Raw genomic sequence first — 144,179 nt, 5'->3', positions numbered from 1 at the left:
GAAGCATCACTTGATAATCGAGTCTTGCCAATGCCTTTTCTTAGTCTAGCTCAATCTTTACCAAGAGAAAATGACACTGGTTAGAGTGGGCTCAACAACATGTAAATTGGAATATTGGTCAAATGTCTTCTTTTTTGATGACTCAAAGGTTGACTTGATCAAGATTCAAGAACAGACCATGTTTAGATAGTCAGGAAACCTGAAAAGGTTGCAGTATGTTCAACAAGTTCACAGGCACAGTAATAGAACTGTTATGGTATGGAGCAGAATTTGATTTCATGAAAGAACCTGTTCTTATTCCATATGCTGCTGCTTTTGAAGTGAAATTTTTAGCGTCCGAACGAACATAATAAATTAAGATGACGAAATCTTTATAAACGAATCTAACCTAATCGTTTGAGACCATTTTCTGATAAAAATTCGAATATTACAGACATTCGGACGGAAAAATATCTCGCTGTGTCTGTAACATAAGCCTGCTTAATTAAAATAATGAATATCATTTTGAAATTGTATGTATGCCTAAGCTTTGTGGACAGATAGTCATAAACAATAATATAACCTTAATCGTACATGTAATGATCAATTATTGGCAACATAGTTAATATAAAAAAAGAGATCAAATAATGGACATGTAAACATGAATATAAACAAAGTATCTTCATCAGAATTCATTTTTAAGCAATTTGGTTCGATCTCAAAGTCGAACCTCTAAACCTACACGAACCCTGTGAAGATCTCCATCAAGAGAACGCTTCTAACCTCCCATAATAAGGTCAATACGGCCCGGATAACATCTGAAAGCAGAAACGACGCGCGTGCAGCCAGAGTTGCGCCCTTACGATCGCGAACATGAAGTGAAACAATGACCGTGACCTCTAATCCAACATTTCCCAACCTAGGTCGAAGCAGAGGCCTTGTCCCCGTGCCGGGTTAGCGAGTGTTACACCTGTTGATCTCCGGTCTGTGGGGAGTCGCTAGACGAACTTGCGTTCACGACCTCCGTGATTCTGGGTCAGCCCTGGCACGATACGCTCCGAGCTTTCCTGAAAATCGGGAGATGGAATACCGCGTAAGGATGCTCGAGTCGGAGAGATATGGAGCAATTTAGAACACTTTGGTATTGATTTTACAGCTTTGCTATGCGAGAAGATTGAGATGATCGTAATATCACTCTTGCTTTTTTAAAGTTCTCGAGGCATTTCATTTGATTCATGCTCCATCAATATCCAGCATTGGTACGTTCTTGTTAAGATTCTACAAAGCATAAATCATCATCATAAAGAAATAGATTACAAACAGCATCTGTAACATCCTTCGATTAGACTTTGAGGTTAGTACTTGGGGATCTCCTCTCCTATACAAGATAGGGTTTCATTTTTTCTAGACACCTGGACAGCTTCCTATCAAATCCGATATTATTCTTACAAAACTCCAAAAAAGATCACTTTTAGACTCTACCCTACTATCCAAGTTGATCCAAATTAATTTCAACATAATAAGTAGAAGATCACAAGATTATTATTATTATTTGAACTGGGGTCGTTTTGGTTCGGTAAGCCTTCCGAGAACTGCGACCATGCAGATCTTTTGTTCACTACCCTACTCATTCATAGAAACCCAGGGAGGTCGTCAACGACGTTAATAAAATTGACAACCTCCTTAGGGGCCTTGGCCGTTACCTCTCTGGTATCCAGGACCGGCTTACCCATGTGAATGGTTCTTAGGCCAGCCAGCTCCGGACACTTGCATAACAAGTGTTCGGCTGTATCTGCTTCCGATCCACAGAGCCTGCAAATCTCGTCTGCTGACTTTCCCATAAGGTACAAATGATGTTTGTACCGACAGTGCCCCGTCAGCAGTCCCACCATCACCCGAAGCTCTGCTTGCGACAGCTTCAGGAGCTTTTTGGCATAGGTAGGTGAAATCTTCACGAATTTCTTTGCCTGAGCAAGTCTAGGAGTGTTAGTCCAGTGGATTGTCCTACTGTTCAACTCCCATAGCTGGACCGCAGCTTTGTATTGGTCAAGATCACAAGATGCTTTGTTAGAAGTATCATTGCATCACCTCTGATCATTGTTGTAAGGGTCCATTGGCTAGAAAGCAGACTCTCAAAACATCGACTAGTTTGATTGTCCTTTCAAAATCCTTACTGAACAATTCTTAAGAAGATCTTCTACCATATTAGCAAATTTGACAACATCCATGAGGGTATTGGCTCTCACTTCACAAGGATGTAGAACTGGCTTGTCCAAATGTGTTCTTCTTAGGCTGGACAGTTATCTTTAATCTAGCATCGTTGAACTGCTGGTGTAGAATATTCTTTTCCAAGCCTACTGTATGTTTCGGGCCCAGCTGGTGTAACCATTGATGGCCTTTTTGCAAGTTGATAGGCTTGTTCATTGCCTACAATATTATCCTGCTCTGGCACCTAAAGTAGAGTCATTTTTTTATCTCTAGGCAGATGTTTATGGTATTTACGTCACCTATAGGTTAGCAAAGACCTAGGTTATGTGATATCTAGTTCCTCAACGTCACCCAAATATAAATGGGAATTCATTTGAGGTTATCCTTATGATCTATCATACTGAGAGTAAGGGATTCTGCCTACAAGAGGAAGAGTTCCATGTATAACCTCAATTTGGGCTCATATGTTATTCAGACTCTTGGGGAGGCCTAGGGTTGAAAATGGAAGAGTGTGTCGTTAAAGACTTTTGAGCAGCATACCAAACAATATATTTTTGCAGTTTCGGCGTACTTAGTCGAGCGTCATTCTTCATTAGGATTTTTTGGGGTCGTTTCCTTGAACTACTTTTGTACTTTTCAATTACTTGCAAAGTAGTTTGTGTAACTATTACATATTTTGCGATCAATCTCTGCTGCTTGGATTTGAAGTATTCATCCATTCACACATAATTCATTTCAAACTAGTCACAGCCTTTTACATACTCAATCAAAGATGCAAGATTCAATCGAATATCTTCGAAATTATAGCATGGCATGGATATCATCTTCGCAATGATTTCTGCAAAAGTCCGGTCAATAACACTAAATGAAAAAAATCCCGAGCCTCGCATCGAGATAAATCTTCTGGATATGGTTTCTCCTCTCTGTCGGAATCGTCGGGAAAAAAATTAATAATGCCGAAATCAGCGTTTCAGTTATTTTCAATTAGTGGAGAGATGACGAAAGCGAGTTCGAAACGGAAATGTTTTGATTGAATTTCGAGCAGAATTAACAGGCCACCGTAGGATTCGACTCTAATGGGCCAAAAATTTATTTAAAATTAATTTATTTACTCTGCACCGGCTAGTTATTATATGGACATTAGCTTTTTCACGTGATGACCACGTTTACGGGCACTCTTGAAGTGTAATAAGGCTATTGGCATTGACAGAGCTCTGAAAGAAGTAACATATCCGAAACTAAAATACTAAAAATCATAAATTTTTAGAATCATCCTTCAATTTTCATTTTGACTCTCGGTGAGTAGAATTGTCACTTTCTGTATTGAAACTGAATGTTGAATAAAACATGCTATTTTCCACAAACACCATTCAAAACATACAGGGTGTCCCGTAAAGACCACGTCAAACCGAGGGAGAATGTCGATCGAAGGATAACCCACCTGCTATGACAAAATTCCCATTATAAAAGTCTTACCGTTTTCGAGATATTTTTTTTTTGTTTGAAAATAATGAATTTTTGCCCCTTTCAATAGTTTTGCCCTTACGGTTGGTACAATTTTACATCTTTCTGGTAAATTTTTTCAGTGAAATATTGCTGAAGAATGATTTTAACGTTTGCATTAAAAACATCCTCCGAAAATTTCAAAAGGGGGCTATGAGAAATATTTTTATTGGAAATTTTGGTAGTGGATTATTTTGTTCATGAAGTTTAGCCCATCGTAGTGGAAAAAAAATGTACAGAGCTACTGCTGCACATTACACCAATAAATTGTCTATTTTATAGTGATTTCAAAGAGGTATCACAAAAGTGATTTGTTATTCAAAGAAAAAAGATATGACTGTTTTTATCCAAATGGGTACGTTTCTGACAAAATGAAGTTTGTCAATTCTGTTAAGAAATCTTCGATGTTGCATTATTTAGTGAACAATGGCAATTGTTTACGTGCGATAATATTACTCGCATAATTATTCACTTCAACGAAATTCAATTTTGCCAGCAAATTTTGCAGATCCAAATTTTTTTAATAAGATTATTTGGAGCGACGAGTCATCCTGTACCAAGGATGGGTACAATAGATGATGAAATCAATGTTCTTGTTACATTTTTCTCCACGTGTATGTCAGTATTGACCCTACCTCGCTTGTTAGACTCAAACATCGCATTTGAACCTGAACGATGGTAGCTCCAGTAAAGCCCTCATAAACTAAGTCTACGGGAGAAAAAGATCATAGAAGAATATTATTCTCCCCAATTATTTCCGGCGCCGAAATGTTGGTCCCGGGCCTTGGAACGTATTTAAATTTCGACAAGATGTAAATGGATGTTTCCGAGGAATGGGAAAGACCTCTCGCGGTGCAAGATTGATGCTCTGGTGGCGACGGGCACCCAGCTGCCCTGCGGGGGTCACCCGGACAGTTGCACGGGGCCAACACATGATCCTCCCCGCCTGTCAAAAGGTCGTGACTCGGGACTCGGGTTCTAGAAGAAAGAAGCCAGTGCAGAATGGGATCTTTAGGGGTTGCCTTAGCTTTGTCTATTTAGAAATGGAAATAACATTATGAGAATAAATCATGACATTTGACAAATAAAAACTACGCCATTACTAAAAATGTAACGATACACGCTCCAAGAACGTATTGAAATTGTTGAAATTCATTGAAAATATTGTGAAAATATCGCCACATCAAAGCACTTTGTCTTGTTTGTCTTGAAGCTTCTTCCCGATCGGTAGTAGTGAAACTGCTGGAGCTGTTGCGACGAGTTGCTAATGTAAAAAATCGAAACCGTGTGCGTGCACAAAAACAACTGAGTTAATTGCTGCTATATACCAATCAGCCTCTTCCCAATGGATATGCTCTCTCGCAAAATCCAAACGCGCCCTTCGATGGGCTGGGGTAAGAGCTGGGCCTCTTGCCGTGACACGAGGCCTTAAATCATATTCTCTGAGGCGATTTCTTATTGTCTGAGTGCTAATTTGCACCCCATGAGTTTGCTCAAGCTGATTTTGAAGGAGGCGAGCGGTTGCAAACCGTTGTCTCAACGAAGAAACTCTCAAGTAACGTTCTTGAATGGCAGTTGTTACCCGTGGTCTACCCTGTCCTGGTCTTCGGACATTCATACCTGTCTCCCTGAATCGCTGCAACATTCTGGACACACTTGTATGGGAAACTCCAAACCTTTCTGCAATTTTTGTGTATGTCCACCCTTCTTCTCGCAAAGCTACCGCTTGGGCACATTCCTCTTGGGTCAAATTGCGTGTTTCGCATTGCATAGCGATCGAGTGTAGAAAATCAAACGAAAGAAAAACTATTGATCACTAGAATTGATCGAGAACAACTGATTTCAGAATGGAGCCAATACATTCAAAATCTGATAATCTCATCTTTTTTTATTCCTGCTGGGAAAAAACATCTGTATTGAAGAAAGTGGATAACATATGCATGCATAATTCTGATAAAAATAATTATCATTGAGAACACCTTCAGTTGTAGGAAAAATTTGAGATTTCCATAATGTGCGTTAATTTTTTTGCGCAGTGTAGTTGACGAAAACCCAGGACTGTCGATTCCTCGTCGATCTTGGGAATAAGGCATTGCACAAATGATAATTCACAGTATTTTGCATAAAGACTCAGATCTCAAGGCTCTAAATCTTCAGATAACACAAGAGCTCAAGCTGGTCGATCACCAGCAACGTCGTATCTTGGCTGATTGGTCCTTGAAATGCATCAAAATAATCCGGATTTTCATCTAAAATTCATCTTCAGTGATGAGGCCCATTTTCATCTCGCCAGCTACGTTAATAATTGAAATTATCAAATGTGATGCTCGAAAAGTCTAAAAATGATTGTTGAAAGGCCTCTCCATACTCATACATGTGAAATGATTTGCAACACTATTCTCAATTCCTCTCAATTCTGGTGGTGTTAAATAGATTTCGTCAGACATAATTCACGAATTTTATGCGTAATTGTATATTATTTAAAAATTCGAAACGTATGATTCATATCCAAATTTCGTGATCTGTCAATTTTCGTAACAGTCACACCAACTGCCAAGATACAATACAAAAGTCACTAGGATATATAATCTGAATTTTTCATTGAATTCCGACAATATTTAACAAAACTTGACTGAAATAGAGAAAATATCGTCTAATACTGGTTGCAGAAGGCAATTCCAACACAAATGCGTTCGAAAACTCACTCCTACGTCGCTCGTTTTCGAATTTCGCATTCGTGTTAGAATAAGAGCCCATTCTTCAACTTATTTTAGAATATACTATTTTGATCGTGATATTTCTTCGAAATGAAGATTGCACATTATGCATCTGCATCTGCGATCAAAATTGAACATTCTTCGAACCCCGTTATATATTATTCTGTCTGCTAAAAATTCACATCGTCAATAATCATGTTCCTACTACTAGTCCTAAAAATGATTTAAATTCTTGTACATATGTTTTTCTGGTATAATACCATCAAACATCCATCGTAAGAAATATCGTTTTTCAATTGACCGGATTGATTTTACTGCCTTGTTGAACGGCCGAAAATTTCGTGTACGGTGGCCACGAAATAAAGACTTCACCCGAACATCAATAACAACAACTCGAATGTCAATTCATTCATTTCGACTGATAATGAATTCGGTCGATGTATAAATATTAAGATACATCATACGATTCGAGATCAAATGTCACGTGAACTGGTATGCCATAATTGACGTCAATGATTAATATGTTCTCATTGATGTCGAGTTGTGGACAAGACGGAACCCGCTTTATTATTTATCGATATTGACGAAAACGCAGTGTTCAGACACTCGTCACTACGTAGTGACGTTCGCGATAGGTTAATTAATACGAAGATGTTGTTTTATAGGCAACACTGAAAAAATCAGAACACCAGATTAGTATATTTTGAAACAAGTTGCAGAATGGGCTCCTATTCCAACACGAATGCGAAATTCGAACGCATGAGTGTTGGAATTACCTTCTGCAACGAGTATTAGACGATATTTTCTCTATTTCAGTAAAGTTTTCTGAAATATTGTCGAAATTCAATGGAAAATTCAGATTATTCATCCTAGTGAAATTTGTATTGGACCTTGGCAGTTGGTGTGACTGTTACGAAAATTGACAGATTACGGAATTCGAATTTGAATCGTACGTTTCGAATTTTTGAATAATTTATAATTATGCATTAAATTCGTGAATTATGTCTGCCGAAATCGATTAAACACCAATAGAATTAAGAGAAATCGCGAATTATGTTGCAAATCATTTCACTTAATCCAAATTATATTAAATTGACAATTGATGTGTGTTGAATTTTGATAGGATTGGAAGTTTCTGTAGACAACCACAAAACGAAAAATATAACTGAAAACAATGCTGTAATGAGTTCATTACTGCAATGTTTTTAGAACTGTTATGAACTCATTATGATACTGAGATAGAGAAAATATTTTTTAGGAGGTAGGTACATAACATACTTCATTCAATGAGTCTCAGGCCTAACCAGTAAAAACACAATTTTTCTTGAAAATTTGACTTTATTTCAAAATAGTCACCTTCAAAAGCGACTTCAAGGCTTCTCAGAATCTCCTCTACCTTTCCTTTAGAAAAATTCATCTTTGCTTTCGAAATCTCTTTTATCTTCAGCAATCAATCATCATTTGGGCCAAATTACTTTTCCTGGGGCAGTTTTTTGAGTCTGTATAAGAATATTGGAAAAAACTAGGAAAGAACTGACGTGAACAAAGTAGAGTTGGAGACCCCTAATGGTATATTTGTAGTCTAAAAGATTTTTTGCTAAAATTAGTCTGATGACAAAAAACATTTTAATAGTTCCCTTTTTCAAGCTACTGTTGAACAACTTCATACCTTATAAACGAAAATTCAAGAAAGAAGATTATTTCATCAGACGAATCGAACACACATAAAAATCGACGAAACTACCGATCGAAATCTCCCAGCAATTTCCATTAAAACCTTCAACATTACTCCACGTTACCAACTCAGTTGCGAAATTATCGTTCTAGGAAACATAAACTACAATACTTTCGTATTATTGTTAAGTCGAGGTACGTTCGATCATATATCGTCTACAAATTACCATGCCGACATCTACAAGCGTGAACTCTGAGCCTGGCATCATTATTTTTAATGGATAACCATCGGAGGAGAGAAGAGCTGGCCGAGTATTTACTTAACTAACAAGCACCTGACGGTGAGAGGTCGGCAGCCAGATCTGAGGTAGCCTCGGTGATGGATGCTGGGGTGAGATGACCCCCTTCGGTGTGTAAGGCAGACATGGTGCGGCTTTTGTGTCATCGCTACGTATGGGAACGAGAGAGAGAGAGAGAGAGAGCTTATTAGTGTGCATTTATGCAGCGTTAAATAACAGATAGCACGTAACAATTATCGAGTAACAAACAAATAGAGTTTATGCAGACCAAAATGCAAATGGAAGAGGTTGAGGTGTTTTTCATATAATAGTTATTTGCTATTTAGGCTATAAAATAACATATTATAGCAAATAACAACAAGTTTAAAAATTTGATTAACTCTTATTTGATATCAGTGTCTATACAACTTTTAACGATAAACTAAATCAGAAAAAAAAACGTTTTTTTTTTTTTAATACGACTACATATACACTGTGTCCGTAAAGTATGAAACAAATTCATTTTTGGCTAAACAGACCATTTTAAAAAATAATCCTGAAACACGTCGATTGTTTTTCAATTTATTAAAAAAAAAATCAAATATACACGGTGAATTTCTTTCGAGTAATGATGTCACCGTCATTTTTTTCAAGTGGAACATCCCCATTTTGTATCAATTTTCCGAGAACTCAAGTTGAGCTGATTCCAAAATGTATCACATGTTGATTCCAATTGGTACAGGGTGGATAGAAATACAATAGTTTTGTGTGTGCTCATAAAGTAACGCGTAACATTCTTTATTAGTTAAATTAATCAAAAACACTTATTGTCTAGCGGCAATAAACAAATAATGACATTTAACAAAAAACTAGACGACTATGTTCCTTTTAAATTGATAAGAAATAATTTCCTTCATGCTAGACCACAGGTACCAAACATGTTTGGAAACAGCTCATTTTTATTAATCTAAAAATGTAACAAACTACAGGGTGTTACATTCAAACCAATTGCCGCTAGACAATAAGTATTTTTGATAGTATTGTTAATTTAACTAATAAAGAATGTTACGCGTTACTTTATGAGCACACACAAAACTATTGTATTTTTGTGCACCCTGTACCAATTGGAATAAACATTTGATACATTTTTGGAATCAGCTCAGCTAGAGTAATCGGAACATAGAGACAAAATGGGGGTTCCATTAAAAAAATGACGGTGACTCCATTATTCGGGAGTAATTCACCCTGTATATTAGATTATTATTTTAAAATACGGTAAATTAAAATCAAAAATCGACGTGTTTCAGGATTATTTCTTAAAATGGTCTGTTTAGCTAAAAATGAATTTGTTCCATACTTTACGGACACAGTGTATGCATTAACATAGTCACCTTCAAGAGTGATATATGTTCTTCAACGCTCCTCTATCTTTTCAATACCTTTTCTGTAGAAAGATTCATCTTCACTTTCAAAATAACCTTCAATTTCTTCATTAGATCTGATATTTTCATCAGGGGTCCTTTGACCACGGTTAAAACCAGCATATAACTTTTAACCCTTGTTCCTGATGGAGCAGAGTTTAATTATACTAACATCAAGCCATTGCTTTGCTTATACAGTATTTTTCCCAACAAAAAACAGTGTTTTATCGATACACGACAACTTGTTTTCCTTTTTTTTTCAAAAAACAATAAAAATGTAGCTTTATTCTACCTTCAATATCCTGAAATCTCAAATTCATTCAAATGTAGAGCAACCTTTCTAGACCAATTGTGATCCCACCCCATTCTATGCTAGGCAATCAACATAATGTCAACCCATATTCAGATATTCTGCAACTTTAAAATGTCAAAAACGTGCATCGTATAACAGAAAGCAGCTAATCCATGTTCGTTATACATCATCTGATAACTTATCACAATTTCTTTACTTCCGCAGGTAATCCAAAACCTGTGAATGAATTGCAAATTGCCGATGACCACAAGCCAAAAATATTCAAACCCCAAATTGAACCGATAAACTTCTCCCTCTATCTAAACCTTATCACAAACGAAGACATTGAGGAACGTCTCCTCTGGGTCCCAGCTTGCTCGTTCGCAGATCGGAATGCCATCCGCCGATAATCCCGCGAATTGATGGGGCCCCAAACGGCTCCTTGAGGGCAACCGTTTAGTGCCATCGGTTCCAAAGGTAAAACCGCTGACACGGCTACCATGCGATACCCTCTATGTAGTTCTAACACGTATGTGTCGTACGACATCGGCCAAGATAGTCCTGCTGATTTATTGGGCACCATATCGTCGAGTCTGGGCCTAATGGGTTGTGACTATATGCGGTCAATCTCAAGTGCACGATAGTGACAGTTGGATGATCCCTATCGTCCTATTCATTTACATTCTGGTTCAATTGGTAGAGTGTCGTCGATCTGTCGATGAAATATGGTTGAGGATGGGTTAGTTGATGCAAGACGGGCAAATAAAGGGTTTTCCAATAAGAGCCTTTATTTGGATATCAAGAATCAATATAACTAATACAACCAGCATGTGGACATGTCCTGAAGAGAACGTTAAATTAGCTCTCTCGGGAATTATAAATATTAATAACTTGTCCGGTTATAATGTTCCTCAAATTCAAGTCGCGTAGACCTAATGAACTTGTACCAGCGGTCCTTAAATTTATTAATTCTTAAATGGTTTTTGATCGACGACTTAACTACTGAGCTAAGGTATTTCTAGACATGTGACTAGGAATTTTAAAAATTTGTTGTGTGCCTTATGATACAATGTTTTCGAAAAGAAATTGACATGGAATTTGATTTAGAGAAATTATTTTGAAGTACTGTTAATAACTTGTTCCAGAGAAATATATATTTCAGTTATCAATAGAATTTACATAATTTTGTGTTCAATTTTTAACATTGTACATAAATAATACCAATTAGATTGAATATGATCTTGTATCAACCTAACGCTGAAACCATTAAAATCTGAAAGCTTGACTCATTAAACACAAATGGAATTGGTAAACTTCTGATGTGGTTAAAGATTCATCAAGCCAAGTAGCTTGACATTTGAACAAACTACTTGACTTGTAAATGAAGCTCGCGAAAAATTACATACCTGAGCTTGACTTGACTTGATTTTAGATATTTATTGCTTGACTTGATATCAAGCCACTTGATATTACTTGAGCTTGGTATGCACTCATCACACGACATATATTTCTGCAATCTCATGCGCGCTTAGACTACATAAAGGAATTCCTCGAGCGCCGAGAGAATGAAGCATTCGCCAGTGTTACTTTATTAGTAGTTTTGTCATATTTCTATGAAACCTATTGGTAGATTTTGGTAGTTTCAGAAATATCCTTCCAAACTTGGCTAAAATGGCCGAGAATTTTTTACTAACGCCAGCATCTTCAGCTCCTGTTGATAGGGAAATTTTCCAGAGCTGCTCTTACAGTTACAAAAACCCTCAATAGGTTAGGCAACAAATTTATAAGATGCCTAATGTGTCTTAGATCCTGGATGAAAAATTAAGAAATCAAACAAAGGCCGGAGGTTTCTCAATATTAAAAAAATTAATTATTTCATTGTTATTTATAATATTATAATAATATATATTTTTTGAATCCATATGACTTATGGAGGTGACTGTCCTACATTGTACTTGGGAAACCCGGTATCTTAAGGAACCGTGTGAATTTAAAAAGGAATGTAACTTGGCCCGACCGGTAGGAGTACCTATAACGGCCACAAGGCCATCTTTTCATTTAGCTCAAGAAGCTCATTAGCAATGAACGCCAAATAACAATATCAATAATAATAATTTGCCGGCTCGGCAACGTTGAGTGGGTGGAATTCCATCATAAATTCCACGTTGTGGGTCAATTAGTGTCCTATCGCTTTCACACAATGATCCATAAACATTGGCGAAGAATTAAGCCGGATAATTTAGGCAACATTCTGGCGATAAAATGCAGAAATGAATATAATTTTATACGTTGCATAATATTCGGTTCTTAACGTAACAATTTCGAATATATAACGATGTCTCCGAAAGGTCTGTTTATGGGTTTGGGAGTATGAGAGACGCTGTTAAGACCGCTGTTAATGGTGGACCTGAGTCGGCGGGTGTTATTAGGTAAAAGATGTTATTGCTTGTTGATGCACGGATCGGGCATTATTTTAATGAATTCCATCGGGTTGCGCTGATGAGTTCGGTGAAGTTTGAATGTTTATTTCCCGAAACATCTTTTCGAGTTGAGCAGCAGAAATTCAATGCATTGGTTGATTTATTCACGTATTCAACTGAATTTGATCCACAGTTTAGCAATAAAATTTCCCTAGACTGCCTCACTTCCTCATTTTTTATATATCAATGTCGATAGATTTTCGGCAGTTTCCTTTTTTTGCGTATTGAGTTTTGGTGATATAACGGGTGTTATTTTTTCGAGGTATATAACTTTAAGTTGGCATTACTGTTCAAGATGGCGACCGATTTAAAAGCTGTCAAGTGATTTATTCTCAGTTTGGTTTGGCAATTCATCATGAATAGACTCACGCCTGAACAACGCTTGCAAATAGTGCAATTTTATTTCGAAAATAATGGTTCTGTGCGGAATACGTATCGCACACTACGTCCATTTCATTTTATTAAGCGATGAAGCACACTTCTGGTTGAATGGCTACGTCAATAAACGAAACTGCCGCATTTGGAGTGAAGCTAATCCCAAAGTGTATGTCGAAACACCGTTACATCCAGAAAAACTGACCGTTTGGTGCGCTCAATGGGCTGGTGGAATCATTGGTCCGTACTTCTTTATAAACGATGATGGCCACAACGTTACAGTCAATGGTGATCGGTATAGAGCCATGATTACTAACTTTTTCATTCCTGAAAACAACATGTCACACAGTTCGTGCCACAATCGATTTATTGAAAGACACGTTTGGTGACCGCCTAATTTCACGTTTTGGACCTGTGAATTAGCCTCCAAGATCTTGTGATTTAACAACGCTAGACTACTTTCTGTGGGGCTATGTAAAGTCATTGGTCTATGCGGATAACCCACAAACCCTTGACCACTTGGAAGACAACATTCGCCGTGATATTGCCACAAATGTTGGAAAAAGTCATCGGCAATTGGACGTCCAGATTGGACTACATCCGAGCCAGCCGTGGCGGTCATATGCCAGAAATCATATTTAAAATGTAATGCCACAAGATTATCTTGCGGATAAATAAAATTCATGTCAATCGAATAATCTATCGTTGTTTTATTGCAATTTAAAGTTCTAAAGCTCTAAAAAAAACACCCTTTATAACCTTCATTTAAATGATTCTTCAAATAAGATCGAAGCTTCATAGATTTCATATACTGGTTCTAATCGTAGGCCTATTCGAAATCTTCCCACTCAAATCATTTCTACAGGGAAATGAAGAGGCTTATATAATTGTCAAAAAGGAATACAAACTCCTTTAATTGGTATAGATAAATGTACATACAAGAGAGAGTTTCAGGAGAAGGATAAAAACGAAAGAGGAATACTCTGGCGGAGTCTTTCTGAGCTGTATCATTCCAAAAAGTTCCTTCGAAACTTTGACACTGCAAGATCCAAGAAGTATCTAGATCTTAGCAAGACTATACTACACCTCCTCACTGGATTTCTGAGACGGTATTTTCACCTCAGATGTCATATAATTCCGTGACAGGACAATTCCAAGTACATACAAATATGCAATAATAAAATATAGCCGTGAAATCTGCGTGAAACTGAGATATTTCTGATCGACTATGTTTTACAAGTTACGGCAGAATGAACGGACTTAGAATCAGAAAAAATATAATGTTTCGTTAGAATTGAAGGGATGACTTTTTTAAGTGAGACTGAATGTTCTCCAATTTCATTAGAGTTACAAAATGGTCCATTAATCGAATAAAACATGCAATTTTTTCTGCAAACGCCGTTATAATGAAGATAATGTTTTCAAAAATTTGCAACTGTTAAATTCAGATTAATGTAGCTACAAATGCCGATACAATAAAGTACAAATTTGCTACTGTTGAATTCAGATTAATGCTTTTTAATATTTTATTATTGGTAGGTTATATATTACTACTCAGAACTCTTCTGTCATGGATTTATCTTTCATTTGTTAAATTTGTGAAGCAGAGAATAGTTCTGCCAACCAACATTTGGCAATGCAAAAATCAATAAACAATATTCACGAAAATAATAGAGAAAATGATGTATAATACTTGTACAGAAGAATCATTCTAAACACTTGTTCATTCCAAATCTTGCCACTTCGTTTGTGAATTCTGAATTAGTGGAAGAATAACAATGCCTTCTGCAGTTGCATCATGAATATTTCTTGAAGAATAACTTAGCGATCTGATATTTCGATTGATTCCGTCTCGAAATATTGAAAAAACCAAACTATTCCGTAACATTATGCGATCACACGCTACTATCCTCGAACTACCAACAGAAATTCCAATCTAAAATCCCCCAACTTGAATACGACCCCGTAAGAATAGCCCGATTCATCGGGATGATCGATTTTCATCGCTCAAGAGACTACACAATCTCAATTCCATCAAAAACCTCCCTTTCAAATTTTTCCCCAAAAGCGATGTTTACTCAATGGGCTCATCGACCCCAAGACAACCCGAAGGAAGATCCGTCAAGTCACGACAGCTGGTCCACCGCGCCGGATCACCCCTTGATGATGAGGTGTATGACGTCACACTTGCTCTCGCCGTCTTCGCAGCACACGCTAGAAGACGTCAGCTGACTTGCATGGCACACCTGGACCCGGAATAACCCCAGAGTTACGGTTCATTTTCCCGCCGTTGCGAGATAGGAAGTACAATAGGAACTTGGCTTTATCTTAAATGCCGGATCTCACCTGTAGTCGTTTTTAATTCAGACAGCGTGGGAAGCGTGGGGTGGCTTATTGCGCTCATGCAATTTCGCGTAAGACTCGCATTGCGACGGTTTGGGGGCAGCTGGGGCGCTTGGGAAATGTCTCTTGGATCCCACGCTGGAAAACGGCTTTGAGAGGTGTAGGGGTCATTTCAAGGTTGGTTCTTTTAGGTAAGTTTTGAGTTTGGTTTATACCTAATATAGACGGTGTTCCTAAATTGAAAGAACGAAGGGAAAAGAGAGATTCCTTGGGTAATTTTAAGAACAAAAGACGTATAAACATTGTTTGAAATTTTTCTCGAAATCGGTAGCAGATATGACAAAACTAAAATAAATCGAAAAGGATATTATCAAAGTGTCTTTTTACATTTTTCTAATGTACCAGTGATTCACCCAAAAAAGTTCTGGAGGAAAATATCAACCTGAAGAATTGCACAGAAAGAAAATAAAATTCGATGTTTCCATAACTTAATTTGACATATCAAGAATTGTAATGAATTATTCGTAATTGAAAATTGTATTGGTTTATGGATTTCTCAACAATACCAACGAAAAATTAATTAAAATTCATGAAATGTGAAATTTGGTTATCCGAACATCGAATTTTATTTTCTTTCTGTGTTTTACGGAAGTAACAGACAGTTAATCCCAGTTAAATAGCGGTTTTTCCTCATTTGAAATTCTTCCCCGATAACTCTTGAAGTATTCATTTTAGGTATAGGGTTTGTTGAAGGAACCCCCACTATTGTTGTACGTAGAATCGACTGAAATAATAAAAAATATAGGTTCTAATTTGAAAATCTTGAGTTTTGATGAATTTGAGTGGTCGAAGTTCATGATCCTCCTATAAACATCCTGTACATTTTTGGTCCAAGCCGAAAACAGTCTTATGATACTACGTATTTGCGGAATCGAAAAAAAAAAATTTCTTTTTCGAAAAAGGCTTTTCCTGCTGAAATATTCAAAAAATGTGAGTCCTCATCGCCACCTTTTTTTTCATAAGAATCCCAATAACTCATGAACCGTTGAATTTTTACCCAAGGTATGGCATATTGCCGAAATTGCCATCAAAAAAGCTATCTAAGGATGCAATAAAATACTGGGTGTGCCATTTGAAGTAAAGAAGTAGTAGTCTGTTTCCTGTAAAAATATGTAAATTTTCAACTCAAAATTATGATTAGTTTTCCAGAAACGTCTAATAGGCCATCGAGTTTGGGACACCCTGTTTTTGCCAAATTTGAGTTAAATATCTTGTGAAGCGGAGGTGCTTTGATAAAAAGACTTGAAAAAAACACCTCACACAGATTTCATGGTTATATTCCATTTTTATATGTTGGTACTGAGAACTTCACTGTCACGGATTTTTTAATTACCTATATGTCAAATTTGTGATACAGAAAACCGATCTGCTAACCAACAAAAGGCAAAAATCACTAAACGATATTTAAGGAAATATTCCACTAATTTCAATGAGAATTCAGTGAATTAGAGAAAAATTATTCTTAACACTCGTTCATTCAAAATCTCGCCACCCCGTTTTTGAATTTTGAACTCGAGGAAGAATATCAATGCCTGCTGCACTTTTATTATAAATAACTATAATAAATATTCTTGAACGTAGTTGGGATATGATCATAAATTAAAAAAAATGTTATTGTTGCTTATTCATAAACTTTGTGTGAAATGATAAGTAAAATACGTATTTTAAGATAATGAAACTATAATTCAACTGGCGCGCAATATACAAAATAATCATGAATGAATGTGTCGTAATTCGATTTCCGAAAAATTCAACACTCAACATAACACAAACGAAGGTCGAAAGTTCACAGCTAGTTCAATTTTGTGACGACAATCACAATGATTAGGAGAAATTCGTATAACAAACTCCTACATTTATTGATTTTGGTAAGTGCGTCTCATAAATAAACACATACCAGGAATTTTTGCAGCGTAGTTTCTGAAACGACAAAAAAATAGAAATATTTTACTGTTTCAGCCATTACTTTTATAATTGGTAGGTAGTTGATCATGATCAAAACAAATCTCATAATGTTTTTATTGCCAAAAATATGGTGTTAGAAATTTGGAGATAACATTGTGTAAACGCGCAGTTTCGAACTTATTTCAAGTTCATCAGCAGACTCTGAAGATTCTTCAAATGGTACAGAGAATTGATAAAGGGTTCAAGTTAAAAAAAGGAGATGAGAAAACTAAAAAGGTCTATAAAATATGATGTCCGTTATGCATAGTGTGTTAGATTTTAGGTATAATTTGAACACGTTGAATATTTCGGACTAACATTGTTCATTTATAATCTCAAATCTTTTTCTATTTATTAGTTTTTTAATTTCAAAGCAGCAGATCAGAATACTGGATTTGTGGTCTGAATTTATTCCGAGTAGACATTTTTGAACGATTTGGAAAAAAAATGATTTCATTCTAGTCTCTAGAACCTAATCTTCCAAGTTTCTTCAGAATGTAAATCGAATAATACTTTGACATTGAATTATCTTGAAAAGCCTCAATATTCCAAACAAAACAATTTTATTTTGTTGTTTGTGTGGTTTAATCTATCGCACCGATAACCCATTATAATATTATAACAAATATATACTATTGTTAATAAGCCGACTTCACTCACAACGTTCATATTTCTATCGAATTATGATGAACAAGGCTGCGTGGGCAGATTGTATTAATTATTTGTGCCATGAACTTTGACTTAGCATGTGCGTCAATTGAAATAGCGTTGTCGACATTGCTTATTTTATTGCATGGCTAATTAAATGTGGATTTTGGAGAAACAAAGATTGATGGTGATAGGATTTTATTGGCAATTGATTACTTCGACACATACGTTGTATTGATTTTTCATAGCTGCAAGGATTTTGAAGGCGGTAAAGTCGATATTGGTCCTGAAAGATGTCGTTGATGTTTATCACTCTTATCTGGTTTAACAAATTTTCACTCATTCTCGAGAACAGAATTTTGTTTTTTGTACGTCTAACAATTTAGTTCGGCACAATAACACTAGTGCTATAGGCTTTTTGGGGTAGGTTCAGAGTACAAATATCTCTAAATAATTTTTTTTAAATCTGAATCTCTTAGATAAAGTGAGTTATTCAGCGGTTTGGCTGTCACACACTATAAAATGATCAGTATTTTTCAGATAATGGATGTGGTTGTTTCGAATTTTCCATTAATTTGAAAGGGTTATATATTGGTCTACAACTTTGCTTCCACCGGTTTCCAATAGATGGCTGTTGCGCTGAGTGGTAGTGGAAATAGAAGATCGTAGATGTCATACAATAAGCTTAGGTATCGAAATATTAGTCGATTTGTGTCTGCATCATAAAGTTATTCTCGATTGAACATGTCAGCTTACGAGCCAAATTCTCGTCATTTGCGGGAGGTTTCAATTTTATGCCATAATATGAAGAAATTTGCTATGTGGTTTATCGAATGCTCTCAAATACCTATGGTGAGGCCGCTAGTAGTGAAAGAACGTGCCGAGAGTGGTTTCAACACTGCAAGTCGAAGACCAAGAGGAGAGAAGGTTTTCTGCATTCTGCATTCTGCATCTTCGAGAATTGGAGGCTACACTTGATCAAGACTCCTGTCAAACGCAGCAAGATTTGGCAGGATCATTGAGAGTGACGCAACAAGCCATTAAATCATGGCCTTAAAATCATAGGAATTATTCAGAAACAAGGAAATTGGGTGCAGTACAAGTTGAAGCCGAGAGATGTTGAACGGCGTTTGTTTGCTTGTGAACAGCTGCTTGCAAGGCAAAAACAGAAGGTATTTCTGCATCGAATTGTGACTGAAGACAAAAAATGGGTTCATTACGATAATCTCAAGCGCAGAAAATCATGGGGATATCCCGGCCATGATTCCACATCGACGGCCAAACCGAATATTCAAGGTTCCAAGGTCATGCTTAGTATTTGGTGGGACTAGCTCGGCGTAGTGTATTATGAGTTGTTAAAACTGACTAAAACGATATCAGGCCATCATTGAGCCGAGAATTGAAAGACAAACAGCCGCAATAAATCGAGGGATATGATGAAGTGATTTGACAGCGATAGACAATACTTTGAATCATTAATGTATAACCAGTTTTTCACAATACAGCCTTGAATTTCGGAAAAAAACGGCGCCAGCAAAGTCGTACGCCCATGTAAGAATGTCAAGACACAAGTAGGAAAAATTTTTTATGGTATCTCGAGATCATGGCAATACAAATACGCAGTATTTATTTGAAAAGGATTGTATATTTCAATAAAAAGATCGATTTAATCCGAAATAGACAAATCTAAATACGAAATATAGAAAATTTAACAGCTCATTCAAAATTTCGTGAAAATTCACATAAATATGAATCTGTTCAACCGCATAAAAGATCCTGACATCACGTTAGAACTTTTGCTCATTTTTTCACGAACGTCCAATTTATAGCTATTTATTGATTCCGACACTTTTCAAACCATTTTGCCTCTAAAAGTGAAGTGAATTCTCTCAATGTCAGTTCCAATACACCCTAAAAGATCCAACGAAGCAGGGAACCTACATGGCCTTCTCCAATTGCCTGAAATTTCAGCTCAGCTCCAGGCTGGCAGATATTAATGGTCTCGATAATTCCAATAAGAATTTCTAGCTCTTGGTTATGAAGTGGGTGTAATTTAATTCCCTATTGCCGAAACGAACGTTCGGAACCTCAGTTATTTAATTAATATGGTGATTAATCAGTATCATATAAATATTTATTAACTAATAACAGGCGCGTAATGTGTGGGTATTTACACAAAGTATTTTCCTCCTTAATTTATTCAGCTACGTAGCAATTTGTAGTTGTTGGATGAAAATGACAGTTCGTCTAGTTATTGATATTTGATCCTGAATGATTGATTGAATAGTGACTGCCCCTAGAAATGGACCAGATGCTTTTTTACCTCTAGAGTGATTGTCAGAGTCAAGCATCCAATTTTGTAGGAGTAGGCCACTGAAGAGAGCAGATGTTTCTGAGGCAACATGTTTAAATCATAAATTTTCATATATTTCCATGAATAAATTTTATGCATTAAGTTTTGAGTTTGAATGTTGAATATTATCGCTTTCACAACTATGTAGTAAATTTTTGTCTTTAGCACACGTATATCAAAAATACACTGCTTACTTGGAAGGTTCAATTTTAACCCTTTCCATATTATGACATTCTCCTCTAGATGCATCTATAGTTAGGTATCTATACCAAGAGATGAAATTAGAAGAAAAACAAATACGAAAAAAATTTTGTCGTGAAACTAGTTTGCAAAGTATAAAGTTAGTTTTTCGTATTCAATTATAACAGATTATCCAAAAATATGATGGAATGGTTTTAAAGGAAACTAAGGAAACACTGATTTTTGTCATTTGTGTTCAGTAGGTTAGGTCCTTTGATTATGGAAAGATAGAAGTTGAAGTTCTATTTGATTGAAACATTACTTGGAAAAGACATTATTTTTCAATCCACCCTATATATTTTATCTACCTAAATACCGAGTGATCTTTTACATAATCAATCGAAATTAACTATGCTATCCCACATAATATCTGAAAATGAATGAAATTCTACGTTTATTTTTTGGGAAATCACTGAAGAACTTCATATCTTTGTACTTACCCTATATATCTTCTGCACAATCCTAGTGCAGTCTTTGATTGATTTTGACAACAATATTGATCGTGAATAAAATCTATTTTGTATCATTCCTTATGTGTTTCAATATTTTTTCAGAAAGTTACATATGTAGTTAGGTACAACAAAACAAGGCCAAGTTATACACTGATCCGACAAAAGATAGCAGCCTTGCAATTAATCTTGCAGAAAAATGTACACCCATTAACTGCTCACAACTCGTTCCAAAACCATATCAAACTAATTCTATGCTCGAATGACTATAATTCGATAAGATTCAGCAGCCCTTTTTCTCCACAACGAGCATTATATTACCATAAATTGACAGTAATTTCGATAAAACAACCAATTAAAATGATACGGAACAATTTCTAGATCCATAACGAAAAAAATGAGAGATATCTTCGGCAAAGACAGATCAAGAAAGCAACGGTTCTATCTCTAGTTTGATACCGACTCAATAATTCATTTCATTTCTGTATGAAATTCCGATATATCTACCCAACGAAAGAATAATTCAGGATTTCTTGACAAGCCGGCAGTAAATCGCAAGGATTTAAAATGCAAATGGTAATTAATTGAAATAATGGTCGGTAATAACCGATAGTTATCTGCATTATTTACAAATCAAGCTCCCGATTTTACATCTGCCAGCGGCGGAGATATGAAATAATTGCTGTGGGCCCATAAATCACTGGGTTTTGAAAAAAAAACCGACGGATTTATCTTTGTAAAATGGGGACCTTAATGAGTCAATAGAACGAGTAAAGGTTCCACCCATGAAATATGTCTCCTGGTGAAGTTACAAATCATGGCGTTTTTGACGTCTATGAGATAGAGTTGAGTTCGTTGGACTTAGGGCGATCGGTTGTTGTTCTGGTACTGAGAATATCATTTTCAGGAAAAACCAATTTTCATAAAAAAAACTGAGTGGAAACAGACAGGACTTGATGATTCAGCTGATTTTCCACCTTGAATGTTTTCAGGTGATTCTCTAGTTACCTGTGTCATTCAAATTTGGAAAATTGGAATATAATTTTACAGGGTATTCCTGAATTGAAAGTATAGGGTGTTTTTTTTCGAGGTATATAACTTTAAGTTGGCATTACTGTTCAAGATGGCGACCGATTTAACAGTTGTCAAGTGATTTATTCTCAGTTTGGTTTGGCAATTCATCATGAATAGACTCACGCCTGAACAACGCTTGCAAACAGTGCAATGTTATTTCGAAAATAATGGTTCTGTGCGGAAAACGTATCGCGCACTACGTCCATTTATTTTGTGTAGCGATGAAGCGCACTTCTGGTTGAATGGCTACGTCAACAAACAAAACTGCCACATTTGGAGTGAAGCTAATCCTCAAGTGTATGTCGAAACACCGTTACATCCAGAAAAACTGACTGTTTGGTGCGCTTTATGGGCTGGTGGAATCATTGGTCCGTACTTCTTCAAAAACGATGATGGCCAGAACATTACAGTCAATGGTGATCGGTATAGAGCCATGATTACTAACTCTTTCATTTCGAATTGAACAACCATGATGTCCAGGAGCTGTGGTTCCAACAAGACGGCGCAACATGTCACACAGCTCGTGCCACAATCGATTTATTGAAAGACTCGTTTGGTGACCCCCTAATTTCACGTTTTGGACCTGTGAATTGGCCTCCAAGCTCTTGTGATTTAACAGCGCTAGACTACTTTCTGTGGGTCTCTGTAAAGACATTGGTCTATGCGGATAAGCCACAAACCCTTGACCATTTGGAAGACAACATTCGCCGTGTTATTGCCGATATACGGCCATAAATGTTGGAAAAAGTAATCGAAAATTGGAAGTCCAGATTGGACTACATCCGAGCCAGCCGTGGCGGTCATATGCCAGAAATCATATTTAAAATGTAATGCCAAAAGATTATCTTGCGGATAAATATAATTCATGTCAATCGAATAATCCATCGTTGTTTCATTGCAATTTGAAGTTCTATAGCTCTAGAAAAAGCACCCTTCACAAATATTGGTGAATGACATTATGATGTACATGTTCAAATGATATCTTCACAAATATCTTGTGAGAAGGTGCTATGAGAAAAAACTTCAACTGTTGAATTTAAGAAATATCATGACAAATTTGTGAAGAAATTTTCAACCCTATTCTTTCATGAAGCAGAGATATCGGTCATATTCTGAAAATTTTCAAGATCAATTTCAAGATAGAATGATTTTCCTCTGAGAAAGGCGTGCAAAAAGAATAACCAGGAAACGTATCCACCGATCGATCGATTTCTCCATACACCCACAAGGCTAGTGGCCGTCTCAATGCCCACATTCACATGCATTGTGCAAAACGTCCTAATTACTCAGAACTGCGATATCTACTTAGCCGTAGGATTCATCTCTGCCAGTTTCTACTGAAAACGCCAGTTGAACGTTGTAATTATGGTAGCCTAAGTCAATAGGAACAGCCAGAGGGCGCCACGCACTATATATCAACGTAAATTGGCATCAGCGTTCTATTCTTGTACAGCGGCATGCCATTGTGATTGTGATTTACTATAACAACGTCCCAACTCGGATCCCCTTTGAAACTAGCGGCAAATAGAGACAACTGTTACGACTAGACGTCTAATGACTACTCAGCGCGCTAGACATATTCAAAACAACCGTTGAACAGATTCATTTATTATAATATAACTCAATGCTTACTGTTGTGCTTCGTTCCGGCAACCAAGGGTATTCGTTGAGTTTTTGAAACGTCGAAAATTTGACCCCCTTAGGGTTTTTAGGGGGTCCGGTTTCATTCATATACCCCCTTTTGTGGTCAGAAGCTACTTTACTTTATTTTTTTTTAAATGGCAGGAGAGGGATTGTCACCGTTTGAGATTTTTTCGAAATTGATTCAGATATTTCGGTCGGGCGGAAAGTTATAGCCATTTCAATAGAGAGGGTTCTTGAGTTGGAGGCACAAACGAAAATAAAAAAAAATATTTTATGCCGAAATATTCAAAAAAAAAATTGGGGTTTCATCACCACTATTTTTTTTCATAAGAATCCCATTAACTCATGAATCGGTGAGTTCGTACCTAAGGTATGGCATATTGCCGAATTGGCATAAAAAAAGCTATCTAATGAGTCAATAATATACTGGGTGTGCCATTTGAAATAAGTAGTAGTCTGTTTCCAGTATAACCGGAAGTTGTAGAGATCTGAAAATATTTCAGGGAGAAAGATCATTGTCTCAAATTGCAATATACGAATTTTCAGCTCGAAATCATAATTAGTTTTCCTAAAACGTCTAATAGGCCATCCCGGTGAATTACACTGTATAGACTTCAGGACAATAGTATATTGTGCAACAAGTCCAACTTTTCTCGCGAGCGTGGAAGCAAACACACGAATGAGAAAAGGACTTTTCCTACAACTGCTATGAATAGTAGCGTATTCTGCATAGCTTACTCAATTTCAAAACTACGTATTGCTCATACTGTGGGGAATATTTTTTCTCACGGCACTTTGCTCACACATTCCTTGTTAGACCAATGAAATTGGGCTTTTGAGTCGTTTCTATGGAAACGCAATAAATTAGCACATAATGTCAACGAAGGCCATTCTGATTTGAATCAAGTCCATTACTTGAATTATTGAAATTTGTGGAGTTGTAGGAAAAGTATAGTGTGCACCATGTGGGGAAAGTCCTTTTCTCTAATTCTGTGGTTATTCCGTTCATTCTTCCACATCTTGTAGAACAAAATCGTGCGAGAATATATCAGAAACGCACAGTTTTCATGGTTATATTTTATTATTATATGTTGGTACTCCGAACTTTCCGCTACGGCTTTATCTGTCAATTCATCAATTTGCCTTAAAGAAATCAGTTCTGCCAACCAACATTTTTCAATGCAAAAATTACTAAAATATATTTATGGAAATATTTCATCAATTTCAATGAAAATGCAATGAATTAGAGAAAATAATGTATAAAACTCGTACAGAAGGCTCATTCTACCACTCGTTCATTCCAAAACTCGCCACTTCGTGGCTCGTTTTTGAATTTTGAACTCGTGGAAGAATATCAATGCCTTCTGCACTTGTATTATAAATAACTATTCTCACTTCCACACTCGCGAAAAAGGATGGACTTTCCCCACTTGTTGCACAATATACTACTCTCTACATGTTGCACACTATACTCTTCCTACAACTGCAAAAATTTCAGTAACTCAAGTAATGGACTTGATTCAAATCAAAATTGCCTTCGATGACAGTACATGCTAATTTATTGTTTTTCCATAGAAACGACTCAAAGCCCAATTTCATTGGTCTACCAAGCGAGGTGTGAGCAAAGTGTCGTGAGGAATAATATTTCCCACAGTATGAGCAACACATAGATTTGAAATTGAGTGAGCTATGAAGAATACGCTACTTTTCATAGCAGTTGTAGGAAAAAATTATTGAAATCTCAACACATCGACTGCCTGCGTAGCCTGCGATTACTAAACTTATGTAGAATCGAGAGAGAGTGTACATATCCATAAATTATAGATTCTCGACGAAAGTAGGCTTTCTTTCAACACCCCTAACCCAACAAAAACCGGTGCAACCCGATATCTTCCATATAAAACACGAAATTCCAACTTCACCCTCACCTAGACACCTTTCATATGTAAAATATGGCCGCAAGCCGAGCTGAGGAACAGAAAATTCGCGGCAAAATTATCCGTTAAAAAACCGATCGAATGAATAGCGTATACGCCAACGTCTCAGGGAGAGTGAAAGGTCCCATATAAGAATGGGGCACGTGGATATGGGACAAGGTACAACAGAAAGGACCAGACGGGAGACCCTCTCGAGTATATCTTATTATGTTATTGTGCACCTTTTAAGTTATTTGTGCGCCGCGAAACGTTACATTGGGGACTGTCAGATTTTATATCGGTTTATCTTGATCTATTCCGGCGTTTGAAGTCGGATGTTTGGATGTTTGGAAGCTGGGCGATCATCGTGGTCTTCTATTCCTCGATTGGTTTTCTTTCGACAGTTTCATGCATGATTTCAATATGAAGTGATAATCTGAAATTTTCGAAGAAAAAAAAGGTAATTTTCCTGAGGCTATCACTTCTTCTGGACTTAAGCTACGCACTTGAAACCTCATTATGTTTTAGATCACAATTCGATCTTCAAAAAACGTTTTCATTTGAGGGGTCTATGACAACTATTCCAAGGCATTCTGAGGAAAATGTCTTGGCACCCCATTGTCAGATTATCGAGATTGGTGAGAAACAAATCACATATCATATGCAAAGGACATCAATAGTGATCACAATTGTCATCCCTGAGGATATATGATTATGATTTTCCCATTTTCCCCCATTACAGCTCGCGGTGCCTGGTTATGAACATTTTGACTAACATATTTGATATTATTCGACATCAGATATATGAGGATTCAGTTATTATGATCTCTCTTAAAAAATCTCACAATATGTCGTTTCTCGGTCATGTGAATTATTCTGGCGTCATCTTGTGGCATGAAAAGATGTATGGAAGATCTTGGATTTTGTATCTCATTTTATAACCAATGTGGAGCAGTGTATAAAAAATAATCGATGACGGTGCCTAATATAACCAAGGAAGATCATTTCTCAGTCGGGTTCTGGCCGCCGAACATCCAAATTCCATCCCAACCAGAAATGAGAGCTCCCCGATTGATGAGCAAAAACCCCGAAAATTGAAAAAAATCCATTTTCAAAGCTCCATATCTCGAAACTGTCCATTTTTCAGCTTTGTGGCTATAGACACTTCTGATCAGTTTATCAAGAACTACAACATATAAAAATTCAGCCAAATTCACGGAAAGCCATTTCCCATATAAAACGTGCGGGGTCCTTTTCCATTGAAGAATTCAAAATGATTAAAAGATAGTTCATGGGAATATTGTATCATTTTTATGATCAATTCAATTACGTAGATCCGGAAATTGTTTGCAGTTGGGCGATTAGCCCATTATTTCATAAATTATAGGTGATAATCTGAAATTTTCAAAGAAAAAATTGTTCATTTTCCCGAAGCTACCACTACTCCTGGACTTGAGCTACGCACTTGAAACCTCACTATGTTTTAGATCAGAACTTGATCTTCGAAAAATGTTTTTATTTGAGGGGGGCTCTGACCAATATTTCAGGAGACATACCATTTCGATTATAACTTTACTTCATTAGTTTCACTGAGCGATGTCTGAAACTTCTTCAACGCAACAACGCAAAACGTTGTAACGGATTTTCCCAATCAATAAAACGAACCATCGATAAAGAAAACATCCTACACCCCACAATCCTGAAGTCATCTGAGATCAATCTGATATCTACGCATCGTACCTCAAACGTCCGAACATATGTTCCTTTCAGGACATAAATTATTTTTTATTCTGTTTGTACGCGTGCCTCTGGGATCTTTTCAAAACAGACAATGGTCCCAACGAAACCCTCCAACGACCCGTAAAAGAGCAAACCAAGACGGCAGCAGCTCGTAAGAAAACCAGCGGTCCAGCAAAAGCTTCAGATGTCGACACAGCATCCCCATCTGGAGTACCGGATAGGACCGCTGTTCGTAGCACGCTTTGATGAATCGTATAGTTTTGTGAATCGATGATTTGTATTTGTGTTTCGTAGGAGGCTAAGCCTGTTTCTTTGCGGAGTTCCTTTTGACCAGCGGTCAGTCGTGCATTTAGCGTGCTTGTTTGCAAGCTGTGTTACACAATTTGACGAAAGTTAGGCGCTAATGGCCCTTTTCTGAAGGCGGTGTGGATATTGTCGTGTCGAATTTTGAAGATTTACGGTTCTGGGTTTGTAGGACAGACGTATCTGTCAGTCTCGTTATCAATCTTGGATATTGGTTCTGAAAATAGGTATCTATAGGGGAGAGACTTTGAGAGAAAAAATTGTATTTGGTTTTTGAGAGTGGAGGTTTAATTTCGTTGAAAGATTTGTCAAAAAATCATTTGGTTTGATAAGCGGAATGAAATTTAGGAATTTTGTAAAGGGTGTTTTTTTTACAGCTATAGAACTTTAAATTACAATAAAACAACGATGGATTATTCGATTGACATGGATTTTATTTATCCGCAAGATAATCTTGTGGCATTACATTTTAAATATGATTTCTGGCATATGACCGCCACGGCTGGCTCGGATGTAGTCCGATCTGGACGTCCAATTTTCGATGACTTTTTCCAACATTTGTGGCCGTATATCGGCAATAACACGGCGAATGTTGTCTTCCAAATGGTCAAGGGTTTGTGGCTTATCCGCATAGACCAATGACTTTACATAGTCCCACAGAAAGTAGTCTAGCGGTGTTAAATCACAAGATCTTGGAGGCCAATTCACAGGTCCAAAACGTGAAATTAGGCGGTCACCAAGAGTGTCTTTCAATGAATCGATTGTGGCACGAGCTGTGTGACATGTTGCGGCGTCTTGTTGGAACCACAGCTCCTGGACATCATGGTTGTTCAATTCAGGAATGAAAAAGTTAGTAATCATGGCTCTATACCGATCATCATTGACTGTAACGTTCTGGCCATCATCGTTTTCGAAGAAGTACCAGCCCATAAAGCGCACCAAAGAGTCAGTATTTTTGGATGTAACGGTGTTTCGACATACACTTGAGGATAATCTTCAGTCCAAATGCAGCAGTTTTGTTTGTTGACGTAGCCATTCAACCAGAGGTGCGCTTCATCGCTAAACAAAATAAAATGGACGTAGTGCGTGATAAGTATTCCGCACAGAACCATTATTTTCGAAATGAAATTGCACTATTTGTTAGCGTTGTTCAGGCGTGAGTCATGATGAATTGCCAAACCAAACTGAAAATAAATCACTTGACAGCTGTTGAATCGGTCACCATCTCGAACAGTAATGCCAACTTAAAGTTACATACCTCGAAAAAAAACACCCTATACTTTGCTGCCTAGTAAAACAAATAACTATTTTCATTACCGGAATTGGAAGATATTGTACCACACAAGCAACAAAACAATCGCAATTTTGCAAGGAATTAGCGTGAATTGATTTTGACCTCGAATTCTGATTCTTTTAAGATTAAGACCACTGTCGGCCTAAAAGTTGAAAATTGAAACATTTGGACAAACTGACAGTACGCTGTTCCCCTGAAACAAACGCGCAATAAAATGAAAACCAGTTTAACTTATCCATTTACGAAATCCTTCAATTTAATCTCACAACGTGATAGGTGGGGTGCTAAAAATATTTTCCGATAATGTAACGTCGGAATCTGATGAAAATAAAAAGCTCTTTGTTGAGTGCCGTACCTACTTAGATAATCCAGTGTTTATCTGAAGAAATTAATAGGTGTTACATTCTCACACCCGGCTCTAACTTCAGACCACTTAGTTACATTTATCATTTTATTGCACCTTCACGTTATAAAACTACCGAAAAAGTCGACTTCACATACTTGGAGAACAGGCTTTATAACAACTTGGTAGTGTTTTTACGTGATGTAAATTAGAAAGAGAGATCCTGGTTTTCTTTTGTATGGAAGCCAATATCATTCAGGATGTTTAATGTATGAAACGATTCTTTCAAATAACAATTTGTAGAGAATTTCATGTTGATTGCTTTACCAGAAGCAGCAGTCAAGAAGATAATCCAAAAAAAAACGTGACACCAAATCCCGATATTTTCCTTGCAAATAATAAAATAACAGTGTCATGCTGGATGATGCAGAATTACATCGGACTCAGAAATTCAATCAGAATATCGATATCGAAAATAAACTAATATTTGTGTGACAACATATCCAATTGAGATTTTATTTTTCGTGTAGTTATAAAATAATTCGTACAATATTCGATGTAGATCGCTCCACCAGAATAATATAGGGTGTTTTTTTTCGAGGTATATAATTTTAAGTTGGCATTTCTGTTCAAGATCGCGACCGATTTAACAGCTGTTAAGTGATTTATTCTCAGTTTGGTTTGGCAATTCATCATGATTCACGCCTGAATAACGCTTGCAAATAGTGCAATTTTATTTCGAAAATAATGATTCTGTGCGGAATACGTATCGCTCACTATGTCCATTAGCGATGAAGCGCACTTCTGGTTGAATGGCTACGTCAACAAACAAAACTGCCGCGTTTGGAGTGAACCTAATCCTCAAGTGTATGTCGAAACACCGCTACATCCAGAAAAACTGACTGTTTGGTGCTCTTTATGGTCTGGTTGAATCATTGGTCCGTACTTCTTCAAAAACGATGATGGCCAGAACGTTATAGTCAATGGTGATCGGTATAGAGCCATGATTACTAACTTTTTCATTCCTGAATTGAACAACCATGATGTCCAGGAGCTGTGGTTCCAACAAGACGGCGCAACATGTCACACAGCTCGTGCCACAATCGATTTATTGAAAGACACGTTTGGTGACCGCCTAATTTCACGTTTTGGACCTGTGAATTGGCCTCCAAGATCTTGTGATTTAACACCGCTAGACTACTTTCTGTGGGGCTATGTGAAGTCATTGGTCTCTGCGGATAAGCCACAAACCCTTGACCATTTGGAAGACAACATTCGCCGTGTTATTGCCGATATACGGCCACAAATGTTGGAAAAAGTCATCGAAAATTGGACGTCCAGATTGGACTACATCCGAGCCAGTCGTGGCGGTCATATGCCAGAAATCATATTTAAAATGTAATGCCACAAGATTATCTTGCGGATAAATAAAATTCATGTCAATCGAATAATCCATCGTTGTTTTATTGCAATTTAAAGTTCTATAGCTCTGAAAAAAACACACTTTAGAACATTTAAGGGTGATCCTTTTATTAATTGTTTTATTTTGAAGTGGTTCTAGAGGCAGAAATCTACACTCACAACAATTATGTAATTGACTGAATATCCTATGAGGTAATTCCAAGGATTAATTCAGTTCCTGGTGAATTATTTCCATACCCATTCTATACGAGTAAAACTACAGGGGTGCCACAATGACTTGATTTCCCCCTATATTTTACAACCTTCCCACATCCACATCTCACAATAATGGCATAACAGAAGACCTAGTTGATCAACTGGTTATATAGATAGCCTGTAGATATGTAGCTTCCTCAGGATATGAACACTTTTTGGAGGGTCAAACGTATTTTTACGTATCAAAAATAATTAATGATCTGCAAAACTACGTTCACCATACTATCAGATAAAAATCTCAAGTTAAATGTCATACATTTGATCTATCGGAAAATATTGTGTATAGTTGATAGTTCGACTAGAAAAAACTTGTTCTATTAACAAACAGCTCGTTTATATTAATTAAATATCTTGTGATGAAACAAAAGGATTCGACAAATGGTTTTCCATTTCCTCTGGTAAAATTTAATGATGTTGGGTGGAGATTATTGTGACATTTTTTCGATTTGAAACACCAAAAACTATTTAATTGATTTAATTTTCGTCAGTTCCAATTCGCATGAGTAGGTGTATTCAATTCTCATGAAATTCAAATGTATTGTTTTGCTAGAGATTTATGCCAACGAAAATCGCATGATTGAATTTCAGATTTCGGTATATAGGACGTCTTATTAATGTTAAATTTTCACCTAATCGCATTTTGTGAAGAATATTATGTGTCTCTCATCGTAGTGCAACCGTTGAGTGAATATTTAGCTATATAAACACCAGAAATTGACATTATATCTTTTTTTAATTCGAAATATTCTTGTGAAAGTACCAAGATATCACCTATTTGTGAAAAAAAACCAAAAACCACTCTTACTAATCTAAACAGCTGATATAAGGGTAAATTCACATTGTAATCACGAAATATTTCTTAGTGTGCCTACTAAAAGAAGATTATCTACTTAAATCTGAAATTTGTCATTTAAGATATACCTACTTACTGTTCTAATTCAAATAGGGATTCATCAAGCCAAGTAGCTTGATATTTCAACCAACTACTTGACTGAAAATCAAGCTCGTGAAAATTTACATACTTGAGCTTGATTTGACTTTATATTAGATATTTATTGCTTGTCTTGATATCAAGCTACTTGATATTACTTGGGCTTGATATGCACGCGTCGCACGGCATATATATCTGCAATCTCGTGCGCGCTTAGAAACTGAAGCATTCGCCAGTGTGACTTTATTAGTAGTTTTCTCACATTTCTATGAAATCTATTGGTAGATTTTGGTCATGTTAGAAATATATTTCCAAACTTGGCCAAAATGGCCAAGGATTTTTTATCAACGACAGCATCTTCAGCTCCTGTTGAAAGACAATTTTCCAGAGCTGCTCTTACAGTTACACAAATCCGCAATATGTTAGGCGACAAGTCTATAAGATACCTCAAGTGTCTTAGATCCTGGATGGTAAATTATGAAATCAAACAAAGCCTGAAGGTTTTTCAATATTAAGAAACTTCATTTTTTTTATTTTGTTATTATTCATATTTATAGTGATTTATGTTTCTATTTCCAAAAAGTTGATATTTTCGGTTTTTTTATACAATCAGTTTGAAAAATAAAAGTGGTTTTTGCAAGGTTCCTTCTCATTTCATCATTTTTTCATTGATATAACACGACACAATGATAACTACTAAAAATTAAGTAGTTTAATATGATTAAAGTACTCCATAAATAATTACTTGACTTGACTTGAGATTGAAAAACACCACTTGACTTGTGCATAACTTGAAATTGAGTCAAGCTCAAGCCAAGTAGCTTTAAAATCAAGCCAAGCTGTGAATCCCTGAATTTAAGTATACATAACTTGCTATTCAAACAAACTATAGAACATTCAAGGAGCGAAAAATATCATCAGTATTGCGATATATAAAAAATTGCAAGTTCTAGAATCTGGTTTACAGAATTCCCTTCATTCTACCTAATTTGACTATATAATTCAACGAATTTGTCTCAGCAGTTCTTGAACTGTATTAGTATATAAGTTCCGAGAAAGGTAAAAATATATCAGTGATCAATAGTTCTCATCATTCATGAATATCATCATGTCCCATAATTTTTTTCTATTGACTTGAATGAATTAATTTTCACCTTATTTCAGAAAAGTCGTGAGAGCTATTTTTACTACATGAGTTTCATGCAATATCAATTCAATTAATTCACTACTTATTTCCATAAAAAGTGAACTAAGTACACGTTTATATTTACGAAATAATTTTGTGATAATTGAAATAAAATATATTAGCATCGAGATCTCAACTTAAATCGTACGCAAACAAATCCCCCAACCTCAAAAAACCCGGGTATCACCCACGAAAACCCAGCGAGCTCCGTAAACACGCACGACCAAATATGATCCTCGAGAAACCCACACCGACGATCTCTCCACAGTGGCGATCTCCGCATACACTCCGCACGTACGGTCAAGCGGGGCCAGTGGGAGCGCGCACGCATCGGAGGCCGATCCACGCTCGGCGAATCAGGACACTGTACCCACCATAGCCCGCTCGCGTTATACGGTGGGCGCGAAGTCGACGATACTCGCTCAGTCTGAACTTCGCATCGCTCTTGGATCGACGCGTGTACACGTACAGTTTTGCGCGACCGAGTCACGAAGTATACGCACGCACAACCCAGTGATGTGACATTTCGTTCCAGTGCGATCTCCTATTTTTTTTTTATTTATTTCTCCGTTATATGCTGAACGTTCGAGCTTGTTCTTTATTTATTCGATATTATTGGTGTATTGTCTTTGTTGGTTGTTGGTGTTTTTTCTGTGATAAGAGAACTCTGTTTTGCTGTAAGTAGGAGTGGATTTTTTTATTATGGTTTTGTTTGGTGGTATAGTCGTGAATTTTAGAGGAAGATTGGTCGAGGTCAATGTGCCCTTGGAGGTCGACGCGTATTTTCGAAGATATTACTGTTACCGATACGCATTATCGCATTGTGAAGTAAATTACGCAATTTAGTGTTATTGGTGAAATTTTTGAAATATACGCACGTTTTTTACATTTTCATATTTTCTTTTCTCGAATAAAAAATTGAAATTACCCTCATTGTCTCTTCGATTCTGTAGAATCACTGATTTTTGCTACTATTTAATAGATTTTATTTTTAGCGTTTAGGCTAAGTACCTAATATAGGTCTATCGTATTCTTCTTAAAGAGAATCTCAGAATGTTTGATTTTTTTCGCGATGACTTCTTTGCTCATTTGTTTATGAACATTTTTTGTGAATCAAACTGGCCGACAAGATTCTTTTCTTGGAGCATTTCAGTAAGAATTAACCATTTAAATTTCTTGCAAACACTTTTCGAATCATGAGGTCGTTAAGTTCAGAATTTTTAGCAGATTCTATCAAAAAACTTATATTTTATTCGTTATCCTTGATTCATATTTCAATAAGGAAGTTATATTCGTAAAGCCAATAATACGCACACTTTATTTGTGATTGTTTCTTTTTTTTATTATTGATTTCACAAAATAATTTTACCTCTAATTTAACTTATGCTGAATGCCACTTTTTAATTCTTATTCTGTTACTAATGATAATCAAAATTGATTCCTCGCTTAACACTTGATGAACCATAATTTCGATAATTATAAAATAAATTACTTGACTATACTCTTCAAAGTTTTCATAAAAATATTTAATTTCTCCTTTCCATTGATGAGTTTACAATTATCCTATGCTGTTTAAAAGAAACCAATACAATTTTTGGATGAAAGTAAACCAAATCGACATCAAGTCTTATTCATTTGTTTCACGTCGGTTTTTTCAATAATGATTTTCTCGAAACATCAATTACATTGTTATAATGATGATACGTATTTTTTTTCGATTATTGTATTTTATTTTCTTGCGTTTCTTGTCTTCAAAGATTTCAATGAATCTATAAATACTGACTTATTGAGAATTTTTAACTTTTTTTCTTCTTTCACTTTTCTAGTGATTATATCAAATTTTTTCAAATTCTCAAGCGTGTAGAATTCAAAGATTTTCCCCAATGACTTCCCAAACCTTCACTCAAGAAACCGCCTAAAAAAAAAATTGATCAATTTTTTTTTTCGCCATAATACCTGAACCCTGGCACCGGTTTTTGCGTATTTGCCGAGTCGCCATTTTATGTTTTGACGGCGCACGAGTAGATGCCGTAAGTCTTATTGAAAATGTCTGTACAAACCTTGGGCCTGAGCAAACAATCTGCTCTATTTGAATAAGTTTTATCTTGCCGTAGACAGTTGCAGTCGTTTTTCTATACATTTTGTCGTCGGCGAAAATCAGTGTAAGTACATAATACGGCTTGAATTTCGGTGTGTTAACATTGTGTGCGAATATCTATACCTAAGTTTGAAAATGGGAGAGATTGCAGATCCACGATAAGTAAGTTAATAATGTTTTCCGATCAATTTGAGCTTTCTGCGTCACTCTTTCTGACCACGTTCGATAAAATCGAGCTCATTTATCATTCCATTCGCTTAAAATACAGCCTAAACTAGCTTCTTATCTACTTTATAGTTTAAGTTTGGTTTAACGTCACTTTTTTTGTTTTGTTGCAAGAACAAACTTTACATTCTTATATTTACATATTCGATCTCATGCTACAAGTTCTATGATCTGAATCTCATATTCAGGAAAGATAAAAATATTTAATTGAATTTACCTATATCATTACTATTTTATTACCTACTTCAAGTGACATGAGTATCTTAATAGGAAATAATGATACGAAATTTCTTTCACTAATAGTGTGAATGATGATCAGAATTATCATGTTCACGAGGTCGAGTTATACTTTGGACTATAATCATAATGAAATTTCATTCTAATGATTCAATATATTATGAATCTTCAAAAAACTATTATACAGCTTTTTGTCACGAATCTATTCGAATCAGGGTTGATTAAATAGTTGATTTAATCGTGCTTTTCCTTTTCCAGTGCTCTATTTGTTTGTTTGTTCGTTAACAGATACAAACACAAACAAGGTAAATCAGCATTCGAAGGTAATTGACCTGATCATTGACGTCAATTTTTAATTTCATTTCGAAATGGATCAACACAACGCAATTTAATTTTTTTCTCTACACTATACTACTATACCTACCTATCCAAGAATGCAAAAGTTTGTTGAAATACTAGAGACCTAAGTTGTTCAGATACATAATAATCATCATTTTCATCGCACTCTTTTCGCGAACACGAATTTTAGGATAGTTTCATTAGAATCAATCAAGGTAAACTAACCGACATCAATGATCTCACAATATATTACATCTCAATATAAATAACTATGTATATCATAAGTTTTATGCTATGAATTGCTGTTATTCTGAATACCTTTGTCATTTCCAAATGATACTTGGTATCTAATACTGAACCAAAAGATTTTTATGTGTAATATTAGTGATCTAAACCATAAAATTTTAATTTGTTTTGCAAAACAACTGCAATTAGAGTTTTCACTCAAAGCGTTAATATCAAAGAAAAAAAAGCATTGTTCAAGTATACCTACAACTCGAATATAAAGTTGTTAATTAATTGAATTATTCGGATTTGTTTCATAAATATTATATTTTTCAAATATTGAACTGTTTCATCCGTTACTCAATATGGTGTCCACAATTTGGGGATTAGACACTGAAAGATTCTACAAATGGTACATACAGTAGTATTCAGAGTATTCATTAGGGTTAAGGTACAAAAAAGGTGATAAAAACACTGAAAAAGGGTATAAAATATAATACAGAAAGAGAACGTTTATTCATTCATAATTTTTTAACATATTTCTATTTACTATTTTATAAATTTCGATAGCTTCTTATTAGTTTTGATTATATTTTTGTCACTCAAATAAATGTAAACTTTTACAGCTTAAAACGATTACCCACATGTATGAGGATTGTAATTATTGATAAGTACAGCTAATTGAATTTTACGTATTTATGTAATCAAACTAGCTGCCAGCCTAATGAGTGAACCTTATATAATTGGAGCAATTCAATTCGAAATGCGATAGAATTTTCGTAGTATTACCAATCTCTATTTAACAAATCCAATTCCTATTATCTATTTATGAATTTCATTAAACTCCATATTTGGCCTTTGAAACGACCTTATGCGTCCAGTCATACGTAAATAAATCTAGTTGTTACTTCAATACCGTTTTCGCTAATCTATAAAAAATTGAACGGTCACTTTCATTACCACAATGCTATCAGAAACATGGAATGCATAATGGATTTTTATTGTTAGCGGCATTCAATGCTTATTTCTTTCTTTTTTTTTTTTTGATATTCATTATTTGGTCGTAACAATGCCTCATTGCCTTTGTGGGTGAAATGGGACCTTGGAGCAAGTCAAGAGAGCCGATTCATTATTATGCCTGATTTGAATTCACAATTAAGGCCAATGTCACTTGGGGTTTTGTCTTTTATCGGTTGTAATGTTTTTTTTGTTCCGTTTTTTGTTGGGGCAAGACTTGCTCGATTTTGTTTGTGTTATTTTCGATTATTGAAGTGGATTTCATACTTGAGAAGAGCGGACATGTTGAACGATTCAGACAGAAGACTTTGTAGTTGTCGAACTAGTTTTTTATTGGTACAATTATGTTACAACATTGACACTGAAGTTAACGACAAAATTTTTTGATGGACAGTTTCATTTGACTTGATTATTTCAAGGCTTATTCTTGAAATTTGTGTTCGAGTTTTGGTTGAACGTTTGAAGTTCTTGAAAGACAATGTTATTCATTCAATGATCAGTTGTTATAAAATCCGATGGTTCCATTTATAAATAAAGTGACTCAATTTATGATTATTTTTTTCGGGTAAACTGTATTTGAAAGTTTCAATTTCGATCGATGTAATGTCCAGATCAAAATTGGGTTCATTCTCAAATTATTCTATTCCGTCAGAATAAGATTTGTTCTCAGAAAAATCAGTGAATTTCGCACAACAGTATCAAGTACCTATCAAAAAAACTCTTGATTGAACATCTGCAACTGTACATTGAAGCAATATTCAGCTACTAGCTATATTCACATGGAAATCTATTTTTTTTGCTTACACTCTCTATTAGTTGTTCTTTACATTTTTCAGAAAATATAATTCACTATACTTCATTGGGTACTGAGCTTTTTGAATTCCTGATCTCTTGATCTATGGGTAGCAAAAAAGGGAAAACAAGAGGTACCAATCATTCGATCTTGATGAAAAAAAGTAGATACTCAGAATTTAAGAATAATTTTTGAATACTTCAGAATAATCGAATTAGAAAATATGATTATAACTGTAAGTGAGGAAATTAAAAATCAAAGCTAAAAAATTGTCATTAGGTAGAAAGATACAAATATCAAATTACAGAAACCTAAAGGAGAATACAAAAGAGTATATTTTCAACTCAGTTTTCAACATACCCAGTTTAAATAAAGGCAAATTCAAAAAATAGTATTTGACGAAAACCGAGTTCAGAGAGATAAAAGTATTTTGGAAGAGGAATAACTTGAAAACACAGAATGAGAAACGAATTTTATGAAATAGATATGTGGCATAAAAAGTATTAAAAAGAAGTCATAACAATATCCATCTCATTATTGCAAGAAGTCGTAAATTGATTTTAAATCGAGCAAAATAATTATCGAACCAAATTATAATCTTCCCAAACGTCAACCTTGAATGTTCACAGTGGGGTGGAATATCAACCGTCGGCCCCTTGACGCGTACTGTCAAGGACTTCCCTGCATCCATCCAGTCGGGGTAATTGAATACACATCTTGTACGTTTCGCGTGCGCTGCGGTAAAAGAAGAGATAACGACGCGGAGGCTGCATCGTCCAAGAGTTAAAGCGACTCCCGTATCCACCACAACCGTGCAGATATTATGATCTGATAAAGAAGGGACTGATGTGAAAACGCCGCGAAAGATGAAATTACCACGGCTGTAGCAGCGCCCAGACCTTTTTTTTTGTATCGACAAGAAGGTGACTTGCGTGTTATGTATAACAGGTTTCTGTAATGGACGATACGAGCGACGCAGATTATCTGCCCTGATGGTAAATAACAGATGATATCTCGACCTCGGCAACCGCCACGGACCGAATTTCGGCTTGTACGCCGACCTGGTGGACATCGTCTTCGAGGTGTTTGCGGACGTGATGGGAGCCCGAAAACGAAAGTGCTCGATTTTAGTCTTTTCTTTGTTTTTTTTTGTTTGGGATTGTTGTAGAAAGATGTCAGGTGGAATCTAAGTCTGTTTTTTCAGTTGCATGAGAAGTTTTGATGAATGATCGCTATTGACAACTAAAAATGCTGTAGCGCAAAGTTTTGGAGAAAGTGCCGAAATGTCGATACGTCGCCGTTCTCAACTTGTTGGCCTTTGTTCTTCGACTATGTTCCCCAATTCTTTGTTTTCAAATAAATCAACTAAACACCGACTACATTTGGTTCCAACAAGACAGCGCGTTGAGAATAGTTGAGTCTTCTGCCTTTTGAATCTATCGAAATTCATGAAGTACTAAAAATAAACAGTTTTGAAACTATGCATGAACAAACAGAACTGTTTTACTCCAAAATATTCGTGTTCGAATCATACTTGAAGTCTAACACATTTGCAATACGGTAATAGTAAATTCTAAAACAAGTTGCAGAATGGGCTTCTATTCCAACACGAATGCGAAATTCGAAAACGAGCGAGTTTTCGAACGCATGAGTGTTGGAATTGCCGTCTTTAATGAGTATTAGACGATCTTTTCTATATTTCAGTCAAGTTTTGTGAAATATTGTCGAAATTCAATGAAAAATTCAGATTACACATCCTAGTGACTTTTGTATTGTATCTTGGCAGTTGGTGTGACTGTTACGAAAATTGACAGATTACGGAATTTGATTTTGAATTGTACGTTTCGAATTTTGAAATAAATTATAATTACGCATTAAATTCGTGAAATATGTCTGACGAAATCGATTTAACAACACCAGAATTAAAAGAAATTGCGAATAATGTAGCAAACCATTTCACTATATCCCGAGCTATATCCAAATTATATTATATTGAAAATTGACGTGTGTTGAAAATTGATTGGATCGAAAGTCACTGTAAGCAACCACAAAACGAAAAAAATAACTGAGAACAATGCCGTAATGTGTTTATTACAGCACTGTTTTTCAGAACTGTAATGAACTCATTACGATACTGAAATAGAGAAAAATGTGTTCTTTATCATTATCATATTTTAAGCCTTTTTCAAATTCTTCAAATCCAATCGAGTTGAATGTTGAAGGCTTTCACGACCAGATGGTTTGACAGAAGTAGAAAATTCTTGGTTTTTAGACGTAGTCTTATCGGTTTTTCACCTGACATTTCGTTTATTACTGCGATAAGCATCTTCATAAGTTTTAAGGTCGTAGATTATAATTCCACGCTGAATTTCTCTGTTATGAATCCTTTCTTATGGCTACAAAGTTCGGAATCTTCCAATCCCTACATTCCCCACCACAAATCTCTAAAAACGCAATTTTCCCATACGAATGTCGACCAGCCTAGCTGGCGGAAGTCCACAGGGACACCACACAAAGAAGACGCAGCAGAATCGTTAGCAGAAATGTTTGTTTACGCTTTTTGCCATCCTGCTTCTTATAATAATAAACCATCATTACCCAGATACAGGTTTCTAACAGAAGAAGCTGCCGTACGCTGAGCTGCCCACAAACCTGTCGTTGACGAAAGAGTTGTCTCTCTATTTTATTATTATTAAATACATAAAGCGCTGTTAGCGATCGCCGTAAGAGCCTTAAAGTACCAGCTTGACATGCCTCTAAAAATATCCCCGCTCATTTCGGAGAATACCTGGTGTAATCTCGCGTTGAATGAGTACTTTGAGCTCGTATAGGATGGAGATTCTCTTTAATTCCATCCCCGTAGGCTATTGCCAAATGCGGATGTCGGTTTTAACTTTTTACGGAAACGCTGGTACGAGTAGATATATGTTGAAATTTTTTAGTTTTATTTTTGAGTTTTGTAAGCCCTGTAAACCCTGGAGACGTCGGTGGGTGATTTACGCATCGGTAAAATCCCTTACCGACGCTTTTAGCCTAGCAACCTGTGAACAAGAAGCTCTTGGTGATAGAAGATGCAAGAAATTCTAAAAGCTGGATGTTGAAATATTAATTTAAAATCAGGATAGTAGTCTAGTCTATTGTTATTGGAGAACTTATTTAATAGTTCATATGATAAACTCCAATAGCGATGAAACAATTTACCAATTTCGAAACGTTGTCGAAGATTTATCTTTCCATGAGTAAATGACTTACATACTGAACACAAATGAAAAAAAATAATACATAATATTGCTATAAAAACCATTTTATTCCTTTTAAAAAACAGTTTAGTTTGAAGGCAGTTCTTATTGTCTACTGTGGGTACTGTGGGTCCGAGTGTGGGTCCCAAAGTCATTGGACAGGTTATCATCTCTCACAGTATAGTGTTGAAACATTGTGCTTCATTTGACTGAATTTCCCAAGAATATATAAACAAAACTTGGAAGTTTTCACTCTTGACCTCCGTACGCAACGTTCCGAGTTCCGTTAAAAAATAAACGTTGTCGACCGTTCTAGATGTTACACATCGAAGGAGAAATTTGAAGTGGCATTCAATAAGTGCTTATAACTTACGCAAACGTATCCGAAGATTATAGTTTACGTTTACGGCTTGAAAAACGCACACGACACACTTTATAATTAAGCGATACAGATAACTGCCAAACATCTCAATTATCTTGGTCAGATCTCGAAAGATTACGTGGGATAGCACCCATTTAACTGGAAGTTTTCATAACTCTGTCATTACCGCGAGGGTTCTAATGAAGGCCTACGGTGTGTTCAACGATCGGAAGGTGCGTTGGTAATGTTGGTAGCACTGCGGTCCGCTGGACCTCGTAAATACTTCGTATGGAATGAAGGTTACGCAATTCGTTATATATCGTATTTTGATAAACTGAAATCGGAGTTCATTGGACCTATTTATATGATCTTAGCATCTATACAGAGTGTTACATGTATATACTTGTATATAGCTGTATTTACAGGTATATACATGTATATACTTGTATATATTTGTATATACTTCACATGGAATGGAATCCATTGGACTTGGATTCATATGATCTTAGCATCTATACAGAGTGCGACTCACTACGTTTAGCTTCAAATTATTCTATATAAGAAAGACGTAACGATAATGGCCTGGCCCCAGTAGGATAACGACACCTCTGCTACCAACACACAAAATTCTTGCGGACTGGTTCCACCGTCACCTCATCAATAACCGCAACTACCATAACACAGTTAGATTCTTAATGTCAAATTAAGGCGGTTACGAAGTTTCTGTCGAAAGACTCCTCATGAATATTAAAAATCCAAGATAGAATCTGCTGGTTTCCAAAAAGGTATATTTTCTTGAGTTATGCCCGCGTCCCGGCAGCGTTGACTCCTTTACGATATGCCTATCTGTCTGTCTGTTTCACGAGGTACCCGGTGAAAGATGGCGAAATTATTCAAAACTGTACGAACGCGGTAAACCAAATGGCCAGATTTGTATTCAGAGACCATCGGGCGTCATTTGTCGTACGATCATTTACGTCCGAGAAAGTGATATAAATAATGATCCTCGGAGTCATTTGTCTACATTAACATTCGGTTAATTTTTTTTTTCTGAACTGTTGCCGGAATGTGTTTTCGATCGGAATGGCCTAGCAAGGACGTTTCTTCTTGTGTTATTAATGCGAGTGTAGAGTTTGGTCATTACTATTCATGAGACGCCTTTGGTCACGTGGTGAACTCTGTTCTGGCGTTGTATTTCAGGTGATTGATGTTAAGCATGGAGAGTAGAATGTTTTCGACGTCGTGTTTTGATTTTTGAATCATGAGATCCGACTCAGTAGCTTGAAATTGTTATTCTAAAGGGTTTTGCAATAGGAAGTTCAATTTTTATGTTGTTGAGATGTTTTTTTTTATGTATGACTCATTTGTTTTTGGAGATAACTTCCCGAAATTTGGTTTATGGTCATTATCCAATATAGAGATAACGGGTGTTTTTTTCGAGGTATATAACTTTAAGTTGGCATTACTGTTCAAGATGGCGAACGATTCAACAGTTGTCAAGTGATTTATTCTCAGTTTGGTTTGGCAATTTATCATGAATAGACTCACTTCTGAACAACGCTTGCAAATAGTGAAATTCCATTTCGAAAATAATGGTTCTTTGCGGAATACGTATCGCGCACTACCTCCATTTTATCGTCGACAGCGATGAAGCGTACTTCTGGTTGAATGGCTACGTCAACAAACAAAACTGCCGCATTTGGAGTGAAGCTAATCCTCAAGTGTATGTCGAAACACCGTTACATCCAGAAAAACTGACTGTTTGGTGCGCTTTATGGTCTGGTGGAATCACTGGTCCGTACTTCTTCAAAAACGATGATGGCCAGAACGTTACAGTCAATGGTGATCGGTATAGAGCCATGATTACTAACTTTTTCATTCCTGAATTGAACAACCATGATGTCCAGGAGCTGTGATTCCAACAAGACGGCGCAACATGTCACACAGCTCGTGCCACAATCGATTTATTGAAAGACACGTTTGGTGACCGCCTAATTTCACGTTTTGAACCTGTGAATTGGCCGCCAAAATCTTGTGATTTAACACCGCTAGACTATTTTCTGTGGGGCTATGTAAAGTCATTGGTCTATGCGGATAAGCCACAAACCCTTGACCATTTGGAAGACAACATTCGCCGTGTTATTGCCGATATACGGTCACAAATGTTGGAAAAAGTCATCGAAAATTGGACGTCCAGATTGGACTACATCCGAGCCAGTCGTGGCGGTCATATGCCAGAAATCATACTTGAAATGTAATGCCACAAGATTATCTTGCGGATAAATAAAATTTATGTCAATCAATTCATGCAATTCAAAGTTCTATAGCTCTAAAAAAAACACCCTTTAGTATCAGAAAATTCAAATGTCTCCGAGTCAAAAATAGTGGTAGAAATATGGAAGGTCGATTAGACATCTTTATCAGCCTGATGTGTTTCGCTCCTAGAACAAGATCATAAGTGAGAAGAGAAAGGAAGCTATTTCCCTTTAATTACACACCTGCCTGTTGTTATCGCCTGTTAGAAGCAACCCACACCGTCCAAACCCAACTTTTGTGGGCACTCACAAAGACAATTTGTAATAATAACGAAGATAACAATCGACTTTTCGATGATTTACATCTAATTATGTTGTAGAATCGATTTGCCCAGATCGCTTTTGATTAATGATGGAACGATGCTAATTTGAGCTCCGTATATACAGCGTATATACGTTATTCAATCCCTGCGTGGGTGTATCCCTATCTAATCAGCCGGGATTTCTACGTATCCTCCGGTGATAGGATCGAAGTCGGCTACCGCTGCTCCTGGACATTGTGTAAATCTAAAAAACTCGTTAAAATCTAATAACCTCCTTTGTTCTGTTCTATGGGCAGCTCTCTCTATCTGTGGTGTGATCTCGGCCCGGCCGGTAATTAAAGTTAACATGGTCACAGGTGGTCCGGAATTGCTGCGGCGGCCTTTCACGTATGTCCACCTTCTCCTCCTCCTCCTTCTCTATCTCGGCGTTTTTTCGTTTCCCATTAAAGGAAGAATAATTTAAACTGACCCCGGGCTGAGACAAATTCGTGCCCTGAATTACGAGGTCCAGTTCATTCACGACAATGACCCGACGACGTCACTGTACTCCGATTGCGCGGTTGCCAGAACGCAAAGTAGAAAACCACAGAAATCGGTTGACACTTCGAGGTTATCTGCATAGTTTCATAATTTACCCTGATAATGTTTATTACGTAAGCAGCTGTATTGAAGTCAAGTTCAATGAGGAAGAAGTTGACCCCAAGATTTTTTGCAGTTCATTTTGTTTCCTTGTAAAAACCATTGAATTTTTGGTAGTATAACACTCATTCTGCTTCTCAAATGAAATTTAACATCATATAACAGGCCAATTGAAAAGTCCCCGTTCTACTATAGTAAAACACATATTTTTTGACAAAATTCGATTTTATTATTTAACATAGTTGCCTTCGAGGGCGATCCAGCGATTATAGCGATCTTACAACTCTTCGATACCATTTTTGTAGTACGATTTGTCTTTCGCTTCAAAATAGGCCTCAGTTTCGGCGATTACCTCTTCATTGGCGTTAAATTCCTTTCCAACGAGCATTCTTTTGAGATCTGAAAACAGGAAAAAGTCGCTGCGGGCCAGATCTGGTGAATACGGTGGATGCAGAAGCAATTCGAAGCCCAATTCATGCAATTTTGCCATTGTTTTCATTGATTGGTGACACGGCGCATTGTCTTGATGAAACAGCACCTTTTTTTCTTCAAATGGGGCCGTTCTTTAACGATTTGAACTATCCAATAACACTATATAATAATCGCTGTTGATGGTCTGGACCTTTTGGAGGTAATCAATGAATATTATACCATGCGCATCCCAGAATACTCATGCCATAACCTACTACCCTAAATACTAACTAGGCACTTATTTTTCATCTATCTAGATAAGTTTCTCAATAAATAAATCAAAATTGTCTTATAAATTCGGCTTTCAGTGATTGTGAATCACTAAACAGCGCTACACTTGATCTTCGGAACAGAAAAACACACAGGACACTACCCTCCTGTTTCAATTTTACCACGTTGCCAAATACCCCCAAAAATACTCCATCTACACATTTTTTCCAAAACCGCCAAATCAAAAAAGGCGCCCAGATACCCACCGGGCGACTTTCTCTGAAGCGCACACCGTATTAGTATATTATTTACGCACGGTCTTCTTGCGCGAGGTGTTATGGACGATGTCTTGCCTCCATGTCGTGAGCAATTATGGGATACGTGCCTTCTTGTTAATTCATTCGGTCGATCGTGCAGGAGGTCGAGTCACGATCCCCATCTGATTTATCTTTTTCGAATATTCCCAATTAAAAACGAATTACTCCGATGTTGTACAATTCATTCATCGATAGACGGTCGTTCTTAAGAATGGAGCCATGCCGAAGCGTGTACATCGGTTGAGGGATTGGTGGCAGGCCATAAATCAAATTGGGAGTACCCCAAGGAGGTGTTCTTGGGCCGGAAATCTTCATATCGTTGTTTTGTTTGTTCGTTGACGTATACGGTGATTATTATATCATTTCTAGGTTTGATTATCTGGAATTAATCTCCGGAAATATGGGAATGATGCCAGATCTATAATAAAAGCTGATACTATGTTATAGTATATCCAAAGTCACTTGAACTAGTCCATAAAAACGCTTGGCCAAATGTCCCTTCGAAGTGGATACCGCGATTCGCTAAATACCGGGGTTTATTTTAAAGTATTGTTAAGCAATAAATTCACTGACCCCAAAGGAATTTCTGGAAACTTGGACAACCCTTGTATAATCGAAATATTCTGGCTTCCTCCAAGTGACTTTGAATGTACTATAAATTGATAAATCATATACTATTCCACTTATCTTTGTAGAGGTGTTATGTTATGGTTCATTTTCATACATGATTGGCGAAACGAATATATCAGTCGACGGAAAACGAAACACTCGAACAAGAAGATCATAATGTTTAGGTTAGGTTAGGTTATGTAATAGTAATCGCATCCGAAACTCTTCTGACCCTATTAATAACACTGCCAACTCCATTTTCATCGGTTACATCGAGGTATCACCCTCGTAAAACCGATTTTATGGCCTGTTAGCCACAAAAAGCGACAGGTCGACCGGCTAAATAGGTCACTGGGCTATCTGAAATTTGAAGCGGTATCACAGTATCGTCTTTCCGCGCGAGGGAGTCAGATACAACCGGATGCTGCTTTGTTGTCCCGTTTCTAACAACCACTCGAACATTCCTGGTCGGACGGATGCATATTTATAACCTGCAATTTAGTGGGTGATCTAGGAACTGAGAGGGAAGGGTTGAACAATGAACAATGTGTTGCTTAGGCGTGGGTTTTTAGATGTAAGACGGGGTTGGGTGATTTGAATCGTGAGATATTTCTAGATTGATTATTGATTATCTGAATGATGCCCCTTTTCTTTGGGACAGGTATAATTTGGTGATGAAAAAAAAATTGTGTATGTAGGTTATTCCTAGGTGTTCATAGATCAAGGAGAACTAGATTTCATATAACGGGATCTGAAGTCCGAAATGGCAACATTATGTATTTTTTTCTGACATTTGTGTTCAATAGATTATTTCATTCACTAATGGAAAGATACATGCTTCAACAACTTTTAAAATTTGTTGAATAGTTTTATCAAAATTACTGCTCATTTGTGAATACTGAGAGAAATCCAAGAAAAATTCATAGATGAAATTTTTCAGTTGATCTACTCATTAATCGTTGTATTGTGGACAAATTTGAAACGACAAATAGGGATTTACGGCTTGGCTTGATTTTCAAGCTACTTGGCTTGAGTTTGACTTGATTTCAAGTCGAGCTCAAGTCGAGTAGTAGTTTTTCAATCTCAAGTCAAGTCAAGTATTTATTTATCATGTACTTGAATCATATCAAGCTACTTGACTTTTGACAGTTTTATTGTGTAGTGTCACATCAATGAAAAAATGATGGAATGAGAAGGAACCTTGCAAAAACAGTTTTATTTATCAAACTTATTGTATAAAAGAACCGAAAATATCAACTTTCTTGAAATAGTAACATCACTAATCATAACAAAATGAAAAATAATAAAAAAATTAAGTTTCTTAATATCGAGAAACCTCCAGGCTTTGTTTGATTTCATAATTTTCCATCTAGGATCTAAGACACATGAGGCATCTTATAGATTTGTCGCCTAACCTATTGCGGGTTTTTGTAACTGTAAGAGCAGCTCTGGAAAATTGTCTGCCAACATGAGCTGAAGATGCTGGCATTGATAAAAAAGCTTTGGTCATTTAGGCCAAGTTTGGAACGATATTTCTGAAACTACATTAATCTTCCAATAGATTTCATAGAAATGTGAGAAAACTACTAATAAAGTCATACTGGCGAATGTTTCAGTTTCTCGGCGCTCGAAGAATCTCTCATTTAGTCAAGTAGTTGGTTAAAATGTCAAGCTACTTGGCTTGATGAATCAAGTTTTCCAGTACAAGAGAATATTGATTTGCTTGCAGCAAATGTGAGAGAATATCCAAAATTTTCCGGTCCCACGTCATTCTAAATATTTAAATTTCTTTCAAACAATAACATTTAGTATACCTAAAGAAAATTTGTCCTCGGCTACACAGTTCTCTTTCTTCGGTTCTAAGCTCACTTGAAAATGTTCTAAAAAACATATGCTATTTATCATGGAAAATAATTACCCAATCAGACCACCAAGCATACGCGCGTATAACATGCGTAAACTTATGAGTTTACGCATCAAAAGGCACATCCTGGGAAAAAGATCAAAAGCGCCGACACCGCCAATAAATTCTTCGCTAATCACTCCTAAACCATCCTCACGACAACTTCCACGAAGATTTGCATCCAATTACCGCCCAAAATCTAATCGAAAATCATTATTAAATCACATCGATCCCGTCGTTATAAAAAACGGAACGCGCCCAACCGTGGGAACACAGAACACCCGACCCGTCCATAGATAACAGCAATTATCACCAGCGCCTCCTGGACGTGGAGAGGGGGGGGGGGAAGAAGAAGCGAAAAACGCGAGATGTCATCGTTATATTTACATGTGAAAATTATAAACCTGAGTTTCTGTGAATGTCTGCTGTGTAATTCAACGCTGGGCGATAAATAATGTCGGATATACAACGGCATAGGATATAATGCATATTCAGACTTCGACGTTTCGACTTTCCCACATGTTGTCACCAATAAAAAGGATTTTGATGTTCCTAATGATGGCCGCGATTAGAATTCGATGTGGTCACCTGCCATAATGAATGGAGATCTATGATCGGGACGGGCGGTCACAGAGACGGAGAAAAATCTGGGTAACCGATGACGGTGATATCTCGTCTCTCTCTCTCTCTTTTTCTCGGACCACAGAACTGAACGGATCTCGATTTTCAGGTTATGAACTGTCAACGATTTATTAGCAAGATTTTATGGTACGGGATGTGTCGATAAGTACATTATTTCAGAAATTATAGGTGAAAATCTGAAATTTTCGAAAAAAAAATGAATGAAATTCCCAAGACTGCAACTTCTTATGTAGATCCGAGTGTATATCACAAAAATGCTTTCAGTTTGGCGATTAGTAAATTATTTGAGAAATAATAAGAAAAAATCTAAAATTTTCTAAAAAAAATGAATGAAAATCCCGAGGGTGCAACTTCTCCTGGACGTAAGCTACGCCCTTGAAACCTCAATATGTTTCAGATCAGAACCCGATGTTCAAAAAACGTTTTTATTTGAGGGGCCTGTGACGATTAATTTAGGAGATTTCTGAATGGAAATTCAATATTTTCTCAATTTTCAATTTTGAGTTCGAATTTCCTCAAAACTGTGAGGTCTACGCAAAATCGGTGAGGGGTGCCAGAATTGACGATCCCTCATTAGCCGAATTTCGATCTCACCTGAAAATTTTTTGTCGAAAAATTTTCGTAAAATTTTCCATACCTAACCCTCAAAAAATTGAAGGAAATTAAAAGTTCCTTTATGGGACTATTGTTCCATTTTATTGATTGATTCGACTATGTAGATCACGAAAATGGATATGTATACACAAACAATTTTTACTGACTGTTCTTTTTTCTATACTAATCAGTAAATGTACTCAAAAACTTGCTAGCTTTGATATGAAACGCCCAGTATAATTAGTATATCTTGATCAAAATCAAACATCACCAACTCGAAATGGAAGCTCATTTATTACAGAACGGTTGAACTAAAATTAATAGGTCTTATAAACAGATGTATCTCTAGATCTGGCGTGTTTGTTATTCAAACGTTCCCACATCAAAGTAAGCTATTTTTCTAATACAGCAAAATTCCAGACGTTACACCCACAACTTGATATGACTAATGGGCAGACGTGGAGTTGTCGAAAGTGTTAATGAAAACGTTATTTCTTATAAGGATCATTACCTTAATAACTGTCATAAAAAAGGGAGCACTAATTAGTTGTATCTCTGGTTTTCAGAGTTAATTTTAATTTGATATCAACTTACAAACGTCGGGATATTTTATATTACATCTGTCATTCGACCTAATGGACGAAGCAGGACCGTAATAACCAAACTTTGTACGGTGTACGAAGTTTACCTCTTTTCTTTTATCGCAGCCAATAAGTAGAGGGCAGCACTGTACGACGACTTCCACGAAATTATAATTTAAACTCTTTTGTAGTGATTTATGGTAGTTTTTTTTTAACGAATATTTGAGGATTATATCAGTGCTTTGTACAAAGTACTTTTCATCAATTTATTGCGAAAAACGAAAAGGTAGCAAATTTTTTCTTTATTTGCAATTTAAAAATATTCACTTTCTTCGATGTAGATTATTGTTTTAAGAAAATTATGCGAAAATCCCATAAAAATCGGTGATTTTTAAAAAGAATTATCTCTAATTTCGTTTTAAACTGAGCAACCACTTGGTCGTGTTCCCTCTTAGGTTTTTGAATGGTTATTTATTTCTCTAATTCTGTGGTTATTCCGTTCATTCTTCAACATCTTGTAGAACAAAATCGTGCGAGAATATATCAGAAACGCACAGTTTTCATGGTTATATTTTATTATTCTATGTTGGCACTCCGAACTTTCCGCAACGGCTTTATCTGTCAATTCATCAATTTGCCTCAAAGAAATCAGTTCTGCCAACCAACATTTTTCAATGCAAAAAGCACTAAATTATATTTATGGAAATATTTCATTAATTTCAATGAAAATGCAATGAATTAGAGAAAATAATGTATAATACTCGTACAGAAGGCTCATTCTACCACTCGTTCATTCCAAAACTCGCCACTTCGTGGCTCGTTTTTGAATTTTGAACTCGTGGAAGAATATCAATGCCTTCTGCACTTGTATTATAAATAACTATTTGTCGATCGGACTGGACCATAGAATTGCGTGTTGGTTGCGTCATCAAATTTGTTATCCCGCAAGGGTAAGAACGCCATAAGCAGCATTCTTCAGAACTTGTCATACTACGAATTTATACGTCCAACAATGAATCTACATATATTATATTTTAATTGCTACCAGGGGACTGCCCACGCTGTATATCGAAAATACAGCGGCTCTGTTAATTAGTAATAGTGATCGACGTGAAAAAAATCATTAATTTATCGAGTTGTACACGAGCTGAGCAACATTAGTTTGCTAATAGGTTGTAAATGTGGAGGAATTCGCGGTTTTAACTTTCGTTATGGTCTATCGACTATATTGATGGGCTTGTTTGCTGATGAACCTGACACCATCGTGCATTTGAAACCCAACTCTGATCGGGAAATAATGATTTTCTGATTGCAAAAAAGTCGACTCGAGTGAATCAGCATATTTGCGTTACCGATTTTGTTAGTTATAGTAAAGGGTGTTTTTTTTTAGAGCTATAGAACTTTAAATTGCAATAAAACAAGGATGGATTATTCGATTGACATGAATTTTATTTATCCGCAAGATAATCTTGTGGCATTACATTTTAAATATGATTTCTGGCATATGACTCACAATTCCGGGTATATTCCTCCAGTGATAACTCAATACTGAGCTCTCTAATGAGAGCAAATGCTATCCTATAGCGTTCTTCTGCATTGTTACAAAAGGGTCCAATTTCAGCAAATACTCTAGAGCAAGGGTCTCATCTCATCTCATGATTTATGGTATGATAACACTCCCAGGTCAGCTCAGTTTTGATCAGATGAGATTTAGATTTAGGTTTAGGGGGGCTTCATTGTACAATGACCTTATAGTCATTCTTTTGGGGCATTCTTGAGCTCATTTCAACCACGATCAGGTTATCTATGCCTATTTTGATATACTGCTTCTATCACGCCATTCAAAAGTCTCTATTCCGAGTTTTTTATCCTTTGAGTCATTGGGCTCATATACCAATTGCTAAATTATTCCCTGGAAGTGTTTGGAGACACGAGTTGGTCTTTCGATTCGACACCTTCAGACTTTCACTTGTTGAAAGGTATTGACAGAAAGTACTCCAATACAAAGTATCGGAGGCAGAAAAATGATGCATCCACAAAATACGTTCTCAAAAGTACACATGAACTTTCCAGTTTAGCACCCTTCATAAATATCATTCAACAAACCCAATATCCAACCAATTCAAGACTCCATCACTGCTCCTACCGAATCTACAAATTGACGTTAAGCACCACGAAATCATCCGGCTCGAAGGACCAAAATACCGTTCGTTGCTAAACGATTGCATAACGAGTCTTTCTCCCCATAAACAACCTTCGCCAAGGCAAAAGGTCGACTTCAATAGTCTCCGAAAGGACGGAGAGCTAGTGCACGTTCGGTCGACCGCCTTTTTGTTCGCATTCTGTTCACAATGAATTTGTCCAAATAGAAAATTACGACCTCCCACACGACCGTACGTCGAGACTCATTAGTATGCCGTGCCTTACCGACTCTCTTGCCATAAACGCATTATGTGTTATGTTTGCTTAGGTGTTCGATGGCTTGGTCGGATGCTCTGCTCCTCTTGTTTGGTTTCTTCGTTTTCGGTTGGTATAACTGTTTGGCGGTGTGGATGTGGTATAGGAATTGATTCACTTGACAATGCTATACTTTTTTATTTCTTTTAAATGAGGAAATCGAAGCATATCTGAGTTGATAGGGGCAGAATTGTGTGGACTAATTCACTCTTTTGTTGAATGAACCAATCATCAGCTTTAGTCAAGTTTGGATTATCGATAATCTGACTGTGATTGGTCTGTCAAGTTCAGTGTTTTCAGGGGTGTGTATGTGACAGTTCGATGACTGATTTGTTTACCTTTCATTTTGTTCGTGAATTAGTATAATTGAATTTGAGTCGCGATTGAATTAATCTGTCTGTATTTTATAGCATATCTGAAGTGAGTTGCTTGAAGCAAACACGACAAGTAGCTCATTTTCGTTATGAAATAACGAAATTGGGGAAATTGAAGAACTTGGGGAATTTCTACTGAAACCGTCATACTGCAGATTTTTCCGTCTGCAATATCAATTAAACTCACATAAATAAAGAATGTTCCATCTGCAAACGGTTTAGATTAATACATCTTATTTAGGGATTCATCAAGCCAAGTAGCTTGACATTTTAACCAACTACTTGACTTGAAAATCAAGCTCGTGAAAAATTCCATACTAGAGCTTGACTTGACTTGATTTTAGATATTTATTGCTTGACTTGATATTAGTTGAGCTTGATATGCACGCGTCGCACAGCATATATTTCTGCAATCTCATGCGCGCTTAGACTGAATAAGAGGATTTCTTAAGTATCGAGAGACTGAAGCATTCGCCAGTGTGACTTTATTAATAATTTTCTCACATTTCTATGGAATCTATTGGTAGATTTTGGTAATTTCAGAAATATCTTTCCAAACTTGGTCGGTCATTATATTTGCCGCAAAACTGCATCAAAAAGATACAGTTGAGACTTATCTGCAACCTAAAATAATTATAAAAAATTTATCGCAGATAATTACCGTTAGGGTATAATTTCCTAAAGTTCATCTACTATTTGATTTCTCTGTTGAATTTCTGTTACTAATTTGACCGACCAGATAGAGACCTCCAATATTAAACTCCAAAATGACATGGTAATGACGATACAACTGTGAAAATTGTTATTTATACCCAGTAAAAATTTTATTATTTTTTTTTTTTATTTTTTCGATTATATTTGTAAATTTACCGAAAGTGAAGATTCCAAAGTTCAATAAAAGAACATTTCCAGAAACCCCACCTATCGACCAAAACAAACATCTACCAATCCATAAATCCAGAAGTTCGACGAATTCCAAGCCACAACCCCACGCTCTGCAAGAAAAAAAATTGAGGGCAGGAGACCCAGACGCCTCGATTAACCTCGTCTCTCACCCAGACCGTGTAACTAACCAGCCATCGACCGTCCCAGCCCTCTAGTCTACCGGGGTTGTCCTGTATCGATCACAGTTTCCTCCCAAAGCCTCGACGTCTCCCATATGGAGGTTCACGAGCGCGCTCTCTCCCCTTCCCTACTTCCCCCACCCCTCCTCGGGTCAAGGTCACCTCCGAGCGCCTGGATGCACTCTTGTTTTCCACCGACTTTTCCGAGGCTTTCCCTGCTTTCGCTTCCGACGGAAATTGATTTTATATCACGCTTTAGCTGGAACTGGAAATGGGTTGTTGTTTATTTGGGGGTTTTGTTTGATGATTGTTTCCTTTTGGGGATGATGGGGAGTGGTAGAACAATAGGATTTTGTGTTTGTTGGCGAGATTTGCTCATGCGGAAATAGTAATTTACGTAACAAGTCCGGAAAATATGGTTTTTTTGGACGAATAGACAAAATTCCAGGACGAGCGTAAGCGAGTCCTGGAAGTCTGTGAGTCCAAAAAAACCATTTTCGGACGTGTTGCGTACAATATTTTTTCGGCAACCATGTAAAATAACACTATCGCTGCTGCTTTCCATATTTTATTGCGATTGCGATAAAAAAACATGCAAATTTTTGACAACTAATTTCATATGAACTGTCAGCCGTTATCTCGGTTGCTATGGATTCTATGATTCTTTTCCGGCCTAGTCCGGGAAGTACGTACTTTCCGGACTAGGCCGGGAAATGCTACTTTCTCAGAGAAAAAGCGTCTGGGAAGTGAGCACTTCCCGGACGGTTGCCGAAAAAAACATTTTCCGATGAAATAACGGGTGTTTTTTTTCGAGGTATATAACTTTGAGTTGGCATCACTGTTCAAGATAGCGACCGATTTAAAAGCTGTCAAGTGATTTATTCTCAGTTTGGTTTGGCAATTCATCATGAATACTCACGCCTGAACAACGCTTCCAAGAGTGCCATTTTATTTCGAAAATAATGGTTCTGTGCGGAATACGTATCGCGCACTACGTCCATTTTATTTAGTTTAGCGATGAAGCGCACTTCTAGTTGAATGGCTACGCCAACAAACAAAACTGCTGTATTTGCAGTGAAGCTAATTCTCAAGTGTATGTCGAAACACCGTTACATCCAGAAAAACTGTCTGTTTGGTGCGCTTTATGGGCTGGTGGAATCATTGGTCCGTACTTCTTCAAAAACGATGATGGCCAGAACGTTACAGTCAATGGTGATCGGTATAGAGCCATGATTACTAACTTTTTCATTCCTGAATTGAACAACCATGATGTCCAGGAGCTGTGGATCCAACAAGACGGCGCAACATGTCACACAGCTCGTGCCACAATCGATTTATTGAAAGACACGTTTGGTGACCCACGCTTTGGATCTGTGAAATGGCCTCCAAGATCTTGTGATTTAAAACCGCTAGACTACTTTCTGAGGGGCTATGTAAAGTCATTGGTCTATGCGGAAAAGCCACAAACCCTTGACCATTTGGAAGACAACATTCGCCGTGTTCGAGGCATTGTTATTGCCGATATACGGCCACAAATGTTGGAAAAAGTCATCGAAAAGTGGACGTCCAGATTGGACTACATCCGAGCCAGCCGTGGCGGTCATATGCCAGAAATCTCATTTAAAATGTAATGCCACAAGATTATCTTGCGGATAAATAAAATTCATGTCAATCGAATAAACCATCGTTGTTTTCTTGCAATTTAAAGTTCTATAGCTCTAAAAAAACACCCTTTATAACGTGCTTTCATCGCAAAATTCTCACAAAAATCCTAACATGGATCTCCCGCCAAGAGAACGATTCTAACCTCACTAATATGGTCTATATTGCTCACAAATCTCTGACGGTCTACCACGCAAGGCCGTCTAAACCTCTCGGCTTTTCCAGGTAATAATAAATGAGCCTTATAAAATATGCGACCCATTTATCACGGTTAGATTAAAGTGAGAATTTTTACAGACATCTCCCACGTCAAAATATGAACGTAAATCAGCAGGAATGCGCCAGCTTTCGGAAAACACGCCATTTGTTCGACGTTGTTTCTTGGGCCTGTCCAGACGGGCCCACTCCATCGCGACGCGCGGCGTCTTTTTCGGGCTAAAACAGCTGATGCGCGATTTTTCAATTGTTCGTCCTGACGTAAGCACCAGGGCCGTCCTAGAGGACTCTTTGGTTCCGTGAATTTCGGTTCAGCAGGTGAGGAAACTCATTTAAGTTAATACATGTGACAAATATACAGGGTGTCCCAATTTCGAGTTTCTGTCAGAAGTTTCTGGAAGATTTTTCTTGTCTGATTTGATCAAATATTCAATTCTGAATGTCTTTCTAATTCAACTATTTTATTTGTCCAAATAGTTTTCAAAACACGAAAAAAGGAAAATATGCGTAATATTTATTATATTTACTATTTTTATTGTCAATATCCTAAGCATGAAACCACATTCTTTAATGTAAAAGAATGTTAAAATATCGTGTAGCTTCTTAGTTCGAGAAATATCATCACACACTGTTTCAAAGATTATGTCGAATATTTCCCTCCTGTCAAAAATTCTATGTATATGGGGAACAATTATCGAAAATTACAGCGAATATTTCCCTCCTGTCAAAAATTCTATGTATATGGAGAACAATTATCGAAAATTACAGCGAATATTGCATTGTAGGAAGCGAAACAGCACTGCGATAATTGTTCTGTTCATAGATGCTTAGTTTCTATGCATCTTACACAGTTCGAATCTATGGCAATTCCATTCTAAATCAGTTTGACAGGTAATGTAACAGTTTATTCGGGAAATATTCCCCCGAATTACACTCGTGCATCAAAATGACCGGATAATTTCGCATTCCAGCGTGTTTTCTTTGAAAAACTGCATTCGGTCATTTTCATTTTTGGAGAAAGAGTCCTCCACCTTCGGTGTCGGGCTCTTTCTTCAAAAATGAAAATGAACTCATGCAGTTTTTATGACAACACGCTGTCATGCAAAATTATCGGTAATTTTGATGCACTTGTGCAATTACTTATGATAATTATGAACAAAATTCGACCATAACTTAGAGCCCTATATTTTCATGATACGTTGGATTCTGCAACGAAAAATAGTGGTATTATACTTGTTGCATGATATTATAGTTTTCGTATGAATCTCTCCACATCTGCGATATATTGTTGTCATTTCGAATATGAAAATTCTTCACGCCAAGCTCGTTAATTTTTATGTTCTACCATATTGCTTATCGCGAATGTAATATTGTAGTAATTTATTATGTTGCATGGATTGTTGACTCCGATTAACATATGCTACTAATTTATATTGTATAATCTGTGCTAATGACTTGTTTTTGTCTTGAGGACAATAATCTCCAGTATTCGAACTAGAGTTCCTACACATTTGAAAAGTGGAGCTGTTCATTCCTTATCTAGTTGGAATTAATGAAGCTTCGGGATCTGGAGCTCCACTATACCATTACATATTATCAATTTTTTTTAGCATAAAGTAATGTTTCATCATATTCATTGCATAACATTTCTCATATAATTGTAAACATCGGGATGAACCAAGAATGTGAAAAAAACCTGAAGGGACGAAATCTGGAGATGTGGGCGGACATCTCATCGAAGCAATAAGGTGTCCCCCAGGTGTCCGCAGTCAAATTTCAATCTGATCCCGACCTGCAGATCACGCTGGCTTGTTTCTATTTAAATACCGCGTTGGACTAATTTTAAAGTGGCGATCAAGTCGGCCAGGTGGACGTTATTGTAAAACGTTATGTAAAACGTTTACGTCATTTCACTTCGTGTACTACTCCACGATGTTCAACTGTCACATAGATCAAAAGGCTAACGTTTTTGACATTATTAGCCGAGAGACGAGGTGCGGGACTCCCTGATCCTGTCAGTGCCAGTGACGTAGGTACGGGAGACGACTCGACGATTGGTGTTTGGACGGATTTGGTGCACAGATGTGAAAGAGGATCTCGTTAGAGGTGTCTATTCACGTTCAGGTGGTTTATAGATTTGCAAATCTTCAGTTTGAATCGAATTTTGGCTACACACTTGAGTGGAAGGAGATCGTACGATCTAATCGACAGTTCTGACACACAAGATTGCTTGGTAGCGTAGCAGTTGCACTAGCATCATTTTCGAATAAGTGAGGTCGAATCACACCACCATCTCAAAAACTGCACCAAACAGGAGAGGCTTTTCAACAATCATTCTTGGATTTTTCTAGTCCCAAATGCGCCAAACCTGCTTATTAACGTAGACTTCCAGATGAAGATGAGGCTCAACACTGAAGATGATTTTTCGATGAAAAAATCGGTTCATTTTAATCCATTTCAAGTGTCCAATCAACAAAAATACGATGTTGCTTGTTATTAAACGGCTTGAGTTCTTGTGTTAACTGAAATTTTAAAGCATTCGAGACCTAAGTCTTTATTCAATATACGGTGTGATGTCGTTTGTCTAATTTCTAAGATCGACAAGGCTTTCGTCGAACCTTCGACTAATACATCAATATTCTCAGTTGTTCTTGACACACACAGTTTTGAATCTTAACATCACTAGCTTGTCAGAACAGCTCAAATTTTTCCATCAGTTTCACTATTGCCGGCTGAGAAGGTGCTTCATGACAACCCAAAAGTGCTTTACTTTTGTGAACGGTGACTGCAAAATTTTCATCATTTTTGTAATGAATTTAAACAATTTCATTGTGTTGCTGACTCTTGTATCGTTCCATTCACAGTGAAGGCTTGGATGTTGAAAAAACAAATGTACTGTGGAAAAAACATATGCCGCCCAAAGAGGTTTGAATTTTTTCAGGTTTTGGGATACTCGATTGAGTATTGTGGTTGTAAATTTTTAAAAATATAAAATGTAATTACGAATTCATCTCCCGTACCTTGTCCCTTCAATTTTTACTGCACCGCCATGCGCTAAAAGCAAAAGGAAACACATTGTAACACACTTTAATGTGCTTTTAAACTGACCAGAGTCTGAATGGTCCTTCAAGTTGGATCTGATTCGCTTTTTTTTTTCGGTTGCCAAACAAAACGCGATTGTTATCGATAGTTTAGTTACGCATTCTTACAGTTTGAACTCCAATTAATTTTCGATTCATGCGCTGTTGGCATTTTCGCTGATAAATCATTTTGGTTATGACATGTGGATGGCTTTGAAGCTGTGGGATATCAGAGTGTTTTTCGAAAAACGGAATAAAGATAATTCATTTTTTTTTCATATTATTGAATATTTGTTTTCATGGGAAACATTTTTGTCTAAATTTTTTTCCGATGGTCATTTATGTGAATTATTTTATTTCCAGTTATTTCGAGTAATATTTCTTTCCATGGGTTTAAATTTCGTGGATCAGTGTTAGGAATATACCTTTTACTATTCTGTTCATTCATTTCAACCTTTAACATTAATGAATAGGACTTTTAAGTGATTTATTTTTTAACAAATTCTATACAAAAAGCTTTTACATCATCAGTCTTCGACGAAAAAAATTCTTGATTCTTTGAAAAAGCGTTAAAAGTAAAAGGTGTTTTTTCAGAGCTATAGAACTTTAAATTGCAATAAAGCAACGATGGATTATTCGATTGACACGAATTTTATGTATCCCCAAGATAATCTTGTGGCATTACATTTTAAATATGATTTCTGGCATATGACCGCCACGGCTGGCTCGGATGTAGTCCAATCTGGACGTCCAATTTTCGATGACTTTTTCCAACATTTGTGGCCGTATATCGGCAATAACACGTCGAATGTTGTCTTCCAAATGGTCAAGGGTTTGTGGCTTATCCGCATAGTCCAATGACTATACATAGCCTCACAGAAAGTAGTCTAGCGGTGTTAAATCACAAGACCTTGGAGGCCAATTCAAAGGTCCAAAACGTGAAATAAATCGGTTGTGGCACGAGCTGTATGACATGTTGCACCGTCTTGTTGGAACCACAGCTCCTGGACATCATGGTTGTTCAATTCAGGAATGAAAAAGTTAGTAATCATGGCTCCATACCGATCACCATTGACTGTAACGTTTTGGCCATCATCGTTTTTGAAGAAGTACGGACCAATGATTCCACCAGCCCATAAAGCGCATCAAACAGTCAGTTTTTCTGGATGTAACGGTGTTTCGACATACACTTGAGGATTAGCTTCACTCCAAATGCGGCAGTTTTGTTTGTTGACGTAGCCATTCAACCAGAAGTGCGCTTCATCGCTAAACAAAATAAAATGGACGTAGTGTGCGATACGTATTTCGCACAGAACCATTATTTTCGAAATGAAATTGCACTATTTGCAAGCGGTGTTCAGGCGTAAGTCTATTCATGATGAATGGCCAAACCAAACTGAGAATAAATCACTTGACAGCTGTTGAATCGGTCGCCATCTCGAATAGTAATGCCAACTTAAAGTTATATACCTCGAAAAAAACACCCGTTATTTCTTCCCTTGAACGATTCCAAAAATTATTTGTTAAAAATGAGAATAAAGACTCATGAAACATTCCAAATTCAAATTCTGCAGCATGCCTCCCTAACATCCCAATCGCATACAATCCTCGACGTGCGTTAACGTCGCCGACAATTAAAGCGTGATTTTATTGTGAAAATACATCGTAAAGCGTCAGATAAACCCACACTCGCATTTGGGTCGACATCGGAGTCAGCAGGCCAAGATAAAGATATTAATCTGGCGTAATAATGGTAATTTATATAAACCAGGTGAGTCAAAACATATGGCTACGGCTTGTCTAGTCGGCTACGCTTCTTTTTCCTTCGCAGCCACGTTGTCTCGCACAAATCACGGCGTCCTTAGGGAAAACGACGCCGACAAGCGTCGCTGATTTAGCTGTTTTCCGAGAAATGGACCGCTGACTGTTGACTGGGCAAAATATGGGAAGGCTGCAGTGAATTGTGGCTTTATTACGGTCAAGAATAGAAATTTCGTAGTTTTCATTAAAGATGACGTTGACATTTCTGAACTCAATGGTCTCAACACCTTTTCTATGGAATTTTTATATAGGGTGTTTTTTTTCGAGGTATATAACTTTGAGTTGGCATTACTATTCAAGATGGCGACCGATTTAACAGCTGTCAAGTGATTTATTCTCAGTTTGGTTTGGCAATTCAGCATGAATAGACTCACGCCTGAACAACGCTTGCAAATAGTGCAATTTTATTTCGAAACTAATGGTTCTGTGCGCAATACGTATCGCGCACTACGTCCATTTTATTTTGTTTAGCGATAAAGCGCACTTCTGTTTGAATGGCTACGTCAACAAACAAAACTGCCGCATTTGGAGTGAAGCAAATCCTCAAGTATATGTCGAAACACAGTTACATCCAGAAAAACTGACTGTTTGTTCGCTTTATGGGCTGGCGGAATCATTGGTCCGTACTTCTTCAAAAACGATGATCGGTTTAGAGCCATGATTACTAACTTTTTCATTCCTGAATTGAACAACTATGATGTCCAGGAGCTGTGGTTCCAACAAGACGGCGCAACATGTCACACGCTCGTGCCACAATCGATTTATTGAAAGACACGTTTGGTGACCGCCTAATTTCACGTTTTGGACCTGTGAATTGGCCTCCAATATCTTGTGATTTAACACTGCTAGACTTCTTTCTGTGGGGCTATGTAAAGTCATTGGCCTATGCGGATAAGCCATAAACCCATTACTGATTTACTGATCAAGAACCCCCGAACAATTTTTAAGTGGTCACCCATCCACATATTGACCCCGCCGGACACTGGCTTTTCATATCACAATTCTCCTCATTTTCTGCAGACCCTTTACAGCCAAACAGTTGAAATTTTACGTAACCCATACTACCGATGCCTAGGTCATACGCCCAAAGTTCCACCTCGATCCGACCACCGCATCCCTCGCCATCAAAAATCGATACCTGGGGGTCATCCACGCAGCAGAAGCGAAAGCGTGGAGAGAGTGCAACTCCTCGAAAACCAGATTCACTCGCGCGTCCTCCCCCAATCGAGGATCCCCTGTAGTCGGCTCCACGCTGGTGCAGCTATATCGATCGCCTCATGCCAACGTTGGCAAGTTCACTCGCTTCGGTGTCAAGGCCGCCCATGGGGTTGCCTGCCTCGCAGACGACGACGTCGACGCACGCATCACCGTGACGGCACGTGGCCTCGACCGACCTTGATCCTGGGAATTCAAGTTCGGCCCTGCGCCCTTATTCTACGCGACAAGTTCGTCTGTTTGTTTTCCCTTTTTTCGGGAGTTTGGAGGAGAGCTGAGGGGGTTCCACGAGCTGAGGGGTGAGGTATTGGAGGGGTGGATGCTGGAAGCAGGAAGGAGGTGGTGGAGACGGCGGACTTGATGTTTTTCAGGTTGGGGATCAGATTGTTTGGGGAAATATTACAACAGTTTAATTGGGCCTTACTTTTCTTCATAGGATCAAATAAATTATACAGAAAAAAGGAGAAATAAGTGTACGAGATCAGGGTATTACAGATCTAAGAAAAAATTGAATTGTTGAATCGAAATCCAAGCACACAAGTCTTCATCGAACTACAACAGTATTTCTTATATTTCGTATATTGAAATGTAACAGTCGTTACTATTTGGTAGTTGTAAATCTTAAGCGATTGGTATTTCTTATCACTTTTTTGTATCTTAATACCTTAATTCATATAAATACTCTGTGTCATTTGTAAAACCTTTAGTGTCTGAAGAGGAACTTGAAATGAGTTTGAAACTCTTCAGTTATACAATGTGACCCTCAGATTGTTAATCTCCAATATTATTGGCTACTAAAACCTGTGTAATTCCTAAAAATCAGATAGCTCTTCACGAAACTGGGATCTGTCGATCAGAATGGTCGATTGGAAAACTGCCACGCTGTGGAGATCGTCAGGTCGAGTCTGAATCGAACGTTCACCAAACACACTTGAAAGACTGTCCGATCTAATAGACAATCCTGACCTTTAAGACGTTCTGAATACTATCTGTTGAAAATTATCGATCAAGCAATAAACAACCGACTTAATAATAGAATTCATTGAAAAACCTTTCCACGTTTTACCTATAACCATGTATAAGAAATACGCCCATATGTATTTCTTATACCTATGTATAAGAAATACGTCTATAGATATTTCTTATATCTTTGTATAAGAAATACGTCTATGAGTATTTCCTATACATATGTTCAAGAAATACCTCTATAGGTATTTCTTATACCTTTGTATAAGGATTAACTGTGTCTGTGGAAGTTCAAAAGAAGGGAGTATTAGAATGAATCTTTTTGGAGTAACCATTCTCGAGCCCAGTATATTATGTCTTTCTTCATTTTGGAACGTGCCTACTTGGAAGGTGATTCAATATGTTTGAATGAATGAAACGTATTTGGTAATTCATTCACCAATTCCCAGTCGTTTTCTTACCATAGTTTTACGTAATATTCAAGAATAAAATTAAAAAAAACATAAAATAAATCGCAATAATTTCGAGAATGTTGAGTGCCGCCGTCACAAATGACATAAAAAAACTGACACTGACACGAGCTATATTTCGTTGCATTCAGAACGTGCGAACATGCTTATTTTTAGACGTGGCAAATTAAGACATGCCCATCATAGACGCCCCAGATTCGACAAGTTCCTCTAACGTTGACCAAAACACGCGATTGTTAGGAAAGCGACTATATCCGATTTTTTTTTATGCCGCATATATTAGACTGTAACTGTTCAACACGGAGATTTTTACGAGCCCGATTCCCATAAATCTGAGATTTATGGTTTGTCCTTTAACGACTAATATCGTATACATAAATGTTTGGACCGACATCTTCCGATATCTCGTCGAAGATCTGGCATTCATAATTTTTTTTATTTCTAGGCGGTCATTCACAGAACGTCCGTTCTATATCTCTGGTTTAGTATTATTTAATTTGATGGTAGATCGTCTTCCTACATAATGCCCGATGGCTATTGGAATGGCATGTGATGTCCGCAGGTTACTACTCTATTTGGTATCGGTATTTCGTACACTGGACAACAAAAATTGAGTAAAAACAAAATGCCAACCAAGTTGAATTTTTTGTGTATTTTCAAAGTGTTACTACAAGTGTCGATAAACTCCTATAATAATCACAAAAAGTAGGACTACAGGAAACACCTACTATTTATTTATCAAGTACTTGAATCATATCAAGCTACTTGATTTTCAGCACTTTTATTTATCGAACTTATTTCATAAAAGAACCGACAATATCAACTTTTTGAAATAGAAACATAAATTAAATCAGTATTTGTCATAGTAAAATAAAAACTAATAAAAAACTGAAGTTTTTTAATATTGAGAAACTTCCAGGCTTTGTTTGATTTCATAATTTTCCATCCAGGATCTAAGACACATGGGGCATCTTATAGATTTGTCGCCTAACCTATCGCGGGTTTTTGTAACTGTGAGAGCAGCTCTGGAAAATTGTCTTTCAACAGGAGCTGATGATGCTGGCGTTGATAAAAAATCCTTGGCCATTTTGTCCAAGTTTGGAAAGATATTTCTCTAATTCTGTGGTTATTCCGTTCATTCTTCCACATCTTGTAGAACAAAATCGTGCGAGAATATATCAGAAACGCACAGTTTTCATGGTTATATTTTATTATTCTATATTGGTACTCCGAACTTTCCGCCACGGCTTTATCTGTCAATTCATCAATTTGCCTTAAAGAAATTAGTTCTGCCAACTAACATTTTTCAATGCAAAAATCACTAAATTATATTTATGGAAATATTTCATTAATTTCAACGAAAATGCAATGAATAAGAGAAAATAATGTATAATACTCGTACAGAAGGCTCATTCTACCATTCGTTCATTCCAAAAAGAGCCACGAAGTGGCGAGTTTTTGAATTTTGAACTCGTGGAAGGATATCAATGCCTTCTGCAATTGTATTATAAATAACTATTCTCTAATTCTGTGGTTATTCCGTTCATTCTTCCACATCTTGTAGAACAAAATCGTGGGAGAATATATCAGAAACGCACAGTTTTCATGGTTATATTTTATTATTCTATATTGGTACTCCGAACTTTCCGCCACGGCTTTATCTGTCAATTCATCAATTTGCCTTAAAGAAATTAGTTCTGCCAACCAACATTTTTCAATGCAAAAATCACTAAATTATATTTATGGAAATATTTCATCAATTTCAACGAAAATGCAATGAATTAGAGAAAATAATGTATAATACTCGTACAGAAGGCTCATTCTACCACTCGTTCATTCCAAAACTCGCCACTTCGTGGCTCGTTTTTGAATTTTGAACTCGTGGAAGAATATCAATGCCTTCTGCACTTGTATTATAAATAACTATTCTGAAACTACCAAAATCTTAATTTTCAAGGAAGAATATCGAAAGAAAAATGTGTGAGTCATCGATTCCAATTATTTTAGTCAGTTTGTAGGAAGCTTTAGTTTGCTTGAATACTGATTCATCTTTCGAACTAGTTGCTCCTTCGGAACAGCTTCTTATGCCGACTCTCGGACTTTGTAACAACTGTCAGCAGGGTATGAAAATCTCTTTCGTTGAAGGTTAATTGGCCTCAATCAGTTCGCAACGATTGTGGTAGCCAGTAAAATATATCCAATCGCTTGGAATTACAAATAGAAATCGGTCTCTATCTTATTAATACCATTATCACATTAGAACTAGTATAACTTCTTGTTTCTGTTTTGTTTCATCCCATTAATTGGATATTGGCGGATATCCAATTACAGATCCTCGTCTTGTCAATGACCATTTCGCTCGTTTCTTGATTTCATACATGATGAATGTAGCTGGTTCTCTTAATCTCTGTACCTGGAGATTTGTTTCACTCGTATGTACTTCGGTGATTTGAGTTAGTTTGTTTGTCGTTGTGATTATTAGTTGGAATTAGGTATTCATCAAGCCGAGTAGCTTGACATTTTAACCAACTACTTGATTTGAAAATCGAGCTCGTGAAAAATTACATGCTTGAGCTTGGCTTGACTTGATTTTAGATATTTATTGCTTGACTTGATATCAAGCAACTTGATATTACTTGAGATTGATATACACGCATCGCACTGCATATATATCAGCAATCTCGTGTGCGCTTAGACTAAATAAGGGGATTCCTCGAGTGCCGAGAAACTGAAGAATTCGCCAGTGTGACTTTATTAGTAGTTTTCTCACATGTCTATGAAATCTATTGGTAGATTTTGGTGGTTTTAGAAATATCTTTCTGAACTTGGCCAAAATTGCCAAGGATTTTAAAACAACGCCAGCATTTTCAGCTCATGTTGAAAGGCAATTTTCCAGAGCTGATCTTACATGTACAAAAACCCGCAATAGGTTAGGCGACAAATCTATAAGATGCCTCGTGTGTCTTCGATCCTGGATGGAAAATTATGAAATCAAACTAAGCCTGGAGGTTTCTCAATATCAAGAAACTTTATTTTTTTATTATTTTTCATTTTGTTATGATTTATAGTGGTTTAATTCATGTTTCTATTTCAAAAAGGTGATATTTTCGGTTCTTTTACACAGTAAGTTTAATGAATAAAAGTGTTTTTTGCAAGGTTCCTTCTCATTTCATAATTTTTCATTGATTAAGCCACTAAAAGTGCGTTTAATCGAATAAAAAAGCAATCTCTCGCAATCGGTGTTCAAATGATGAAATTGGGAGAATAGTTTGAAATAATATTTCAAAGAAGATCCTAGTATCGATCGTTACTAATTCTTTTTTTTTATTTTCAGATTACCCGTTGATGTTTCTATTATCATTGTACAGTAAGTATTTCTTATATTATGATACAGGATTTGAAAGTTGAAATATCTGAACCTTTTTAGGTTCCACAAGTAGATTCTGAATATTTGAGAATTTATATATTTTTATATATCGTATGGTTGAAATTTGAAGTATTTGAAAATCATAAAATATGATGGAAATGACGCATAGATTCAATTCTTTTATATTCAACGGTTATTGACAATGCTGTAAGACAACTAATTTATCTTTGATACTTTAAAAGACTACCGAATTCTAATCAATGCAAAGGTTGACATATATCCTTCGAAAAATTTTTCCAAATATTGAAAGTGATAACCTGAAAAGGTATTTCCTTTCAGAGACTCATAACCACCCATCTTATGCGCGTTGAAAACCGATACCTTACGGAATTCCTAGATGACTCATTGGGCAGTTCATATAAACTGTGTGCATTCCACCAGGTATACGCTTATATCAGCATTTAATTAATGAGCAGACCAGCAACTCGGATCCGTTTAATAGAACGTCCTCTAATAGCAGCACGCGAAAAAAAAATACCACTGACGTCCGCAAGTTATAAATAATGCAGTTTGTCCACAAAGTACCCATTTATCGCAGTCTGGCGTATTTTTGTCGTCCCGATCACTTTCGACAAAAATATTTTATTTCTGCTATCGCCTTTGCGTAGTTCGTGTCAATGTAAAACAACGAACCCGCTGGATTTGCGTATGCACGGGCGACGCGTTACTTTCGGACAGCCCGTTGCGAAATGTTTTACAATTGGAACATTTTCGAGGCCTGCCAGGTGCAGAGTAGTAAGAAGTTTTCCAATAAGAGGTTTCATTTTGAATAGGCCGATATTTGGGTAGCTGTCACTTTTGAAGCTGTCATATTTTGACGTTTGGCAAGTTGAAACTATGCCATTACTGAAAATGGAAGCATACACGCTTCAGCAATGCCCCGAAATTTTTGAAATTCACTTCAAAAATGGGGAAAATTCGGCAGACACAGTTCGCAAAAGTTAAACACTATTTGGTCGACGTGAAGCACCTTCTCAGACTTCTATGGGGAAATTCGAGACTTGTGACGAGATAAAGGGTGTTTTCTTTTAGAGCTATAGAACTTTAAATTGCAATAAAACAACGATGGATTATTCGATTGACATGAATTTCATTTATCCGCAAGATAATCTTGTGGCATTACATTTTAAATATGATTTCTGGCATATGACCGCCACGGCTGGCTCGGATGTAGTCCAATCTTGACGTCCAATTTTCGATGACTTTTTCCAACATTTGTGGCCGTATATCGGCAATAACACGGCGAATGTTGTCTTCCAAATGGTCAAGGGTTTGTGGCTTATCTCCATAGACCAATGACTTTACATGGCCCCACAGAAAGTAGTCTAGCGGTGTTAAATCACAAGATCTTGGAGGCCGATTCACAGGTCCAAAACGTGAAATTAGGCGGTCACCAAACGTGTCTTTCAATAAATCGATTGTGGCACGAGCTGTGTGACATATTGCCCCGTCTGGTTGAAACCACAGCTCCTGGACATCATGGTTGTTCAACTCAGGAATGAAAAAGTTAGTAATCATGGCTCTATACATAGGTATAGAGCCATGATTACTAACTTTTTAACTTTAGCACCATTGACTGTAACGTTCTGGCCATCATTGTTTTTGAAGAAGTACGGACCAATGATTCCACCAGCCCATAAAGCGCACCAAACAGTCAGTTTCTCTGGATGTAAAATTGCACTATTTACAAGCGCTGCTCAGGCGTGAGTCTATTCATGATGAATTACCAAACCAAACTGAAAATAAATCACTTGACAGCTGTTGAATCGGTCGCCATCTTGAACAGTAATGCCAACTGAAAGTTATATATCTCGAAAAAAAACACCCGTTATTACTGTGAATGGATTGCGCTACCGAGTTACTGAGTGTTATTTCTCTAATGGGTTATGGCAATTGGCCACCAAGATCTTGTGATTTATCACCTTTATATTTTTTTTTTGGGCTACGTGGAAGACAAGGTCTATGCCAATGCCCCACATCCATTCATTCAAGACCTAAAAGATGGAATTCGTGAAGTTATCGAGGATATAGAGACGTCAACATGCGCATTCCTTCCTCTCCACAATCAAATAAAAATCCATAGATTTCTCCTAAAAAATACTGGTTTTTTATATCAAAATCTAACCTCTTATTGAAAAATCCCAGTTTTATATTGTTTCAAGTCAAAATTGACGTGTTCAGATTACTCTCCAAGAGATTGTAGTGGAGGCTTAATCTCAAAATTCACAATTCTGATCGACAAGTCGTCAGTACGTCAGTACGCACCTTTACAATGAGACTATTCGAAGCAAGACAGGTGGAGAGGTGTACCTGGTGGTTTCGCAGATCTTCCAAATTGATTTTTAACTCGTGGATTGGGATTATCAGCCTCTAGCGGTGTTTGATACGTCCGGTCTTCTGTGATTGTTGATTTCTAACGGTTCATGTCATTATTTTGTTCGTTTATCCGCATCCGTTGTTCGATTTATGTTTCTTAGGAATTCCTGGGTTGGTCTTGTTTCGGAAGCGATTTATTCAATCAATTTAGTTCTATCGAAGATTGGGAGCTTTCCGGTTTTTAATGTATTTCGAATGTTTTATTCGAACCGATTGGTCATACAGTTGACAGTTATGTCAATAGTTGTATAGGGTCTTTTTGTTTCGAGGTATATAACTTTAAGTTGGCATTACTGTTCAAGATGGCTACCGATTTAACAGCTGTCAAGTGATTTATTCTCAGTTTGGTTTGGCAATTCATCATGAGTAGACTCACGCCTGAACAACGCTTGCAAATAGTGCAATTTCATTTCGAAAATAATGGTTCTGTGCGGAAAACGTATCGCGCACTACGTCCATTTTATTTTGTTTAGCGATGAAGCGCACTTCTGGTTGAATGGCTACGTCAACAAACAAAACTGCCGCATTTGGAGTGAAGCTAATCCTCAAGTGTATGTCGAAACACCGTTACATCCAGTAAAACTGACTGTTTGGTGCGCTTTATGGGCTGATGGAATCATTGGTCCGTACTTCTTCAAAAACGATGATGGCCAGAACGTTACAGTCAATGGTGATCGGTATAGAGCTATGATTACTAACTTTTTCATTCCTGAATTGAACAACCATGATGTCCAGGAGCTGTGGTTCCAACAAGACGGCGCAACATGTCACACAGCTCGTGCCACAATCGATTTATTGAAAGACACGTTTGGTGACCGCCTAATTTCACGTTTTGGACCTGTGAATTGGCCTCCAAGATCTTGTGATTTAACACCGCTAGACTACTTTCTGTGGGGCTATGTAAAGTCATTGGTCTATGCGGATAAGCCACAAACCCTTGACTATTTGGAAGACAACATTAGCCGTGTTATTGCCGATATACGGCCACAAAAGTTGGAAAAAGTCATCGAAAATTGGACGTCCAGATTAGACTACATCCGAGCCAGCCGTGGCGGTCATATGCCAGAAATCATATTAGAAATGTAATGCCACAAGATTATCTTGCGGATAAATAAAATTCATGTCAATCGAATAATCCATCGTTGTTTTATCGCAATTTAAAGTTCTACAGCTCTAAAAAAACACTCTTTTTTAGTGGTATTCTTGGAGCTAGCTTCCTTTTTGTGACATCGCGGTCCCCCATCCAGATACCCTTCACGTCCGACGCTGCTTAAATCCTGAAAATTCCACGAAACGAAAGAAAAAACGCTGAGAATTTCTCTGCCTTCGGCCCAAGCGAGGAAAGCAGATTTCCGCGACCTCTGTCATCATCTCCACCCGTTCCAGGAATCCCCGTAAAACGCGACACGTGCAATAAACCACTCTGCTACGAGAACGCACACAATATAAACAACTCAACTCGCAGTTTTTGTGGGACGAAGATGGACTCGACGACGCGTCATATTTCACGATGACATATTCCCGTGGTCGTCTTCATAGATCGCCAGTAGATAAGCCGGTTTTTAGGAACGTCGCTGCTATGCGGTCACCCGAGATGAGAAACTTCATTTCTGCGAGCAGAATATTACCGGCTTGATTTACAGCGCGATAAGCAGGCGACACGTTACGACGGTAAAAGTGTCAGCAAGGGCGCGCCCACTCTTCAAAACGGTGTTTTAGAGCAAATTTCAGTTCCTGGTACGATCTTCCAGCTGAAAAAACTTCGTTTTATAACGCAGAGTAAGATGACAGTAAGTTTATGACCGCCTAATCGAGTTACAGATTTCTACATTACCATCTAGAGGTGCGTGAACATGTAAAGGGTGTTTTTTTAGAGCTATAGAACTTTAAATTGCAATAAAACAACGATGGATTATTCGATTGACATGAATTTTATGTATCCGCAAGATAATCTTGTGGCATTACATTTTAAATATGATTTCTGGCATATGACCGCCACGGCTGGCTCGGATGTAGTCCAATCTGGACGTCCAATTTTCGATTACTTTTTCCAACATTTGTGGCCGAATATCGGCAATAACACGGAGAATGTTGTCTTCCAAATGGTCAAGGGTTTGTGGCTTATCCGCATAGACCAATGACTTTACACAGCCCCACAGAAAGTAGTCTAGCGGTGTTAAATCACAAGATCTTGGAGGCCAATTCACAGGTCCAAAACGTGAAATTAGGCGGTCACCAAACGTGTCTTTCAATAAATCGATTGTGGCACGAGCTGTGTGACATGTTGCGCCGTCTTGTTGGAAACACAGCTCCTGGACACCATGGTTGTTCAATTCAGGAATGAAAAAGTTAGTACTCATGGCTCTATACCGATCACCATTGACTGTAACGTCTGGCCATTATCGTTTTTGAAGAAGTTCGGACCAATGATTCCACCAGCCCATAAAGCGCACCAAACAGTCAGTTTTTCTGAATGTAACGGTGTTTCGACATACACTTGAGGATTAGCTTCACTCCAAATACGGCAGTTTTGTTTGTTGACGCAGCCATTCAACCAGAAATGCGCTTCATCGCTAAACAAAATAAAATGGACGTAGTGCGCGATACGTATTCCGCACAGAACCATTATTTTCGAAATAAAATTGCACTATTTGCAAGCGTTGTTCAGGCGTGAGTCTATTCATGATGAATTGCCAAACCAAACAGAATAAATCACTTGACAGTTGTTTAATCAGTCGCCATCTTGAACAGTAATGCCAACTTAAAGTTATATACCTCGAAAAAAAAACACCCGTTAGTTGGTTAAAATGTTAAGCTACTTGGCTTGATGAACAAATTTTTCGGGTTCCATTGCAAAGCGTCTATTCTGTGAAGGTTCTAAAGTTAGTAATCTGAGTAGCCAAGTTGATCAACAATCGCATATTCGTATTAACCTCTGACAAACAGCCTGTACAAGCTCTAGCCGTTCAGTCGACAAATCGTTGCTATTATAAGGCAAATGAGTAATTTGCTCCACACTCTCTATCTTGCAAATTGACGGCCTAGAACGGAAATCGTTCGTTGTTAGCCATAGATGAGGGTAGCAAGAAAAATATTAAACCATAGAAGAAAACCCGTACAATAATGTATGACCGATCTATGTAACGTTCGAACACTTGCTGAGCATTCGTCATTTGTTTTATATATTCCGATCATTAGTGTTTCCCGCCTCTAAAGGTACATTATCAATTACCTCATAATTAGATCCATTTGTTTTGTTTCTAATCTGCGCCTTAAGAGGTATTCAGATCGTTTTTGTTGCTCTTGAAGATGCGATTGGAACGATGCAGTTTAATATCGATTGAAGCTGAAATGTCCCTCAAAAGTTGGCTCAATTAATCTCCACCGTTCTCTATGATCCTGTATATGTTCATTCCATAGATTAATAAACATAGCTAGAGGGAGTATACGCAAGTTTTACATGTCCCCAACATGGTTAGATTACGTTGTCGGATTGTGATATATTTTCAAATCCACAATTTTACTATATCGTGTTAAATGTATATTATATTGAATACAATATATTGATTTGAGTGATTCCCGATTAAATATGCAAATTTTAATATTTGGAATCCTATATTTTTCCTAATTGTCGAATTTATAATAAGTAGAATATTTATTTCTTTCTGTATCTACCTGCTGAAATCCAAGGTTTGGCAACTTTTGCTCTCCTAGTGTCATCGGTTGTTTCACGTCGTTTGGCGCGCTTGAAGTTTGTTTTCTGAATTTCTGATATATTTAGGTATTTATTGCAATATATTTGGAGTTAATATGAAACGTTGATTCACTATGGGACATGAGAAGTGCGTTGTTTGTGGAGAAACTCGCGAATTGAGTGAAATATCGTATCACTGATATGTTGAAATTTCCGCGCGTTTCATGTCAAATTTGATAGTTCATTTTGGGGACAATATTTTCGTTTATTACTCTGTTTATTACTCTGAAGTTCATTCAATCTAAAAATTTGACAGCTGCACTAACAAAGCTCTTATAATGCTGTTATTGACAGTCCCTTTTTTTCAAAGCAAGAAAACATCTTCCTGGAATGTATGCCTCGGTTTGACTGTAGCTGGTACGTTTTTCGTATATATAATTATGAATTTAATTATCCGGTCGACATTCTCGGCGAAGAACCCTGTTTTGAAGAAGTGGAGGAGTGTTGCCATGACTAACAATTTAAATGACTTTTTAATTGCCTTGAATAAGAACTAGTGAAGAGCTAATTATCTTCTAATTTTATTACTTCTACACCGACCTCCAGTCTGTCCAGTGCTGGAAGATCCACGATTCTGCCAGTTCAAAATCTACCGAATTCTATGTTCGATTCCAAGTTTTAAAAATCATTATTATACATTTTTTTTATTTGAAGTAGAGTGGGATATTTCGAAACTTTTGAATGTTTGACAAATTCAGTTGGCCTACAAAAATTGCAATTTTTCACGTGAATATTTTGTTCATTGAGACACTATTTTAACTCTTCCAATTCTGTTCTATAGGTGAAGCAGTATGTTAATTGCATTTTTGCTACGAAATTCAACTAATATTTGATATTCCTCTTGAATTCCGGCGACGTAGGTTTTTCGATCGACTGTGAACGTACAAAAACGTATTTCGTACGCTTACATTCGAACGAAAATATGAAATTTGTTTTGTTTCACATTTTCGTTCGACTGCGAGCGTACAAAAAAGTATTTTTCCTACAACTGCTATGGAGGAGTAGCGTTTTCTTCATAGCTTACTCAATTTCAAAACTATGTATTGCTCATACTGTGGGAAATATTATTCCCCACGGCACTTTGCCAACACCTCGCTTGGTAGACCAATGAAATTGGGCTTCTGAGTCGTTTCTAAGGAAACGCAATAAATTATCAAATACTGTCAACGAAAGCTATTTTGATTTGAATCAAGTTCATTACTTGAATTATTGAAATTTGTGCAGTAGTAGGAAAAGTATAGTGTGCAACATGTGGAGAAAGTCCTTGTCTCGCTGATGTGTTTGCGGCACTCGCCTTTCAGGCTCGTGCCACAAACTTCCACACTCGCGAGAAGAGTTGGACTTTCCCCACTTGTTGCACAATATACTATTGTACGCTCATAGTCGAGCGAAAATGTGAAATTTTTTTCGTGGCTATCAAAAACGATTTTTCCAGGTGTCGTATCCTTTGTATACCCTAAAATCCTATAATTTATTCGAAGGTGAATCGAAATAGACCAGATTTTCCCACGAAACACCATCTACTAATTAGTGGCGCCCCCTCACCGATTACGGTCCTGATATTCCTTCGGATAACGTCGGATCCCCGATTTTTTACCTCTTGCTACCCAAAGATAGCGGTCAAATTTATGAGATGGGGTTGTTTCTCGGGCTTCCCTGTATATCTACACCACCGCGCAAGATATCTTAATTGTTTGACAACAGTTTATTTATCGGTTGTTTGTTTTTATGTCGCTTATCGCAGGCCGCCTCTGGTACCCGATTTCGATCCTCTTGTTTATACGTGCAGCCTTCTTTCGGGAGCTCTATCTGGAGGGATCCTGATTTATGTACCTGTTGCCATGAGAACAAGTTTGCCCTTGTGCGGTTTTTGTTTGACTTTGAGGTGGGTGGAACTTTAAAGAAGCTTATAGTGTCGAAATATTGCAACGATGAGACAATAATCCTTCAATTTGAATTTTTTTGGTCGACATTATCCAGTTGATCGACGTATTCTAGACAAATTTGAATAGTTGGTGACAAAGAATTTGATCTCATCTAACGGGTGTTTTTTTCGAGGTATATAACTTTAAGTTGGCATTACTGTTCAAGATGGCGACCGATTTAACAGCTGTCAAGTGATTAATTCTCAGTTTGGTTCGGCAATTCATCATGAATAGACTCACGCCTGAACAACGCTTGCAAATAGTGCAATTTTATTTCGAAAATAATGGTTCAGCGCGGAATACGTATCGCGCACTACGTCCATTTTATTTTGTTTAGCGATGAACCGCACCTCTGGTTGAAAGGCTTCGTCAACAAACAAAACTGCCGCATTTGGAGTGAAGCTTATCCTCAAGTGTATGTCGAAACAGCGTTACATCCAGAAAAACTGACTGTTTGGTACGCTTTATGGGCTGGTGGAATCATTGGTCCGTACTTCTTCAAAAACGATGATGGCCAGAACGTTATAGTCAATGGTGATCGGTATAGAGCCATGATTACTAACTTTTTCATTCCTGAATTGAACAACCATGATGTCCAGGAGCTGTGGTTCCAACAAGACGGTGCAACATGTCACCCAGCTCGTGCCACAATCGATTCATTGAAAGACACGTTTGGTGACCGCCTAATTTCACGTTTTGGACCTGTGAATTGGCCTCCAAGATCTTGTGATTTAACACCGCTAGACTACTTTCTGTGGGGTTATGTAAAGTCATTGGTCTATGCGGATAAGCCACAAACCATTTGGAAGACAACATTCGCCGTGTTATTGCCGATATACTGCCACAAATGTTGCAAAAAGTCATCGAAAATTGGACGTCCAGATTGGACTTCATCCGAGTCAGCCGTGGAGGTCATATGCCAGAGATCATATTCAAAATGTAATGCCACAAGATTATCTTGCGGATAAATAAAATTCATGTCAATCGAATAATCCATCGTTGTTTTATTGCAATTTAAAGTTCTATAGCTCTAAAAAAAACACTCTTTATATTTGTCTAGGAAGGAAAGTTTTTCTTCCGTCCATAAAATTTGAATGCCTCCAATATCACTAATAGATCTCCTTAGGCCCCATTGCGTAACATTTCTTCACAGTCCACGGTATCATTATCAGCTAATTCGATTGAAGAACCAGAAACACGAATGCTCAGTTTTTGGAATGATTCTCTAATCGTCTGAGTTTTTATAGACATTCATTCTGTTTCACAGGGAACTGATTAATGTATTAATGTAATCATTCAAGATGACACATGATCCTACAAACTGGTTTAGTTCGTTGCTCGCAGGAACATTAATATTTATTCGATCTTTTTTTTTACCGATCGGACGTTGTTGGCTTTCCAATCAATGATTCTATTCATTTCTTTTCGGTTGACAGATAGTGGTAGACCTGAAATACATTCAACATTAAGTATTCGAAATTAGACAATTAATTTTTTCTGAATACAAGTTTTTTAGTTCATCTTCATCATTCCTTTTATCGGATCTTCATTATTGATTCAATGCAAATCTTGATAGGTCATTTCATTCTGTAATAAGTGAAACAATCGGATGTTGTCCTGCTAGAAATAAGGCTTGAGATCGATTCCAATGGTCTACCATAATTAGATTTGCATTTTTGAATAATTTTATGTTTTCAAAGTCACATAGATTTAACTAGACATCATAGCACTATCAGTAGTTCATATAAGACATACAAAATGTATAAAAACAGACACATTAGGGAAAGAACCAGACATTAGACTTCACAACAGATGAAAGGATTCAATTTCAACTCATCAAAGGCGATGAAGAAATCAGAAACTACTGACAGATACATACACTGATGAGGCTTTGAACCAACCGAGATTTTACAAGTAAAGGGTGTTTTTTTAGAGCTATAGAACTTTAAATTGCAATAAAACAACGATGGATTATTCGCTTGACATGAATTTTATTTATCCGCAAGATAATCTTGTGGCATTACATTTTAAATATGATTTCTGGCATATGACCGCCACGGCTGGCTCGGATGTAGTCCAATCTGGACGTCCAATTTTCGATGACTTTTTCCAACATTTGTGGCCGTATATCGGCAATAACACGGCGAATGTTGTCTTCCAAATGGTCAAGGGTTTGTGGCTTATCCGCATAGACCAATGACTTCACATAGCCCCACAGAAAGAAGTCTAGCGGTGTTAAATCACAAGATCTTGAACGCCAATTCACAGGTCCAAAACGTGAAATTAGGCGGTCAGCAAACGTGTCTTTCAATAAATCGATTGTGGCACGAGCTGTGTGACATATTGCGCCGTCTTGTTGTAACCACAGCTCCTGGACATCATGGTTGTTCGATTCAGGAATGAAAAAGTTAGTAATCATGGCTCTATATCGATCACCATTGACTGTCACGTTCTGGCCATCATCGTTTTTGAAGAAGTACGGACCAATGATCCCACCAGCCCATAAAGCGCACCAAACAGTCAGTTTTTCTGGATGTAACGGTGTTTCGACAAACACTTGAGGATAAGCTTCACTCCAAATGCGGCAGTTTTGTTTGTTTACGTAGCCATTCAACCAGAAGTGCTCTTCATCGCTGAACAAAATAAAATGGACGTAGTGCGCGATACGTAATCCGCACAGAACCATTATTTTCGAAATCAAATTGCACTATTTGCAAGCGTTGTTCAGGCGTGAGTCTATTCATGATGAATTGCCAAACCAAACTGAGAATAAATCACTTGACAGCTGTTAAATCGGCCTCCATCTTGAACAGTAATGCCAACTTAAAGTTATATACCTCGAAAAAAAACACCCGTTAGCAGTTCGAACTAGCTTTCATTTGGGTTTAAGTACCTTCCGCAGATTCCACCTCGTCCATAACCCCACAGACGGCACCCAGTAGTACCAACATTAGTAACCGTCCATCGGATACGATCCCAACTATCGATACAGCCCGTAAAATGTAGATCAGGGCAATATCCATCCCAGGCACTCATCTCATCTTAACGACTCGGCATCTTCAGAACGTCCGACATCAACAAACGAGCAGCATCCATCTCACGGACCCAAAGTCGATCCCCCATCGACGTCGTAACAGCAGGGTAACGTACCTAGAGCAGACCGCAACTCGCTTTTTATCGTCCACCGAAGAATTTTGATGAGCCGATGCCAATTCCTGCTACCTCGAGCTACATATATTTAATATGGCTGGCGTAAGACATGCAGGCGGCATTCTTGGGCCGACTGCTCCACGGCTATCTCTTCGCATCATTTGCTTATTATAACGAAAGATATTTATTTATGATGGATAAGTGGAATTGCTGCAGAGCGTCGGTATTGGCGAAATTCGTCGATTCCAGCTGTGCGGAGCACCTTGGCTTCAATAATTTCGTCGTGGTATTTTGGGTAATAATGGAGGTCGATACGGTGGCTGTTGGGTTAGTTTGATAAGGTCTGATGGGACGATTATCGTTTCGGAATTTACGGTTTAGTGGGTTTTGGATGGTGTGGGATTTTGTTTGGATGTGGTTTCACAGTGTCATTCGGATGTGTTTCGCGTTTTTATTGTTGTTTTTTTTGAATTGGAGTAGTTTTTTTTTGCAATGCAGTGGAGTAAGTAAAATGCGTTTAGGAGATCGAAATTATATATCTTTCATTTCATTTAATCATTCATTGAAACTCGGCATGTAGTTTGTACGTTATTGTGTTTATATTCAACTAGTGATGTGTTCTGTCATACAAGTAAAACACATTTTTTTGGCAAAATTCGATTTTATTATTCAACATAGTTGCCTTCGAGGGTGATACAGCGATTATTGCGATCTTCCAACTTTTCTTTACCATTTTTGTAGTACGATTTGTCTTTCGCTTCAAAATAGGCCTCAGTTTATTACTTCCTCATTGGCGCTAAATTTCTTTCCAGCGAGCATTCTTTTGAGTCTGAGAACAGGAAAAAGTCATTGGGGGCCAAATCTGGCGAATACGGTGGATGCAGAAGCAATTCGAAACCCAATTCATGCAATTTTGCCATTGTTTTCATTGATTTGTGACACTGCGCATTGTCTTGATGATACAGCTCCTTTTTTTCTTCAAATGGGGCCCTTTTTTAATGATTTCATCCTTTGAACGATCCAATAGCGCTATATAATAATCGCTGTTGATGGTCTGGCCCATTTGGATGTAATCAATGAATATTATACCTTGCACATCCCAAAATAATGATGCCATAACCTTGCCAGCTGACTGTTGTGTTTTCCTCGCTTTGGATTTAGTTCATCGTGTGCAGTGCACTTAGCTGACTGTTGATTGGACTCCGAAGTGAAATGATGGAGCCATGTTTCATCCATTGTCACATATCGACGCAAAAATTCTGGTTTAATGCACTTAAACAGCTTTAAACACTGCTCAGAATCATTAACACGTTGTTGCTTTTAATCGATTGTAAGCTCGCGCTGCACCCATTTTGCACACAGCTTTCTCATGTACAAATATTCATTCAGATGATATCTTCACAATGACTGCTATCTGGATCAACTTCACTTCACGGTCATTCAAAATCTTTTTGATTTTTCGTCGGTGACAGCCGATTTGCAATTCATGGCGCATTCACCATTCTGCATCACCACGAGTACAAAATCTTAATTAAGTAAATATTTCCAAAAATTCACTTGATGCTTTTTTCTATAAGTAACAACTACCGAACGCCTAAAAAAATCAAAGTTCGATGTCTATACGCAACCTTGTTCCGTTTCAGTTACTCAGCTCCTTTTTTTTATCTTCGAACTTCTTCGTTCCGTATGACTTGTGCCGAGCAAGATAGCGACAATTACCGATCGATAAATCGGGCGTTGTGCATCTTGTTTTGTGAGCATAGTGTCACGAAACCCTTGTAAATTACGACGCACGGTGGCAGGTAGCCAGTGGATACCGCTCAGCCAGTAACCGGTCCGGGTCTGATGATGCATTTACGATCCGATGAAAGATTGGTTATGTTTGCCGATAGATTTGTCAAAACGCGGCGCCGATCTTCTCCGAAGGTGAAAACGGTCTGTGTGTGGGTTATTTACTCCTTGGTGACGATCTCAGAGTGATAAACATAGATAGAGAGAGCATATGCCATTTTCAGTGACCAAATGAACTACCAAGTTTGACATGAAGCGCGCGGAATTAAAACATATCAGTGATATGATATTTCACTCAATTCGCGAGTTTCTCCACAAAGAACGCACTTCTTATGTCCCCCAGTTAATCAACGTTTCATATCAACTCAAAATATATTGAAATAAATACCTAAATATATCAGAAATTTAAAAACAAACTTCAAGCGCGCCAAACGACGTGAAACAACCGATGACACTAGGAGAGCAAAAGTTGCCAAACCTTGGATTTCAGCAGGTAGATTCAGATAATGATAAATATTCAGCTTATTATAAATTCGACAATTAGGAAAAATTTCGGATTCCAAATATTCAAATTTGCATATTCAATCGGGAATCACTCAAATAAATATATTTCATTCAATATAATATACATTTATAACGATATAGTGAAATTGTAGATTTGAAAATATATTACAATCCGACAACGTAATCTAACCATGTTGGGGACATGTAAAAATTGCGTATGCTCCCTCTATCTATGTTTATTACTCTATGGATCCACCCTTTTCAAGATGTTCATCTTACACCAGCCTTGGTTTATACGCATACAATTTACCTTAAAAAGGATCAAAAGCTCTCTACAAGTAACAACAAGGGACGTTCTTACAGATTTGAAAGCTACGATCAGAATACAGATTGCCAGAATCGCCTATGAAGTTAAAAGAAGTATTTTTCATACTTGAATCCAATTATTTCAAAAGACCAGCAAGCAACAACATTTCATGGAAGAATTCAAAGTTAAAGACAGATTTCAGATTCAAAATATGCCACAGCCTGCCGTAAGTGTGGCCCAAATGTTGTGCGCGAAGAGAAATGAATAAAATTGATTCTCTTTCAATATTTTCACTTACAGCGGCAATATTTTCGATGAAATATGAGCCTAAGACATCAGTATCAAATTCAGTATCTTTCATTCCAGAATTTTTTCACTGTCTCACCAATTGTACGTTCACATGGACCATTATGTCAACCATAATCTGCCCGTAAAGTGTGAAACGTACTTACTACAGAATCATTATTTTTGTTGTGAGTTTTCACAATCTTCACGCGTTCAGCAGTAGATGTACGATTCATATTGTTAATGGAATAAGAAGATAGTATAGTTATTTATAATACAAGTGCAGAAGGCATTGATATTCTTCCACGAGTTCAAAATTCAATGAATGAACGAGTGGTAGAATGAGCCTTCTGTACGAGTATTATACATTATTTTCTCTAATTCATTGCATTTTCATTGAAATTAATGAAATATTTCCATAAATATAATTTAGTGATTTTTGCATTGAAAAATGTTGGTTGGCAGAACTGATTTCTTCAAGGCAAATTGATGAATTGACAGATAAAGCCGTAGCGGAAAGTTCAGAGTGCCAACATAGAATATTAAAATATAACCATGAAAACTGTGCGTTTCTGATATATTCTCGCACGATTTTGTTCTACAAGATGTGGAAGAATGAACGGAATAACCACAGAATTAGAGAAAAAATCTTTCAATCCGGCAGTGTCCAAACTAAACCCATCTTCAGCATCATCGACACTCGTCAAACAGAGACCAACGTGAAACCAGTTCGCGTAGTCGAAGAAGGTGTCACGTACCGCTTCTTCACAGCCATCTCCCATACCCACTTCTGTCATCCTCCGTTCGGTTTATGTTTCTAATTGAAGACTAAACCAACATCGTTACCAAACAAATATACCTTTCTCGGCTGTCATCGAACCCATTCAACAATCACGACGGCGACGATGCCGCGTTACAGCTTTCTCTGTGATGACGCTACACAATCGGAGGTGTCGCGATGGTTGAGAGCCAGGTGTCTCGCAGCGGCGTAGCTTCTGCCCGCTTAGGGAGGGGAGGGGGGAGGTCAATTAGAACTGGTCCTTCGCGCCGTGATCCGAATGTCGTGGTGTAGGTGGACCGGTGGAATTTTGGGCTGTAGAGTGGAATTTTTGGGAGTTGGGAAGGTTTTTGTTGGTTTAAGGTTGGTAGCGTGTGAGGGATTATGGGTTGTTGATTGGGGGTTACGCAGGGCGCGATGCTGTGGCTGCTGTTTTCGAAAATGCACTCTATAAAGGGTGTTTTTTTTAGAGCTATAGAACTTTAAATTGCAATAAAACAACGATGGATTATTCCATTGACATGAATTTTATTTATCCGCAAGATAATCTTGTGGCATTACATTTTAAATATGATTCCTGGCATATGACCGCCACGGTTGGCTCGGATGTAGTCCAATCTGGACGTCCAATTTTCGATGACTTTTTCCAACATTTGTGGCCGTATATCGGCAATAACACGGCCAATGTTGTCTTCCAAATGGTCAAGGGTTTGTGGCTTATCCGCATCGACCAATGACTTTACATGGTCCCACAGAAAGTAGTCTAGCGGTGTTAAATCACAAGATCTCGGAGGCCAATTCACAGGTCCAAAACGTGAAATTAGGCGGTCACCAAACGTGTCTTTCAATAAATCGATTGTGGCACGAGCTGTGTGACATGTTGTGCCGTCTTGTTGGAACCACAGCTCCTGGACATCATAGTTGTTCAATTCAGGAATGAAAAATTTAGTAATCATGGCTCTATACCGATCACCATTGACTGTAACGTTCTGGCCATCATCGTTTTTGAAGAAGTACGGACCAATGATTCCACCCGCCCATAAAGCGCACCAAACAGTCAGTTTTTCTGGATGTAACGGTGTTAAGACATACACTTGAGGATTAGCTTCACTCCAAATGCGGCAGTTTTGTTTGTTAACGTAGCCATTCAACCAGAAGTGCGCTTCATCGCTAAACAAAATAAAATGGACGTAGTGCGCGATACGTATTCCGCACAGAACCATTATTTTCGAAATAAAATTGCACTATTTGCAAGTGCTGTTCTGGCGTGAGTCTATTCATGATGAATTGCCAAACCAAACTGAGAATAAATTGTCGAAATCTGCCTATTATGCACAGTTCGGGTCAAATTTCAGTTCTACTTATGCACGTCGTTCTTTGAGTGTACCCCAGGGAAACATGTTTGGACCATCAATATCCCCAATCATTCCGATGGCGTCAAAACAAACGGAATTTCCGATATTTCCACAACTTTCCTATAATTGCCTCGGTAAACTCGGAATTCCTCAAGCGACAGACTCTGTAATCGCTCTCGGACGATCGGAGAGTAGCGATCTCCAATTTGGCATTCATCTGCCGTCGCAAAGTCCTCTCAGTTATGTATGACGCGAGAAATACGAGGACGACGAATATGAGATCGTTTTTGCCGAGACGAATTGCATTTCTACCGAACAGGAATTACCTCTTCTTCTCGCCATTCCAGTTCGCCAACCTGTAAATTTTCATTGTTTTCGATACGACGGTGAACGGCCTGCTCGGATGCCGAATTTCGAAAAAATGACCGGAATACCGCGTTTGGTATCTTTCTCTCTCTCTCGATTTCGGCTCGACGAGGGGACAAAAACGGTGAAGAAACTCTGGTACAATGGTTTTATATTTACTTTCGTCTCACGGGTCATATTTTCTCTGTAACAAAAAATATAAAAAATTTTATTATGGTGCGAAGTTTGTTTTTAATCTAGAGTCAGTTTTTTTGAGCGCTCGCCAGCGAACAATATCTGAATTTTGAGCCGGTAATGGTTCAACAGGAGTCGATATCTTTCTCGCAATCAGAAATTGCCGATGACAATTTTTTTTTCCTTTTATACTTCAGCAATTGGCAACCCTGATGACTAAACATCAAAAACGATTTCACTATCGTGAACTATGGCATTTTTCAACAAAAACATTCTTAGAACATTTTAGGATTAAAGCCCATATTATTCGTATGCAGCGCAATTTTTTTGTTATTAGCGCATTTTTGTGTTTTAGAGCGAATTTTTTTTATTACAGCGCATTTTTTGTGTTTTACAGCGCAATTTTGTTTGTTTACAGCGCATTCTTGTGTTTTACAGCGCAATTTTTTTGTTTACAGCGCATTTTTTGTGTTTTACACTGCAATTTTTTTGTTTACAGTTATTTGAAAATTTCATCTCTAGGCATTCACGGCTTGGCTTGATATTCAAGCTACTTGGCTTCAGCTCGACTTGAAATCAACTCAAGTAAATAAATATTTGACTTGACATTGAAAAACTACTACTTAACTTCAAGTCAAGTTCATGTCAAGTAGTTTGAATATTGAGTATATCAGCTAGAATATCTAGTCAAGTAACTTGAATATCAAGTCTAGCCGTGAATCCCTGTATGTGAGTTCACTCATTCTGAAAAAAAACTCATTAATTGTTTTGATGAGCTCTCTTTGTTGCTTCATGATGATTGTTTCTTGTTTCTGTGTTTTCTTGGTATTCTCCTCAATTTTATCATTTGTGGTTTAAGTCGATTAGCTTAGAGCAAGACTTCGTGTATTTTTTTCTTGCAAATAAAGCCACTATAATCGTCATTATTATCATAATAATGTCAATTTCTCTTTCCACATTTACGATTATCGCCATTTCGTCATACCGTATACTCTAAAGCCGCCTACGCACCTGACTCCGTCGGAGTACATCAACCGGCAATTTTCGAGCACAATGCCGGCAAAAAAGTAGCTGCTCGTTCCCAAACCGCAGACCGACAGCGACCGTGGCGCGTCAGCAGGTCCCAGCATCCTTCGGAAGATGTTCTCCCGTTCGTATTTTTCGCCCAATTCGAAAGTGCACCGCCAACTGTAACCGATCGGCTGTGAAATCGTTGTTAACACGTTTACGACGAGTTTTTGTCGCGCTGCCTTTGTCGAAGGCATCGATCGAGGTGACGGACGACGCTGTTATGATGGGCTGATACGGTCGACATGCGGTCGACCTGAGGAAAAAAAACGCAGAATGGCAGATTTTACCGCTCTCCGGGTATGGGAATTGCGCGTGGAGATAAAGAGCCTTGAAAATGCGAGATTTTTAGTACGTTTAGTGAGAATAGCAGACAAGAAAATTCCAGATCAGCACTTACGGTTGGTCAGGTGACAGGAAAACGAAGTATTTTCCACAAATAATTCAATTTTTCCGCCAACACTGTGGTTACATTATTATTACGCATTAGTTGCCTTTGATGACGATCGCCTGTGATTGTCTCAGTCGGTTTAAACAACTCATAATACATTACGCCGAGCTGGTCCCATCAAATACTGAGCATGACCTTGGAACCGTGAATATTCGGTTTGGCCATCGACGTGGAAGCATGGCCGAGATTCTCCATGATTTTCTGCGGTTTGCATTATCGTAATGAACCTATTTTTCGTCTTCAATCACAATGCGATGCAAAAATCTCTTCCGTCTTTGCCTTGCAAGCAGCTGTTCACAAGCAAAGAAACGCCGATCAACATCTCTCGGCTTCAACTCGTACGGCACCCAATTACCTTGTTTCTGAATCATTCCCATGATTTTCAGGCGTTTTGAAATGGCTTGTTGCGTCACTCTCAATGATCCTGCCAATTCTTTTTTCGTTTGACATGAGTTTTGATCAAGTAATGCCTCCAATTCTGCATCTTTTTGTTTTCGTGTTTTCGTGCATGTTTTTGTTTTCGTGTTCACCAAACTCACTTCGTGTCAATATAAGAGGCACCTAACAACATTTTATTACGATCATCCGAGTACCATCAAAAACACCCAATCCATCAATCAATACCATCACCCATCTCGATTTTCAACGCGAACAGTGGGAATCCAGCAGGCAGTTTCGACAAGACGTGGCCCCATCCATCAATTCTTCCGGATCTCTAGCCGGTGTATCAATTTCGGCGCACCGTACGGATCCTCGATTTCCATAGAATTTCAATTAGACATCGCCCAGCATTCTGGTTGGTGAAAAATACGACGTTAACGAAATACACCTTCTGGGTCGTTGAAAGATACGCCAGTCAACCTTGTCGGTCGAGCAACTCCGCAAGGACGTCAGCATATCTCAAAGTTGGGCGGAGGAATGACAGCGGTTAGATTGAGGTTATGGATCAGAGTTTGTATGGAAGTATTCACGGAAGATTTTATGGTACTTCGAGTCGAGTTTGGTATCAAAATCACCTGGTAGACTTAGTAACTCTTAAGAAAGTTTTGATATGATAATAAATAATGCTTCGTTGTTCTATTTTTGCCACGACTAGGCCCCTGTGGAACCCCTCAGATGCGAGTTTTAGTTTATGAAATGGTTTCGTTATCTTCAAGCTTTGTTGCTCTTTCAACCAACCCAGGCTATTTACTATTATCGATGTTTCTAATTTATTATTATTATACATGAGAGACTTCATGGTAGAAATCAATTTTAGATCAATCCAAAATCTCCAAATGTTGTTGATAAAAATTTTCTACACTAACGATTCCTGTAGTATGATTGGAAACAATGAACCAAAAGTTAATTCAAACTTTGATGTGCATTTTCGATGAGATTTCAGCTGTCTTCTTCAAAAAAGAACCCCTTTGTTTGCTGAAATATTTATTATTTGTGACTATTGTACTGAAAATGGTTTGGTTTGACTTAGTCATAAAGAAATCATTATAAAATTCAATTACATACAATCAGGGTTGTTTTGAGATCTGTATTAGGGTGAAAAGATGTCAAAAGGGGCTTATTGTTTTTTGGGAATCACTTTTTATCGAAAAAAATCAATATTTTAGAAAATTCACCAGATTTTGCTGAAACCATGAAAGGTATCGATTATTTGAAATAGCTACAAATTCAGCTATTCAATAGAAAAAAAATCAATCAGATGTCGATATTTACCAATAAGGTTCAACTGAAGACAATACAGATTGTTAAACAAGAAGAATAAAGCCAAAAAGTTCAAAATGTATGAGTTCATGGGCCGAATCCGGCCCTGCGCCGGACAAGACAATAAATTTGTCTTCGGGCAGCGGCATAATTCGACAATCAACAAAGAGAAGCTCCTTTCGGTGATCGGGAGACCCAAACGAGCCGCTGGTTCTTCGCCCACTACTCCCCCGCTAAGTACAGCAACAGGTAGACTGCTCTCGGGGCCATCTTCCCTCTGCCCCTCTGCCACCTGCAGCATCCTTGCCACTGCCGGTTCGAGACGGTCAACGTAGATTTCGCCCGTGAGGTGACCCTTTAACGCCAGCCCGAAATAAGGACTTTATCTTTGAAAAAAGTAAAATTTACTCATGAAAAAAGTAAAATTAGGTGTAAAAAAGTAAATTTTGTATGTGTAAAATTTGGTCCGAAAGTTTATCTACATTCTGTAAGAAATAGTACATGTGATTACACACGTTTGTGGTTTATTTTACATAAGGAGGTGTAAAATACTTTTTGAATGAATTTAAAAGTAAAATGAAAAGTAAAATTTTGATGAGTTTACCACTATTTTAGAGTAGCTTATAATCGTCAGAATTACTTTACGTGATTTTATTTCAGAGGAATACTAAGAACCCTCTTCTGCTTCGTGTAGAAATTCCAAGGAAATGCACGAGAAAAAATTTTGTTAGTGTAAGACGATGAAATTTGTGTAAGCCAAAATTTGATTAATCGAAAGTGTTTATAAAATTTCCTTTGCTTTGGATAATTGTAAAAGTAATTACAAAATTAAGTAATTTGTATCTCATTCATACAAAAGTAAATTACCTATGGAACATATACACAACAAATTTTCAACTTGTAGTTATTCCCCGAGTGACAATTTAGTAGGTGCAAGCCTCAAGTTCACCTTCCCCCTTTATTCATTCTTATTAAGCCAGACTTGGAAGGTAAAAATTAATCCATAAGATTACAAATGCGTAATTTGTATTCAATTAAAATAAGTATAACCAGTTTTTTTTAAGGATGACCCTAAATGAATACAAATTACCACCTCTCAACAGCTGAAACAGGTGAAACACTCGCCTACAATGTTTCTATGTATTCCTCTTTTTTCTAACCAGATAATTATGTTTTTTTTCTGGCTTAACACGAACAATTAATTAAATTCTCCCACCAGGGAGAATCCATTATTCATGGATTAATTTTTTGCGAATGGCGGAGTGAAATTATCTTGTAATTGATGTAAATAGAAGCAAAATTGACTGTTGTTTTGCATGCTCTCGACCCATATTGGAATTAATGCGGTAAAATTGAGTTTTTAATTAATAGGGTAAATATGTTCACGGAACTCCTGATGTTATTTCTGGTCTCTCGTTCCCCGAACAAATCGATGTCTGCAATTTTAATTTTAGAATTTTGTTAAAGTATGGAACAAATTCATTTTAAGCTAAACAGACCTTTTTAAGAAATAATCCTGAAACACGTCGATTTTTAATTTTAATTTACCGTATTTTAAAATAATAATCTAATATACAGGGTGAATTACTTTCGAGTAATGACGTCATCGTAATTTTTTTTTAATGAAACACCCCCATTTTGTCTCAATTTTCCGATGACTCTAGCTGAGCTGATTCCAAAAATGTATCACATGTTGTTTCCAATTGGTACAGGGTGGACAAAAATACAATAGTTTTGTGTTTGCTAATAAAGTAACGCGCAACATTCTTTATTAGTTAAATTAACAATATTATCGAAAATACTTATTGTCTAGCGGCAATTGGTTTGAATTTAACACCCTGTAGTTTGTTACATTCTTAGATTAATAAAAATGAGTTGTTTCCAAACATGTTTGGTAATTGTGGTCTAGCAGAAGGAATACGAAAGAAATTATTTCTTATCAATTTAAAAAAAAACATAGTCGTCTAGTTTTTTATGGAATGTCATTATTTGTTTAGTGATTTATTGGTGTTCAATGACAGTATAGTAGTACAATATTTTTGGTATTCGTGAATGTTTTAATATTATTATTAATATCATATTGTATTTTTGTCCACCCTGTACCAATTGGAATCAACATGTGATACATTTTTGGAATCAGCTCAGCTAGTGTAATCAGCAAATTGAGACAAAATGGGGGTGTTCCATATAAAAAAAAATGACGGTGACGTCATTACTCGAAAGTAATTCACCGTGTATATTAGATTATTATTTTAAAATACGGTAAATTAAATAAAAAAATCGACGTGTTTCAGGATTATTTCTTAAAATGGTCTGTTTAGCTAAAAATGAATTTGTTCCATACTCTACGGACACAGTGTATATATGTTGTGTCCATTTCAAAAATTTTCTGTCGATCTTGAACTAAAGGCGGAACACACGTCGAGATCCGTATCGGACGTCGGATCGATTCACGCACTGTCGCGCGTTTAATTGCAGCAATAATTTTTGCAGAGAAGAATGTCGGTTATTAATAGGTGGCCGGGTATTATTGATGCCCATAAACGGACGCAAAGATATATTTCAGATGGAAAGTTTCCGACGTGGGCAAGAACCCGAGGAGAAGACAAATTATGTGTAGATATTAGTAGAGCACGCGTTGGTTGTTGTATAGTAGCTGTTTGTGTCCGATGCAGGTATAGATAACGTCCTCGAGAGCGTAGAACGCGGGAGCGACAGCTACTTAAGATCGCTAGAGAGGGTTTTTGACTTCCTTATTTGTCGGATCGCGCCCGGGGCTTATCTCAGCTACAAAGCTGGGAATTTCTGATACTGCGACTTTGATCGACGACGCCGGGACTCAGGCTGCAGGAGGGAAATGCAGCAGGAATTTCCTTTATTGCAGGATGTGTCGCTTCGATCCATTTCAGAATAATTACCATAGGAGTTACGTTCCATTTCGTTATAAGGTACGCAACTAAGTTCTCTATGGTTTCTCGATGAAATTGCAACTTTCTTCGTCTTCTTGAAGTGGCATATCGATCTCAATGAATGTCCAACGCTTCACTTCAATTTTCCCCTACATAATTAATTACAGAATTGGTACTTTGTGTTGCGATGTATGTTGCCAATATATGCAGTCTTTCTCCGTTTTAGCTTGGTTTTCTCTCTCCATCCATCCTTCTCCAAGAATAGATGGCATGGTGTGGTTTGGAAATGGCCTTTTGGGTAACACATAATGCTGATTATGCCTTTGTCTAGATAATTCTGAGTAGTATAGTTCATAAAGGGTGTTTTTTTAGAGCTACAGGACTTTAAATTGCAATAAAACCACGATGGATTTTTCGATTGACATGAATTTTATTTATCCGCAAGATAATCTTGTGGCATTACATTTTAAATATGATTTTTGGCATATGACCGCCACGGCTGGCTCGGATGTAATCCAATCTGGACGTTCAATTTTCGATGACTTTTCCAACATTTGTGGCCGTATATCGGCAATAACACGGCGAATGTTGTCTTCCAAATGGTCAAGGGTTTGTGGCTTATCCGCATAGACCAACAGAAAGTAGTCTAGCGGTGTTTAATCTCAAGATCTTGGAGGCCAGGTCCAAAACGTGAAATTAGGCGGTCACCAAACGTGTCTTTCAATAAATCGATTGTGGCACGAGCTGTGTGACATGTTGCGCCGTCTTGTTGGAACCACAGCTCTTGGACATCATGGTTGTTCAATTCAGGAATGAAAAAGTTAGTAATCATGGCTCTATACCTATCATCATTGACTGTAACGTTCTGGCCATCATCGTTTTTGAAGAAGTACGGACCAATGATTCCACCAGCCCATAAAGCGCACCAAACAGTCAGTTTTTCCAAACTGAGAATAAATCACTTGACAGCTGTTAAATCGGTCGCCATCTTGAACAGTAATGCCAACTTAAAGTTATATACCTCGAAAAAAAATACACCCGTTACAAAGTCACTTGGAGGAAGCCAGAATATTTTGATTATACAATGGTTTACCAAGTTTCCAGAAATTTGCCTCACAAAACTTTGAAATAAACACAGGTATTTAGTGGATCGCGGTGTGCACTTCGAAGAGACATCTGGCCAAGCGATATACTATACTCTCAGTATCAAAGTTAAGCCTCTCATCAGAGCTGTTCTTGCCATTTGTCGTCGTAGTCTTCATCTCCAGTTCCAGACTTCTGAGATCCAGATACTTCTTAGATCTTGCAGTATCAAAGTGTCGAAGAAACTTTTAAGAATGATCTAACCCAGGAACTTCCTTCTAGAGTGTTTCTCTTTCGGTTTTTTCCTTCTCTTGAAACTCTTCCTTGCAGGTACGCTTACCTTCACCTGAGAAGGGTTCTGAGTCAATGAAAGGATGTCGTGCTTCCTTTCTGGCAAGTCTGAAGGCGTCTTAATTTCCTTTAATTACCGAATGACCTGAAACTTCTTGCCTATAGACATATTCCCTAAATCTCAGCTGAAATGAAAAATGATGCCAACAAGGTCCTTGCAGCAGGTAGTGGATGGAATAAACTCACCACCCATAAGTGTTTGAACCTTCTGGGGAATGAAGTTATTCTTATAAATTTGTCAATCCAAATTGCGAGACCTTCATTGGACTATATGACTGGTGATATTCAAAAAAAAAAAAAAATTATTGCTGTATCCCGATTAAAAACAAACATATAAGTAACAGTAACGACGGAAAGAAACAGGCGAATCGCCTAAAAAAAAAGAATGAAGAAGAAGAAGATATAAGTAACAATCAAACAATAACAGGATCAATTTAACGTCTTGTATAATGTTCGAACCTTCTGAATTCGGAGAAGGCGTGAAATCCGCCGAGCAGCAAGTTAGCAGAATTGCGCAAACAGAGAGATAATCGACAGAGATAATTGATATTTCATACAGCAGCTGCAGGCGGCTAACCAGAGTCCGCTCTTAAAGTTACCGGACTACAAGTACGTATGTAAATCCGCATCTCCATTGCTCCATAAATGTTCGCACAAAGCTTGTTATTTACAGTGTGCGAGTTGAAAACGTAACATTCTGCGCATACATTAGTGTTAGACCCTTCCTGCCGCTGATAACTGGAACGCAGCGACACCTACGTACGCTTGTTGAAACATACGCATTTTATGTATATTTATGCTAATGACCCGGGCCTGGGAAACTTGGTAGGTGTTTCAGAAAACTGTTTCTGATAAAGCGAATTTCAATTGCAAATTGATTATTTTATTATCTTAATTTTTATCTATTGACACAGATTTATCTTGTGCCATCGGACGTGGCCGTTTATCATAATGGATGTCTGGGCCACTTAAGTGGTCCAGAGAAATGGTACAACTGGAACTGGGCTTTCTTTTATTTCTCGGACAACGCAGATGGCCTATGGGTAACCGCTCCACTCTTGTCTTGGTGGACTTCGGCATTTACGTTACCATTATTGATTTATTTCGTTGATTAAAGTTCATTAAATGCTTAACAGTATACGCAAAATATCAAGGATTGTGTCTTCAAAGTAGGCTCTTCCAGAATTATACCCTTAGGGGTAAATCCTAAAGGTTTTTCAATAGAAATGATACCATTTAGTACCTACTCATGAATTGTCTTTCATTTTCTGAAGATGCGAAACAGATGACTAAATGAAAGAAATGCGTTTACAAAGCTTTTTTGTCTCAACCTAATCTAGTGAGAAGCGTTCGTTCTAAATTTGAAGAATATTTGAAGGTGTTAACAATTTCTGAATGCAGCTTCTTTATTATATTTCTCATATGTGAACACAAAATTTATGTTTATTCTCTTTTCAGATATCTATGGTTTCTTCAGCGCTGGCGTTGTAGAAAATTTCTGTGAAATTAAAGGTGAGTCAACACTGTTGTTTTTAATTCTCTAATATTCCTCAGATTATCTTGAGTGAAAGGGGTTTCACACATAGAACTAATATTTTCTCTATCCAGTATAGTAATGAGTTCATTACATTTCTAAAAACAGTGCTGTAATGAACTCATTACAGCATCGTTTTCAGTTATAAATTTCGTTTTGTGGTTGTCTACATAGACTTCCAATCCTATCAAAATTCAACACATGTCAATTTTCAATTTATTTTAGAATAAGTGAAATGATTTGCGACATTATTTAATAACTCTTAATTCTGTTGATGTTAAATCGATTTCATCAGACATAATTCACGAATTTAATGTGTAATTATAAATTATTTCAAAATTCGAAAAATACGATTCACATTCAAATTCTGTAATCTGTCAATTTTCGTAACAGTCACACCAACTGCCAAGATAACAATACAAATGTCACTAGGATGTATAATCTGAGTTTTTCATTGATTTTCGACAATATTTCTCAAAATTTGACTGAAATAGAGAAAATATCGTCTAATACCCGTCCCAGAAGGCAATTCCAACACCCATTCTGCAACTTGTTTTACAATATATTATTAGATAGAATCTTATTCTTAGCTATTAATTGGTGAGAAACTTTCTCCCTAAAATTAATTTCCAACAAAAAAAACAATTCAGTCTTCCTTAAGCATTTACACAAAAAAATCCCAAGTGATCCCTTTTATCGCCTTGAATATAAGTTTTGTATGAAAATCGAAGGCATTTCGCAACTGAATTTCTTTGTGAGCACCTGTTTATCGCATTGTATGAGGGTACATGGTGGTCAGTAAATTCAACCTACAGGTGAATATCGTGCGTAGTTCGGAATTCAAGCGAATGAAAAAATCCTTGCTTAAATATGTCAATCCCATCATCGCGAATCATCGGAGCACCGTAATAGAGTCGAAACCTCTAGAGATGGTGATTACAGCTGACCACTTATGGAATATATTCCGACTCAATAAACTATTCACAGTGCAGAAATGGTCGTAGGCTTTTTTGGTTTGGGCATAAATTCGAGTGTAGAACGTAAATTATACCACTGGTAGTTTAATGACTGACTATTATGTCTGCGTTGAGGTTAAGAGAGAAAGAATGGACGGTGTTCGCCAATACACCGTGTTTCTTAATTTAGATATACGCGTAGTATGGGGTATTGATGATTTGAGAAGCTGGCTTAAAAGAATTTACAAAATTTTTCCACCACTAAGTACAGCTGTCTTGTATACGTCATCTGTCAATTAGTTTACAGTGCTCCAATTTGTTGGATTAGATGAAAAAATCGAATGAAGAGTCAACAGGAAAATTGACGATGATTACAATGAAAACTGGGCAAACTAGGAGGTAGATTAGATTAGATTTAAGGAGGTTTTATTGAACCTTATGGTCTATTGTGCCAACCATCAGAGCTGTTCTCATCATTAGTAGTCTTCGTCAACAGCTCGCCCTCAAGTTCCAGAGTTCTAATGAACTCCAGTATCTGGTATGGCTTCAAAGAGTTTACTTCCTCACTTCTGAAATCTCTTGTCCAAAGCATTTTTTGCCTTGACTAATGATGAGGAGGCATTTCATCACCAACTGGAACTGGATATTCTTCGTCCTTTCCAGAATCTGCACTCGTCGTTTTTTGCTCGAGTCATTCTCATAAGGTGCTTCCTGAGGCAGCAATGCCCTGTAAAGAAATACAGTGAGGAGCTGTAGCATATCTTGCTAATATCCAGACGCTTCTTAGATCTCGCAGTGTTAGAGTTTCGAAGAAACTCTTTGGCGTGGTCGAACCTAAGAAGATTCCACCAGAGTGTTTCTTTTTTGGTTATTCCTTCTTCTGAAGGTCCTTCTATGAGGTTATTTGTCTAACAATATTCTTGAAACCAGATAATTCGTTCAGAAATATGTTCATCCCAAGTCCATATCATCTGATATTAGATGTCAAGTGGCAAAATATACGTTGACATCAGTTTGACAGATGTTATGACGACTGCTGATCATAGCATGTGTTGGGATAACATTTGGTTGTTCTGAGCGTTGTTCTGCATTCGAAAGAAGTTGAATATTATTTTTAATTTTGATATTATGACATTCTGGGATGTTGCATTCAAAAGTTGAATTCATTATATGTTTAGAATTTCATTGATTTTAGTGATTAGAGTGTTCTCTTCCATATTTCTTTTGGCATTCTCAAAATATATCACGAAGCCTGTTCTACAATTTGAGCTGAAGCTTCTCAAATTTCGTAATCCGAAGTCAACAAGCCTTACAAGGCCAGAAGAGTCTCCCCTACCAGTGGCGCCGCCTGGAGAGTAGATCACGAACTACCACGACAATATTTACGAGGAAACACTCTGATCGCCTAATCATTACCAATTCCACGGAAACGAAACGTACAAAAGCTGTAATTGGTCGATCTGGTCGACCAACAGCTCGTCGGACATCCTAGAAGCCGTAAAAATATAGGGTCGCCAATAAAAAAACGCGATTCTTTCTCCGCACAAGTCCCGGAACGGATCGAAATGAAAAAAACATCGAGATTCCTGACGTGGATGCCCTGAAATAGTAATCGATTATGTTAATGCTAAACATGGCGCGCGCACTCAGTTCCTTTCCGGCTAAATTTATAAACCATTTTTGCGTTTTTCACCGCAACTATGCCGAAGATCGTGATTTCATCTGCACGCAATCTGAGCCCATATCGGTAAAGTCGCGTACGATTTTTTTTTGCGCGCCTTAGCGCGCGCAGAACACTGCGGTTCGGGTCCGGCGGCGTTGCTGCTTCTACGGTCCCAGCAGGAGATCTACCGACATTTATAACAGAGCTTTTTCTGGGAATTATTGAAGTAATTTTTTTTGATTTGATAAATATTGCAACAATTTTTTTAATTTCCCTCTTCTCTCTCCTTCTATCATCAAAACGATAATTCTGGCAACACCGGGTGATACTTTCGGAGATAAATCATAAGTCCGGCTGAACCTCACAAATAGCTTGAGTCTTTACAAACCTAAGGTGCTATTTGTTTGAAATTTGGCAGCTTTTTGCTTGAAAACAGGATTCATACTTTCGAAAGATAAAAATTCATTTCTGTAGAGCTTTCTGATAAATCAGCATGACAATTTATCATCTTAAGAATTATGAAAAAACTCTACTAAATAAAGAAAAATTATTCCTATTATTTTCTTGGAGCGTTAAAATTAGGTGAACATTGAATTGAATGGATAGATTCTCACTTAGGTGACGTGAAGAGAACAGAAGTGTCAGTTGATGCTCGGATGCTCTATGAAAATTACGAGATGATTTTAACCGACGCTTCATGTCGGCAGCCGAGGATCAGGCGAAAAAAAGATTGTATTGTTGGTTCGTATGGTGTTATTTATTCTCTACTTTACTCGTCGAGAATTCAGTTCATAAAGATAGAAGACTTCGAAATGCTTTGTCATCCAGAACAAGAATACAATCTTTTCTTCATGAAGCGTCGGTAGTCTAAATCATCTCTAGTATCTGAGCATCAACTGAAGCGTCTGATGTCTTCACGTCACTGAAGTGACATTTAGTCCAATGTTAAGCTATCGGACAGAAAGAGGCTCAATGCCTTAAGAATCTTTGTTTCATGATGTCGACCTTGAAGATATTATTTTCATTATTGAAACGAGGTTACGACTCGGTTAGCTTTACTGAAACCACAAGTATTTTTTGTTCCTAACCTTATTTATTCATACTTACCCAAGGAGGCCAATGATACTGTTAATGAAACCAACAACATCCTTAAGAGCCTTGGCTATTACTTCGTGAGTATCCAGAACTGACTTCCCCATATAAGTGGTTATTAGGCCAGTCAGCTCCAGGAATTTACACACTATGTGTTTCTATCTCTTCTCCACAGAACCTACAAATCTCAGCTGCTGACTTACCAATGCGGTACTGAAGATATTTGCACAAACAGTGTCCTGTCAGCAGTCCCACCACTACCCGACGCTGAGCTCGTGGCAGCTTCAAGAGCTTCCTGGTGTAGGTCGGAAGAAGTACCACAAATTTCTTTGCCTGAGCAAGACCATGAGGTCTATTGTCCTACTACCGCTTTTTTATATTGATCTTCTGCAAGCCCACAGAAGGGCTCAGGACCAACAAATTTTAATCTGGATACTCTTTTCGCAAGTTAATCGGTATTTTTCGTTTCCAACAATACCACAATGGTCCGGTAGCCATAGTCGAGTTGCCTTATTGCCTTTGCCTAGTTGCATCATGGTATCACGCCACTCCCATGTCAGTAATGACCGCTTGCTTTATGATGGCTGTCCGGAGTTATGTAAATAAGCACCCCTTTGAGGTAATTTGAGGTAATTAAACTTCATCAATATTTAACACCTTTACTAGAAGGGTCTATCTCTACCTACAGTACTGATAGATCTACAAAGTCGATACAACTGTCGTTCTTGCGATGAGGAACCGGTAGATCCGGCAACACCTCCGGCTACCGTCGCAGATAAATCATGAGTCCGGCAAGACGATAAAAATAGCTGAGGTCCGCGGAGATGCGGACGAATATGGCTAAGCTGGTGTTATTCGTAATTAAGAGTGGCGATAATTATACCGGAATCGTCGGAATGCTAGTCAGGTGAAAAGTGTTCGCAGAAACCGTCCGTCCCCATATGGCCGATATCGGCACTACGCTTATGGACTAACGGCCTGCTCTGCCGCGTTGAATTTAGATACCGCGCGTCCATTTTTAACATAAATCAAGGTGAATTACATCGGTTAAGGAGCGACCGGACAAAAAACGTTTGTTTTATGTAGCAAATTGCGACGTTTTGCCGGTCGACGGACTGCAGAAAAAACGGCAGGTCGTTTTTGCCGCGCCGGTTACTGGTCGAGATCGGCAATTAATTAGGGCTGCGAAAAAATCACGTGCGTCGGGGGTCGGCTGAGGCCACCCAGGTCAGGAAGCGGGAGGGCTCCCCCAGGGGGGTCGTCGCGGGACCGCGGACTTCGTATTGCCGTTTTATACGACGATATTGTTGTGTGAGGGGTTCTCGGTGCTGTCTTGGCGTCTACTGAAAGATTTAAAGCTATCTAATAATCTTATTTTGCCTTACCTAACCTAACACTTCATGATTTTTCAACCTAACGCAATCAGGAGCAAAAAGGTTGTAATTAAAATGTTCTTGTCGATAGCTTTATGTAACTATTACAAATAATTAATAAGATACAATAATATTTGAGATTTTTTTCGGATAAGTTATGGACCTATTTACCTTCAACTCCATTTTTATGATGTTTGATCTGTTGGATTTGTTTTCGTAAGTAATTGCACAAGTGCATCAAAATTACCGATAATTTTGCATGACAGCGTGTTGTCATAAAAACTGCATGAGTTCATTTTCATTTTTGGAGAAAGAGCCCGACACCGAAGGTGGATTATTATTTGTCACTTTTTAAATTCATTTGCCTAGGAGTTTGAAGTAAGAAATGGAAAGCATGAAATTTCATAATTTAGTTCGGAATGACATATCTTGATCTACTTCCATATGCTTAAAACGTTCTTCTTGTTGTTCTTTGTCTCAAATAACTTTTTCAAAATTTTATGGTATATTCGTCCTCTCTATAGAATAGTGTAGACTATAGTTTTGTTCGAGTAAAAAACGTCTTAAATTCACCCAATGAAAGAAAACACATTTTTTCTTCAAAATTAGACTTTATTCATCAACATAGTCATCTTCAAGTGTGATACATTTACTCCAACGCTCTTCTAACTTTTCAAAGTAGAAGGATTCGTCTTTGCTTGCGAGGTTTAAGTTTTAACTTTCGCAATGATTTCTTCTTCACAACTAAATTTCTTTCCCTGGAGCATTCTTTTGAGGTCAGCCAATAATCACTGAGGACCAGATCTGGAGAAGAAGCTTGAGAGTTGGAAGCAAAATTCTTTCAATTTGACCAAGATTTTCAGCGATTTGTGACAAGGAGCCTTTATCTTGGCGTATGAGAATTTCTTTATTTTGTATTTGAGGACATTTTTCCTCAATATTTGCATTCAATCCATATTATATCGTTATACAATATTCATTGTACACTTCCAATGATATTATCCTCACGAAATTTTGCATAAACATTACTCTTGTTATTTTGCAATGGATTTCGAAAAATAAATTCAATTAGATGGTAATTTTCTTAAAATATTGAGGAAACAACGACTATTACTCTGAAACTCGACCAAAATATTCAAATACTGAATCTAGGCTGAAACTTACAAGTCTGCACCACAGAACATCAACCTGTAGAGAAATGAATGACCAAAATCTGTCGTCTGAGAAGAATAAAAAGAAGGAAACATAGACGGACATCCTCCGTATCTCAACGAATAAAGACACCAACTTATATCTCGCCGTTCTCGGAACAAAATAAAAAAAAAGAACGAGTCTGCCGTTTCTGTCTGCGACAATTCTGCATCCAGGAGAGGACGTGTATAGTCCCGCATCGCCGACAGCCAAGTATATTCACGCATATTTCGCGCTTTAATTAAAACGGGCGTAGCCGGCCTCTCTATCTGTTTACATCTTCAATAAGATTCCCTTATCGATACGATCATCTACGTATCGTATCGGAACACTCGGTGCAGCCGTGGCACCGGTGGGCGTAACACCCTGTCGATAAATCGGAACAAATACGCGCATTGCTATATTTATTGAAAGAGTGCCTAGGAAGGCGCATGCTACGTTCATGCGCGACAATTTGGCCATTTGTGCAGCGTCAAATAACGAGTAGCATGTAGCGAATAAAGTGTAACAGTTATTAAGTAGCAACTATGCCGACCAAATAGCAAATAGCAGTAACGCCACTTGTGCAGCGTCAAATAACGAATATCATGTAGCGAATATTGTGTAACAGTTATTAAGTAGCAATTAACCAAAATGTTCCTAACTATGCCGACTAAATAGCAAATAGCAGTAACGCATATGCATAAGTTAGTTTCAAGTCAATGAAATAACATAAATTTCATATTTTGTCGTGAATGATTATTCGGCAGCATAAACATTGCCTGGAAAATGTAGCAGTATTGTCATTCGATGCAGTAGCAATTTCAGATACATTCTTAATCAGATATACTGGAAATGACCTGAGAAAAGGTGTTACTTCATAAATCAAATAAAGCTCAAACCTTGCGTTAGTTTGATGAACAGTTGAGCCAATTCACTGTCAACAAAAACTTCGACCAACTCTTCAACAGGTGATTTCTTGACAAGATGTAATGCTTGGATCATTGTTTCCTTCATTTTCCAATGATTTCCGCAAAATTTTCTTGAAAATAGAAACGTTCAGTTCGTAAAACTCTCGAAGAGTGTTCGTAAACGCGGTGGCCCACCTCTAATAGAATATTTATCGAAACGAACCAGCATAGTAGGCTGGGTGTGGTTAGGAGCTCCCAGTTTGTCAAGAGCTGCTGTCTACCTCACCACTGCAGCCTCCGATCATTGCAACTTATTACCTTGCCATGTGTCAAAACTGTGGCACGTTCATCACTTCAACTGTTCTCTTCCGCAAGAAATTATGGACAGGAGGAAATTCGAACACGGCACCGAAAGCTACCGCGGCCATTTTCTCATCATTAACCGTCTCATACTCCGCATATTCTATGCTCGGTTCTGTCAGTTTGACGTGGATAGTCTGTGCCCGACGTAACCTCAACTAACGAAACTTTATCGAATCAGAGTGTCCGAAAAAGATAATCACTTGATGAAAACATCAATCTCTTCAATTACGATGAAGCTTCACGGGTATCTATAAGCATCTATAAGTTTCTTCTAGCAAAAGTTAATGATGAGTTATCGGTTTAAAATAAACCTCAATTTCTTTATTTGTTCGCCTTACGATGAATTTGAATGACTTCATGAGTACCTTCAAAGTTTCATCACGTATTTATAACCTATTACTGAATTTGTAATCTGTAAATTTTTATGCTCCAATCCATCATAGTGGAGAAGTTTGACAAGAAGAGTCTATGCTCAACAAAACGTCACCTAACCAAACTTTTTTGAATATCTCCCTTTTTACGCCTTATCTAGAATTTAAACAGCAAAATCAGTGCTAAATTGCTCGGTTTTTCAGCTAGAGTGAACAGTTTTGTGAACAGTCTATGCTCGACATAACCTCTCCTAAACAAACTTTTTCGAAACGGAGTGTCCGATAGAGTTATCGGTTCAAAACAAACACCGATCGCCTCATTTTTACGCCTTACGAGAATTTAATTAGTTTTACGCGTACCTTTTAAGTTTCCTCAGGTTTTTAGTGCCCATTAGGCGACTCCTAAAAACAGATACAGCTATTTCGGTTTTTATTAGTCGTTAAACACGCCAGCTATCTCCAACAGACAATAGTTGATGTTTTCGATGCAGTGTCATCCACACTGAGGTTTTTCACCAACCAAATCGTTAACGTTTATTGATGTCCCCAGCCGACGACAATGCCGAAGAGTTGGCGTTTCGAAGAAGAGATTTGCGCTTCATAAACGAATGCAGGACGTTGGCTCATGTGAGAAGTGATTTATTGCATTGGGTAACATGGGATGTTTTCATGTCAGTCAAGAAGAGGAGAGGTTTCGATAGCTTCAGATGAATCAATTGCTAATGAAGAATCACGGAATATTGTTATGTCATATGGAGAAGTCGATGGATACGTCAATTTTGACATTTCGTACAATTTTATGTTCTTCTGTGGAATCCGTTGAAAATTTGAGAGAAATAACGATTGGAATATTATCTTTCTTTGCTTATTTGTGAGATGATTTATGGTCTAAGTAACATGGGATGTTTTCTTGTCTAGTCAACAGGAGAATTCTTGATAGAATCTTCCATAATAATTCAGGATGATACCACAGATTATAGCTATGTCAATTGATAGGTACGTCAATTTCGACTTAACCAGCAATTTGATGTTCGCTTGAAAATCTGATAGAAGCAATTGAAATATGTCCTTTTTTCATTTGAATTATGAATAATGCAGATAAATTCAAAAGGAAACTGAAGAGAAATAATTAGTTGTTGGTTTCGAGATTGAAATAGAGGAAAACTGCAAGTTGTTTTCATAGTTTTCTAGACGAGCAAAACGTGAAATTAGGCGGTCACCAAACGTGTCTTACAATAAATCGATTGTGGCACGAGCTGTGTGACATGTTGCGCCGTCTTGTTGGAACCACAGCTCCTGGACATTATGGTTGTTCAATTCAGGAATGAAAAAGCTAGTAATCATGGCTCTATACCGATCACCATTGACTGTAACGTTCTGGCCATCATCGTTTTTGAAGAAGTACGGACCAATGATCCCACCAGCCCATAAAGCGCACCAAACAGTCAGTTTTTCTGGATGTAACTGTGTTTCGACATACACTTGAGGATTAGCTTCATGCGGCAGTATTCTTTGTTGACGTAGCCATTCAACCAGAAGTGGGCTTCATCGCTTAACAAAATAAAATGGACGTAGTGCGCGATACGTATTCCGCACAGAACCATTATTTTCGAAATGAAATTGCACTATTTGCAAGCGTTGTTCAGGCGTGAGTCTATTCATGATGAATTGCCAAACCAAACTGAGAATAAATCACTAGACAGCTGTTAAATCGGTCGCCATCTTGAACAGTAATGCCAATTCAAAGTTATATACCTCGAAAAATAACAAAGAACAAATTGTTATCGAAAGCAAAGTACTCAACTCATTAACCATCAAATCTAGACCACTCTGAAACCGTATATTCGTCAAACAACGACAAACAAAAGACTATACGGCGGTAGCCATTGTACAAATCGATCCAATTCTGAACCTAATTAATCCACCTGGTCTTCGAGTCGTGCAATTAAACGTTAATAGGCGAAGTATGTAACAAGGTTGATATCGCCTTAGATATCCGAACCGAATTTCTCAATTTATCACTACGAATCACCGATTTGATTTACTGAACGATTACGATCGTTTTTTTTTCTGTCTCGATTTCGTCACGGCCGAATCGACGAGGTCTGATTAGACCTGTCACAATTTCAAGTGTTATGTCACATTAGCGCGTATATGTGGCCCACCTCTTGACCGATATACGGCTACTGGAGTATAGACGGTAGCAGAGATTGGGCAAGCGTTTTCGAGGTCTAGTTTCCGGGTTGTGGATTGATTGGAGCATAGTCGAGTCGTTTTGGAAAGGTTGATCGTATACTAAGAGTAATAAACATGAATGAAGGAAGCATAGGTCATTTTCAGTAAGCGAATTTTGTCCCCAACATGAACTATCAAATTTGACATGGAGCGCGCGGAAATGAAAACATTTCAGTGATACGATATTTCACTCAATTCGCGAGTTTCTCCACGAAGAACACACTTATTATGTCCCATAGTGAATCAACGTTTCCTATAAACTCAGAATGTATTTAACTAAATATCTAAATATATCAGAAATTCAGAAAACAAACTTCAAACGCGCTAAACGACGTGAAATAACTGATGACACAAGGAGAGCAAAAGTTGCCAAACCTTGGATTTCAGTAGGTAGATACAGAAAATAATAAATATTCTGATTATAATAAAGTCGACAATTAGGAAAAATATCGGATTCCAAATATTCAAATTTGCATATTTAATCGGGAATCACTCAAATAAATATATTTCATTCAATATAATATACATTCATAATGATATAGTAAAATTGTGGATTTGAAAATATATCACAATCCGACAACGTAATCTAACCATGTTGGAGACATGTAAAAATTGCGTTTACTTCCTCTATCTATGTTTATTACTCTATTATCGCATATAAAGAGTTTCCAAATTGAAAAACCCCTTAGGTACTTATATTAAGACAGTTTTAACTTCTCATAATACAATTTCCATTCAGCATCGTCAACAATCTTAAAAATTTCAGGTGTGAGTCTCCTCGAACAGCAGTTATTTCAAAATTATCCTATGGACTGTTCAAGCAGTTTTCTAACAACAATTGAAATGTAGGTTTAATGAAAAATACCATCATCATCAACGTTTCCATAATTTCATCATCAAAACTAACCGATACAAATATCAACCTCAATAAGTATCAACTACATCTCGATAACCTCAAAGCCTCCTCCGACTATCTCTGTACTCGAACCAAACATCAGTTTTGCCATCCGAACTAATTGCCCAGTAGCGCCCCCTATTGTTGTCTGCTCGGGTAGGCTTATCTCGCGTTAGATCTCCACCAGGCTTATAATTGTGTCTGTGTACCATAGACGGTGTAACGGTGAGCGTTTAAGAGCGAGCATCCACGCTGGCGGAGGCCAGCGAGACGAAGAAGATGCGTTCCAGATCAGGTTCGCATGTATAGGTATCTATTAGACCGACCGTCAACATTAAATAGTGATTATAGTAAATACTGCCGCCGTCTGTAGCGCTGAGGCACCTGCGAAGGGGATATTGCTACCAATCGCACTGCCTTGTCGTGTCGAAGTACAATTTCATAAAAACTTCCACTTGGAAGAGAAATAATTTAGAACAGGTCCGGGCGAACAACTAGTCTATGAACGAACGGAATGAAGGAAACTGTAAAATGTGTGGGGTGACCCAAGACCCTATTTAGGGGTCTATTTTATTCTTTAATGGGTTTATATTGAGCAGATATGTGGAATGTAGGTTGTGCATGGATATGGTTTGAATGTTTTCCGATGACTGATGGTTTTACATCGATCTGAATACATTTATTCGAAATATCCTGACTGTAGAAAAATGGTAACAGTAGTAGAAAATACCTAAGAAGGTCAAATCAAATAAATCCTCACTCTATATCTCTAGGAGAACTTGAACGATCTTTATTAATTTTGAACTGTTGAATTAGTCTAAAACTCTAAATATCAGAATAAATATCCAAAATCTGAAAGAACCCAGAGAAGAGTAAAAAAAATGGAATTCCACAGAGAGGATACTTCCTCCAGAAACTTCGACAGTTTAAGAACCAGATAACTTACCATCAACATAATAAGATCTTCTGGAAATATCAAAGGAAATTTTTCATGTTGATAGGAGATCATTGAATGGCTCCATCAACGTTTTGCGAAGATCAACCTCATGATAGTCCTCTTATAACCGGTAAATACACCATAAAAACGCCTATATAAATTTTATCCAAATCAATCGGATCTCGCTGGGTGTCCGAAAGACCGTCTAAATCACCTGAAACGACCCTGCTGCATTCCTCTTAATTCCCCTCATCTCTGTATAAACGGCGCATCGTTGGGTCTCATACAATCGCAGGGTATTAATGAAGATCTGCAAACGGAAGTTATCGGCAGTTAACTGTAGATAGCGACATCTCCATTCATCCTGACGCACTGTTATTGCTGCCACGGCCGTCATGACAACATACCATAGGTGAAACCACGTTATCTGATCGCATCCGAAGATAGCAGCGTTGGCTCTAAAAATAATAAAGAATAGAATTCATAGGCTACTCCTTCAATATAACTTCTGTGGCTGCTTGGTAGCCGGTTATTCCAAGACCAAGGGGTCTAGCGTTGTAAGTGCATCTGTTTTTGAGGCTGTTATGTTTATTGGTGACATTAGGAGTGTTATATTAAAAAACAAGTACATATTGCTCCAACTTGATTCTTGAGCAATATGTTAGTTCGATTAAGATTTCGACATTTCTGCAATGAACATTATGTGTATTCTATGCTCATAACAGGTTTTCTGTTATCTGAAAAAGTAGCGTACAGTTGACAGATTTGTTTTGTGGTCCAGCTGCATTTTTCTTGATATTGCATCCTACATCTATTTCAGGTTTTTCATTTCTCAATTGCCAACCTCTGCCCCACAAGTTTTATGATAATCAATCAGCAGCAGAATGTCCATTCAGAATTTTCCAAAAATGTGGATTCACGAGAGTCTACTAAAGGGTGTTTTTTTAAGAGCTATAGAACTTTAAATTGCAATAAAACAACGACGGATTATTCGATTGACATGAATTTTATTTATCCGCAAGATAATCTTGTGGCATTACATTTTAAATATGATTTCTGGCATACGACCGCCACGGCTGGCTCGGATGTAGTCCAATCTGGACGTCCAATTTTCGATTACTTTTTCCAACGTTTGTGGCCGTATATCGGCAATAACACGGCGAATGTTGTCTTCCAAATGGTCAAGGGTTTGTGGCTTATCCGCATAGACCAATGACTCTACATAGCCCCACAGAAAGTAGTCTAGCGGTGGTAAATCACAATATCTTGGAGGCCAATTCACAGGTCCAAAACGTGAAATTGGGCGGTCACCAAACGTGTCTTTCAATAAATCGATTGTGGCACGAGCTGTGTGACATATTGCGCCGTCTTGTTAGAACCACAGCTCCTGGACATCATGGTTGTTCAATTCAGGAATGAAAAAGTTAGTAATCATGGCTCTATACCGATCACCATTGACTGTAACGTTCTGGCCATCATCGTTTTTGAAGATGTACGGACCAATGATTCCACCAGCCTATAAAGCGCAACAGTCAGTTTTTCTGGATGTAACGGTGTTTCGACATACACTTGAGGATTAGCTCCACTCCAAATGCGGCAGTTTTGTTTGTTGACGTAGCCATTCAACCAGAAGTGCGCTTCATCGCTAATGGACGTAGTGCGCGATACGTACTCCGCACAGAACCATTATTTTCGAAATGAAATTGCACTATTTGCAAGTGTTGTTCAGGCGTGAGTCTATTCATGATGAATTGCCAAACCAAACTGAGAATAAATCACTTGACGCCATCTTGAACAGTAATGCCACTTTAAAGTTATATACCTCGAAAAAAAACATCCTATACAAAGGTGGATCCATTGGACGTTGATAAAATTACGAAATGAAACATTTTCAAAAGAAAATACAATAATACTTTTTGAAATATTGAAAAACCGGTGGTATAACTCTTCAGCTATCACCATTGTCATAAGCTTTTCACCATTTTCTATCAAGTTTATTATTCAGCATCTAAACACAAATTATGCATGTTAATAACGCTGCAGGACAACAATAAAACACAGTTATTATAATTATTATTTCTATTACTTCTGGTCATAACGCTTCTAATGTCACCGAGTATAGATGAATGGAACTACCATCCTGAATCTGGCGAGACGAGAAGTGCTTAAAAGAAGTAGATATCTCTCCATTTGGACAGGTGTTGAGAACCGACCTAACGGCCTCAGTATTAACTTATGAAGTTTTTAGTTTTTCTCGATTGTAAATTGAGATAGAGAACCGGGTCGTTAGAACTCGAGATGCTGTTCCTGATTTGAATATTCACCTCCATTCGTACCTTTAAGATAATGGTTTATGGTGCTTCAAGCTGTTTTTATGTATGGATCCCCACGTTTATCAGAATAAATTTGTAAGATTGTTAACGTGATTTATTTTTATTTCAGACTTCTCTATCCGTCCCGGGAGACAGGAATTGGAACAGATGGTAAGTTGATTGAATTCTTATCGTATTCTCATTCAACGTCTGAGAACCTTATTAGTTCGATTAAAATTTTCCAATCGCATATCTTTTGACGATTCATAGAGAGGTATTCGTGTTTAGATTAGGTGTTTTGGGATATGAAAAATTCTGATTTGAAGATGAGGAGGTCGGTATATTCCTAAAAGGTTCTGGTCGAAATCCAGAGGACTAACAATATAATTGTAAGTCAATTGAAAAGTCCTCGGTCTACCATAGTAAACACATTTTTTTGTCAGAATTCGATTTTATTATGCAACATAGTTGCATTCGAGGGCGATACAGCGATTATAGCGATCTTCCAACCTTCGATACCATTTTTGTAGTACGATTTGTCTTTCGCTTCAAAATAGGCCTCAGTTTCGACGATTACTTTTTCATTGGCGCTGAATTTCTTTCCAGCGAGCATTCTTTATAGGTCTGAGAACAGGAAAAAGTCGCTGGGGGCCAGATCTGGCGGATACGGTGGATGCAAAAGCAATTCCAAGCCCAATTCATGCATGTTTGCCATTGTTTTAATTGATTTGTGACACGGCACAATTGATTGTTTTAATGAAACAGCACCTTTTTTCTTCAAATTAGGCCGTTTTTCAACGATTTCATCTTTTAAATGATGGTTGATTTTCCCGGTACAGACCACAGAAACTCTTCACCAAGCCAAGATTTCGCTTCAACTGTATTTTTTCCCTTCAAAAAGCAGTATTTCATCAGCACACGAAATTCTTTTTTTCCATCTTTTTTCAAATAACAAAAGTAGCTACACTCACAACGCAATATCTCACGGTCGGACTGCTATCAAATTTTGACACGTATCGTTTGAAGGTTGGTACTAACTAAAAATCATATGGATTTATTACTAGCATCACCATCTGTGCATCAGATTGGGGAATTTTCAATTGGCCTAATATATACTCAACAGAAAAGATACAGATCAATTCCGATGATTTCCTGAAATTCCTGAACCTTCTGAATTTGCGATAGTTGCATTTTTTGCAGAAAAAGAATTAAATTTTTCCAGTATTGAATCAAACCTTGCCGAATCTGAATTCTGATCGACTTACGATCTACAATTCGTACACGACAATAATACCGAAAAAAGTCTGAAATTTGTGGTAATCTTGAAAACCGCTCTTCCTATTCCTAGGTAGACGTTCATCTAAAGAGAATAGTTTTCATAATGATTCTCAAAAAACAGAAGAATTGCCCCAAATTCATTAAGAATTTTTCCATTCCAATATGAAGCAACATAAGTGTCACATGTGTGATTATGTTGCAAATCAGAAAGTGCCTATCAAATCACATTTAGATTCAGTTCATTTGAAATTAAAGAAACATAAATGTCAACTGTGTGATTCAACAAATGTAAGCTCTACTTAGGCAATTGCCGAACATCCTCTGAGAAGTTATTCTGCAGGATCTAGACCCGTTAATATCCTTGGATCAGCTCAGTTCGCGAAATGAAAACCATTCAGCAGGAACTCAACTCTCCATTCCACTTATAATTCGCTATATACGAAATTTGCGTCAAACCTATAATACCTTTCGTATAACAGGATTCCCCCCACAATCAATTAAATTGTGTAGATAATGACTAGTCCAATTTCCTACAACAAATAAACACAAAATCGGTACTAAAAAAACCTCCGGGACAATTATCTACTGGCCCAATACACCAAGCGGTATCTGCAGTACCACAGTGAGCCCTGAAATTAACTGAATTAGGAATGGTAAACCGGGTAGCGTAATAGCTCCACTCAAACGCAGCCAACCGTGATGATTTAATATCATACTCATAATACAACTGCACAATTAACGTTTTAATGACCATCTAGGCTCTGAAGATATTATTTTCCTACCTATGCGCGTCCGAGGAACGATAGCAGTGCGGGGGAGGGGATCGGCGTTAATAAAATCAATTAGTATCGCTTCGGGTCGTCATTATGGCCTGGTAGTACGTTGATCTTTACTTGGGGGAAATTGAACGGAAGAACGTCTGGTTACGTTGGCGCTTAGATCTGCCGATCAAGGACTCTGATCTTCAAGGCCATTTCGTTATTAGAAGCTATAAAGAAGGAAAAATTGTAGACCACTGCGAGAAGTTGACGTCTGCTTACTGAATTAGAGTTTTTTGGCCTGGAATGCATATCATCTTCTCTATGAGATTTTTTTGTCATTAAGATGGCACAACTGTCCTCCCTTATTTGCTCTTCCGTTTGTGCACAGTGTTTATTCAATCAAACAATATATTGGTGTTTACTTTTTCCAAAATTTGATAAAATGTCTAGTAATATGTCTTGAATTGGAGATGGAATTGTGTGAGTCGTAGTTGCAAAAAATTTTTGAATTTGTCGAAGAAAGCATTTGATTTCTGTCTTTTGATAGCTCATAGATTTTATAAGATGATATCGAATTTCTGGCAAAACACTACAAATTCAATTGAACAACCGCCACATTCATCTGATATGGCTTCGTAGTTGGCATTAAACACTGCTCTATTTTAATGAATTCCCAAATCTGTTTTTCTTGAAATATGTTCGATTCAATTTGCTAGCGCTTTTAGATTTGTCATTAGTACAATAGTGAAAATTTTTCCCTCAAATGGTCCCACAGATGGTTTTTATTTTTTTGAGATGAGAATAAATGTAGGGGTGGATTGTCTAGAAAAACAGTCTTAAATAACTGCGACCAGTTTGTTTTATTGTTCCATATGTTTCATACAGCTCGTGGCATCTACATCAGCTTATTTGTGTAGGACAAGGAAAATTCCAAGATCTTTCACCTTGTGCGAATCGGAGCATGCTTGTCTTTAGGAAGATCTTCAATTCCTTAGCTTCCATTTATAAAATAACTCTATTATGGGAAGCCGATGAACTTGCAAAAAGGGCATCAAGTTTGACACCTGTTGGTCCTGAATCCTTCTGTAGGCTTGGAAAATATCAATATAAGACAGCGGTTCTATAATGGAAAGTGGACAATATTAAAACCCTCTGGAGGAATACTTTGGGTTTTGCGCAGACAAAGAAATTTATGGTGTTTTCACCGACCTATACCAGAAAGTTCCTGAACCTATCATGAGCTGAGCTTAGGGTAATAGTGGGACTGCTGATAGGACACTGTCAGTGAAACTACCTTTCGTACTGCAAGGGTAAGTCAGCAGATGAGATCTGCTGATAATGTATACTGACCAGAAAAGATTCAGATGAATTCCGAGGCATTCTGCTTGGAATTCATCTGAATTATCTACATACATTGGTAGTCCTCTGGGTTTAAGCTTCTGATCTACTACATCTTTCTCAAGCTCACAAATGGATCAAGGTTCATCAGAACCAGAATTTTTGCAAATTTATCGACTCTAATCACTACTTTCAGCACCAGTGTTTTCTAGAACTCTCATCACAGTCTTTAGTGTCTCTAGCCAGGTGTTTCATGATATACTTGCTTTACCAGGTCAGCATAGAACTTCGGTTATGTAATTCTAGGTTCTTCTACTCCAACTTCTCTTCCGAAAATATCTTTATCACAGATATGGACAGCTGAAGTATCTGCCTGCAAGACGGAAGGTTTTTCAGTGGTCAAGCATTGATCGAAATAACTTCAACAATGACAATTACAAGTCTCAAATGACGTAGAACGACTCTTTTCGATCCTAATCGGTGTGATCCCACCTTAACGCGAAGGTGTGAAACCGGCCTAACGGTCCTGCCTGGAAAAGATCGTGGAAAAATGGCGAGAACAGAGCGGCTGGGCCCCCAGAAGGCGTAGCTCGTGCCATAAATCGCGAACCTTCGGCGCTAATTCGAAATGCCCCAACACGGGCCTTTCGCAAAGTACACAAGTACGAGGATACGGTCGTAAATACGGCCGCGGGAGTATCTCGGTTCAATTATCGAACGACTGTTCGGCACAACAATCGCAATCGAATTGAATGGATAGGGCGAAATTTATGCGACGGTCGCATGAATGGTCAAACCACCCACTTTCGTGGCCGTATGACCGCCATGGCCTAGGCCATAAACGCATGACAAAGTGGACTCGCGGCGAATGCCCTGTGTGGCCTTAGCCGGAGGCACCATTGGCCAGCTATAGCTGAGATCGAGAATTATCTAGGAAGAATTGGTGTTCTTTGATTGTTTACTAAGGAATTTTGTCTAACGGCGTGTTTCTGAAAGACCGATCAACGTTGAATTCAACTTTACAGCTGTCAATTCTATGGTCGAGAGTCATTTGGGTTGCTGAAAGTGAGGTTAACTCGTTTTATTCGAACATGCTGCAGTTAACACAGTGGTCGAATATTATATGTAAAATTTACGTCAAGCTTCATTTTGGGTTTCTGGAACGCATTTTAAGTCAAAAGTTCCAGATAGATTGGTTAATTTTACACTGTACAACATTTCAGAAATCCAAATGGATTTGACGTCGCTGTTAAGTTGAATGTTGTATAAGTTGATTTGATCAGTCTTGCAGAAACCGTGGGTTAGAGGCTTATTTATCATTACCATTTGGTAAAAATATTGATCTGTTGACTCTGAGGATCGGCCAGATTCCAGTCGACTGTTCAAATGCAAAAGCTGAAAATTCAATTCCACCAAGACGATTCTCCTCACAGATCGATTGAAACCATAGTCATATTGAAATACATAAGCGTACAACTTTACTTTCGCCGTTTTTATTCCGAAATTCGAGACTTTATTGTGAAAACAGGTTATACATTGATAATTCAAAATATTGTCCATCGCTGGCCTCTACTTTCTCCCATCTTTCGGGCAGCGTATGAATTCCGTCTTTAGAAGCGATCCACGAATCTATCCAATTTTTTACTTCTTCACAAGACCGGAAGTGATGGTCAGCCAGGCCGTATGCCATTTATCGAAACAAATGATAGTCTGAGGGTACAACGTCTGGAGGATAGGTCTGGACAATCGCCTGTTATTGTTTCAATCGGTTTTAACAACTCATAGTACACTACGTCGAGCTGTTCTCGCCAAATACTGAGCATGACTTTGGAACCCTGTATATTCGGTTTGGCCTCGACGTGGAATCATGGCCGGGATATTTCCATGATTTTCTGCGTTAGGGATTATCGTAATGAACCCATTTTTCGTCTCCAGTCACAATGCGATGCAGAAATCCCATTCGTCTTTGCCTTGCAAACAGCTGTTCACAAGCAAACAAACGCCGTTCAACATCTCTCGACTTCAACTCGTACGGCACCCAATTTTCTTGTTTCTTAATCATTCCCATGACTTTCAGGCGTTTTGAAATGACATGTTTCGTCTCTCCCAATGATCCTGCCAAATCTTGTGGCGTTTAACACGAGTCTTGATCAAGTAATGCCCCCAATTCTGCATTTTCGAAAACCTTTTCTCTTCCACCGCCATACTGATCTTCGTCAAAATCACCGTTCTTGAAGCATTGAAACCACACTCGGCACGTTCTTTCACTAATATCGGCCTCACCATAGGTATTTGAGAGCATTCGATAAGGCTCAACCGCAGATTTCTTCATACTTAATCAGAAAATTGAATCCTCCCGCAAATGACGAGAATTTGGCTTGTAAGCTGACATGTTTAATCAGGAATAACTTTATGACGCAGACACAAATCGACTAATATTTCGATGGCGTTATGTTAACAAATTCCTAAGCTTATTGTATGACATCTACGATCTATTTATTTATCGACTACCACTTACCGCTACAGTCATCTATTGCAAAACGACGGAATCAAAGTTGTACACCTAATATGTGCCTGGCTCTATTTGAGTGGAGTTTCAATATGCGTATGCAGGGAACATGTCATGAAGTTTAATGATAATACTGTTTTTAATGTTTTTTTGTTCTTGGCAAGAAAAAAGTAATTGATTTTACTCCAGAAAGGGAATGGATTAAAACTAATCCCTCATGAATCTAAATCAAAATCGCGAAAACACAAGTACGACCTTATTTTTAGATCCGAACTGAAAAACTTTTTCCCGCCGCACTTGCCAGTTACGGTTTGCACCGAGCCCCATCTGACGTCGAATTAATCGACTGTCCAAGTAACATTCTCGACTTCTTGCGAGCAACGCTTCACCACTCTGCCCAACTCGACGCTGTGTCGATGTAGTTATCAATTATTCAACAACTGATTAATATTTCGAGCCAGGCATTTGTTGCTGGTGTAAAGGTGGCTCAATAAAACATCTCTTTGCACCCGTATATCATGTCGGCATTTATAACGAAGGAGAGTGGTGTTGTTTGCCGGAGAGAGGTCGCTGTGTGTACGCTCTTCGAAAAAAAAAGGCAGGATGATGTGTGTACCGTCTTGAATAAGTGGTGTTGGCTGATGTATAAATTATATTTTTGCTAGGTGCTCGTTACTTTTAGGAGTTGTATAACATAATGGATATTTCCATTTCATCGCGCTGCTTTTTAAACGCCGCGTTAGTATGTTTTATCGATCGATTTGAAGGAGGATTCCCAGCGAAATTCGGAGCGGTTTTAACGAGCAGTTGGCAGTATAACAGGCTTCTTGAAAAGTCCCTGATCTACCATAGTAATGCACATTTGTTTGGCAAAATTCGATTTAATTCTTCAACATAGTTGCCTTCGAGGGCGATACAGCGATTATAGCGATCTTACAACTTTTCGATACCATTTTTATAGTACTATTTGTCTTTCGCTTCAAAATAGGCCTCAGTTTCGACGATTACTTCTTCATTGGCGCTGAATTTCTTTCCAGCGAGCATTCTTTTAAGGTATGAGAACGGGAAAAAGTCGCTGGGGGCCAGATCTGGCGAATACGGTGGATGCAGAAGCAATTCGAAGCCCAATTCATGCAATTTTGCCATTGTTTTAATTGGTTTGTGACACGGCGTATTATCTTGATGAAACAGCACCTTTTTCTCCTTCAAATGGGTCCGTTTCTTAACAATTTCATCCTTTAAACGATCCAATAACGCTATATAATGATCGCTGTTGATGGTCTGGCCCTTTTGGAGGTAATCAACGACTATTATACCTTGCGCATCTATGAATACTAATGCCATAACCTTACCAGCTGACTGTTGCGTTTTTCCTCGCTTTGGATTCGGTTCATCGTGTGCAGTCCACTCAGCTGATTGTCGATCTTTGTCGGTCTGTGCATCAGATCGGGGACGTTTCAATTGGCCTAATATACGAAGAATTTCTCCATCTAAAATCAATTAAAGTTCAAGGTTTTTTGTCTATTTGTCATAAACATTGTAGAAATATATAAAGTTGAATTGTGTTCGAATCTTTCTTCGAATTTGAATTCTAATGTTTAGCCTTCTAAATTCATGAATCGAATTCTTGAACTTGAAACAACAATGCTGTAGATTAACTGTTTTCTCATAAAATTTCAAAAGAATAGCTCTTTCAATTCCTGAGAAAACGTCATGAAACTCCAAAAAAAAAAATTAAAATTAGAGATGACTATCAATTGAGGAATTACGTTGTCTTCAGGATTCTCTAAGAATTCACCACTAGCACTTGGGCCTCAAAAATCACAGCTATTTTTGTTTATTTTGAGTTTCTGACATGCAATATAAGTTTAGGATATCACATGGAAATGAGCATTTGTTCAAAAATGAAAAAAAACATAATTGTGACGACTTTACCCGCTTCATATTCTTCAAAACAATTGAACCACCGAAATGAATTTCTAACAAAAAAAAATTATAAAATTATCAAAATGAAAATATACAATTTTTTTTGCTGATGCTGTGACAAGAAACAAACTGTTCTCCAAGAACTCCAGTCCTTAAATTTCCCTTCCAGCCGCCATGATGATAATTCAGTAGCTTCGCGCTTGAACAAGCATAAAAACGCCTAGTATTATGGATAACTTCTTTGGCCGGTCTGCTGACTCTGGAGGCACTTTGCCATCGGCGACCCTCGTCGCAGTGCAGAGGAAACCGAGGAAGACGCTTTCAACATTTTCCGACAGTGGCGTAACACCAACATTCATCAATTTCATTATCCGTTCTGTATACCTATCTGTATATAGAAATAAATTTATCAGAGCTAGTTATGAATTTAGGTTGATTGTTGTATCGAATAGATATAAAATTACCTGAAGGAACCTAAAAATAGACTAACACTTTACTCGATAAGTTCAATAATTCGTTTTTTCTAAAAAATTCCACTTATTTTGCAAGATAATCATCTTCAAGAGTACTCCAACGCTCCTCTTAACTCTTCTATACTCTATCAATAGAAAGAGTATCTTTGCTTTCGAAATAGGCTTCAATCTCGACAATCATTTCTTCATTAGAGCCATTTTTTTTTAAAGAAGCTCTCTTTTTGAGTCTGCAAAAAGGCAAAAATCACTGAGGGCCAGATCTGGAGAAGGAGCTGGGTGGTCAAGCAGTTAGAACGCAATACGTTCAATCTCTGCACTTATTGAGTGACTTGTTATCATAGCAATCCATTCTGATAGTCATGCCACAGAGCCCTGAGCTGCCAATCTCGAGAATTTAAGAAAACGTAGAGGTAGCATGAACGCCTGTTACTAGCCTGGAATTTTTCTGCGATATAAAGAATTGCACTTATTAGAGTGGAAAGAAACCAAAAAAAAATATTCTGGTGGAATCTTCCAGGCAACTTTAATACTGCAAGACAAAAAAATACCTGAATCCCAATAAGAACATGCTCACTGACATCCTAACAAGGTATTGCCGCCTCAGGAAGTACCCAATGAGAGTTCATCAGAAACAGACAAGTGTAGATTCTGTGGTGAGGAGGAAGAAGTCATCTAAGATTCATTAGAACTCTGGAACGATAAGGAAAGCAGTAAATGTAGAAATTTACATTTTCACCCGAGTTCGATTTCTTGGGTCGCCTCTGCCTGCCCCGACGAGCCGCCACTGTGGTGTTGGCAATTTGTACTGGAGAACACTTCGCGGCAATGCATCCACCCCCGCCGCAGTGCACCACGTGGCTGCATTGGTGGCTCGGCTCCAGAAGTTTCGTCTGCCTCGTTCTCATTAAGCTCTTGTTATCATCCAGTGAGATATAAAGTTTTTCGCCAGTGTTTCTTCGTCTTGAAATAACCAGCTCGGAAGTATGTTCATCTCCACGTAATTATTTCTCTATAAATTGCTTATTAGTTGTTACCCATTTCGTTGACAAGTCAATCATGAGGACATTCAGTCTGGAAGAATCAATTCAAAGTCAAATATGTTACTTGCTTCCTTCGTTCAATACTCCAGGCTTTGTAATTTATCGTTTGCTTTCTAATAGCTTGTAATTATTGAGTATGAATACTCTAGACTCACCATATGCATTAAAACCTCCACATCTTTCTATGGTTGCGTTTCGACTTAACCTCAACTAACCTCACTTCAAACCGTGAACAATTGCCATCGTATTCTAGTGGTAGGGTCCCAGGTCGCCGAAAAACAGAGGAGGCTGGATGGATCTCATTGTTATACGGGCGTGTTGATCGAGAAAGAATGCCGGACTTGTTTTCTTTCCACGTTTACTGCTCCGGCATCCATTCATACATGCAGTATCGAGGTCAATCATCAGGTGCAATAGCATGTCTCCACCGTCTCATTTTGATGCGTTCCAATATTTATCGCCTGCAACCGTACAGGGCGGTATTAGGGGAAAAATAGGACTGGACGTGTTCAAAAAAAAAATTCTTATTTGAACTTATTTCATTCATACAAAGGTATGAGGTGCTTTCTTCAATTGGGATTTAATATTCTGCTCAATTGCTCAATTTTGTCAACAAATTTATACTGATTGAGTTCTGATGTTTACGTTATTGCGATATTTTTTATATCTCAGAAATATTTCGTGTATATAATGTTAATCGTTGAAATGAGTTATGTAAGAATTGAGCTGAGCAACTCATAGTCGAGAAAAATGATCTAGTTTTTTGATCTAATAACATTCTAAACCAGAAGATAACTTTCAGACAACGGACTGATTTCTTTCGAAATGCATGGACTTTTTCTGAGGGGGGAAAATTGTAATTTTCAATGAAAATATCTATTTTATTCGAAATGGACGAATTTATATGCAGTGTTCTTCTATTTTTTGATGCTGACATATAATATCATAGGTACATCGAAACGGCAAATGTGAATAATAATTTCGAACCCATTATTATTGCTATATAATTTTTTCGTGCTCTCTACGAAATTGGATTGATAGTAGGTATCACGTCATTTCTGTTTCCATGGAATTTCACTGTGTAGATTAATTGAGATTTAATTTCAATTATTTATTATCATAGTAGAGGAATCTCTAATACTATTTGTCTTAAGTTCCTTTATATTACAATAAGAGAGAGAGAGAGCTGATTCAAACAATTATTTTCGAGTTCCGAAATCTCTTCGATGCGTGATCAGGCAAAACAAGAATACGACCACGCGAGGAACTGTAAAGGTGAAAGACTCATCCTGTATACATTCTCACGAGACTGAATCAAAGCAACCTCCGCTCCTCCGGTCGAAACAACTGAAATTGAGAGTAATTAAGTCGGATTCAGAGCTTGGTTCTTTTTCGTAGAATCCACATGTCATACATTCGTCCGCGGCATGTTCACAATGTAATTATTTTCATAATTAACCCACCAAATTACTTAATATAACCGACCGATCGACTAATCAGGTATGACTTAATTGAGTCTTCTGCGGCAAAAACGAAAAAAAAAAAAGTTCTTGGGAGCGGTACGTCGGGAGAAGAATCTCCTTCATATGTGTACTTTCATTAAGATGAAGGATATGAATTCGGAAGAATTGCTCTGTCGGTTAACACTCCTACCTGGAATTGAGAAGAAATGACCATGCAGTATGTTAACGCATGGTTGGGTATCTTCAGATGGCGTTGGATCTGTTCGGGGAATCAGTGCATAGTCAGATAATAGAGGCATAACGTTACTACTGATGTTTAGAAGGTTATTTTGAATCGATAGAATCTTGCAGCTAGAGTAGTAAGAATGCAATAGGCTAATTATAAAATCCAAGTGGTGGTAAGAATTGATCAGTTTTAAACCAAGTTTAAAGCATTGACCAAATTCTTTTTGTTATACATATCTTCAGCTTGAACGTCATCCATCTTATAATCTGTTCACAGTGCTGTATTTCATTAGTTCATCTCAAGTTTGATCTACTAGGAAACGAAAAAGAAAATATACTTGCATGTTTAGAAATGTCAGTGATACCTGACGTATTGATTGATTTTGACGTTGAATTCTTCATTCAATTATTTGAGGCTCAAAATTCTAAACTTTTAGAAATTTGGGCGAACTAATACCTCTCTGGAAATATAGAAAACCGATAAAATCATATCTATTCTCACATACCAAATGAAAATAATCGAATAAATTAATAATTTCTCCTTTCTTTCCAGGTACAACTCAGCTGTTAACCAACCACAGCCACCCACTTGCCCAATTGGTCCACCAGAGCATGCCCAGTGATCAGTCGTCAAGAATCCAGGACAGTATCCAGGCTCAGCGGCCCTTTGCCGCCCCGAACTAATGACTATGGCCGAGACTGCTATCGAAACAAACGCCACCCATGACAAGGCGAACAACAACCACCCCCTAGTGATAAACCACAACGTCCACTGTCATCGTCCCCTCGTCAAACAGAGGAAACGCAAGAGGCTGAGTCAGGTCCTGGACAAACTGACTGGCGGCGGCAGCGAATCCCCTGACCCAGAGCTCGTCAACGGCGTCGAGAATATCAACAACAACGTTCAGCATCTGCACAACAACAACAACAGCAAGAACCCTGCGATGTGTATCGACGCTCAAGTGCACTCCAAGACTCCCAAACATGACTTCAAGTTCGACGTGCCGGAAAAATTGAGGTTAGGATCTACTACGAATGCCAGTGAAGATGAGGATGTCTTCAGTCCAACCAGCTCCAGCAACAAATCTCCGCACAGCTCCACAGAATCTCCAAGGATCAGCTTCAGCCCGTTGAGACTTAAAGAAGAAGAAGCCAGTGATAGCCCACCTTTGCAGAGACCTCCAACATGTCCCTGCTACCAGTGTTTCTCAGGTGCTGCTCACCACGCCTCACCTCTACACCCTTATGATCGTTTCTTTCCGGCCTCGCCGATAACCCCGCTGACACCGGTGTCACCCGCTCCTCCAGGTGTCTACAACTTCGAACGTTACCTCCACTCCAAGTACCTGCCAGATTTCTTCCGGAGGAGAAGTCATTCGGACTCGGATCTCCCGTTTTGGCTGGAGAAGAACGACAGGACCAGGAATCTGCCGGCGACTCATCCGTTGACGATCTCCACCAGCTTCCACAACAGGCCGCTAGAGCTGGACACCAGTCTACCGCAGGAGTACCCATTGGACCTTTCCATGAAGACCAAGGACAAGATGAACAATTTGGAGTGTTTTATCCCACCTCCTCTGCAGATGCTGCCTCCTGGTTTTCTACCTCCAAGAGGAGGGGTATCAGTACCAGTTGTTAAGGGAGATGTTGCTTCTCCGACTACGAAGGAGTCAGTGGCGTCGCGGTATAACCTAGAGGTGTCACCGGTAGTGGAAGAGATGCCTCCAGGATCTGATGTCGCCTATGTTTGTCCAGTATGTGGCCAAATGTTCAGTCTACACGACCGTTTGGCTAAGCATATGGCGTCGAGGCATAAGAGCAGACAGAGCTCCGGCGAGACCACAGCTAAAGCGTATCTGTGCGAAGTCTGCAAGAGGTCGTTCGCTAGAAGTGACATGCTCACCAGGCATATGAGACTGCATACTGGCATCAAACCGTATACGTGTCGCGTGTGCGGACAAGTTTTCTCCAGATCCGATCATCTGTCCACCCACCAAAGGACACATACGGGCGAGAAGCCTTACAAGTGTCCACAGTGTCCTTACGCAGCTTGTAGAAGAGATATGATAACGAGACACATGCGTACTCACGCGCGTTATGAACCTGACTCGATCACTCAAACGCCAACTGTCAAAAGTGAGCACTCTTGAGTATATCTGTTGTTGTCTTGCGTTTCTTCTTGTGAGGGGGTAGTATGGAACAAGTCCGAACCGAGAATTGTTGATTGTTGAAAATTAGTGTCTGTTGAATTTATCGAAAAGTCTAGTCTTGATTTGAATGGCAAGGTGGCTTGTTCCGTACGTCCCCTATAAGAGCAGATTCTTCAAGATCTCATATCATTCCAAGTAGCGACCATTTGCCGAGGCCAGTGTGTTCAAATCCCCTGCACTGTTTGTGTGATGTGCCAAATGTATACCTATCGTTCAAATATGGCCAGTGGCAACCAGGATACAATCGTTTTTGTATACACTATGTTAGCTGTGTATAATCGTAAAATTGTCATTTCTTATACCATTTGGAGGTTTGTAAAATGGAATAGAATTCGATCTGTTGTTGGAAGAACTTGTATCTGCTCGATCATTTGTAGGTCCATGGAAGCAACTTCCGTATTTTAAGACATGAAGTCGACATTGATAGACAAAGTGATTTTGATAAGGAAGAACCTTTGTAACTTCCAGGTCCTCGCGAAATTGTGAAAAAAAGATTATAAAGAAGACGTATACTGTGATATTTGGACATTATGTTGTAATTTATTTTTGTGAAATGATAATTAGGTTGCCTATTTTTGATATGAAATTTTTACGAAGTGTTAGGAAAGAAGCGAATTGACTCTTGTCTTGTCTCTTGACTTCATGTTGAGAAGCTCAATTTTACACTGGGCATTATTAGAAGTAAAATTTGGGTCGCAATGTCCAACTTTTGTCGATTTTCTCAAAAGCACAGATCCTACCTTGTTCTCAAGAAACATTATTGTTGTTCTATTGAAAAATTGTTACCTGTTCCATGTTTGTAATGTTTGTCAACTGCGAAAAGACAAAGTTGTGCCACAATTGTTTTATATATATATGTTGATGTTAAGCATACTCATCGTACTTTATTTCTTAAATTGTACAGTTGTGTGTTCATTCTGTTAACAATGAACGTTATGAATGATTGTTAACGTGTTTAATTTATGTATATTATTTATTCATCCCCGGAAAGTGATTATAATTTAATGCATGTACAAAAGACATAGCTACTTAACTATTTAATTTGTTAATTTTTCTATTTAATTTCCAATTTTGAAGGATTCCATGAATTCGTTTTTATAAATTTTTGTTATTGGTCGAAAAATAAATTTGATTCAATTTTGAATATCGTTTTTGATTATTCCTCCTGATTTTCAAGCTTGACCTTGAGCTTGATCAATAATCAACATATAAACAATCCCAAATGCAAAAATTAACTTTCAATGAAGGTTTTGTTAGTGTTTCCAAAATCAATATTAATAATGAGTAGTCCAGTGCAATAAAATATTAATAATAAGTTTTCATTTCATAAAGATCATTTACATTATATTGGAAAAGTCAGCAGAGAAAAAGAAGATACATTAAATATCTAGATATATAAAAGATAAAAATCCTATGAAAATATCAGGCTACAATGTCTATGTAAGACCTTTCAAATGAATAATTCTAATAACATTTTCAAAAGTTCAAATCTATAGACTTTTCACCATTTTTTTTTTCTATTTGAAAATTTGATATTTGAATATAATGAATAAAAATACAAATGAATATCTGGTCAAAAACTATTGAAAATTTACCGAAAATCATCAAATAATATCACGTTTTTGGAAATTTTACAATTTCAGAAGAATGCACTTTGATTGATCAATCAATTGATTGATGCAAATTAAAAAAAAAAAGGATGGAGGCGATAGACTTCTGGAAATTGGCATTACTGTTCAAGATGGTGACCGATTTAACAGCTGTCAAGTGATTTATTCTCAGTTCGGTTTAGCAATTCATCATGAATAGACTCACGCCTGAACAACGCTTGCAAATAGTGCAATTTTATTTCGAAAATAATGGTTCTGTGCGGAATACGTATCGCGCACTACGTCCATTTTATTTTGTTTAGCGATGAAACGCACTACTGGTTGAATAGCTACGTCAACAAACAAAACTGCGCATTTGGAGTGAAGCTAATCCTCAAGTGTATGTCGAAACACCGTTACATCCAGAAAAACTGACTGTTTGGTGCGCTTTATGGGCTGGTGGAATCATTGGTCCGTACTTCTTCAAAAACGATGATGGCCAGAACGTTACAGTCAATGGTGATCGGTATAGAGCCATGAATACTGACTAATTCATTCCTGAATGGAACAACCATGATGTCCACGAGCTGTGGTTCCAACAAGACGGCGCAATATGTCACACAGCTCGTGTCACAATCGGTTTATTGAAAGACACGTTTGGTGACCGCCTAATTTCACGTTTTGGACCTGTGAATTGTCCTCCAAGATCTTGTGACTACTTTCTGTGGGGCTATGTAAAGTCATTGGTCTATGCGGATAAGCCACAAACCCTTGACCATTTGGAAGACAACATTCGCCGTATTATTGCCGATATACGGCCACAAATGTTGGAAAAGTCATCGAAAATTGTACGTCCAGAATGGACTACATCCGAGCCAGCCGTGGAGGTCATATGCCAGAAATCATATTCAAAATGTAATGCCACAAGATGATCTTGCGGATAAATAAAATTCATGTCAATCGAATAATCCATCGTTGTTTTATTGCAATTTAAAGTTCTATAGCTCTAGAAAAACACCCTTTATATTGCTGCAAACTTAAAAGATAGAAATTCATCACTTTCTATCGATAACTATCAGACAAAAAACTCATTCCACGAAATCAGGAACCAGCTTGTCCTTTGCAATATATTCATTACCTTTTACAACAGCCAAAACAACGAGGACAATGTCGAAATATCGATTTCGATCGAAAACAAATCAATCTAGATTTTGTCAGCCCAGGGCTGCCTTTTCAAAGACAAGTGGCAATTAAGCAAGTTCAGGAATGAATGAATCGGTAATTATAAAATAGTTATCAGTATTGAACAATCTTGTGGGATCTGTTATGTTCATACCCGACCACCGGTGTTTGGTCCCAATTGTTACATTGCTTCTTCGCTGTTGGTCTCTGGGAAAAATCTCGATAACAATTTTCGATTTGAATAGATACTAATCGTAAACGGTAACATTTTGAGCAGAGGTTATTAGAGTGAAACCTTTTCGATAACCGGTATTCAATTCTGTTCTGTTGGTATACACCCGATGACATAAGACAATTTGTGTGTGTCTTGCAGATCGTTGACCGTGATAACAATGGACCAGATTGTCGATATAGCTGGGAAAATATCGAGCTGACCAACTACTCGTAAATTAAAAAAAATAGTGTTGATATGGATCGATTTTATAGGTATTTTTATGTGCGACGAGAATATAACAGGCCAATTGAAAAGTCCCCGGTCTACCATAGGAAAACAAATGTTTTGGAAAAATTCGATTTTATTATTCAACATAGTTGCCTTCGAGGGCGATACAGCGATTATAGCCATCTTATAATTTTTCGATACCATTTTTGTAGTACGATTTGTCTTCCGCTTCAGAATAGGCCTCAGTTTCGGCGATTACTTTTTCATTGGCGCTGAATTTCTTTCCAGCGAGCATTCTTTTGTATTTGCATTTGTATTTGCATTTGTAATGTCTACAACGAGCATACAATATTTTAACCCATCCAAACATACATGGGGTGTCATTAAAGTATAAAATAGCAAAAGCTGAATGAATTTGAAGTCTGAGAACAAGAAAAAGTCGCTAGGAGACAGATCTGGCTAATACTATGGATGCAGAAGCAATTCGAAGCCCAATTCATGCAATTTTGCAATTTATTCGTGACATGGCGCATTGTCTTGAAGAAACAGCACCTTTTTTTCAAATGGGGCCGTTTTTAAACGATTTCATCCTTCAAACGATCCAATAACGCTATATAATAATCGGTGTTGATGGTATAGCCTTTTGGAGGTACTCAATGAATATTATACATTGCGCATCCCAGAATACTGATGCCATAACCTTGCCAACTGACTGTTGTGTTTTCACTGCTTTGGATTCGGTTCATCGTGTGCAGTCCACTCAGCTGACTATCGATTGGACTCCGGAGTGAAATGATGGAGCCATGTTTCATCCATTGTCACATATCGACGCAAAAATTCAGGTTTATTGCACTCGAACAGCTTCAAACACTGCTCAGAATCATTAACACGTTGTTGCTTTTGATCGATTGAGAGCTCGCGCGGCATCCATTTTGCATACAGCTTTCTCATGTACAAATATTCATGAATGATATGATGTACACGTTCAGATGATATCTTCACAATGTCTGCTATCTCGATCAACTTCACTTTACTATCATTCAAAATTATTTTGTGATTTTTTTTTATTTTTCGTCGGTGGCAGCATCTTTTGGGTGTCCACTGCGTTCGCCGTCTTCGGTGCTCATATCACCACATTTAAACTTACCATACCAATCAATGATGGTTGATTTTCCTGGTGCAGACCTGTGAAACTCTTCATCAAGCCAAGATTCAACTTCAACTGTATTTTTCCCTTCAAAAATCAATATTTTATCAGCATACGAAATTCTTTTTTTCCACCTTTTTCCAAATAACAAAAGTAGCTACACTCACAACGCAGTATCTCACAAACTAATGGTTGGACTGCTTTCAAATTTTGACACGTATCGTTTGAAGGTTGGTACTAACTAGAAATCATGCATTTAATACTAGCATCGTCATCTGTGAATCAGACCGTGGTCTTTTCAATTGGCCTCATATATACTAGCTTTGACGACCAAATGAGAAATGAAGAGTTCAGCTAGGTATTCCCCATATTTTCTTATAAACTCTCATAAGAACTCACTTGAATCAGGCAGAAACGAAACAGAAGAAAATGAAAAGTTGGACCTATTAAAGTTATCACAATCAAAGATTATGATACAGCATGATAAAAAAATAGCTATTAATTCAGTTTCGCAACGAATCTCCGCATAACTGCTCCAAATTTATTACTCTATTCGCGCTACCGATCACAATCTACCATTCCTACCGAAATTCTCGATCAATTACAATTTCAGTCGGACACAACTTTAATTAATAACTCACAACTCTTTCCCAATCGAATATACGACCTTGTACGATTCGGCAAGATAAAAACCAGCAGCCTACAGAAGCACATTTTCTTTCACACGGTACAGTTTTCTTCCTTACCGATACCATCTACCTCAAGAAGAATCGATAGCTCAAACCAAATATCGAAACGCAGAAGGGGCCCTGGCTACGCCTCCCAAATAAATTTAAATAGTTCTAAACTGATGTAATGGTTGTTAATTATCGAGGGATCGCTGCTTGGCGCACCGACTTCGACGCACCATAGAACAGACTATAATTACAACGTTGTGGTGAGGTAACGGTGGTCGTAGCTTTGAACACTCGAGGCAACGGTGATCACTAATTTCGATAATAATGGAACATTTAATGAGAGTCTTACTGGATTCCAGTGTTAATTAACAACTGTTACACTTTTGATTGCCGTATTTTGGGAGTTAAATATATAGTTTTGGCCGGATCCAGGCCACAGTCGATTATATTATAGAGGTGGAGGAGGAGAGTGCCTCTTGAATATGCTAATGGAAGTGCCGTGTGATAATAGCTTTCGAAAATAATATGTACTAGGAACTTTACGCTGTGGCTGATGGTCTATGAAATTCCCAAGCTTAAGGCGAACGGTGGAAAACATTGGTCTTACATCATCTTCTGGAGATCTGATCTTGCTAAATGTAGGAGTCATTGCCTACTACATTTCCACTGATAGCTACAGTATGATGGTGAAACTCAGGAGCAATGCTAAAATATTCAATAACCACAAGTTGATCTTCTACCATGAGGACGTCATTCTAGGGAACTTTCATGCTGGTTAGCTTGTTCTTCCAGTTTCATGTCATTAGTTTCAGGTCAAAAAAATTGGTAAGCATTTGGTTATAACCATGAGAAATGACGGTTTGAGTGACACATTCTCAATTTTCGAAGAAGAACGGGCTAACCACTCCACCTAATCAAATTGTTCACCATACAGTGACTTGTTGTGGGTGTTATGTTCTCTGAGAAACCTCCAGACTTTGTTTGATTTCATAATTTTCCATCCAGGATCTGAGACACATGAGGCATCTTATACATTTGTCACCCAACCTATTGCGGGTTTTTCTAACTGTAAGAGCAGCTCTGGAAAATTGTCTTTTGACAGGAACTGAAGATGTTGGCGTTGATAACAAATCCTTGGCCATTTTGACTAAGTTTGGAAAGATATTTCTGAAACTACTTAAATCTACCAATAGATTTCATAGAAATTTGAGAAAACTACTAATAAAGTCACACTGGCGAATGCTTCAGTCTCTCGGCGCTCGAGGAATCCACTTATGTAGTCTAAGCGCTCACGAGATTGCAGAAATATATACCGTGCGACGCGAACATATCAAGCTCAAGTAATATCAAGTAGCTTGATATCAAGCCAAGCAAAAAAATATATAAAATCAAGTCAAGCTCAAGTAGCTTGGTTTTCAAGTCAAGTCGTTGGTTAAAATGTCAAGCTAATTGGCTCGATGAATCCCTAAGTATCTCACGAATTGTACGCTCAGATGGATGATTAGGTCGACCATAATCTACCCGTAATGTACAAAACTTACTAACTATAAAATCTTTATTTTAGTTTTCACCATTTTCAGAGGTTCAGCAGTAGATGAACGATTCCATTGTTAAATGGCTAACCTTAAACATATGACGCTTCAAATGACAGTTCTGTTCTGACATATGTCATTGAAATAGGTATATGAAATCCGTATAACCCAGTATAATACTGAAGCCTTTGATGACCTGAAATTCTTCAGAGGTTTCTCGCTCATCAGCTGATGGACCATAGACTGCTTAAACTCCGAGACTACAAACTAAAATAGATAGCCATACGAAGGTTGGATAGGCCAGGTCGAAGGACCTTGTATACAACGTGCAATGAAAAATAATGGAAAAACCACTTCATCAACATAGAAAAGAACTTCCAGCATCGATGGTTCGAATCCTGGCCGATCAAAGTCTTTAAGCACGCAATAAGTTAGATCTGCGATTATCGTTCGTTGATATAAGCGAATAAATTCCAGTCTCTGTCTCGATTAGAAGGCGGCGCAGGAGAAAATCTAGCGAAATACGACGATAGACGGGATCTTGATCATTGTTTCTGGACGAGTGGAGGGAAATTACGATATTTTCGATATCGCACTCGGATCTGTTCAGGAAACATGCACAGACGGGGAGAATGGCTCATAAAATCGAGGCCTGCCTCGATAACGGCGTACAGCCGGTCGAATCGCGCGAATATCTGGCTGAATTGTGAAATTAGTAATTTTTTGAGAGCTGGTTGTTTTTTCCAAACATATCTTTCCGTAAATTCATCACAATGTCTCCATTTTTTTGTAAAGGGTGTCATAGAACTTTAAATTGCAATAAAACAACGATGGATTATTCGATTGACATGAATTTTATTTATCCGCAAGATAATCTTGTGGCATTACATTTTAAATATGATTTCTGGCATATGACCGCCACGGCTGGCTCGGATGTAGTCCAATCTGGACGTCCAATTTTCGATGACTTTTTCCAACATTTGTGGCCGTATATCGGCTATAACACGGCGAATGTTGTCTTCCAAATGGTCAAGGGTTTGTGGCTTATCCGCATAGACCAATGACTTTACATAGCCCCACAGAAAGTAGTCTAGCGGTGTTAAATCACAAGATCTTGGAGGCCAATTCACAGGTCCCAAACGTGAAATTAGGCGGTCACCTCACCAAACGTGTCTTTCAATAAATCGATTGTGGCACGAGCTGTGTGACATGTTGCGCCGTCTTGTAGGAACCACAGCTCCTGGACATCATGGCTGTTCAATTCATGAATGAAAAAATTAGTAATCATGGCTCTATACCGATCACCATTGACTGTAACGTTCTGGCCATCATCGTTTTTAAAGAAGTACGGACCAATGATTCCACCAGCCCATAAAGCGCACCAAACAGTCAGTTTTTTGGATGTAACGGTGTTTCGACATACAATTGAGGATTAGCTTCACTCCAAATGCGGCAGTTTTGTTTGTTGACGTAGCCATTCAACCATTCGAGTCACTGATGACTTAAATTCAAGAATGACCGTGAACACTATAATTTTCAAAAGTAGTTCGTATCTCGAATGCTGTGGCAAAAGATTCACATGGGTTGCTTCGAAAAAGTTTTAACTAACTCTGACAACATGAGGTCGGGTATTATCTTGCTGAAATATTGAATTCTCGAACCGGTTGAGTTAAGAGAAAACATATGGCTCCACTATTTCTTGAAAGTAACGCACCGCTGTCATGTTACTTCGAAATAAGACTAAAGGTGACCTACTTGCATGTGCAATAGCACCCCATACTTTAACGCCTACTGTTCGGTCTACAAGACGCTCAACATCAAACTGAGGTCCATGTTTTTCTCCCCGACGTCGTCTAACCCTTCTTCGGCCATCATGTGCACCCAAGATGAATCGAGATTCATCAGAAAAGACGACCTGATACCATTCCACATTCTAATGTTGACGTTCTCTGCACCACTATAATTGTTGCCGGCGATGCTCAACCGTCAGAGGTAACACAAGATGGTGTCGATGATGCTGCAGTCTAAAAGACCTTATCCGGCGGTAAACCGTTTGTACAGTTACAGGATGGCCTTGTTTTCCTAACCACTCATCAGACAAAGATCGAGTTGTCGCAAAACGGTCTCTAATGGCCATAAGTCTCAGACGTCGATCTTGGACTTCAATTGTGCCCCTTCGACGGCTGATGCATACTCTTCTTCGATTTTTTTACTCTCCTGAAAGCTCAAAAATAAGCACAAAGCTTGAAATTGTTCAGTGCTCTAACTTCCATGAGTTAACATTTCGAAATAGAAATTATAGAGTTATTAAAAAAATTGTTCGACAGAAATATTCAATAATTTAGTAATTTCAAAGCGATATTTATCACAATACCGTTAAAAAACACCAAGCATCAGCAGTGAGCAGAGTCATCTTCTCCAATTTGACTATCTAACTCGTTTCAAGTTACCTTGACTTTGAAGACGCTGACACTCTCAAGTTATTCCACTATCATGTTCAAGTCATTCGAGCACCTCATCCTTTTCGTGTGATTTACTTTCTGTTGATAGCGGGATTCTAAATCTTCCGACACCCACTCCCAACTGAATCCTAGTAATACGAGAGAGTATGGAGCCATTCATGGATTGCTTTGTTGTTATGAATCGTATAATTTCACACCACGAGACGAAGACGATAAAATTATAAATGTTTATCAACTGATTCTCGCCGATTTCAACGGATTTGTTTTGTCTTTCGTTTTGATTACTGAGCGTGTAGTTTAATTCACACATTAATTGCTTTTGAGTCTATAGAAGCTAAAGAAAGCTTCGTAAAAGGTTTGGTCAACCGAATTATTTTCAATTGTGATTTCTCTGTCAAATAATATAACCGATTTATCATTTTCATTCTAAAGGTCGAAATGCAATAGCATCTCAAGACTTCCTGTCTTGAGTTACGTTGAGAAAAAACGCCTTAAAGATCTTACTCTATGATTCGTCATTGCATATAAACGCTAAGGCGTTTTACCGCGACGCACTGTACAAAGTTGAAAATTGTCACATTCAAAAGTAAATTTTGTCTCGAAAAAACGCCTAAGACGTTGATGTCGAATCATAGAATATCATAATGAGGTGTTTTATTACGACGAACCCTGCAAGACTATGATTGAATCATAGATTAATAAACATAGATAGGAGGAGTATGCGCAATTTTTACATGTCTTCAACATGTTTAGATTACGTTATCGGATTGTGATATATTTTTAAATCCACAATTTTACTATATCGTTATGAATGTATATTATATTGAATGAAATATATTCATTTGAGTGATTCCCGATTAAATATGCATATTTGAATATTTGGAATCCGATCATTTTCCTAATTGTCGAATTTATAATAAGCAGAATATTTATTATTTTCTGTATCTACCTGCTGAAATCCAAGGTTTTGCAACTTTTGCTCTCCTAGTGTTATCGGTTGTTTCACGTCTTTTGGAGCGCTAGAAGTTTGTTTTCTGAATTTCTGATATGTTTAGGTATTCATTTCAACATATTTTGAGTTAATATGAAACGTTGATTCACTATGAGACATAAGAAGTGCTTTTTGGCGGAGAAACTCGCGAAGTAAGTGAAATATCGTATCACTGATATGTTTTCATTTCCACATGCTTTATGTCAAATTTGATAGTTCATGTTGAGGACAAAATTTGCTTAGGTACTGAAAATGACTTATGCCGCCTTTATCTATGTTTATTACAAATTTCCTGAAAGAAGTATAGTTTCAGTTACATAATTTTTTTCCCAATTCATTAAAATAAAAGCAATTTCCTTAAATTATGAAGCCTCAAGCTGCTTCACTTCACCGCACGTATCCAATTACCCACAATAATACCAACATTAGCATAAACATAATCAAACACCGAAAAATCGTACCGCTCACCATAGAAGATGATAGTGGTATTCTAAAGGTTCATTATCCAGATGAAATAATCGTAAAATTTTTACGACTGGCACCTTTGTCCGCTTGATGCTCGAACGATACAAAAATGACAAATGATAATAGCAACCATTTATGTATACATCCAGATTATTTACATACAATCCGAATGGTCAATGGTTACGTTTATAGATTGATATAATTATGTCCATCTTACTGCTCCACATATCGGAGTAGGCTGCGTAGTCGTAAAAATTTTATGGTCGATATTTTTCAATCAAAACTTTGACGTTCACCTGCTCTGTGGTTCTGCTCGGAGGAATCGTTTCTCTGATTGCGTATACCGTGAGATTGTGATCTGTGATTATTCATTTTGAGATGAGAAAGATTTGTAGCGGAAGGAGTTATAAAAATTCATTCAGTTATATCAATAAAGTTTTATTATTTGCATATCGGCGAGTTTTGTAAAAGCTTCAAGGCAATCGTGGACAATTTGTTTTCCTACAACTGCTATGAAAAGTAGCGTATTCTTCATAGCTTACTCAATTTGAAAACTATGTATTGCTCACACTGTGGGAAATTTTATTTCTCATCCACACCTTGCTTGGTAGACCAATGAAATTCGGGTTTTGAGTCGTTTCTATGGAAACGCAATAAATTAGCACATACTGTCAACGAAGGCCATTTTGATTTGAATCGAGTCCATTACTTGAATTATTGAAATTTGTGCAGTTGTAGGAAAAGTATAGTGTGTAACATGTGGAGAAAGTCCTTTTCCACACTCACGAGAAAAGTTGGACTTTCCCCATTTGTTGCACAATATACTATTTCGAATCAGGATGAACAAATTTTAAATACGTATGTTCAATTGAATAAAATTAAACGAAATAATTTCTATTTGAGAAAATTATTTTGTTTTTTTTATTCTGTAAGACCGAATCCATTTAATATATCCTATTATTGGTTCTGTTTAAGTACTTTTTTAATATAATATCAACCATTATTTTGAGAATTAAATCATTAATTGTTATTCATAGTTGGTAGGTAATATTACAGAAAAGTTTTTCGACTTATGTTCACAGATATATTATGAAATTCCCAACATTCGGTTAGATTTCCAATAAAACTTCCGCTACTTGTTGATTATCAGTGTCCGTGAAGAATTCCGACCACAAAACCTCACAAATTTAGATATACTACATTTTATCTGCGGTTGTGTCCTTGAACAATTTCATTTAGAATTTTATGTTGGTCATTCTCACACATAACCGACGTTTTCAATATCTTAATTGATGGTTTCTTGAGTTTGTAATTTTAATAGGAAAGTTTTTGAATTGAATGTCTTTTTGAGCGCTCGTTCGCTGAACCGAACTGATTTCGTCACAATGTCTGTAATATTCGAATTTTTCAAAAAAATTCTTGATGAATTTAAGAAATGGGGAAAAAACACTGATTTTACGTCGGGTGCTCTCATATTCTCGTTATTTCATGCCGGAATTGAAATCTCATCATGTTATAGATCAGAGTTTGATCTTCAAAAAACGTTTGTATTTGAGGGGTCTGTGACATATATTTTAGGAGATATAACAATTTTTGTATAGATTTTCAAGTTTTATGGTTTTTTTCCAAAACTTGGAACTCGGTCTTTTCCTAAACTGCGATGTACAAATACCCAAGCTTATGGTATGACATCTAGGATCTATACAGGGTGTTTCATCGAGAAGACCACTGAAAATGCTACTAGTTTGCCCATTTAACCGACATCGTAGCATCAATAATAACGGAGTTAGCAGTGGTACCGACTTATTTTGAAACACCCTGTATATTTCGACTACCACTTACCGCTACAGCATTCTATTGCAAAACGGTGGAAGCAAAGTTGTACTCCTAATAGTTGTTACAAGGATATGACAACACACAGATCGACAGATAAGCACGAAACCAAAGTCATTCGGAAAAAAATTCCAAATCTCAGACTGAAAATTCTACCTCTGGTAGACTCGGAAGCAATATTCCTGTTTTAATTCACAATATTACTATCATTCATAAAGTGAATGAATAAATATCAACAAAATACCAGCGGTAGGCGATTATACCTGCCGGCAGCATATTATTTATTGAAATCAGTATCAATCAATCAACGATGTTGATGTACGCACAGAAATTTCCTGTTCTATATCACTGTCGTCAGTTAAAAATCCAAATTATTTACAACCGCAATCCTAACCTAACCACAAATCACCCACATGCGTATCCCCTGGGTGAAATTCAATAACGCAGACGGAAAAATCGTGATAAATGTCAAAATACGATCGTTCATCCCACTGACAAAGTAGATAATTCATATAACCGTATCAAGTATACTTAGCTTACGACGAATTATTTATTGATTCAACCTTTAAGGTAGACTCATTATGCCTTGGAGAATGTAAACATTCTCGAAAATATTAAATACGCGGTAAATTTCACCTTATTAAGTTCCATAGCCTGGAGGTCCAGATATGAAAACTTCGCCAGACATCAGTGTAACTGATGCACTTTCTTTTTGGCTCGATTGTCACCTCGGGGATTTCGTGATCGAGCTAGTCTTCTTGTGCTTGAAGGGATTGTTTTCAGGATTTGTGAATTTTTAATCTGGATTGATGATCGTTCGGTTTTTTTCCTGATATCGGATCTTTTTCAGCGGGAAAATACAGAGGATTTGTTTCTTTTACTGATTTTATTCATTCTACAATTATGTCGTGTTCGAGTGAGCAATAGGCGAGGGGCGAACAGATGACCGAAATTTGTACAATGACTTCCCACGACTCCATTATTCTCGATTAAACATGTCAGCTTACGAGCCAAATACTCGTCATTTGAGGTTTTAAGTTTCTGCTTTAATATATGAAAAATCTGCGGCTAAGGCTCATCAAATGCTCTCAAATACCTATGGTGAGGCCGAACATGTCGAGAGTGGTTTCAACGATTCAAGAACGGTTATTTCGACGTCGAAGACGGCGGTGGAATAGAGGAGATTTTCTAAATATACAATTGGAGGCAGTACTTGATCAAAACTCGTGTCAAACGCAACAATAATTGGCAGGATCAGTGGGAGTGACGCAACAAGCCATTTCAACACGTCTGAAAGTCATGGGAATGATTCAGAAACAAGGAAATTGAGTTGAAGACGAGAAACGTTGAGCGGCGTTTGTTTGCTTGTGAACAGCTGCTTTCAAGGCAAAGGCGGAAGGGATTTCTGCATCGCATTGGAAATGGAGACGAAAAATGGGTTCATTTTGAATTTCACCAAGCCAAAATTTCGCTTCAACTGTATTTTTTCCCTTCAAAAAGCAGTATTTTATGAGCACACGAAATTCTATTTTTCCATCTTTTTTCAAATGATAAAAGGAGATACACTCACAACGCAATATATCACAAACTAATGGTCGGACGGCTGTTAATATCCAAGCAAAAAACGCTTCTAGTGCCCATGAAAAATTTTTTTTTCCAAAAACCCAAACCCTATTGGCCGCCCTCACCACGTAACCTGACACAGCTGGACTATTTCTCGCGTTAGCCATAACGAAGCACAAAACTCGGCCACAATCAAGCCTCCAACCGATATCAAAGATCTCCTATGATTTATCCCAACATTCAATAAGAAATACGTCCACTTCGTATCGCCCAAGACGATCTAGATTCCTACTTCACGATTTTATATTCGCACGTATAAATTTCGAAATGATGCAGCCTGGCGATATGTCTCTCCCTCGCTGGTGGGGTGCCTCATTAGAGAGGCGATTTGTAAAAAAAAATTGTATAGAAGCGGTTCATTCGTACCGATTTCAGTATATCTCTCTAAGGCACGAGAATTGAAGAATAGTGGACGTAAAGCCAGAGCGCAATATATTTTCTTTATGGGTAAATAATTACGCTTCTGCGGTATGGTATTCCAGCAGGAATTTGACTGTGGCATTCCTGCCGGTCTGTTTGGTTCGTTGCTTTCTAGAATACGTAGAAATCGAGGATGGAGAAAACGGATCTTTTTGCGATCTGGTTCTAGGGAACAGGGCTCCGTCATATTGGATGTAATTTGTTTTCTTTTATGTTTGGAAACTTACACGTCACTCAATAAGTATCGGGTTTGGCGTACAGATCACACTTCCTATTTTTCATCGATGGAACCATGCTTCAAACAAATGCTTGCTGAATGTTATTCATATTTAATTTCTTCGACAACATTGGTTAAAAATTGGTGTTTTTATTTGTGGATGAAGAACCACTTATGATGCTAAACGCTTTGGTCGCCCTAATTCTAGAAAACATCGAAACATCAATTGCTCGACCAACCAGCTTATTCTCCAGATCTTCCCCCCAGTAATAAGTAGTCTTTTGCAGTCATCAAAAGAATGCTCCAGTGTTCAATGAGGTTGTCACATCGAACACAAAAGTCCGTCGCAAAGAAACGCCTAGGTGATATGACAATTGCAGAGTTTGTCGTAATAAAACGCCTTATGATGATATTCTATGATTCGGCACAAATGTCTAAGGTGTTTTTCCGCGACGAACTTTCCTTTGGAATGTGACAATGTTCAACTTTGAGAGTTAGCTTTTATCATAGAGTGATAAACATATATAGAGGGAGTGTATGCAAGTCCCCGAGATGGTTAGATTACGTTGTCTGATTGTGATATATTTTCAAATCCACAATTTTACTATATCGTTATGAATGTATATTATATTGAATGAAATATATTTATTTGAGTGATTCCCCATTAAATATGCAACTTTGAATATTTGGAATCCGATATTTTTCCGAATTGTCAAATTTATAATAAGCAGAATATTCATTATTTTCTGTATGTGCCTGCTGAAATCCAAGTTTTGGCAACTTTTGCTCTCATAGTGTCATCGATTGTTTCACGTCGTTTGGCGCTCTTGAAGTCTGTTTTCTGAATTTCTGATATATTTAGGTATTTATTTCAATATATTTTGAGTTGATATGAAACGTTGATTCACTATGGGACTAAAGAAGTGCGTTCTTTGTGGAGAAACTTGCAAATTGAGTGAAATATAGTATCACTGATATGTTTCCATTTTCGCGCGCTTCATGTTGAAATTGATAGTTCATGTTGGGTCAAAATTTGCTTACTGAAAATGACATATGCTCCCTCTATCTATGTTTACTACTCTAAGTCCTTGATATACAAAGAAGTATTATAGAACTTTAAGGCATTTTTTTTCAATGAATTTTCCGTCTGGATATGCTAGGACTTTCAGACGTTTTTTTAAACAGTCAAAGAGCCAAGTGATAAAAATTGAATAGAATTAAAATTTTCCGTGGATATAAAGAATAACAATGCCAAGTTTTTTGCAACATATCTCGTTGATATAACTATAGAAAATACTTTTAAGTTTATGAGTGCTCGTCATGCATTCACAAATTATATACAGTTATATGGAATCCAAAAGGGTGACAAGGAAGCACTGCGAAGCTCTTAAAAGCTCTTGGCTTACCAACAGTGCTTTCTTCAAGTTTGACATGATACGTCAGAGAGCAGTTAATATGGAACATTCTGTATTACGATATCTTCAAAAGGAGAAAGTCATCGTGCGTAAAACTCGACAAATCACCACAAAACAGTCTCAATTTCTCTCCGCAGCCACCGAGAAAGTCAGCAGCGAAAAAATAAAAATGAATCGGCGATACCTATGAAATATGCGCATTTATGAGCTCTATAAGTTCATTAATAAATAGTTGGATGTAATTTATACACGCCTCTTCGGAATGCCTCAGATATAGGAACTTTTTGCCGGACGATTCCTATTTACATAGATAGGAAAATGTGACATCCCGCAAAATTATGATTCAACTCTGTGGAAAAGTTCTCTCTACCTAACTGGTACTGCCTTCATCTGGGGCATTTGGGATGGGCAGGACCGGTTCTAGGAGTCTCCATAGGCTGTTGGTAGGTACTCTTTTAGTTCCTTCACGTCACAGGCACATTATTTGTTGTCTATATTTCTCTAAGTATGAAGAAGTACTCATCTCAACCATAATTGTTCCAACGCACTTGGCTATCGAAAACTTCCATCTAAAGGGTGTTTTTTTCAGAGCTATAGAACTTTAAATTGCAATAAAACAACGATGGATTATTCGATTGACATGAATTTTATTAATCCGCAAGATAATCTTGTGACATAACATTTATAATATGATTTCTGGCATATGACCGCCACGGCTGGCTCGGATGTAGTCCAATCTGGACGTCCAATTTTCGATTACTTTTTCCAACATTTGTGGCCGTATATCAGCAATAACATGGCGAATGTTGTCTTCCGAATAGTCAAGGGTTTGTGGCTTATCCGCATAGACCAATGACTTTACATAGCCCTACAGAAAGAAGTCTAGCGGTGTTAAATCACAAGATCTTGGAGGCCAATTCACAGGTCCAAAATATGAAATTAGGCGGTCACCAAACGTGTCTTTCAATAAATCGATTGTGGCACGAGCTGTGTGACATGTTGCGCCGTCTTGTTGGAACCACAGCTCCTTGACATCATGGTTGTTCAATTCAGGAATGAAAAAGTTAGTAATCATGGCTCTATACCGATCACCATTGACTGTAACGTTCTGGCCATCATCGTATTTGGAGAAGTACGGACCAATGATTCCACCAGCCCATAAAGCGCACCAAAGAGTCAGTTTTTCTGGATGTAACGGTGTTTCGACATACACTTGAGGATTAGCTTCACTCCAAATGCGGCAGTTTTGTTTGTTGACGTAGCCATTCAACCAGAAGTGCGCTTCATCGCTAAACAGAATAAAATGGACGTAGTGCGCGATACGTATTCCGCACAGAACCATTATTTTCGAAATGAAATTGCAGTATTTGCAAGCATTGTTCAGGCGTGAGTCTATTCATGATAAATTGCCAAACCAAACTGAGAATAAATCATTTGACAGCTGTTAAATCGGTCGCCATCTTGAACAGTAATGCCAACTTAAAGTAATATACCTCGAAAAAAAAAACACCCGTTAGTTACTTTTTGCACTTTTGAGCTTTCTAGATTATGACTATAAGTCATGTTTTATTTTATTGTTCACAACAGAATATGAATGATGGGAAAGCAATAGATCTTAGAAAAACAAAAAATGCATACAAATATGATATCTTTTTTGGTGATGATTCTTCTCTCAAATCACAAGACGTCGAAATGTGAAAGAATATCCAGAAGAAAAATTCTTAAAAAAGAGCGTCTTAAAGTCTTCTCTATGATATGTCTTTGTACATATGCGCCTTGGCGTTGTTTTCACAACGGAAAGTTTGTCGCGAAAAAACGCCTTAGAGGGTGATGTCTAATCATAGAATATCATAATAAGGTGTTTTATTACGACAATCTCTTCAAGACAATAATTGAATTAGATCCAGAAGAAAATTGGTCGCACAAAAACACCTTGACATTCTAAATCAGCATAGCTTATAGAATATGCGTTTTTTTGTGACGAAATTTGTTGTTTGATATGACAACAAATTCAAGCAGAATTTCGAAAACAAAATTAGGAAATCACTGACGCAAATTCAATAGCATTTGATACATGATGATTATGAACAAGGGATTAAATGTTCCTAACTTGATATCTCAGTGCTTTTCTCATTTTTATCGATTTTTCCAAACGCTATTCTGCTCATCTCATTCCGAAAATCTTTCTCCAAAGCGTACGTCATAGAAAAATCAATTCCTCTCAAACGATTTATGATCCTCAACAGTCCCACTGACAAGAATCAGATCAAAATAGATATCCTTTGTTCTTTTTGTTTAATCGTAACCAATTGACAACTCAACAACATATTATCCAGTATTTCTAAGAATAGAACTTTCTGAAAACTGAATACTTCACATTTCTTGGCATGTTTGACACCTCCGACAATTATTTTCCAATGATTCATGGCTGTCATAAACACTTGCATTGAAAGCGCTCATCTTTTACCTAGCAAATAGCATATTTCGGAAATAACTCGTACCGAAAATAACAGCTACTCCCACTAAAACCTGACATAAGTCAGATTGTCTTCGTTAGATCTGAATTGAAGGCAACAATACATTTGTTTTATTGGAACTAGACCAAGCACTTTCTTCATGACGTGTAAACATATCAATAAAGTTGAGATATCCAGGTTTAACTCAAGAAGACACGAGGGATATCTGGAAATTCTTCAAGAGTTTAGAAGGCTTCTTCTTGTGAGGGAAATAATTCAGCACAATATTCTGTAATTTTCGTATTACATTTCGACTCATCCCATAATGAGAGATTAACCCAATTTTTTTCTGTAAAGTGTGCCATTGATAGAAAAAAGTGATAGTCTGAGGGAGCAACGTCTGGAGAACACGGCGGGTGAGGTAGGACATTTCAACCTTTCAAAGTATGTCTTGACTACTTTCGCAACATGGGATCGAGCATTGTCATGGTGTAAAATCACTTTATCATGTCTCTCGTTTTGCGTAACGTTTGTCATTCAATGCTTAACTCAAACGCATTAATTGCGTTCGATAACGATCGCCTGTGATTGTTTCATACAGTTTTAACAACTCATTATACACAACGCCGAGCTGGTTACACCTAATACTGAGCATGACCTTGGAACCGTGAATAATCGGCTTGGCCGACGACGTGGAAGCATGGCCGGGATATGTCCATGATTTTCTGCGCTTGGGATGATCAAAATCAAGGGCGGATTTACGGGGGGGGGGGGGTAATGGGGGTAATTACCCACATAAAATATTTCATGCAATAATTTCAAATTGGAAATTTCCCAAATATTGCAAATTATTGGTTTTGAATCGTTACTGTTTCATCAAGACTATGCGGCGTGTCACAAATCAATTAAAAAAATAGAAAAATTGCATGAATTGGGCTTCGAATTGCTTCTGCATCCACCATATTCATCAGATTTGGCCCCTAGCGACATTTTCCTGTTCTCAGACTTCAAAAGAATGCTCACTGGAAAGAATTTAAGCGCCAAAGAATAAGTAATCGCCGAAACTAAGGCCTATTTTGAAGCGAAAGACAAATCGTACTACAAAAATGGTATCGAAAAGTTGGAAGATCGCTATAATCGGTGTATCGCCCTCGAAGGTAACTTTGTTGAATAATAAAATAGAATTTTGCCAAAGAAAATTTGTTTCACAATGATCAACCAAGCATTTTTCAATTAGCCTTTTATAGTGGCGTTCTTTTTACTTGTCAAATGTCAAAAAATGACAGCTTCAAAAGTGACAGCTGTTCTGATAGCGGGCTATTCAAAATGAAACTTCCTATTGGAAAATGCTGCAAAATTCATAGGTCTTGTGATGAAAGCAAAGAAAAACCGGCAAGCCTGTCAAAGAAATACCAGAAACTGTTAAAAATCACAAAGCAGCCCCTGGAATCCCCGACCACATACCAAACCACGAAAAAAACCGAAAATGAGCGACAATGCCGCGCTAGAAAATAACGAGGCAGAGTGGACGTAACTGGATCAAATAATTGATTCATAACGACTGCTACGAGAGGAGTCACAGTAGCTGCTGTGATTGATTCTTTATTAGTATCACGTACGCTGGTTTAAATTGCCAGTGCCAGACGGCCACTCTATCATCTATTTTCAAGACTGCTCCTTATTCGTAATTACAGCGGCCTCTGATAACGATGAAAAGTCAACTGGACGATAGCCGCGTATGTTTGAATAATATTTTGACCTGTTATTCTAGCGGCTGCTTGATTGGTGGCTGCGTGATGTGCCTCTGGTCTGGTGCGTTCATTATGTGGTAGGACATTATTACTCCTATTATACACGGGGATTACGCCGTGCTGATAGCCAAGGTACGATGCACAGGCTGTTTCGACGCAATAGAACATATTCTATTTAGTAGTGAAAGCGATACTTTTCTGGAAGACAATGAACATTGTGTAGTTACTCTGCCTGGCCAAGGGCGCGTTTGGATTTTGCGAGAGAGCATATTCATTGGGAAGAGGCTGATTGTGAAAGAGTGCACTGAGCATATCCTTCATGTGGACGTCTGTATACAAGGGAACGCCGATCACAATGGTAGAGGCAGAATCTAGACTCATCTGTGAAGAGAACTATTTCCCAATCAGCCTCTTCCCAATGGATATGCTCTCTCGCAAAATCCAAACGCGCCCTTCTATGATTCTCTGAGGCGATTTCTTATTGTTTGAGTGCTAATTTGCACCCCATAAGTTTGCTCAAGCTGATTTTGAAGGAGGCGAGCGGTTGCAAACCCTTGTTACTCTCAAGTAACGTTCTTGAATGGCAATTGTTACCCGTGGTCTACCCTGTCCTGGTCTTCGGACATTCATACCTGTCTCCCTGAATCGCTGCAACATTCTGGACGCACTTGTTTGGGAAACTCCAAACCTTTCTGCAATTCTTGTGTATGTCCACCCTTCTTCTCGCAAAACTATTGCTTGGGCACATTCCTCTTGGGTCAAATTGCGTGTTTCGCGTTGCATAGCGATCGAGTTTAGAAAATCAAACGGAAGAAAAACTATTGATCACTAGAATTGATCGAGAACAACTGATTTCAGAATGAAGCCAATACATTCAAAATCTGATAATCTCATCTTTTTTTATTCCTGCTGGGAAAAAACATCTGTATTGAAGAAAAACGTTGAAAGTGGATAATATATGCATCCATAATTCCGATAAAAATAATTATTATTGAGAACACCTTCAGTTGTAGAATAAATTTGAGATTTCCATAATATGCGTTAATTTTTTTGCGCAGTGTATTTTGAAAACAAAGACACATATATGTATACATGTCTGTTTTTTCTTAGGGCGTCATAGGCGCATAAAAGATCGAGAGCTTTAAAGCTCCTGACCAGTAGTCATACGAATCGTTGATGATATAAAATCTATATTATGGCATCCAGGCGACTATACCTAACTATTCAAAATTAATTGAAGAGATCTGAATCAATCAATCTTGTCCAGACATCACAATTAGATCGTCGTCTAACCTTCCGACATATTAACGTGATCGAAATTGAGCATTGTGTCTTCTATTGGACGCCCAGATCGTTACTCATACCATTATCAGGACCCAGCATCAATAACGCTGTACCAACATGCGATATATAAACTTCGAAATGGATATTTTTTACGGCCACACATGAGCATAAACGAATCAATTGTCCCCTGCTTAATACGATTTAAATAGCAAATGACAGTTTTGTTCAACAATAGAAAGACATATAATCCATTATAATGCGATGCCGTTGAATATATTGCTAGACACTCCCACGCAGCGAGTAATATATGCGTTTTCGAGTGATGTTCATTTACATACAAGTGACATTTTTATGTCGTGTCCAACAATTTCATCAATGTCTTTCCCCTCGATGTCGAACGGACGGATCTGATAGCCTTGTTGGGAGTCGTTCAATAATATCGAAGTCTGGGATAAATATGATCGTTCAGTTCTGCGTGTAGATGTCGGTGTCTGTCCTATCCTATCACACCCACGTATGAGGTATGGCTAGCTTTTGGTTCATTGTTTGCATCGATAAGGGTTTTGAATCGGTCTAAGGAGGAGTGTTAACAATGATGGAATATCGGCGTTTTGCTTGTTGGTTAGGAATGAACCCAATTTCGTAGCGATGTTTGTTATCCGGCTTATCTTTCAGGAAATCGTTTCGTATTGAAATATTGTCCACGTTTATTATGTAGTGACTCTGTGTGCTCAAGAGATGGCGTTATGGGTATCGCGCTACACTGTACTTTGGCCCCGGTGGATTTATAGGGTGTTGAAGCGTTGCAGCAAAGTCACCTCTCCACGATGGTGTGGGAGGGAGTGTCTTAGACAGAGATGGCTGGTTTGCCTAACTGATGAGTCCATCAATGGATTCAGGGAATTATTTTATTTACTTGTTGTCCGGAGATTCAATTTCTTTTTTCTGTAGTGAACAACAAAATTTTAAATTTGTTCGCAATAATAAACTTTTCTCGCATTGTTCAAGGGTTATTTCGGAGATGGTTTGATAAGTGTCATTCAGACTCTACCGCGGTTGAAGTCTATTTTTAAAACAAAGACACATATTAATATATTCTGAAACAAGTTGCAGAATGGGCTCCTATTCCAACACGAATGCGAAATTCAAAAACGAGCGACGAAGGAGCGAGTTTTGGAACGCATGAGTGTTGGAATTGCCTTCTGCAACGAGTATTAGAGATATTTCCTCTATTTCAGTCGAGTTTTGTGAAATATTGTCGAAATTGAATGAAAAATTCAGATAATACATCCTAGTGACTTTTGTATTGTTGACAGTTCGTGTGACTGTTACGAAAATTGACAGATTACGGAATTTCAATTTAAATCGTACGTTTCGAATTTTGAAATAATTCATAATGACGCATGAAACTCATGAATTATGTCTGACGAAATCGATTTAAGAGAAATTGCTAATATAATATCGCAAATCATTACACTAAATCCACATTATATTATATTGACAATTTGACGTGTGTTGAATTTTTATAGGATTGGAAGTCTGTGTAGACAACCACAAAACAAAAAATATAACTGAAAACAATGCTGTAATGAGTTCATTACAGTACTGTTTTTAGAACTGTAATGAACTCATTACAATACTGAAATAGAGAATAGTAATTTACGTAACAAGTCCGGAAAACCATTTTCGGGCGTGTTGCGTACAATATTTTTTCGGCAACCATGTAAAATAACACTATCACTGCTGCTTTCCATATTTTATTACGATTACGATCAAAAAACATGCAAATTTTTGACAACTAATTTCATATGAACTGTCAGCCGTTATCTCGGTTGCTATGGATTCTATGATTCTTTTCCGGCCTAGTGCGGGAAGTACGTACTTTCCGGACTAGGCCGGGAAATGCTACTTTCTCAGAGAAAAAGCGTCCGGGAAGTGAGCACTTCCCGGACGGTTGTCGAAAAATACATTTATGTGTTAACTAAGGGTGTCATAGGTGCATAAATGATCGAGAGATGTATCGAGATAACCTGAGGAATGAACGAAAAATTACTAAGAAAAAAAAGAAAGACTTTCCAATACGAATTGAAACAAGCACGCAAAATCTCTCAATTTTACGCTAATTCCCTTTCTAACTCTCTTCTGAAAATACCCTTCATTTGACCTTGAAAAAAAAATCCAAAATCAAATCGTCTCCTTTAATTCCAGCGTTGCCGCTTCGACCAACATCAATAGCGGTCCGCCTAATGAACTTCTCCTGTTCCATCGTAACCGTGAAGACAGTAGATCGTAAAACTCTAATTTCCATAAAAACAAAATGAAACCCGATCTGACATTCCGAAATCGTGACTTCTTCAGTGAAACGAACTCCAATGCCGCCTTGATGGTTACGGCAGTATGCCTGGAATTTGAAGAAAATCGAAGTCAT

The 144,179-nt window shown here is 37.7% G+C and overlaps 1 protein-coding gene across 3 annotated transcripts; it reads left to right on the top strand.

The window, feature by feature from the left end:
- Nucleotides 1-33,416: 33,416 nt before the first annotated feature.
- LOC123672633 (early growth response protein 1-B) lies at nt 33,417-121,409 on the top strand. 3 transcript variants are annotated; one of them, XM_045606820.1, is made up of 5 exons: nt 33,417-33,749; nt 66,810-66,842; nt 92,689-92,742; nt 107,173-107,213; nt 118,609-121,409. In XM_045606820.1, the coding sequence occupies exon 5, from the start codon at nt 118,739-118,741 to the stop codon at nt 120,203-120,205; it is 1,467 nt and encodes a 488-aa protein (XP_045462776.1). In that variant the 5' UTR covers nt 33,417-33,749; nt 66,810-66,842; nt 92,689-92,742; nt 107,173-107,213; nt 118,609-118,738; the 3' UTR covers nt 120,206-121,409. The 3 variants fall into 3 exon arrangements, with proteins under 3 accessions (XP_045462776.1, XP_045462775.1, XP_045462774.1); XM_045606818.1 differs by lacking the exon at nt 33,417-33,749 and adding an exon at nt 35,314-35,332; XM_045606819.1 differs by lacking the exon at nt 66,810-66,842 and having other exon boundaries at nt 33,424-33,749.
- Nucleotides 121,410-144,179: the final 22,770 nt, after the last annotated feature.

The sequence above is a fragment of the Harmonia axyridis genome, chromosome 2 (genome assembly GCF_914767665.1).
Source record: "Harmonia axyridis chromosome 2, icHarAxyr1.1, whole genome shotgun sequence".
In the NCBI taxonomy this organism is placed as follows: Eukaryota; Metazoa; Arthropoda; class Insecta; order Coleoptera; family Coccinellidae; genus Harmonia; species Harmonia axyridis.
The sequence above is the reverse complement of the archived record's forward strand: the minus strand, read 5'-3'. Positions and strand labels throughout refer to the sequence as shown.

Excerpts from the sequence above, each read along its gene's own strand:
- LOC123672633 (XM_045606820.1), top strand. The coding sequence starts at position 118,739 with ATGACTATGGCCGAGACTGCTATCGAAACAAACGCCACCCATGACAAG.